The sequence below is a fragment of the Haemorhous mexicanus genome, chromosome 2 (assembly GCF_027477595.1).
Source record: "Haemorhous mexicanus isolate bHaeMex1 chromosome 2, bHaeMex1.pri, whole genome shotgun sequence".
Classification (NCBI taxonomy): Eukaryota; Metazoa; Chordata; class Aves; order Passeriformes; family Fringillidae; genus Haemorhous; species Haemorhous mexicanus.
The window spans coordinates 92,968,749-93,112,927 of NC_082342.1; the positions used below are offsets into that span (position 1 = coordinate 92,968,749).

At 40.2% G+C, this 144,179-nt stretch overlaps 3 protein-coding genes across 5 annotated transcripts; 2 read left to right on the top strand and 1 right to left on the bottom strand.

The window, feature by feature from the left end:
* The first annotated feature begins 8,924 nt into the window (after window positions 1-8,924).
* On the top strand, window positions 8,925-42,844 carry SLC9A2 (solute carrier family 9 member A2). Its single transcript, XM_059839562.1, has 12 exons — window positions 8,925-9,204; window positions 14,681-15,144; window positions 20,440-20,690; window positions 27,206-27,423; window positions 28,791-28,993; window positions 31,528-31,617; window positions 32,919-32,989; window positions 34,420-34,581; window positions 35,149-35,245; window positions 36,143-36,274; window positions 38,199-38,289; window positions 40,322-42,844. The coding sequence occupies exons 1-12, from the start codon at window positions 8,925-8,927 to the stop codon at window positions 40,690-40,692; spliced, it is 2,430 nt and encodes an 809-aa protein (XP_059695545.1). The 3' UTR covers window positions 40,693-42,844.
* A 5,156-nt stretch (window positions 42,845-48,000) lies between these two features.
* Window positions 48,001-56,143, bottom strand: MFSD9 (major facilitator superfamily domain containing 9). Its single transcript, XM_059839563.1, has 6 exons — window positions 55,632-56,143; window positions 53,635-53,722; window positions 52,325-52,368; window positions 50,987-51,116; window positions 50,390-50,599; window positions 48,001-49,865 (listed from the first exon to the last, which is right to left on the bottom strand). The coding sequence occupies exons 1-6, from the start codon at window positions 55,734-55,736 to the stop codon at window positions 49,078-49,080; spliced, it is 1,365 nt and encodes a 454-aa protein (XP_059695546.1). The 5' UTR covers window positions 55,737-56,143; the 3' UTR covers window positions 48,001-49,077.
* TMEM182 (transmembrane protein 182) lies at window positions 54,953-92,155 on the top strand. Of its 3 annotated transcripts, none has more exons than XM_059839567.1 (5): window positions 54,953-55,080; window positions 73,514-73,613; window positions 74,990-75,088; window positions 82,958-83,095; window positions 91,078-92,155. In XM_059839567.1, exons 2-5 carry the CDS (start codon window positions 73,595-73,597, stop codon window positions 91,299-91,301), a joined length of 480 nt encoding a protein of 159 aa, XP_059695550.1. In that variant the 5' UTR covers window positions 54,953-55,080; window positions 73,514-73,594; the 3' UTR covers window positions 91,302-92,155. The 3 variants fall into 3 exon arrangements, with proteins under 3 accessions (XP_059695550.1, XP_059695549.1, XP_059695548.1); XM_059839566.1 differs by having other exon boundaries at window positions 54,955-55,084; XM_059839565.1 differs by lacking the exon at window positions 54,953-55,080 and adding an exon at window positions 72,693-73,101.
* Window positions 92,156-144,179: the final 52,024 nt, after the last annotated feature.

Here is a 144,179-nt window from a genome sequence, read left to right on the forward strand (position 1 = left end):
AAAGGATTGTCAATACTGAAAATGTTCATCAGATCTTTTCAGTGGTATGTTATGTATATCTTGCTTTTAAAAAGTTTTTCAAATGCTGAGAAGGTAAACTGAAATAATTTCACTGAGACAAAGAAAATCTGACATCTTCCTCATTATGCCAATGTATCCAATTTGTTTCTATACCAGTGAGCAATCCTTAGTTTATTAACAAAAATTTCCACTCTTTTCAAAGCTTTCCAAAGAAGTGTCCATATTTTCCATTCCTGAAAGCTCCTTTATGCATCTTCCCAGTTTAAAATGCCATATAAATTCTTTGAGACGTTTTGGAATAATAAATAAATAAATAATATTAAATAGATAATAAATAATTTTTGCTTTTACTTTTCTTTTTTTTTTTCACTTGGAAAACTCTGATAATGAAAATGTTGTACCTATTTCTTGATACTCTTTTGGAATGTTAAATGAGTCATAGGGTCCAATAATACCATCTTTGAAATAATGAGAAGGCTCTTTCTAGGAAAGAAAGATTTTGCTTCCTGGCTGGTGCGTGCTCTAAGCACTGCAGCTTTGCTCTCTTAACCCCACAGGCTGATGCTATTCCACTTCACAAGTGCTAAAATGCAGGCTGCAAGCTGGGGAGGGTTTCTTGTGCAGCTGAACGTTGTACCTTTGTCTCTTGAGTGCAGAGGCAGAATTTACCAGCTAAAGTCCTTTTGACTCTAAATTTAGGGCGTCTTCATATCAGAGGCTTTCTTCTAACTCTCCCAGACTCGCTGGCTATCCTACCAAACACACCTCCTCTTCACAAAGCAGTGGGAAGGATGGATTTTCCCATGACATGTCTTCTTAAATGAATGAATGATTTTCTTTAATTTCTTACCTGATTGTTTTGTGCTAACTTTCCCAAGGACAGGATTATGTGAAGAGGTGAAAAAGATTTATTTTTTTTACATGAATCATAGGAACAATGAACTGGACTAATTTTTCTTGAAAACAAACCACACATAACATTCTGTATAAAACTTAAAGACAAACTCCACCAAGTCAAGTGGAAAACCTGTGTTCACACCAGCTGCCTATTGGTCATAGAGCCAAGCAGTTGAGATAAGCACTTACAGATTCTGCAAGGGTTTAGGAACCTTCTGCGGTGAAAATATGGCAACATAAGAGACGGCTAAATGACTTCATGGGGTAGGCTGCATAAAGAGAAATAAGTAATGGAAAACTGAGTAGAGATAAACAAAACACAAGCCAGTGGAAAGAAGAATTAATCAACTCTTGAAATGCAGCCTTCTGAATCCTAACACAAAAGTTATATACAGCCTATAAAAATAACTAGGTAATTTTTTTCAAGATAACAAATGCTTGCTTTTTAAGTCCTGCATACACAGTATTAGTGTACATACACTTAATTCATTGGCAGCCCAGTGCAGCAATTCACAAACTACCTTTCAGTGCAATTCAAAATTCAAAACACCTTCTTTGTATTAGGGCTACTTCAGCGGTCAGGAACACTTCCCTGGCTTCAGTGGGATACACACAGCATCACTCAAGAGAGTCAGCTTTGAGGTTTGTAGAGAATCTAAGGCAGTTTTTTATGCTTTTGCTAAAGGATGGCTCCTTGTAGCTAGTGATGACCAGAGGAAGCGCTGGGTGCGTTTATTTGTATATCACAGGTGGGTTTTTGGGATAAGGAGGAGAAACAAGAGCATGTCAGAAACAAGGTACAGATGAGAAAGGGGCCATGAGATGAACAGCTCCCTACACCATTTTATTGCTGTTCCAGCTACTCTTGTCAACTGACCTTCATCATTGTTACAGGGTGGGATTCTGTAGGCATCCCAGAAGACATTTCTAGACTCCTGCTTAAGATCTGAGTCTTCTTAGAGACGTCTTTATCAAGGGCCCAAATGTGACCTACGATACCTTTTCAAGCCAGCTCATTGCTGCTGAAAGGGAAGCAGAGGCTAGGCTGTGTGCTGAGAAAAAGGTGGTAGTTGATTTCCAACAAGACTGAGCACAGCCTGGACACATTTTTTGCATGCTTCAGAGCTGCTTGGGAAACATTGTAGCATTTATTTGTAAATGAAACTTTTTCAGGGAAGAAATCCACGACTCCTCAGCATTTTTTGAAAGCCACACTTGGCCAACACACTTGTGCCATTAATCTAGTGGCAAAGAGTGAGTCAGAAATGTGGCTTTGGGTCAGTCTTTACCTTGCCCTTTGCAAACAGAGGCTACACCTCCATGCTTCAAAGGTTGTCAGAGTTGTAAATATGGGCTACAGCACTAAAGGAATCACTTCACCCTCCAGTTTCAGCCCTCCAACTTGAACTCGTGGGAAAGAGTTAGGAAATATGTTTATTATATCTGCCATAATCTATCAAACTCTGCTTTCAAAGGAAAATTCTCATTGTTGTTGATGGCATTTTAAGAACACTGGAAGTGTTCTTTTAGTCATTAACTTTTTTTGCCCCCGAAGTTAAACATTTAAATTAGTATTTCTGTATTCATGGCAGTGACAGGTGCTGAGCTTGAGAACAGTGGCTACTTTTGACAGCCAGCATGGGGACACAGCCTCAGAAATCATTCAATGACTAAGTGTCCTGGTGCAGAGTGAGCTAAAGAGGGGATTTACTGTTTAAACATTAAACATGTTGCTTAGCTATTAAGCAATTAGATTGTTCTAAGACTTAAGAGAAGGAGACCAGCCTGTCATGTTGAATTCTAGACTTTCAGCAAATGTGCCCAACAGTGTAATTTTTCAGTGATATCCAGATCGCCTGAAACAGAAGTAATAAAAGGAAAAACAGTACAATCACTCTCGAGGCGACTCTTCTTGATTTTGCCTGTCTTATGAACAGAAGGGCACTTCACTTTGAAGCAATAGCAGAGATTAAATTCATGGGTTATTAGTCTTCCTGGGTTATATATGTCCCTCTGGAGCTAGAGACATCACTTAGCCCTCCTGCAGTAGTTTATGACAGGTCCCTTTTTTGTTCTTTGGGATGATATTTAATTCTGATGCCCTGCAGTGCTGCTAAAACCTCTCTGTTATTTGGTGTGAGGCACAAAAGGCTCTTCAGAGCCTTTTGGCTGGATCTGCTGGAAGTGCTTACTCATGGTGAGCAGAGTGCTGTGTACACACCTGCTGGCTGGGGAAAGCTTTAGGAAAAGTCTTTAGGAGAGTGTTCACATGGGTGCAATTACTCTGATACCCAGATTAGTCCTGGCTTTTGGGAGGTGGTTGCCTGTAATCCACAGAAGCAGCAACATGTTGCTCCCTCAGGGCTTCACGCTGGAATAACTGTGACTGGTGCTGTGGCTGCTGCTGAGTGTGGCCCAAGGAAACACCAGAAAAGCAGAGCTCATCACTCTGAATTCAGCACTTCATTTATGGGACTGCTTTTGAAGGTTAAAAAAAAGTAGCTATGCTCCATCCCTCATGTTCTGCATCTATAGCCAGGCAATCTGCTGCTTCTACCATTCCTGGAGCCCTGGAATATTAGATGGCTGATGGTACCTGTCCCCCTTCTCCACTCTTTCCAATTAAATCAAACGAGTTGTGCAGACACAACGGCTAACAGAGCAAGGGCCTTAAAATGGATAACCAAAGTTCAGGCCTGCAGAGCTAAATTGCTGCCATTAAAGTGCCCACACGAGCAAGGTATAATGCCTCTGGTGGACCTGTTTTATGGGGATGGTTGCTAAGCAGTCCCGGAAAGGTTTGTGGAAAAACACATCCTCAATGGACTGTTGATTTCAGATAATAAAACATTTGATATTTGAGATATTAATTCATTAATTAATGGATTTAGGGACAGAGTTATTCAGCCAAGGCCCTGATGACACAGCCTTTATAAAAGAGTCTAACCCCTAATGGAATAGGTTTTGAGGAATGATTGTTAACATAATGCATGTGGCTGAGTGACCACCCCCCACTCCTAGAGAAAACCACTCTTAGTCAAGCATGTTTATAATCCTTAAATCTTCAATGAGGCTGCTTCTAAACAAGTAAAAAGAAAAATCTAGGTCCCTTCTTTGATGTGTATTTTCACTTAACTCCAGGAGCACCAAGGTTGCATGCACTAGAGGCACAGGCTTTCCTTCTGTAATTGTGATTCCCATACAGCTGCAGATGTCAAGATGAGCCATCTCTCTGCCTGATAAAGCCCAGAAACTTCCTTTCTTTTTCTAATGGAAATACTAGACTTTTTTATAAATTTATTTTAGTAACACACTACTGTATTTCAGAAAGGTAGTCTGTGCTTGTCTCCTGTGCACTAGGAAAAATACTTTTAGGGAAAACTGGAAAAAGTCTTTGGCTGTTTTGGAGAACTTACCAGGAAGAATGGTGAAATTTGTACTTTTCTTCTGAACAAGGAGCACAGATTTTACAGTACTGCTATATGGACTGTGTCAGGGAAAGTTCAAGAAGTATGCAAGAGTAAAATTCTCTGCACAGGGCTAATTTTCATCAAAATAAAACATTAGCAATAGAATATAACTTTTAAAAACATTTTTATCTGCTGAAATTTTCTGTCAGACTAGAACAGCAATGAAAATTATGCACAAATATTTGTTATTATATTTATGATTTCCTCTCCAACCATTTTAATTTTTGATTGTAATTACAAGAAAAGACCTAAAACATTTCTTGTAGGGGATCCAGCTACTGAAATAGTCACATTAACATTCCAGAATGCTTCTCTGATGACCGAGACAGGTCAGAACATCAAGTATAAAAATATCACTTCATAATTTTTAGGGAATCCCTAAAATATGGAGCTAAATTTATGATTCAGTCAAAATTCTCTTTTTTCAAATTATTTATTTTGCTTTTCATTGTGAAAAAAAATTTTATAATAGCAATAGACTGGTCTTTCCTACTAAAAAGATAAAGTTGGATTAATAAACACAGACGACATACAAACCTGTAACTCAAAGCCATGCTTACAATGAGAAAGTCCCGGCGCCTACTCCAACAAAAGTAAAACAAAACTGTCCTAACACCTGTATGGACCACTCAAGCTGCTGCAGACTTGTGCAGCGTATTTGCCAATGCTTCCCTTTCCCAAACAGCACTCTGTGGGTACCCGGGGCAGTCCCTTGTTCTGGTAGCAATTTCCAGTAATAATCAATAAAAGGATTAAAAGGTAAACAAACTGAATCATGTGAGTTAGCATCTTGATGTATGAAATAGCATGCACTTTGTCACGTGAAATGCTGTTAGCACTGTATCTGGTAGAGCAGACAGTGCCTGCGAGCAGAATTAAGGAGATGAAAGCGCGCCGGGCGCAGATGGCACGGCGCAGCGCGGGCAGGGAGGCAGCGCTGGGGGCTCTGCGGGAAGGTCCTCTATGGATCAGCTGGAATCAGGCAAGTGCGGCGTACGTGCTCTCTGTTTGTGCTATCACTGAAATGGTGCGGAGCGACCTGACAGAAAATTGTTCTGAAGTGGAAGCAGATGCATTGAGCTGTCAGGTGCAGAGCCATGACGAGACACTGCGGCGCCAGGAACACACCTTCACGTCTCCCCTATAGCTCTCCCTGAGACCCCTCCCTTCCCTTCTTGGGCAGCATTGAAGCTCAGGGATATTTTTCTCTGTATGGAGATGTCCCCAGTCACGGCTTCAGGAGAAGCTGCTTCTTGCACAGACACCTGCAGGGCTAGGCACAGTGCGAAGGGCAGTGGAGGGAAGTGAAGCTGCTGCTGCTGTCTCATACAGCCTACCTAGGTGAGGCAGAGCTAATAGGAATATCATACCCCATTCTGCTGTCTAAGGCAAAGCTCTGCCTGGATTCAAAGACCTACCACCCATGGCGAAACCCTCAGCATCTGTGGGACCAGGGCTTGTGGCAATGAAAAGTGGCACGTGTCAAAATATTGACAGAGTCTTCAATAGCGCCTCAGTACCTCATACCATGCTGAGTTTCACTGCAACCATTTCATCTAGGTCCAAAGTCAAACAGGGTCCACTCCCCTGCTGCATCACTCTATTCTGTAAGGGCAACTCCTGCTCAAATGGTGCATAGTCTCATTTATACAATCCATCCATAAAATATATTAGTTTGGTTTAATAATAGACTATCATCTCTCATAATTAATCTCAACTCCCATTTTCTTTATTGTCTCAGTGTTTTGGGGTCTGTGTCAATGCCTAATTTCCCTTTTTATTACTGGCATGTAAGTCTCCAGGCTCAAGAGACATCTAGGCTAATGGCATCTTTCCCTCTTTTTTTTTATTTTTTTTATTCCCATTTACCAACTTCTCACTTTCTTAATATAAAAAGAAAGTTAGCCTATTAACCAGACCCACAGCAGTGCCAGAGCTAGAAGGATTTCTGCTGTCTGTGCCCTTTTGTTTTTGTAGTTGAGGAGAGCAAGAGGACAAATAATGGCAAATATCTGGATGGTGCCTCAAGGAACAGTCCATTTTCCTGCGTGTGAATGAAACTTTGTGACTAAAAGCACATGACCTGGGTGCTGAGGCATCTCTGTGTCTCTGCCAGCATGCAGCAGCCGAGTTCTGTCATCCCTCACTGCCTGTAATGAACAGGGCAGCAATGACGAACATTTTCCATGAGAAGGGACCTTCCTCCACTTTTGTATGACTCAGTCTTTTTCCACTCATAGTCTTCCGTTCCCTCTTATGGCAAAGAGAAATTCTTCAGGACGTTCACAAATGTCCAAACATTGGTCTGGTGGCTGGTGCACCTGCAGAGCTGTTGCACAGCAGCTCAGTTCCCTGCTCTAGAGTGTATTTTGGCTGTGTTATTGGATGGGCTATGAATTCCAGCGTAGATCAGAATTATAAGGTGATATTAGAGAAAAGGTTCAATGGGACAGCTTGCTCTTGTCAATACTTGACAGCATTGAAGAAAAGTCGCAGTTCAGTGCAGCATCCTGCAGGTCGATAACTAGAAGGGATCCTAGGAGAGCAGGTATTAATGCTTTCATAACCTTATTTTTCAGAAAGGTTTTCTTCATCTGTAGAAAGGGTCATAAAATGAGACATGCAAGTACCATTATAGATCTTGTCATTTTAGAATTAAATTTATTATTTATAATAAATAGTGCTATCACCTTCACCTGAGGGTTAGACTTCTCTTCTTATGGATGATCTGACTGGGACAAGGAGATTCAAAAATGAAAGGTCATTTTCTTCTTATATTCTTTTTCCATATAAAGGAAATGTGCTCAGAATTGGCAATGTTTATGTTTTTGTCTTAGAGAATCTAATAAAACAAATAAAAGAAGATATGAAGATATTGCATCAAGCTAGAGAGTTAGATGATGTATATACTGGTTTGATATTAAAACGTTTTCCTGACTGAATTGTAGATAAAAAAAGAAAAATTTCTTATTAATATCATGTCTTAAAATTTGTCATTAAAGTCACAGTGCCCGTTTTTCAGGTTCTGAAGGTAAGTGACAATTACAGATATTCAGCTAATTGATTCTGAACTTTAACACCCAACAGAAACAGTAGCCGCTGATAAATTTGTGGAAAAAATAACTCCTACTTCCTGCTTTAGTTTTATTGGAAGCCAAGAAAGACATGCTTTGCTATAGACGCATGCAGAATGGTGTGTTCTAAAGATTTTATGAGTTTGAGTTTTGGAATAATGTCTTACTCATAAGTGGTGAAGTCATGAGTAAATCACGGGTGAGATTCATTCTTTCAGGAAATACAGAAACCTGGTGCTTAGCAGTACCTGATGGAATCAGATCATAGTGCCTTTAGAAACAGGAGTTTGCCAGTCACATGTTCAATATTTACAACACACACTGACACACACATACATATATTATCAGTCCTATATTTATATACACGTATATGAGAATATACGTATGAGCAATCATATATGCTTATATAGTGTGTAATTTTAACTGCCTGAATTAAAAGGATGTGTATCTCTTAATTAACAGAAATCAGATTGTGTCTATCACATGTTTCAGAGGTGGAAACATATGCACAATGTACTATATATTATTTTATATATTGAATATATAATATACTAATTATATATAATATAATATACCTATATTCTATATTATGCATATACAGATATAGATATAGATATATATGAACCTACATATATGTATACAGTGTGCATTCTTTTACCTCTCCAAATTAACAGAGTTTTAATTAGTAATTCTGAACAATATGCTATCTTTCATATATGTGGTAGAAGCACCTTTTCTGCATTCGGTAATGGCAAAATACATATGCTTATACACACATACATGTGTAAACATTACTTCAACTTATATATAGAAACAGTCATATGCATATACATGTATGCATATGTATGTGTTTACACGTGCGTTAATAGATGTACATGCACACATATAAAGTCCCTAAATTGCGTTTAGATACATATATTTAAAGACTTTATATGTATCCACAGGCGTATCCATACAGAGTGTGTTAACACTTTAGTTTATGTAACTATACATGTATGTATTTTTATGACTCATATATCTCTCTTAGAGCAATCTGCAGTTAGAGGAACACCCCCCGGCTCTGCCTACACCTGCGCAGCCCCGCTCATCCCCGCAGGTGCCGGGGGGCAGGAGCTGGTGCCGGGGTCCGTGCTCACGCCGCAGCGCCTGGAGGCGGCTGGGACCCGGGGCACAGGGGCAGGGTCCCGCCCGGGCGCTGCCCCGCCGGCGGCCGGCCGGCCGGACCCGGGGGCGGCGGGGGCGGCGGGGGCGACTGCGGCGGGGCCGCCCCGCGGCTTGGCCCCGCGGGGGCGGCCCCGGGGGCGGCCCGGGGGAAGCGGAGCGCCGCGGGCGGCTGGAGGCGCCGGCCGGGACTCGCCCAGTCACCGGGAGGAGGCGGGGCCGCGGCGGCGGCAGGTGCCCGCGGCGCGGGGATGGTGGCGGCGGCCGGCGCGGGGCTGTAGGGCAGCGCAGCGGGGACGCCATGGGCGGCCGCGGCCCCCCGCGCCCCGCCGCGCCTCTGCTGCCGGTGCCCGCGCTGCTGCCCGTGCTGGCGGCGCTGGCGGCCGGCGCGGCGGAGGCGCGGGCCACCTCGGAGGGGCAGCTGCCCGGCGCCGCGGCGATGGGCACCGGCACCCCTCCGAGTCCCAGCGGCACCGCTTTCGAAGAGACGCGGCTCCACGTCTTCACCCTGGACTACCCCCACGTGCAAATCCCCTTCGAGATCACCCTCTGGATCCTGCTGGCCTCCCTCGCCAAGATCGGTGAGCGGGGCCGTGGGCGACCCTCCCTCCGTGCCGGTACCTGGCCGGGCCGCCGGTGCCGGGGCCGGCGCGCAGAGCCGCGCTGGGGCGGTCCGTGCCCGGCGCGGGGGGCGCGGGCGGACGGAGAGAGCCGATGCTCCTCCGCGGAGCGGGATGCCCGGGTGGGATTTGGCTAGAAGAAGTCGGGGTCCTCTCAGTTAGGAAAGGTGCGGAGGAGAAAAGAGACGGGTAAACTCCGGGCTGCGAGGACCGTAAATCCCGGAGTTCACCCGGTGCATGACTGACTTCTCTTGATCCCTCTGCTGTCATTTGAGCACGGTCTTCTTTTTCTTAAAATAACGCTGGGTATAATGGCAGTCTCAAAGCAGAAAAACGGATCGATGAAAAGCAAATATTTATGAGGGTAGAGTATGCCTTCTCCTTACTCTGCTTTTCCACTATTCACTTATGTCCCGAGAAAAATATAAAAGACAGTACTGTAAGAGTAGGGAATGCCACCTCTTCCCTCATGTGGAAAACATTTGCATTGCATAGTTTCACTGAGTTCTGTGCAGCTTATATGTCATGGTTTTTAGTTAGCTTCTATGTCCCAAACAGAGAAAGGAGTAAAGACTGTCAGGTGATGGTATGCTAGATAGCTATTTAAAATCCAGTAAGTTTCTATGAATTGTGAACTTTGTATCTTCTTACCTAGAAGATAATGTAAGGAATAAAGTTCTGGGAACAAAATAAGTAAGTTTACCCACACTACAGTTTCATTCAGAACTCTGACTTTGCAGCACAGATTATCATTAAAAACACCATCATCTTCATTCTGATAAAAGTTTTTATCAAAATTTTTAACCTCTCTGCTTGTGACATGTAAATAGACTGTGTCACAATTTGGTTAGTGATCAGGTAATTAGGATTCTGAAAAAAACAAAAATTTGTACTCCCCTCCTGCCATCTCTAACATTGTAGCTGGGGGCCTGATCCTTGACTCAAGTAACCTGGTCTGCTACCATTACTTCCTGCAGAAATAATGTGTTGCAGCCATTAAGCAGGCATGCATCCTGATGCACGTGTCTTAAGCATTAAAGGTGCATGCTTAGTCTTAAGTATGCATTTAAGTGTTGGTAGAATCAGAACAGAGTTCAAATATGACACACTCAAATATATTATAAACTTTAATAACCAGGAAATAGGGAGTTTGGTAGAGAATCTAGCCTGTTGAGTACTGGAAATTGCTTTGGCTTCTGAGTTTAGATAAAGTGAAAACTCTTGTATAAGCTAAAACTATTGAAAAAGTTTCTGTTTTATTAAAGGTTTTTATTAAAAGGGAAGCCATTTCAAACATGTAAATACACATACAGACACATTAATATATAATTTCTGTAAAGCTCTACATTCTGACTGTAATGACTGCATAGGCATCTAAAAAGCTACATAAAAAAAAAAAAAAAGTTGCTTGACTACTTTAATTTTCCAGTCTGATTCTGGTAAGTAAGCAAGCAAACAGCACAGGTGAAGAAAAACACATATTATTTTAAAATCCTTTCAGTTACACCACGTGAAAGCAAGTGTGGCTAATCTAGGGCATGCTGTTGTCAGTGTGTGTGCGCAGAGCAATGAGGGCCAGATCCAGGAGTGGCCCTAGGTGTGGCAGTGCTCAGCTTCACCACACCTCTCTGCAGGCGCCCTGACTCCAGGACTGGAATTAGGAACATCCAGTTCTTGCTCCTGGAGCTCTGTCTGTGCTTCCTTATCCAGTGAGTGCATCAGGTAAACCTTCCCAGGTCAGGCTCCCATCGCTCCTAAGACACATTCCACATCAAATTTTCACTGGTTTATGCATTCTTTTCTATTGAAGGTAACCCAGATAGGCAGTTTTGAACCACCAAGATACCTAAATGATGCTCTGCCATGTCCTACTGGTTACTAGGAATGAGCCATGTGTCTCGATTCAAAAGGATGGAGATGGGTTTCCCAGCCCATCTCACTGCCCGTGGCCCTAAGAGGGGCCCTCTGAGAGGGGAGGCTCTCTGATGCATTCCTGTCCTCATCATTTCCTGCTGGGCAGCACGGGCATCTTGCCCCTGCCATGCCAGGCGGCACGAAATCCACCTCGAGACTCCTGCACTGCCCAGGAAACTTCGGTGCTTAATCTGGCATCACAAATTCCTTTCTGGGGATAGGCACTGAATGCTTACACTTGGCACTGCTGAGTATCAAACCTTTATGAACAGATCCCTAAGGTCTTTTCAGCTGTGAGGAGCTCAGAAGATAGGGTCCTGTGTAACAGCAGCTTTCTCAGTGTGTGAAAGATCCCAAAGAATACTCAACTGCAGCACCTGGTTATGAATCTTTTAACAAGTATGTTTTTGCAGAAGTGAAGTTTCACCAGAGCTGAAATGTTCCAGAATTTGCTAATTTTTATAGGGAATTTGCCTGAAAGGTTTGTCTGATCCCACTGTGATCATGTCACTGTAAGCTTGGTTTGAAGGGAGCAAGAAAGGCAGCATAAGAAAGGGAAGCCTGAAGTTGTCAAGCAGAACTTGAATGTTTTGACAAGGTACATTTTCACAAGGATGTTAGGAACATGGTGCTTTTTATTCCACTCTAGGACATGAGCACAATTTGAAATCTAATAAATTGCCTTGAATGGAATTATTTTATGACTACCTCTACTTATTTCTTGTTTTGTGTGTTGATACCAGAGGTGTTTTATTCACATATTGATGGACTCCATGAGTGGGACCATTGCACCTGAATATGCTGGAGTCTCTAAGCAGTGAGACTAGTCTACCTGATCCCCAGTTTTGCTTAATTTTTATGCTACTAAACCTACAAAATATTGTGTAACTGATCCACATTCCCATTATTTCTATGTTTAATCACAAATGCATAATGACAAGTGTTTCTTCTGGTATTTGAGCTGATACCCTTCCAAACCTGCTCTCCTGAAATAAGGTTTGTGCTGTTCAGAGGTACATATCTCAGTGGCATTTCCAGCATCAGAAAGCACTGGAATTCACCCCCAAAAAAGAAGGAAACTGAGACTCTAAGGACTTTTATCTTGAAACATACTGAAGTTGACTTTAGATAAGTATCCTACTGTCATTTTTGCCATGATATATGCAGGGTGCTTACTCAATAAACATCTTCCATGCTGTTGAAGCTGAGTCACTGCATAACCTGAAGCCCAAGGACAGGGTCAGAGGAGAAGAAAGGAGCTGGAGTCTTGCATTCAGCATGAAAGTCCCAGTATTCCTGTACTGCAGGGGATCTGCTCCCAGGGTGACCCTGTCCCTGTGGCTGTGAATCCATCAGAGCAGGGAAGATGTCCCTCATGGGGCAGAGAATATCCTACTGACTTGACATGCACTGGACACTAAATCCTAGCTCTCTGCCTTCAAATCAGGAACTAGAGCCTGTCCCTAATCACCCTTGAATACTTTTCATGTAAGCAGAAAGTCTTCCAGGAGTTTTGATGCTGTTTATGTTATTAAAAAGCATATTTAACTTAGTGGGAGGCTTGCCGTTATCTTTAAGAATGAGGTGGAATCCCAAATCGCTGAGAGACCATGAACTTTCCAGAGTGATTTGTAAAGAAGGAAAGAAAAGATTTTAATTTTTTTTTTATTCACAGTAGACATTTCACTGCCATTGTATTACAACTGGTTGGTTTTTTTTTTTTTTTTGTTTTTGTCAAAAGCTGCATTTACAAAATTTCCCTTCTGTTGAACTTTTATTGAGGAAATGATTTAAAATTTACTTTTGAAGGGTTTAAAAAAACTTTTGGCAAAACCTACTTCTCAGGGGAAACTTCCTGACCATTGTATTGGAATTGTATTTCTGCCACTGTAAGATGAATTATAAAATGTTTATATGTAAACATTTTATAATTGAAAGGTGAAGAGTCAAGTCTCCAACTGCAAATTCTTGATTTTTACAAGATCGTTACCTGTTCTGCCAACACAGGACATTAGTGATTCTGGTTTTGAAGAATGGCAATGAGTTTGGCAGTCCTTCTAATGAGTCACATAGGCTGTGTTTCTAATTATTTAAAGCATTTGTGTTCATTCAAAAAGGAAAAAAAATGCTTGCTTGCCCTGTTTGCTTTTAAAAATAGCTTTAATAGTACCAGAATATATAAGTAAAAAGTCCATGGATTAAAAAAACCTTTCCTCATGCTCCTTCTTAACCGTGTGTTTTTCCCAATTATAAGTTCAGGCTTTCTTTTAACTGGAAAAAAATTCCATGGTGAAAGGAGAGTTAACAAAATAGGTGTTACAAGATACATAACCCTGAAACTGGGAAACTGGATGTAAACGATACCAAGATTGCAGAAATTTAACTGTTTAGACTACAGGTGTGATTTTTACTGAAATAGTTTGACTGAAATAGACGCCCGTTATTACCACACCCAGTGTTTCCGTGCAGCTCTCATTTAAAATAATTTAAATGCTTTTTAGCTAGGCAGGGATTGTGGGATCTTGTGGGTGTGGATCAATTTCTATATAATTATGGGGGCCAAATATAGATAAGGAGGAGTCTGGAAAAGATTGGCATCGCTGGGACCTGGAATGTGACCTTGGAGCATAAGGTTGATCATTCCATTAGGTTGGCCAGAGTAAGTTCCTTCAAAGCTTTTCCCATTCCTTACCAGAATTATCCTTACAACAGCCAACTTCTATAAGTAACTGGAATCTTTAAATCAAAACTGCATGAGAGTTTTAGAAGGCTAAGTAAAATTCAACCACTACATCCTCATTCAGAACCTTTTGAAATTAATTTCTTCAGTGCTTTGCACAAATTTTTATGAGAGAATCCTGGCTCTACTGCAATTCATATGATACAGAAAAATAAACATAATAATACAGGCCACAACTTATTGTCACTTCATGGAAAATATGTTGATTTTTGTAAAATTAATTTGGAAGGCTCCACTAAAAATAATAATTGTATCTGTAAATGCTTCATTCTGGTTGTGGGGGAAGTGATCATGGGTGACTGGGTGGAAGTCACATGTGCTAGTTCCCCTCACTAGCTTTGAGACTCTAAAAGTAAAAATGAAATTAAAGTACTCTTTAAACTCCTTTGTGAAGCTGTCCAGAGAGGAAGCAGTGGTTAGTATGCTATTTTTTTTTCTCTATCTAGATGTAATTTACCCCAGAGAAGTGTTTGGATTGTGTTTCTGGAGGATTCCACATTTTAAAAAAACCCTCACAGTTTCAGAGAGAGTACCCTTGCACACAGCTGATAAGTGGAATGTCTAGCTATCAGTGTCCACCAATTCAATTGAATTAACTATGCTAACCAAAACATTTGCCTCGACCCATTGTGGATGTCCAGTTCAGTCTTTGCAATTAAAATGAAATTGCCCTGCAGTCGCTGTTTGTTTAGTATAGAAATGACAATGACAGAATCCAGAATAATCTTACGGATTCTGTACAAGTAACCATTTCCCTTTCTTGTGTTTGAATTTCCTTTGAAGGCTTTCATCTCTATCACAAGTTGCCCTCAATAGTACCTGAAAGCTGTCTCCTTATCCTGGTTGGATTGCTTCTTGGTGGGATTATATTTGGAGCAGAGGAGAAGTCCCCACCTGTAATGAACAGTGATGTGTTTTTCTTGTATCTGTTACCACCTATTGTACTTGACGCTGGATATTTCATGCCAACTCGTCTGTTCTTTGAGAACTTTGGTACCATATTCTGGTATGCTGTGGTGGGCACGCTCTGGAATGCCATCGGCATTGGAATTTCCCTGTATGGAATTTGCCAGATCAGTGCATTTGGTTTGACTGACATCACTTTGCTGCAGAATTTGCTCTTTGGCAGCCTCATTTCAGCTGTGGATCCTGTGGCAGTGCTGGCTGTCTTTGAAAATATCCACGTCAATGAGCAGCTTTATATCCTGGTGTTTGGAGAGTCTTTGCTGAATGATGCTATAACTGTGGTAAGTTACCTGATAAATGATTACTTGATAAAAATGATGAATGATTGTTTACATGCCACTCTGTTGTATCTGGTTATTACAATTTGCTACTAGATGGAAGTCAAGGAGTGCTAGTGTGTCCAATTCTTTAAACTTTAGATTTAGAAATCATAGCAGTCTTACTACTTGAGAGTAATGGTAGCATATTTAGTGTAGGGATTTTACTACTGATCACTCTAGTTTCAGTATCTTTGCAATTCTATTACTTCTGTAATCTGAAACTAGATTTTCCTCACCTGCAGAAATGTTGTTGGACAGGAAGGGCAAAGGGCCCAGTGTGGGGTGTCACAGTGTGTTAATGGGGAGGATGGCAAATCATGGAGATGGCACAGGACCTTGCTGAGGTTAATTTCTTGCATATGCCCATCCACTTGGAACTGCCCTGAAACCACCAATACATGTATCCCAGGCTACAGATGAGATAAGACAGCCACCTGGAGGCAGTAATTTCTAATCATTAACTAGCTGAATTGGGGTTGTGGTGCTGACCTGAGGACAGCAATCTGCAAATTCCATTATCCCTCCTCAGTGTCCCTCATTTGTACCTGATGACACTGTCTGAGGCATTACTCCCATTTATCCATGCCTTGAAATGCTACCCATGCCAACCATGTCCTAGCATGCTTTCTGAGACATAGAAGTATAGTTTTTCATTTGCTGGAAGGATCAGAAAGATTAGTGAATTGGGTCTGCACTTTCCTTTTTCTGTCCCTGGCTTCTTATTCTAGTCCTATTCTATGCAAAATTGTCCTGTTTTCCCCTTCTCTTGGACTTTGCCTTACCTATTTTTTCCTTGTCATGGACTTTCCCTCACCTGCTTAACACATGTATATGTCATAATTTATTTTGAGCCTTGGTATTGATAAATTCTTGTGTGTCTGTGGGAACACTATATTATTTCTTCACTTAGACTGCATGCTTTACCTGAATCTGTTGCTATGCAGTCAGCTGAATCACATCTCCTCTTACAGGCTTGCCTTAAAACCTAGTTTTTCTCATTATCTTACAGTTGGAGATGCCTGCCAATGCTAAACTGGTACTTTAAGCCAGTCCTGTAAATAAATGGGTGTAGATACTGAGTTTCAAAAGGCTTAGCAGTTCAGCCATGGCTGGGTCTGTGTCTTGTCACTCTAATGGCCACTTGTGCGATGGATGTGTATCCATACAATTTTTTTTTATCTTGGGGAAAAGTATCTGGTTATTTAAAACTTGTTGTTTGGTGGGTTTTTCCAAAGAAAATCACTTTTTTCAATGAAAGACAGCCAGTGAGGCAGCAGTTAATACAGCATGATTTGCTAGGAAAACTCTGCATCCTGATCGCTGGCATATTCATATGTGCTATTTCCCAAAGGCAAATTTCTCTAAACCACCATTTTTATAGGGGCTGGCATGGCAATTTAATGTGTAACTTTTCTGTAGACATTATTATTGTCTTCTCTGGAGGTTTCCCTATGGCCTGCCTCCCAGATGCCCTAACAGAGGGAAGAATAATCTGAGGAGTCTGTAGGGATAGTCCACTAATGCACTTATGGCCTTACATATATTTATGAAGGAGTGAAAGGAATGTAGAGTGCCTTTGGTCTTACTTCCTATCGCTTAAAGGTAGCGCTTGGACAGAGATCAAGTTGTTTCCACATGCACGGAATTGGTCTCTGGCTAATGGTTCCTTGTTATGTTTTTGCACACCTGCAATCATGTGATTATACCTAAAATGTGACCTGGGCTGTCACACAGATTCCTGGGGCTGTCCTTAGGGGACCTTACCTTCCCTGCCCACAGCAGATGCTGCTGGAGCAGCCCTTGCCAGGCTACTCAGCCCTGGGCTTGGAGGAGGTGGTACTTTGTCCTCTCCCTTCCTCTGTCCCTGTTTTATGGGGAGCTGACAAGACCAGCGTCCAGCAGAGCTCAGAACCTTTCAGCTTTCATCTCTGGAGCCCTTGAGTCCCACCTGCCCTGGCAGGGGCCTGCAGTGGGATGTGGGGATGAAGTAGGAAGGGAGTTGAATGCAGGTTGGCCTTCCATGGAAGCTGCCTAATGCCTATGACCACTGCAATATCAAAAAACCAGGGGCTATGCAGATAGGCAGTGGAAAACACAGGGGCTTTATTAAATGTGCTTTTACTAGAAGAGCAGTGTCATCTATGCTTTCCTTTCCAGAGAACATGCTCCCACACCTTCATTTTGTATACAAAGAAAGTTGTGTTTTCTCAGGAGTATGAGTTCTGCTGCATTTTTCAGGTTGTCTTCCATGCATAATAGTTTTTGCAATATATCTGTGCATTTGAATGCTCTTTTTCCCCCACTGGTGGAATTTTGGAACTTGAATTTGACAGAGGACATTGTTTGACAATTGGGTTCTTGATCAGAGTTAGTGCTTTACCAAGAAACTGAGTCAGACATAACGAGCAAGGTGATAATAAATGATAAGATCACAGCTGAGTGTTAGCAGTTCAAACTCCAATTCTGGGCTTAAATTCAGAAAGAAGGAGCCAGTGTCATTATAGTAATATTATTCCCATGTTAGAAAACATTACAGCAGTACTTTGTACTCTGCATCTGCTGACAACATTATTTCAGAGTGCTCTAAAGTAATTTTAGAATTAAAAACATAATAACTCAAAACAGATGAAAACAAGCAATTAGTGTTTCAGAGATACTCTGAGAAAAGATTAAAAAGTGATCAATGACTAATATTGCTTGGTGTGACCTTCAGTGAGTTCATATGAAGGCTATTGAGTAAATGAAAATCTTGAACTTCAAAAAATCCATGTTATCACATGAGATGCATTGAAAATATGATCAGAGTTAGTGTTTGATGCACCTGGAAGTTTAGAGAAAGATCAGTGAAACTGAACTGCTGTAGAGTAAAGGGAAGTGAACCTGATTTTGATCTCATTTGCAACAGTGTAAATCAAACCAATAGGAATGAGATTAAAATCCTGTTAATGACATTCCATGGTTGTAGCTGCTGCTTTAACCATGGCTTAGGTACAAAGGAGAAAATGGCTTTTCTACTTTCAAATAATTTATGGCATTAGACTTGAGATTTATGAGGATGTCTCCATGTGGAGCAGCAGGCTCCATTCTATTTGCAGGGTGAATACTTTGCTGGGAAGTGACATTATGGAAAGGCGTGGATAGATCAGAATTCTCTGCTTCTTTACAGAAACCTTGTAAAGAACCTTTAGAAACTAGCCTTGTATATATTTATATAGTTACTTTCTAAAATATAAAACATACTATTTAAAATGCCAATTAAATAAAATAATCAGCTTCCCTAATATGTACCAAGAGAGTATTCTGCCAGGTCAAATTCTGTAGGTGTCTTAGAGAAATACACAACTCTGAGATCATCCCAAGTTTCAACAAGTGACTCAGGGGAACTCTTTGCACAAAACACAAGTTAACAGTATTCTTCAGACTCTGATTAATGGAGTCCTGGGAGTGTGTGGAATGACAGTAATGTGTAAAGTGACCAGCAAAGGCACTCCTACTGTCAGTAGGTTTAATTCTGGTATACTTCTCTCCATGCAACTCCATAAAGTCTACAAATCAAAACAGGTGGAAAAACTGTGGAGCCTATGACATTGCTTTCCTGCACAGTACATGGTAACAAGGAATGGGGAAAAAAGGCTGGGAGTCTGCCTCAGAGCAACAAGGGGTTTGTGCAGATGAAAAAGGACACTTCTCCCAAGTGCGCTCATCCTGAGAGCATCATTGTTATCTAATAAATAGTTCATGATCCTGCTCTTATTGTATTTGCTGCTTTGTAAAGAAAATTATTGGTGACCATTCTAGGTTTGATTTAACCCTCTATTTTCATGCTTGCTCTGGAATATATTTTCTCTTTTCTGTTTCATTTCTTTCCTTTCACTTAGCCCAAAGGACCCATAATAAGCCATGCCTTTACATTAAACTTCCAGTCCTGTAAGATTTACCCAGTTTTGACTAAGAAGGGCTGAACAGCTTATGTTCTGTCCTGTGAGAGAGAACAAGACTGCAAACATGAAAAATCCTTCCACAGCCACTACTCAAACACCTACTTTGTTGGCACAATGCAAGTACTGATAAAACATTGTGATCTCAAATAGCATTCCTGATAGAGAAACCTGTTTGGTGCACTAAGAAGTCTAGAAAGAAAGCAGAGATTTAACTCCTGCAAGCTGTCTAAGATGACTGGTCTTCACTGGCTTGGTCTGTGAACCCACTGTGGTAGGAGCAGGTGCCTGTGACCAAAGTTAGCTCTGTACAAGAGGATGGTGTAGCCACCCTGGCACTGCAGGGCTGGGAGCAAACATGCAACACCAGGGAATGGTTAAATCTCCCAAGTGGATCTGCAGATGGGGCAACCCTCTGAAGTTTTTTTTAGAGTAACTGATTCCATTGATTTCTCTTTTGGAGAAACTAAAAAACTGGATTAGAGAAATGTGGTCTTTAGATTGTTCTGTTTTCTGTATAAAAAAAAAAAAAGGGTCTCTGGCTAAGAAAACGTGATCATCCCATTGACCTAATTTGTTTTGGAGGACGGTTGCAAATGCTTTGAAAAATAAACTGGGCAAACACATGGGAACAGGTTTTTTAATGGCAGCGAAATCCAAATCTCTAGAAATACTCAATATTTTGAACAGTCTTTAAACCATTGGATTCCTAATGGTCAAGAATTTTGAGAAAGAGCTTAAAATTTGGCTTAATGAATACCATGTTTCTTTTACTCCTTGAGGTGGTCACTGTCCATCCCCAGCTGCCTCTACATCCCCTCCTACCCCAGCAGTTTAGATGAATCTGTGGTCTAGTTCAGTACTCTACCTCTCAGTGTCATGTAGATCAAACAGATTTGAAAATAGCCGGATTTTTCACTGGTTATGAAACTGTGGGGTTTTTTCTCCTTCTGTTTTATTTCTTTCAGTCTGGGGAAAATCTGAAATGTACATTAGGAGCTCTGTAAATAAAGGATTTTAAAGAAGAATTAGATAGATTTATGCTCCTGGCCTCCAGAGTGGCATAGGTGAAGAAATCTGTCCCATTTGCAAAAATGGGAGTAATTGTATTTATCTGTCTTTTGTATCTCCCTGGTATATATGGATGACAAATAATATGCCAGATATAAATAACAGCGTATCTAAAAAACAAGGTAGATAGAGAAATTCAAGGTAGATAGAGAAATTCAAAGTTCAACATTTAAGCAGAGGAACATAATGGAATGAAGGGGAATTAAGAGTAGTTCAAAAAGATAATGTGCTTTCTTTTTCCTCATAGGTCCTGTACAATTTGTTCAAGTCTTTCTGCCAGATGCGCACAATTAAGGTTATTGACATATTCGCTGGGATTGCTAACTTCTTTATAGTGGGGATCGGTGGAGTATTGATTGGAATCCTTTTGGGATTTGTAGCAGCCTTTACCACCCGTTTCACCCATAAAATCCGAGTGATTGAGCCACTCTTTGTCTTCCTGTACAGTTACTTGTCATACATAACAGCCGAAATGTTTCATCTCTCGGGCATCATGGCGTAAGTACCACAAACTTCAGTGATCGTAGCATCCAAGTAAGAATGCCAAAGGGAATTGCAGAGAGGATCAGCTTTTGCAAACCCTGCCATGTGGCATTGCTCCACAGTGCATGGCACAGTTGCTGGCTTGAGGATTTCCGGCCTCTTCCCTCCCGCTTCCGCCCCGTATTCTCAGCTTGCCACCACACCAGCTGTGTCACTAAAACTGCTCATGGCACCGCATCATGGGCTGTATCTTTGAAATGTTCCAAGTTAAAAATATTCACTTGTATTTTCAGTGGGCTTATTTTTAACCCAGGTCACTTTGGTGACCTGTGTCCTCATGTGACCCTTCAACTATTCATAAGGGCATGGGTGAGGAGTGGCCCACGGTGATGTAGGGGCAATGGTGGCAGGGAGGGAGTTGGCAGTGGTAGCAGGGAACTTCCTGAGCTGCCTTCACTTTCGATGCCAATATATTGTGAAACTGTGTTCAACAGTTAATCATGTGAGCAGCCAGTAAATACCATTCAACAAAGACAATGTATACATTAAGGCAAACTTCTGCTGGATTATAGGCACAGTAAGGATTAGGTGAATGTAAAATTTGCAGTCCAGCGGTAATATAATCCTATAGTTTAGTACCTTGATACATGTGCCTGTGTGTTACAATGTTCTCTGTATACATCATTATGTATAAAATAATATTTTTCTTCCCGCTTCCAACAGATTCAAATATTTTCACTTCTGGTTTTTCACTCCTCGTCTTCAGTAAAAAAAGAGCACAGCCTCTCTCTTCACTCTGTTTATACTGAAAGAACTTCAACATTAAAAAGAGCCTTTATGACATTTGATATATTTAAATATTTTGCTCTGATTCCAAGTAATATTTTTAAAGTCAACTTTCTTTAATGACTTTTTATTGTTCTAGTGGCAAATATGAGTCATTCAGGCATGAGCAGCAGAGCTTTTTGTGTAAGCTCAGATGTTACTGCTGAGTGTCACTAATACTCGATAATACCTCACCTGATTATTATCTTTTAGGCAAGTGAAGATAGGTTTACTATCATAGTCATGCCAGTATAAGGTTTTCTGGGGCTGGGAAGCAATTTGCAAGGAAACTTATGGGTGATGATTTCAGTAGTATAAAAATAGGAATATGCCATGAAATAACAAGGGTTAGAACTTTATTGTAAGTAAAGAGCTAAAGATTACATGGGTTTCTTTCTCTGATATGAGCCTAAATAAAGCAACATATTGCATCCACTTTGACCGAGTTCATAAATGTGCCATCTCTTTCCATAGCTTCTATTCATAGCATTTGTGTGGTTTCTAGTTTCCTCCACCTCTAAAGCCAAATGTCCTTGACATCCTATGATCAAATGCTTAAAGGGTTTCTAAACCAAAAACATGTGGCTAAACTGTACATGGAAAAAATTGAGGCAGTGTTTATGAAAATACTGATTTGGACCTGCTGCATCCAGGATACAATGGATAGGGCACGGTGGGTCTGCTGGACCCACCACATACCAGTGCCTGCCACCAGCACACCAGTGCTTCCCACAGCACTAAGAACATTTTCATTTTCATTTGTGCAGTGGCCCCTGAATGGGTGCAGAACAGAAGAGGAAACCCAAAGTATTTTTACCCTCAAACAGCACAGTAGAAAATGAGTTATCTTTAAAATGTTCTGTCTGTTTTTGTCTCTAAGCATACTTTGTAATAGCTGACAGAACTGTGTACAGCAGTAACATCCCAGCTGAGACAGAAGGGCTCTCTGCTGCCGTGTAGGGTCTCAGGTCCTGTAAGCCCTCCCAGCAGTGCTGCTGACAGCCTTGGAGCTCCTGCAATCTCTGCATCCCCTTGGAGTAAATCTGCCCTGTTCTTGTCACATTTCTTTGGCCTTTGAACTACAGAAAGTAATTTGCTCTGTGTCACAGTGCAAAAACACACACCAGTGCTAACAGAGTTCCCTGTCGCTTTTTGCAGTGACTGCCTCATGTAAGGATTGCTTGGGTCTGATTTAAAAGTCAGCCCTCCTTTGAGCAGGTGGTTGGAGCAAATGACCTTGGAATGTCCCTTACAACCGAGATTGTTTATGTATTATTTGCTTCTTTGGTCATTTACAGTTCAGCCTATGAAGGATAATTGCCTGGTCTCCCCTTTTTCACCCATATCCACATGAGCCTGTTAAACTACTGATTCCCACTTCTTTCATGACCAGGTTTATAAAGATACTCAGTGAGACCTCGTGGTTACATGCTGTACCATACTTTAGGGGAAGGACATGAGCAGGAATGTACAGTGTTACCAAATAAATAAAAAGATACTTAGATTGCCTCATTCCTGGGCAAGTAGGAATTCACTGGCAGAGGAATAGAAGGGAATGAAAGGCACTTGTCCCTCTTCTGATAAGTTTGTGTACTCATTCTGAGGATAAACCATTCTTGAAATGTCCGTGTATAACCCCTGCACCAGGTTACCTGGCTGCAACAGTGAAGGGACTGAACCATGTCCCTGGGAGCTGCAGGGAGAAAATCTCTTCAGAAGGGGAGGAAAGAGTTTCTTCTGTAACTAGAGCTGGGCATGAATGAGGATCACAGCTGTAAAACCTACAGATCTGCTTCTGAACTTTGTTCACTCGCTTCCATGCTGCATTTTCTGCTTACTGATTTCTTATAAAGGCTGTGAAGCAGCAGAACTTTTAATATAGGTTTCTTTTTTTTTTCCTTTTCTTTTTTTTTTTTTTTTTTTTTTCAACAATGAATTAGCAGGCTGAAAGGAGCAAACATTGAAACTACTGTAAATTTAGTAGGTCAAGGAAACTTGAGGATTGAACCCAGTGGCCTAGTTTATTGCAGTCCTGACAGAAACTGTACTGTTTATACAGTGAGACTTTTATTCTTCAGAAGTACAGAATGTTGCAGGTTAATTGCCATGAAGTGCTTTTCCCTTCCCCTTCTGGACCAAGGCAACCACTCAGGTCACAGAATTGGAATCCAGAATTAATGTATGTGGTTAAAAAATGTAAAATAAAACACATCTAAGATTTGGCTTTGATTATTGTGACAGTAAAAATTTAGTTTGTGAAGAAATTATTATAATAATGTATATAAAATCTTGCAAAAAGACATTGATTTTATATTAAATTTTAACACTATATCCCCACACAATTTTCAAATGGAGCAGACTTCAACTTTTTTTTCTCATATAAATAAATACTCTAAAGAGATACTTGATTCCAAGTGAGCAGAGATTAGGTGTGGAATATTACTTATCTGAAGAGTAACAAATCATGTGCAGCTCTATTCCTTGTAGCATTGAACCGACTCCTCAGTTGCTTGACACTAATTGAATGAATGCAAGATGTGACTGAAAATAAGAGTGTTGTCCCTTTAAATTCTACTGGGTAAGCATGGTAGGTGTTTTAAGTTACAGCTTGCAAGGATTCTGATTAATCTGGTGACAGATTCTTATCAGACATCCATTTACAGTGTCTCCATTACCTCAGGTTCCAAAAACAAACCATGCCCAGAGCGTGATTCCCTGCTCCCCATGCTGCAGGGCTTTCCTAAATTACTATAATCACGAAAACGATTTATTTTAAGAAGGTAATAAACAGTACTGCGTGTTTCGTTGTGCTTTTGATGCAGACCTGACAGTCCTAATGCTTCAGGGCACTAAGCTGCTGCTTTGGGACTCTAAAATGCCTGTGGGCCCAGAAATGGCTGTTTTCCAGCCCACCCACTGCCTTCTTGCTCTTTTGCATTTGCTGCCCCTGCACTTGCCAGCTCCACTGAGTGCCATCGGCTGGAGTAGCCAGGCTGCACCAGACTGGTTACACTTGTGCAGATAAGCAGTGTACACACAGGAGAGCTGTCACAACCCAGGCATAACCTGACATCTTTGTAGCTGTGGCAGTGCAGTGAAGAGCTGGTTTGCCACTGAGTATGAAGCTTTTGGCAGGTCGAAGTGTTAAGTGGATTTGAGAAGATTTGTGCATGTACTTTTGTGGTTGATCATCAGAACAGTGTACAAACTGAGGAACCTGGGAGTGTTTGAAGGCTTCTGGGCTTGAGTACATGTCCTGAGCAAGTTACTGCTTCTTGTCACGACAAAATCTATGGGTGTGCCAGGTCCTCTCCCACTTTCTTCCTCAGGCACATGATGTGGGATCTGTTTTAAGTCCCCTGTCTGGGGAAGTGTAAGATCAGAACAAGAAGGAAAACTGTGAAAATCATCAGTTTGTTAGTACTGGCACCTTTGTTATCCTAACCATGTGCTCAAGCTAGAAATGTTACCTTAACTACATTATATCTTCCAGAGTGGACCTTGTGTAGTCAGGATGAGCTCTGCTTCCCAGGCAGTATGCTACCTGTGGACCACACAGGATATTTCTGTTCAGTACTGTGGTGAAATCAGCTGACAAGTGAGGAGAGGGCTGACAATTATATCAGTACTAAATATAGATGGGGGTCTGGGATAGTCTTAGTGAGCCTTTCATCCTTCTTAGACTTGGACTTTGCTTAGGGATGGAGCTAGTCTTTGCATGTCAAAGGGCATTTTATTTTGTGCTGACTAGATCCTTCTCCATCACCAAGTAAAGGTGGGCAGAAGTGCAGGGTGAAGGGCAGGGTAGGTGCACTGTTCTGCCTGCAGTTGTAAGCCACTATCTGCCCCATCAGATTGCATCTGTCCCCATACCACATCCTCTTCCTTGGGTTTTCTTCACTTTGATGTATATTCAAGGTCTCTGCTGCTTGGAAGAGGTCAACAGAATACACTGTGTCCTCTCCCAGTGTCCATATGTTCTCCCAGACTTGTCCTTCAGAATTATTGTTGCCCAGCCACTTCGGGGATGTAGATGTGTTTCCATGTAAGAAAATGAAACTTCTGGAGAAAACTGACTTTAATCCATGTGTTCAGAGTCTGCCAGTGACTACGACCTGAGCTGCTGCTACAGACTCCCTCTTGCAAAATACAAAGTTCACTGAATGGAGGTCCTTTTGAAGTTACTGCTGCTTCTGGGATTCCTCCCATTTTGCAAAAATTTTTTAAAATCCCTTGTTTAGAAGAAAGAACCCAGGCATGTATTTTCAAAATGTCAGTGAGGTTTTTCTGAGCTCTGCCCCAGTCTTCCTTTGCGTTTACATTCACATTGAGAGATGTTTGGTTCAGAGTGGTTCAGAGATGGGGCTCTTGGCTTAGAGGCAGGACATGTTTAGCAAAAGAGTTTCTGCAGGGAAATCTCCACAAGACTTAGGAGATTTCAAGAGAAATTTTCAGAGATGCTAGCAAACCTACCCTCCGCTCCATGAGAGAGAGAAGTGTAGAGATTTCAGCATGAAGAAATATCCCCTATGTTAGCAAATACTTATATCTGAAAACCTGGCATAAATAACCCTAGACAAGTGGCTGTATTCAGAATGACATGTAAATGTACATACATCTTTCTTTGTTTAGATTTAGTGTGCTGAAACGTTTTAGCACAAACTTTGATGGGTTTGACTGAGAACCCATACATGGATATGTATCATGTTTTTCACTGGGAAATCAGAGCAGATGTTGTTGCCCTAGACAGTAGAACCAGGAATGACGGCTGTTTCACAATGTATCTTGCCTTAGTTGTCCTCCCTGATAATTATTAGTCAGCTCAGACTGTCTTCCCTAGTGAGACACCACCTTGGAGTTATCCTCCAGCCAGCTCTGCTAACTACCCTTAAATGTGTCACTGGGTGGTCCTCAGCCATCCCTGTACTGTGGACAGCCACACTGAGCAAGTGATGTACAACCAGTAATGTCATTCTTTGCTTTTCCCAAGGATTAACAAACTCTGTTTGCTAACACAGAAAAGAGACTTGTGGATGCATTTACAGTAAGCCCTTTCTTTTCTCTCATGTATCAGCTGAAATGCCCATTTCATTCATTTGTAGCTGCTTTGAATGTGCAGCAGCACCAGTGTGATTTCTGGTGGTGTTTTTCTCGTATTCAGCCCTATATGCAGGCAGAGCAGACCTAAACTGGTGAAGGATGACAGATTGTCTGTAGCCTTGCTGCTTACTTTGCTTGGAAAGAGGAGCTGGCTACTGTCACTGCCATTGAGGTTGGACAGCTGCTGGTAGGGAAGGAGGGAAGTCCTGCCCTGCCCCAGGATATGCAGTTCCCACCCTGTCTGATGTCCGTCAGCAACAAGGGATGCAGCAACTCCTGTTTTCCAAGGCTGGCCCTGTCTCTCCTCATCTCTGCCCCTTTCAAAACAGTTGGAGTGACCCCTACACAGATCACGTGCATTCAGTATGTGGAAAAACTCTCCATCATTTCTGATGTCTTCTCAGAAAACTTCCCATCGCAGGAAAAAAAAATCGTGCCCAAAATTGTAGGTTCACCAAGCCTGTAAATTTGAGATTGGCTATGGAATAAGTTATGCTTTGCACTTTAAGGAGAACTATGGAAAATGAATAATATTATGTAGATATAAGAGAGGCTATAAAAAAAAAAAAGAGCCAATGAAATATGGGATAATATTTGCCTTTCAGGATTACAGCTTGTGCCATGACCATGAATAAATACGTGGAGGAAAATGTTTCTCAGAAATCCTACACAACGATAAAATATTTCATGAAGATGCTGAGCAGTGTCAGTGAGACTTTAATCTTCATCTTCATGGGTGTGTCTACAGTTGGGAAGAACCATGAGTGGAACTGGGCCTTTGTTAGCTTCACCCTCCTCTTCTGTTTAATCTGGAGGGCACTGGGTAAGCAAGTCTCTGACTATGAGTCAGTATTCTTTGCAAGTGAAATATTTTATCTCTTGTCGAGTAGAAAATGCCAAAAACTAGACAGAGACCCATCAGTTTGTGGAATGGTTTTTGTATTAGTAACATGCCCTATATCACAGGGTCAGCTTCCGCCTTTCCCTAAAATGGAACCTAAAAATCAGTTTTGCCCTGATCCTGCTCACCTAAAGTGAGAGGCAGTCTGCTTGTTAATCACAATACATGTATTTAAGTAAACATTTATTTACAAGTAAGCAAATTTTGGTAAATGGAATTAGCAGTCATTCAGGAATTAAAAAGGTTGTGGGGGATATTTGTTTATTTATTTATTTGTTTGTTTGCTTGTTTGTGGGATTTTTTCCTTTGTTTTTGGTTTTGTTTTTAATATATGTTTACTAGCTTTGGGATTCTCACAGTCATTGACAAAAATAGTATCAAACCAGGAAATGCTGTAATTGAAGTGTAAAGAAAAACTCCTGCAAGAAACTGATCCCTCCTGAATTTACAGTACTAGCTCTTTTTCTTTTACCCAGCGAGCTAAGTGCAGGGCAGGCTGGTAGGTCTTAAATCTGCTCCTCTCCCCAGCTTCATCTCTAATGATTCCGTCCCTGCAGGTGTAAAGGTGCATCGTGCTCTAATCCAGCTCCCAAGTCTCCTTCCAGAGCAGAAACCTGGACTATTTTCCTATTGCACCTGCAACCCCACAATCAATACTTCATGCTGAAAAGCAGCCAAACACCCTGACTGCCACCCAGCTCTTGCCCCCCGTGCTTGCTCCCTTCACCTGCCTTTATTCCTTTACTCCAGTCTGCCACATCCCTGGAACCTTTTTCCAAGGTACACCAGCATGCATTGGTGTCTTGTCCCCCCATCCCCAGTCCTGCATCCTTCATGTCTGTGTGAGTGAACAGGAATTTTCAGGGTTCAAAGCACAGATTGATGGTGGAGACAAGCCAGTTTTCAAAATCCCCCCAAATGCAGTGAAAAAGCAATTAGGAGTCTTGGTCTATACTGACACAGAGAATTATTGCTGTTTTAGAGGTGTAGTCTAGCAGGTAGCTGTCTTGTGGAGATCTATTAGCTGCTTCAGGTCCTAAATCCAGCTGACTGGAGGTGTTTAGCTCACTAAATATGTTCAAAATGATGTTCCTAAGGCATTTTAATTTAATATTATGGCATTTCAAGCTGCTAAGTAATGTTTCATTTCTTCAATAATATATATTGAAGAAGCAAATAAAAGGTAAGAAGCAAATAGAGGTCTTTTTAAACAAATATTAGCATCATGGACTAGTTCTGAAGTTCCCCTTTTTTCCCCTCCTCTCTGTATTTCTGTTTTTTTCCCTCAGGTGTTTTTGTTCTGACTCAGATCATTAATGTATTCCGGACAATACCTCTCACTTTCAAGGACCAATTTATTATTGCCTATGGAGGTCTCCGAGGAGCAATTTGTTTTTCACTGGTCTTTCTGCTTCCTCCTGCTGTGTTTCCCAGGAAGAAATTGTTCATCACTGCTGTTATCGTGGTGATATTCTTCACCGTTTTCATTCAGGTACTACCTTTCTTCTCCTGAACGTCTTCTTTCTCAGACATGTTGCAAATAAGTAGCTCTAATGGGTAGAAAATGAAATTTTCTAACTTCATTACTGTAAGGAACATACTTGAAGGTACTTGCCATAGTCATAGTAGAAAAAATGCTGTGCATACCACAGGCAGTACATATCAAGTACTTATGCTAACTTGTAAGTAGTACTAAGTATTTGAGTCTAGTGAGGTTGGAGTAGAGACAAAAGATAATCTGGGCACAGCTTCAGCACTAATTCCTTTTTCTAGAATGTTTAAATTTGTGTGTTCACCCAGAAGTTGTGTTGGACTTAGTGCACAGTGAGCTAAAGACCCTGAGGGCTCAGACAGGTGAACTGGAGTCTGGGTGTTAGGAAGTGATGCTGCAAACCAGCTGGACAGCCGTAAAAAAGCACCAGGTGTGTGTTAGGACATGAAGAACTTGTCTCTGATGACCACCTGGCCATGGAGGCCTCGTCAAGGGTGAGCAAGAGACTGAAACCTGCAAAATGTAGAGGAGGCCAAGCCCATCAGATAAACATGTCAGACTGGTCATTATCCAGAGCAGTGAGAGAGATGTGAGCGGCTATTAATGAAATCTCAGGTCTGTGGAAAAAAAAATAGAATTTTGTTACTCTGCCTTTTGCATGGAAACGTTGTGGGAAGTAAACATCTGTGCTTATCCTTGGGAAAAGGGGCAAGGTAGAGATCAGTTAGTTGACTTCAGCTGTGAAAACTAATTTTGAAGGACAGAATAATTTAAAATATGGAGATAAATGGTATGTGCTGTGAGATGCAACATGATTTATCAAAGAAAAACCTGGTATCATTCTTTCATAAGGCAGTTTATTTTCTAGAGTAATCTCATTTAACTGGACTCTTGTAAAATCTTTGGGGAGGGGGCTACAGAGGAGATTGTTAGTGTAACTACTCATTAAACTGAGGTTTATATTGGCATTAGGATGATTGTAAAATGAATTAGGAAGGAGCTCACAGTTCCTCCTTTAAATGGAAATAGAAGCAAATTGTCCTTTGGGTCAGAAAGGATCCCTGGGGGTCTCTAGTCCAACCCTGTGCTCAAAGCAAGGCAATCTTCAAGTTAGATCATGTTCCTCAGGGCCATGTCAAGCTGGGTTCTGAATATATTGATGGATGGAGATACCCCAGCCTCTCTGGGCACCTGCTCAAGTGTTCAACCTCCCTGGCCAGATAATAGGCTGATGAGATATTATTAAAGGAATTCCTCAAGGATAAGTTAATATTCTTGTTAACTGACCATGGCACATAGATGTAGGAGTTTTTGCTGCTGATGTTTCTTGATGACAGATTTTGAAAAGTGTTCTCAGAGTGACAGTGAGATAGAGTATCCTGCAGAAAGAACTGAGGGCCAGTGTGAAAGGAACAGAATGAGATTGAGCAGTAATGTGTGCAAATGTGTTCTTGCAAGGACTTTCTTACTAGGAATTTTTCTTTGATTTGGAAAAAAATAGAAAAGGAAAAAGATGCAGGTGTACTAGTTGGTAATTGGGTAGATTTTAAGTCAATGATACAGTGGGGACAGAAGAAAGGCAAATGTGATCTTGGGACACAATACCTGAGACAGGTACTTCTATTAGAGCATAGTGGCACATTCTGGAGTGATCAGGGGTCTGGTAAGCCTGTCATGGGAAAGGACACCAGGATTCCTTGGCCTTAGCAAGATGAAGGAGAAGAGGGAATATAATTACTGTTTATATGAGGGAGTGAACACTGTTTAAACTAAAAAGACAAATGTTGGCACAAGAACAAAGTGGTACACAGTGACCATGATGCAATTAAGAAGCAGCTTACTAATTATCAGAACAATAAGATTCAAGATGAGTGTTCCATTATGAGCAATGGGGCAAAGAAACCTAACTACTTTTAAAATAAAGCCTGATTCATTTACAAAAAGAAATGTGACCTCAGTGTCTGGGATAGTAGGGACTGATTTCAACACCACAGGAGATTCATTCCTCTCCCCTGTGCCAGTGTGTCTGTACAAGTAAACAAATTATCTTAATTCTTCCACAAATATTTGTTGAAAACCATTATATCATTCAGCGAATAGCCAAAACTTTTTGTTCTTTCTCTGAGAATGGTCAAGGATACATATTTACAAAAAAACATAGTTTCATGATCTTAGATATCCATAATAGTACTGCTTACGTATCTTTGAATACCTATTTTGGATGTAAGTACTAAAAAAGAGTACTTTACGTGTTCATTTTGAAATTGGTAATCTGTTTATTAATTCATGTTTTACTAACACATAACAAAACTGAAAAAAACAGTAAAATTACTATGGACGGGATAGGTGATGTATTCCTGATAGTTTCTGTTAGGTTGACCCTCTTGGAGCTCTCAGTTCTAGGGTGCCCCTTTCTTCCTCCTGTTGCATTAATGGAGTCTGAGGTGACAAGGACTTCATAGCTAAGTATAAAACCTGCTAATCAAAAGAATGAATTCACTTTGGTAATTATTGTGTTCTATTTTTCCTCACAGGGAATAACAATTCGCCCACTCGTGGAGTTTCTTGATGTCAAAAGGTCAAACAAAAAGCAGCCTGCTGTCAGTGAAGAGATTTATAACAGGGTATGTTGCAGCTTCAGTATCGTAGGTGAAATCCTTGTATAGATGAAATTCCTAGTCATGTTCAGACAGACAAGCATTCAGCATTCAGTATTATGGAGAGGGTGTACTAGATTTCGTTTTGATAGCTGTTATAAGCACAATAATTGTAAAGCTTATATTTAACTTTTGGCAATTACAGAAATGATTGTTACGTATTTTGTTACTTCTTTTGGAATCTGTCACTTTCTCAGTTGTTGAGATCTAGAAGTAAATTAACTTTCTGTAGTTTATTTCACACACGAGATACATGTTATTTTATAATTCGGCTACATCAAGAAACCTTTGGCTTTATTTAATTACGTTGTACTGCATTTGATTTAATCTAATTAAGCAAATGCAAACTTGTCTTAAACACACTCTTAAACTTACTAAACTCTTACATCATCAGCCTTTTTATGGATATATGTTTGGTACACGTGTGTCTCCAGTTGTTGCAGATTATTAGCCATGCATCTTCTTGAATGTATTTCTCCTTGAGAATACCTGAGGCAAGTGGTTTGAAATTTCAAAAGGGAGGAATAGTAAGGGCCACATTTGGGAAAGAAGCCAATCTAGGCATCTAAAATCTGTCCTTTTAGAACTTATCCTTTGGACATGTCTGCCAGGGTTTTTCCCTGAGACTGAGAGACCCCTACAATGGTTCCTGAATTAAAAGCAAACATGCTGCCTCTGGGATCAAGTGAGACCTTAGCTGAGCTGATTCAGTTTTTCCTCATTGATAATAGACCCAGGAAGTGTGCGTTTCTAATATTAGGTGGACAGGATGCTTTAAGATGATCCAAATTCCTAAAATAGGATCTCAGGACCTAATGCTGGCTCTCAGTTCTGTCTGTGCATCCTGAGGGGCTGGTGCTGATGTAGGGAGTTTCTGTCTGCTGAGATTCTCTTCTCCACAAAGTCATACTTGCCTCACTGGCAGGCCTGGGGAACTTCCAGGCATAGCAGTGAGTGGTTAGGGAATTTCAAGTAATTGAAAATATGGGAAAAACCTTTAGTTTCAGGCAGGAGCTGAGCAAGGTTGACATTGAGGAAATTAGCAACTAACTTCTGTCCTATTGTGGCTGTGAGCTAAGGAAGATTCAGGGGGAAAGAAATAGATTGTGTCTTTGAGCTTGGTTTGGACTGCTTTTGGTAGGACTGGAGCACTTTCCTGAGTTGTGACTAGATGTTTCTGTTTTAAAGTAAGTTGGAAACTAATAAGGTCTAAGGACAAGGCAAGTGATGTCTATAAGTTTATGTAATGAACCAATGTTTTCCTTTAGTTCTTTGACCACGTGAAGACTGGAATTGAAGATGTGTGTGGACACTGGGGTCACAACTTTTGGAGAGATAAGTAAGAATTGAAACTCTTTGTTATACAGGAAAGGCTGAAGCGGCTCTGCAGCAACAAACAAAGGCTGTTGGGCATCAAATTTCATTTTCAGCATTTATTCTTAAAAGCATGTGGTTGTTTTTAGAACATGTGGGTTTCAAAGGAAAAGTAGCAAAACAATGTCTTTTACTAAACCACAAGCAAGTAGAACAGAATCTCCAGCTGGGAAGAAAGGCAGCCCTCTGATCCCACGGTGAAGGATGGTACCTTCTGAGGGTGCATGATTCTGACTCTTGCAGAGCATTTCTTGCATGTCTGCTGAGCCTTTTTTCCCACCCAGCTGTCCTCCTGCAAGCTGTATTTCTTAAGGCAGTTAAGTGATGGGTTAGTTTCCTATTTGACAGTAAACATACAAAAGCTAGTGGATTTCCTCTAGAAAGATCAAGGCAGCAGCTTGATACATGAGAGGTCCTAATGGCAGGCAGCTCCACAGCTCTTGATGGTATTCCTTAAGACTTAGTATCAGTTAAGAAGATTACCCCTGGCAATATCTGAATAATTCATATTTTTACTTTATCTGCTGAATCATCATCATCATTAGGTTGGATCTAATTCCTTTTACATCCAAATTCTTTAGACCCAAAGCATGGGCACTGCTCACCATCCTCTAGTCTCTGTTCCAAGAAGAATTTAAGTGTTTTATATAAAGAGAGAACAGCAGCAGCAGGAATGACTGAGGAGAGCCCTCTCCAAATGACTTGGGGGTGACACAGTGAGGACACTTTCCTGACAGCTGCGTGGCATGGGTGCAACTTTTCTTTACTTAGCCTGGTTCTCCTCCAGTCTGTGTGAGATCTTTAATGAAAAGATTGCACATCTAAGGAGAGTCCTACCTCTTCATGACCTTCACACCCAAATTCAAGAATAATTTCAGAATGTTTGGAGGGCAAAATATTTTCTGACAAACAAAATCAACACCAGCTGTAATCAATATTTTTTCACTAAGCATCCAAGAGGGTGCAGTTGCTTTAGAGAAAGGAACAACTTCCAAAGTTTTACAAAAGCAGGCTAAAATTTCAAAGAAAAAGCAGTTGATGCAAATTTTGGCCTTTTATTTGTTATTACAGTAAATATTTAATGTTCTCTTTGTCTTGATGAAAACAGAGAATTAAAAATAATATTTTCTAAAAACAGAATACCTAAAAGTTTAAAGTTGCTTCTAGGGAGACTGCCCATTAATATATTAACCTATCTAACCTATTAAGACTATCTATCTGAAGTAAAGTTGAAATTGACCCTTTCTTAGGTTACTCAGCATTGGGTTGTTAAGATGTACAGACACATTCCCAGACAAAAAAGTCCTTTAAAGTTTCTTTAACTGCAATATATTGGCTTTCCTTCACTATGCCCAGTAAAAATTAACAGGTTGGGCTGGTTTGCCTCATGCACAGGTTTAAAAAGTTTGACAATAAATACCTGCGAAGACTTCTAATCCGTGAGAACCAGCCCAAATCCAGCATTGTTTCTTTATACAAGAAGCTCGAGATCAAGCATGCCATTGAGATGGCAGAGAGTGGAATGATAAGCAAGGTGCCATCATCGGTGTCTCTCAGGTAAGCAAGTGATGCCGGCCAAGCAGCTCAGCTGGGTCACACAATTTATTTCACACCCCGGGCTGTAGGCAGGATAATCACTTTGACTTAGGATCCTTTGTGTCCTAATGTCACCAGAACAGTGAGAGGGTGTGAAACAAGAGCCTTTTGCCTGTAGCTTCAGGTGTAGTGCTGTGTTCTTCCGGCGTGTGTCGGTTTACTGGGACAGCTGCTCACTGGCACATCCATCTGCCGTGTAGAGCGGAGGTGGACTCGAACACGTGCCTGCCTGCCTGCCTGCCTGCTGAGAGCAGCTACAAGGGAAGCCTGAGGGGCATGTTGAATAGTACCTAAATACAGCGAACAAATTACTGTAATTTTTATCAGATTTTACATCTTACCCCAGATTCAAATGAAATCAGGATTTCATTTCAACCTGTTACATTTCTCACATAGTTGTTTTGAAATGTTGTTTCCACCTCTAACAAAGGAAATAATTCAAATGTCATTCTTGACCATAAAAATAAAAACATTCTCTCTCTCTCTCCCTCCCTCTCCCCTATTTTCCTTTTTTTTATTCTGCCACAGTGACTATCATGAAGGAAAGATAAAGCCCCTTTCTCCCACTGAAATGGAAAACATGCGAGAAATATTAACAAAGAATCTCTACCAAATACGACACCGAGTAAGGATGAACTTTTGCCTACATAAATATCCCACTGCCCTTGTAATATACTGATTATCTTCTTAACACATCTTTGAGCTAGTACATCTGCTCTATCATATAATAACAAATAATGCTCTTATTTGCCTCTGTTGTCTTGAATCCATATCCTGTCATATGTACAGTAGCATATTCACATTCCTCTGTGTAAGTACTTACTTGATCTTATACTATTGATGGGGCTTAATGTTTTTGTCTTATTACCTCTGATGCAACCACAGTATTAAAGTAGAATCATAGGTGCCAATTCAACCCAACATTGTCTGCTTCTATCAGTATATTGGTCACTTCATGATATGCGATTAGATTTCCTATTTGCATCCAGTTGTAAAATTGTTTGTATTAAGAGCAGAGATGAACTGGAAAAATAGTGAAACAAAAACAAAAGGACATTTCACATTTGTCCTCCTGTGGCTAAGCAGTTTGAATGCCTGAGCCCTTGGAAAACATTCAAAAACTGAGAAAGCTTCGAATTCCTGGAGGTAAAAATGACTTCCCTCTAGGGGACTCATCACTTTCAAATATGCGTCCTCTGCTGACATACTGACCAAGCTGCTGCAGTGTGGGGGTAAACACGGTATTAAGCCAGCTTCTTCCATTTTGTCTTTCATTATAAATATCAGCAGGTTAAAAAAAATGAACCAAAACCAACAAAAAAAACCAGGTGGTTGTGAAGCAGATGAATAAAAACATTCTTGGCATAATTATTGTTCTTGTTCTTACTCATCTGCAATATGATCTTGTTCACAAGGATTTATGATGCTTATTAAAGCAGAAAGCCTGTTTTTCCCTGTTCATATAGTCCAGCACATTTGACATCATGCTTTCCAGGCTGTGATCACTGCTTTTCCATTTCAGACAATGTCCTACAACCGACATAGCCTGGCTGCAGATGCAAGTGAGAAGCAGGCCAAAGAAATTCTGATCCGTCGCCGGCACAGCCTTCGGGAGAGCCTGAGGAAAACAAACAGCCTGTCAAGGGAAAGACCGGTACTTGCAGTTTGTGGTGTTTTTTGGTTTGGTTTTCTTTTTGGTCTGGTTTTTTTTTAATTGTAATTTTTATTGAAAGCAGCTCTTTGTAGCTAGCTGTCATGCAGAAGAGGCAATCTTCTGACATGCAGGGAAAAATCCTGAATTTGGAAGACAACTGCACATGTAATATCACACTTACACCTTGAGTTGCTCCCATGAGCCCCTTAATTTGTGTTGACACCTTCAGCAAGGCTTCAGTCTTGTAGAATTTGATATGGGAGTGGGATCTGCTGCCATAATTTTACCTCAGAGAAGCTGGACAGGATCTGTACACAATGTAGGTATGATCAGTATTCTCTATTAGTATTTTGATGAATTGTGGATGATTAAAGGTTAAAAATGACTTTGAGATAGAAAAGCTACTTACAATAAGCTCCAAAATATAGGAGAGGACTTTTGACCACATCAGTCAGAGCAAGCTCTTCATATGAAAAATATTGTGTACTCTTTAGTATTCATAAAATGTAGTCAGGCCTTCAGATTTTGACACTGGTTAGGAAAACTGCTTGCACTTACAAGGATTGCTGTGGCATGATAATATTTGGCTCTCTGAGGCAATCCTGCAATTGTAAACTTCCAACCATATTGGAATGGAGCACACTAATTAGGCAGGGAAATTGATCCTTTGGGTCATATCAGGTATCAAGGAAATTAGCCATCCTGTGACTATGTATTTTCATGCTACAGGAGTGTTTAGTGACTGTTGTCTTCATTGATACAGTTGTCCTTCAACAGTTGAGGCTGGAACAATGTCTCCAAAAGGCTGATATTGTCTCATAGGTGATCATTACCAGAGCTACTGTGCTGTTAATTATGACAACAAGACTGTTCCTGAATGATATTTTTTTTCTTCTTAACCACAGTTACATATGTTATCTTTTTCATGCAATTAAGTTATTTACTGTGTGGAACAGTGAGGAGACTCAGCAGGACATTTGAGGCAGGGAAAGAAAAAGGATGTCTGATAACTTTTTAAAACACACCGGCTGTAATTTTAAGCATAATTATCCTTGGATAAATCCTCCACAGAGGGAAGAGGAGAAAGAGGAAAATAATAAAAATCCAAAGAGGAAAAATCTCTAAGGGAAAATAAATTTCCTTTCAGGTTCCCTTTGGGTCTGCCACAAGTAATGGTATTAGCATAGGAGAGCTGGTAGACTGTAAAGATTTTAAAAATCTTTGTAAAAAATGTAAGAAAGGATGTCCTTGAGAAACTTTTGAATTTTTTAAAAAAAGCAACCTGTCCTGGAAAGTACCTCTCATGTTCTAGAAGAATGAAGTGTGGTCTGTTCCCAGAGCCTTTAAATCTTAGTCTGGGGGAAACAAGGATTTTATGCCCTGAACTGGTAAATGATCATGCTGGTGCCTAACTTCCTCATCAACTTCAGTGTGACTAGCCAACTGTATAAAGTCATTTATATGTATAAAGTCCTTGCAGGATCAGAATGCAGATTAGTTCTTGAGTCCAAGCTACAGTCTCACCCAGATTTTTGCAGCTGACTAATAAAAAGTTTTAAACAAGTTTTAAGCTGCATGAAGTGCCATGCTTGTGGCATTTGCCTCCCTTAGGAAAGCCTGTGCAGGCAAGGTTGAGGTTAGAGACCATGCATTTATTAACTCTGATCTCAGAGGGCATTTCACTAGGTTTTCATTTGATTAAACTGCTTGAGATTATTCAGTCTTTACCTTAGTTTGCACAGCCTTCAGCCAGCAATCAGCACTGAGTGTGTAGTAAAAGATCACATATTAGCTAATTCAAAACTACTCTCCAGCCCTTTAGCTACAGAAACCTGTTCAAGCCTCAGCTGTGTATCTTAACATGCATTATGCAGGTACACTAGGCTGCAGTGATTTAAAATGTTTTGGTTTTATTTGCATGCAGGCTGCAGCAAATACAAAAAGATTCCTTTCACTTCCTAAAAACACCAAACTCCCAGAGAAACTACGAGTGAGAAATAAAACATCTTCCAGAGGTAATGGAATTTTTATGCTTTTCTCTTGCTGTTTTGCAGTAATTTTGCTTACATAGAAGGAAGGTTTTTCCAGGGGTAATATAGAGGAATAAGCAAACTAGAGCATTTAAAACAGTATGTCCTAAAGCAGAAGTGTGAGTGCAGCAAAATGCCCTGGACAGCAGGGTTCTGTGGGGAATTCTCACTTCCTATCCCATACTGGCATAGTCCTCCCAGCACATTTCCTCATGTCAGCAGGCAGCTGCCTGCTGCACTTCTGCACCAGGAACACTGCCATGGCTCATTCTTCTCATCTTTATTCCATAATCCAGACATCCCTCCTGGATTATGAGCCTATTTGGTTCTTTTCTCTCTGGGGTCAGGGTAGAGGACACTGCTCTGAGAAGCAAACCCGAGCGGGTAATGAGGACATTAGATCTCGTTTATTGGTCTCACGAAGAACTCAAAATGCTGTGGTCTACAAGGTTTACAACCAAATTGTTAACTTTTTTTCTCTGCCTAAACTCACAAATGTTTTATAGTGTAGTTCTTGAGTTCTAACAACAAAAAAATTAAAAAATCTGTTGGAGCACAATATTTGATGTGAAAACTTTGCCCAATTCTATATATTACTTTTGATACTGATTTCATTGCCATGCTTATATCCTACTCGAGAGCATTTTCTTCCATGACAAGCTGTCATAAGGATCTCTTGCTGGGAAGAAGAAACCTGTGCAGAGTTTCTAAGATTTCCTAATCTCCACCCCAATTAGTTTTCCACTATTCCCAATTAATTTAACAATAGACTGTGCTTTTGTCTGTTAATAATGATATCGTTGCTCTCCTGAGTGTAGGATGCCTTTTATTCTGTAGTTAGTCTGCAGAGGTCACCTACTGTCACCTAGAATTAAAGAGAAAATATGCCTCCAGATTATTAAATTGTCAAAAAATATATTGTTTGACATATTTAGAAGGGAAAAAGCCTGAAAACACAGTCTGATGAAGACCTGCCTTGATATATAATTATCTGGGTGAATGGACAATTACATGGTGATATATTTTGTTGACCCCTTCCTCACCTTTTTAAAAGAAATAACATGAAGGCTACTAATCTAATTTGTTCATATGACAGTTGCACAGTTGTTTACTTTGATGTATTTAAAACATCATATCTGATTTAAGTCTAAGAACAAATCTGAAGCATTCATAAGCTATTGTTAAAATTATTATCAAATTACTCAAGTGTGCAAGTTTTGATGAAGATGTTAATTCTTTTAAAGAAGTCTTCTGGGGAAAAATAGATGCACATGTGCACATCCAGACTATCTCCAGCTTGGTTTACCTGGCAATGATCATTTAAGGGCATTCCCTAAGCAATGATGCCACCTTTCCTTAGAGCATATTCTACCCTGCTCTGAGTGGGAGGAAGAGTCTGCAGCACTTGCAACCTATAAGATTTGCCCTGTTGATTCTGTTTCATGTCTTACATTCAGCCTGATTAAGGATGGGATATTTCCACCAGTCTGTACATTGACCTTGAGAGATCCTTTGCCTGGTAAGAGTATTGATGCTCCCTTTCCAAAGTCAAGTTTCTAGAGCCCCTGTACATGTTGTGCTCTAGAAATGCCCCTCAGTTTAGACTTCACGAGATGTGGGGCTGAGAAATCTCATTTTGGTATCCTACTTGGATGTAAGCAGGGACTAGACCCTAAGCTCAGAGAGATGCAGTTTTTTCTGTCCAGAGAACTGGAAATTTTCCAGAACTGGGGAAATGCTGCTTCAATCAAGGGACCACTTGGCAATCAAGGAGCAGCTGAGTGAGGCCTTTCTAAAAATCACACTTTTGAGGGTAGGGATGTTTTTAAGTCAAATCTATCCCCGGTTTTGGCAGAGTTAAGAGGCTGTTACTGGGTCTAATCAGAAAGCATTGAATATAGAAAAATATGGGGAAACTTTATTCTATGACTGCAAGGGCTCTGTGTGCTGTTACTCAAATATTCCTGAAACAGTTATATTCTACACCTAAAACTATGCTTTTGTTTTCAATTAACAGTGGGTGACAGCAGTGACTCTGAACTGGATGCTGCTACCACAGTGCTCAATCTAAGGCCCAGAGCAGGGAAAATCTTGAGAGACCAGAGACTGAGACAGCAGAGGCCACTACCTGAGTTTAGGGTGGAATGGAAGAACGAAGTTGACGGGAGCCAGGACGGACGAGGAGAGCAGCAGGACCCAAGCACCTTGCCTCAGCCATCCATTGGGTTCAGGCAGCCACTGCTGACGAGACCAAGATTTGGCACTTTGAGCAGGGAAGATTTGACTGCAGACCATGGGTCAGCAAGACCTATGCCACCACCACGGTTAGTTAGGCAGGCATCGCAAGGGGACAGGCAGAGAAGTAAGCCTGAGAACCAGCTGTACTGAACATAGCCAAAGGAGAACTCTTGATAATAAACCATGGACATACTGAATCAGGATTCTAAATGATCTGTTCAGACTGTGGGATCCATTAAAATAACAAAACAAGCCTCCATCTGGGTCTAACCACTTCCATTTGAGTTAAGTCAACTCCATTAACTAAGTGAAAGGAATACTGCATCAATTGCAGTGTTAAAAATACAAAAAATAATATATCTCTTTTACAAATAACTTATGACAATGCTTTAATTTAATTACATTATTTCCACTGTAAAAATAGTATGGAAACGTGCCTTATCACATCATCTCTCATGGAACCAAGTCACGAAGGTTCAATACCCAATTTTCCATTGAAGTAATTGTTAAAAGTCCAGTGATGAATAGATTCTTAAAAATACCCCCAAATTTGTGTATCATTTCAGATTTTATTTATAATCAATAATACTTGTTTTAACCAGAGCGTCAACATGAATACCACTGAAAATTGCACAATGCACCTATCATATAGACTTCTAAAGAAGAATAAATATATTCCTGAAGCCTAGTTTGCTTGATGACCTCTGATGCAGAAAAAGAGGAAGAAGAGAAGAAACAAGCTGTAGGGGAATTGCAAATAAGGCTTTTAAAAAGGACTTGCAACAAAGACCTGAATAGCTTGAATTTTTACTTTCTGAATTTTTGGCAATATGTTACCTTTGAAAGGTACTAAGGATCACCAAAGAAAAACTGAATTACCTTGGCTTTCACTTATGTCAGCAAGAACTGAGAGCACTTAGCAGGACACCAGAAGGCCTAAAACCAGAAAACTTCAAGTGGATAAATAATGTTTTGAATCAAAATTGCTTTTTTGCACCTTAGTTACTTGGTTGCAATGTAATGCAAACACAGCAGTAGAATAGTTGCAGAGCACTGCACGTAGACAAAGCGAGCAGTCTCCTGTTTGAGTCAGGGACCACTGAGTCTCAAGAAAGCTCATGCTTGTGACCCTGGTTAATTTGTTTTACTTTTTGTTTCCTCATCTGTAAGAGGGGAAAGGTAATCTTTTCTTTGTCTGAGCTATGCACTCCAAGGAACAAAAATGTTCCATCTAATTTGTTTTTACAGAAAAGTAGCACAGTGGGGCCCTGGAATCAGCTGAAGTCCCTGTGCACCTTAATAACATGGACTTCTTGATCCTAGAATCAATGGCTGCGGTTCGAGGGTGTATGGGAAGCATTAAAATAAATGATACTTAACTGTAGCTCTCAGGAATTTGCACTTTCTGTCCCACTTAATCTAAGTACTGAGCTTGCTTTAGCACAGATACACATTTCAGTACAATGCAGACATAATTTTCTTTCTACTTGTTACAAAATTGATAATTTTCATTGAAGAATGTACACTGTGAAATCATAACTTTTCTCTTTCATTAGCACATTTCTAAATCTGTGGGCAATAAGATTATTTTTTTTTATTTAAGCTTGTTTTGAAAGAACTATTAAAAATCAGAGTTTCCTTTTAAAACCACAAAGTAGATTTTTTTCAAATGTTCATGGGTGGGGGTTGATAAGTGGGTATGTAAGACTTTCCTTCTAACAGCATTTCCAAATTATTTATTTCATGTATGTATTTGAAATATCAAACCTTCCCAAACTCTTTCCTTAGGTCCTTTAGTCTTTGTATTTGAAATATCAAACCTTCCCAAACTCTTTCCTTAGGTCCTTTAGTCTTTCTCCTCTGTTCAAGCTATGCAAAATTCTGCTGTGTGGCAAATACAAAGTCTAGGCTGCAGAGGAATGGCTCTGTGAACCCTACAATCCTCTGTCAAATGTTCATGGGTATTCTCAACAAATGATTATTGTGGAAATCAATACTTAGCTGTCCTCTAATGATCATCTCCTGTTTGGAAATAAACTTGGGTTCAAGCAAAGCCAGCAAGTTTTGAAAAGAAATTTAAATTTTTCTTTCAACGGGAAAGTACTTTCATCTGTAAAATTGTCAGGGAATGCTATGTCACTGCATTATTTGGATCATGTTTGAATAAGAAAAAAGCCTCGAGTTTTGATTTCAGTTTTGAGACAACATCCTCCTTACAGATCAGATTGTTTAAATTAGCTGTTTTATATCAGGCTGATCCAAAATCTGACCAAATCAATAAATGTGAAATGTTGCACATCAACATTTAGTTTACTCTCTGTGGAGTTTTCTTGTTCGTGTGCTGGTAATGACCAAGCACTTGGCTTCTGTCTGGGGAGAGCTGCCTTTCATTTTTTTTTCAAATAGTTGTTATTTTTTATGGCACAATTTTAAATAATGAATGCAGGTTTCAGGAACCTTACTGCTGTGCTGGTTGCCCATTAATGCAGGGCACGCTCACACTATTTGTGCTTAAAGTGGTGCCCCATAGTACAAGCACATCAATTTGAAGGTCATTTTTATGAAATACAGTCTTAAGCTCTTGGTGCTTCAAAACATGACAGCATGTTTTACCTTTCCAAAGCACTTGAAATCCACAGAATACAAGCATCAAGGCACATCTCCAGCATGGTCACACTGTGAAGCAAAATTACAAATCTTCTGGGGCTCTGTGTCCTTGTGAGCAACCCTCTGCCTTCCTCACTTCTACTCTTCCCACCCTTTTCAGGCTCTTTTCCACTCCTGCTGGGTCAGACCCTTGCCATGTCTGGGAACTGATTTCTGGGTACTCTCCTTTTCAGTAGCAATGACAGCATCAGGTGGCACAGGCGTTGTTCCAGTTAGCCCTTATCATTCAACTCTCATTCTGGTTTGGGTCAGAGGTTTGTCTTTGCCTTTTATTTTTTTTTTTTCTTCCTTTCCTGCAAAGGAAAAACACGTGAGCACTTTTTTTGAGCCTGCAGGAGACATCCTTCATGTTGTATCAGTTTGTCGGCTGGAGAATGAAATGCCCAATAAATCTGTCCTCGAGCACCATCTGATGGGGAAAGTCATGTATTGACGGAGGACAACGTTTCTTGCTTTTTCAAGGAAACCGGATCTTCAGCAGTGACTGGGAAACTTGCCAAAGCCACATACAAATATTTTGTTTCCAGATGGACTCCCCAGTACACTCTGTAGTACAGATATTTTAATGCATTTTTGATGAAGAAAGTTCAGTTTTAGGGACAGTGGGAAAATACAGTTCCACTCTGAATTAGGGTTTTAAGGATTTCCCCCTCAGCTCCTGAGAGGCCTATAAATTAAAATAGGATAAGAAAGTAGGTATAACAAGGCCTAGAGGAGATAGACACCCTGTTACCTTTTTCAGGCAGATAACTTGGATAAAACCTCAAGAATAATTTGCTGAAAGAGCTAAAATTTTAAGGGCTGTACTACTTTGTACTAAAATATAATGCAAATTCCACTGAAACCAGTTCAACAAAAGAAAAGCTTGCTGCATTACAATTTAAAAATTAGAGAATATCCTTCTGTACTAAAGCCACATAGAAATCACATGGAAAAACAAAGTTAAAATTTTTGCCAAAATAACATGCCTGCTGTTATGAAGGGTATCTTGGTCTCTCTGGAAGAAAACACACTGCACCCTGTACCAACTTTTTCAAGAGCTGCCAAGTCCACCAATTCCGGACATCAGCTGACACTCCAAGAAATGCTTTAGCTGGTCACCATTTCCAAAATTGTCGAAGTTCTGTCAACATCCCCCAGCCCCTGAAGAAAAGATGAAAGATTTTGAAATTGGATGCTGGAATGCTTTTTGTACCACAAAAGCTCTGGTCCAATAAAAATATCCTTGTTAATGTGCATAAATATGGCACCCTAATTGCCACAGGTTTTGTTTCAAACAGTAATTTTTTGCCAAAAAAAGGAAGAGAAATTTTAAATACTTCAGCTTACTTCAATTTTCCTCTCTGAGACCTCCTATTTATCAGATATTTGACAGAATGGAAGACTGGTTCTTACTGTGCAGCACATCTCAAAAAATAGTTCCTTGGTGCTGAGATTTAAAATAATTAAAACTTTGAATTAATTTCTCTTTGTAAATTAAAACACAAGTTTTTCAAGACTTCCCTTTAAAATAAGCTGTATATTCTTTCATTTCTGAAACCAATCTGACCTCCATTCATGATCATTTGATTCTCAAAGTTCAGGCTCCAGTACACTCTTACAAGATTCATGATCAGCTCTGTGAATTAGTCTTCAATATTATAGCAGTAACAGCACAGGGAAATCTTGGGTTTTCAAATGCCATAGTGCCAGGCTGTAAAGGATCATTTAACCAAGGGCATCCTGCAACACCCACAACCAGATTGGCACTGGCAGCACCCACACAGGTTCCCAGCAGGAGGAATGTCATGGCACTACAGAGAACCTGAAGTAATGAGCAAGCCAGGTCACAAACAACACTACTCCTATTTTGTTGCTGCATTATCTGCTCAATAATCCACTTGTTCTCAGAAGATGAGAATAGTACTGACCTCTGTGATGGTGCTGCAGTGAGTAAATTCAGAAGAAAGAAAACAACAAGAAATGGAAGTCTGCAGAACTGGTGTATTGGGTTTTCATGGCAAGGTTTTGGTAGCAGGGGGATATAGTGGTGGCTTCTCTGAGAAGCTGCCAGAAGTCTTGCCTTTGTCTGACCAAGCCAATGGTCAGACAGAGGCAGACCCACTGCTGGCCAAGGCCAAAACAATCAGTGTCTAATATTAAACATATTAAAACCAAAAAAGAAGTAATTTTGTAGAAGCAGTTGTGGCCAGAGAAGAGAGGAGTGAGACAAACAGCCCTGCAGACACCAAGGTCTATGCAGGAGGGAAAGAAGTGCTCCAGGCTCTGGAGCAGAGATAGCCCTGCAGGCTGTGCTGAAGACCATGGTGAAACAGCTGTGCCCCTGCAGTTCTTGGAGGTCCACAAGGAGCAGATACCACCTGTAGCCTCTGAAGGACTGCATGTCACAGCAGGTGGATGTGCAAAAGAGGCTGTGACCCCTGGGAAGCCCACTCAGGAGCAGGGTTCTGGCAGGACCTGGAGAGAGGAGCCCACAGTGGAGCAGGTTTGCTGGCAGGACTTGTGACCCCATGGGGAACTCACACTGGAGCAGTCCATTCCTGAAGGCCTGCACCCTGTGGTAAAGGGACCCTCACTGGAGTGGTTAGTGAGGAACTGACCCCTGTGGGAAGGACTCACACTGAATTAGTCCATGGAGGACTATCTCCTGTGGGAGGGACACCATGCTGGAGAAGGGGAAGGACTCTTCTCCCTGAGCAGCATAAGAAACAAGGTGTGATGAACTGACCATCTCACTCCTTGTCTCCCTGCACTGCAGCAGGGGGGGAGGTAGAGCCCAGGAAGGAGGGAGGGGTGGCAGAGAGGTGTTTTTAAGATTTATTTTACTTCTCATTATCCTGCTCTGATTTTGATTGGTAATAAATTCAATTATCTCCCCAAGTTGAGTCTATTTTTCTCATTAAAGTAATCAGTGAGTGATCTCTCCCTGTCCTTAACTCACGAGTCTTTTATTTCTCTCCTCTCCCCTGTCTGGTTCCAGAGGAGAGTGGCTTTGGGAGGTAGCTGGTGTCCAGTCAGGCTCAAACCCCCCCACCTGATATGTTTATAAAGGATCTCTTCAAAAGTACACAGCTTACCCCAACAGGGAAAAAAAAAAAAAAAATCTTACCTTTGCTTCATCATTTAAAAGCAGTAAAGTCAGTACTTATACACAGCCTCTTCAACATGAGCTGATCAAAATTGCCAAAAAAGTCACTTAACTTACCAAAGGGAAGGGCAAAGATCAAAAAAACCAAAGTAACCAAACCAAAACCCAACCCTTCCTACAGGCCCAAGAAAACTGACCCAAAATAAAGTAACAGCAAGCAAGCGAAAAAACTTAATTTGCAGTGGTTTGCTGGCAGAAGCTGTTTTCCTTTAGTCCATATTCAGATCTGGTTTGTTACAGTCTTCTACAGAAGATCCTACAACTGGACTCAAGAAACAGCTGAGTAATTCAGTAGTTTGCCCACTAGACTGGTGCCAAAATAAGCTGCAACTGCTCCTTCCTCAACTTAAAACAGAGAATCACATCTCTGTCTGCAGGAATGTCATTGAATCTTCAGTCTCTGAACCTGCATGGTTATGGCAACTAAGAGGCAACACAAGGGATGCAAATATGGCCTCCAGGCACAAGGAACAGCAGCTTTAAGGACTTCATCTCAAAATTGGAGAGTTCTCCATTTTATTTTATTTCTTCTTTTTCATTCACTGCCAAGCCACTTATTGGTTGAATCCTTGGTTCCTGTGCCTTTATGAGAAATGTAAGATTCAAATGATTTTAACCACAGCTTGAAGAAAAAAAATAAACCATCCACCCTTCACATTGACTTGAACTTCAGCAGAGGAAGATGGGAAAAAAAACCACAGTGACATAATGATACAAATGGAATGTCACTTCATTTTATTCCTTAAAGAAAAAAAAAAAAACCATAGTGCAATTCTTCTGTACCTGTACAGAAAAGAAATGTTTCTGTGGCACTTCAGGAATAATTCTGGCCTACAAGCAAAAAACTTCTGTAAAATGTGTTGTAATGAGTCCCCAAGACCACAGGCTTCCACAGATTTCTCAAATGTGAGGCTTCTATAACCTCTATTCAGTAGGATATATATTAGAATACATGTACACAGAAGTCAGATGAAATCAGTGCAGCAATTTAGAAGGTTAAATGTTATGTCATATAATCAACAAGTATTGGAAAAATTATGAAATCATTCATATATGTTAATTTTTGAAGGTTTTTTCCAACTCTTCTCCTTAACCCCTTGCCAGAGATGCAAAGCAGAATGCCCTTACTTACAGAATGGAGGTTTTAGGTAAAGGAAAAAATAAGAAAATTAGAAGATGGAAAGAAACAAAATAGGAATTTTAGAGCAACAGTGTTTTGGGCATCTACCAAGAAGGGCAAGATAAGATAAGAGACTTGAAAATGCCTCAAGCTCCTAAGGAGAAATGAAACACGTACTACTGAAATAAGGAACTCTGAGTATATGTACTGAAATCACAATAGGAATAAGACACTGATTATGTCAATAAATAAAATTAAAACAATTCAGAGTTCCATATATGAATTCCTATGGTGCTGCCACTGGACTCACTGAGGTTTCAGAAAATATTTGAATGTGGAAAAGGTAAAGAAGAAAATGAAAATGAAAAATACAAGCACCATCCATGACTGACCTCAAGCAGGAAGAGTGTTTGTACTGATGTGTTCAAGGATGACCAAACTGCATAAAACCCCCCCCAACAAAACACTTACATAGCTGACTTTGCACTTTCATCAAGTAATATAATAAAGATCATAGAGAACATTATCAGAGCAAAATACATTTTTTCCATGTTTCATATGAAATACAAACAATAGTGACTGGCAAGTAATGAGCTTGAATAGTAAATAGCAGAGGAGTGCTACAGCTCTGTACAGCTCTGAGATAACCTCTCTTCAGTTAAGCCATGCACACAAATGAGTAACTAAAATACCAGTAAAACCGTATTTCTCTTGTCACCAAAATGTCACTTATGCCTGAGATGAGACAGGATGCATTAATCCAAATCCATGAACTACTGCTAGATGCTAACATCTTTACAGTCATTTGAGAGAATTAGGAAGGAAATTTATTCTTAAAATGAAGGTAGAAAAATTGCACAGGAAATATAAAGAAATTATGACAAAGTTCCTCAGTAGAAGTTATTACTAAACAGAAGCCACTGGTTTAAATTTCAATAAAACTTAAAATCAGCCTCAGTTTCAGCCTGAATGGCCTTGTATTATTCTAAGATTAGGTCTTCTAGTACATGAAGTTAGCATATACCCAATTCTGTTACTTGGGAAAGACCAGGAGTCAGCAGGGGTTGCATGATTACTCCAAAGTGCCTAACCATGGTCCACAGAAAGTTTTCTGGACAAAACAGGCTACGCAAAAATCACATAAGCAAACATCCTGTAATAGAAGCTACTGTCACAACAGACAAAAGGAAACAGACCACAAAATAAGAAATTAAGGCCAAACATATTACAAATTCTCCTGATTAAATAACAAAAATTCAGCTTAGGTTCACCCTTTTTAAACAATCTTTCAATCTAAACACTGTTTCAAAAATGAGCTATAAGCAGGATTTGTGCGTTTCCCGACATTTCTTTTTACCCTCCAAAAAGGTTAAAAATCCATTTAAAAAATCACAGCCAGCACAATACAGCAACATCTGCCCCTCTTAGAGATGTCCTGGTGGTACCTGTTGGAATAACATCTGTCTAGACTTAAAATCCCTGCAGCATAAGTACATACACATACTTGCTTCATAGGGACATAATGTGCTCTCCTTAAAGTCATGTAATTACTGTACAAGCCTGGCAGGTGAAGATACATCTGTGCAATCCAAAATTGTGTCTACTGATTTTTTAACTTCACACTTCCATGACTACTGTATTTTTGTTTGTTTGCATTCATTATCACAATAGCAACTAATGCTAGTCCCACAGCTAGACTTGGAGGGCCACAAGGACTGAATTCCTGAGCAATTCCAGAAAGGAGTGGGGCAATAATACGTCCCACTGATGTCACTGACTGTCCAACACCTAGGAGCGTCCCGCTGGCCTCGCTCCCACCGACGGTCAGCTCCAGATCAATGATACAGGTACGGCCGATAGTAGTGGAGAAGGCCAAGAACGTGGAGGACAGAATGACCATCCATATGCTGGGTGCCGATGCATACAGGAGAATCAACGTGCAGGTGAAAGTGCTGGAGTGCAACAAAAGTCTGTAAGTGTCGTGCCCATAGAGTCTTGTTATTGGTCCGAGCAAACAACCAGCCAGGACTCCGAGCGCACTGCTATAGCTCATTAGGTATCCAGCAAACAAGGGTTTCACCCCAAATCTCTCCTCCAAGGCCAGAGTAAAATTACTATAATACAGCAGTATAGCAACCGACATCAGGAACCGCACTAAAAATACATCCCACAAATTAGAGCACGCAATTCCTTTAATTTTCTTCAGCACTGTTGCAACTTGCATCCATGGAGACTGGAAAAAACTACTGTTTGTCACAGCTGTACTAGTTGCTGATTTCAAGTCATGGTCATGATTTGATTTTGCTAAAAAACTGTTTGTTTCTTTGTCTTGGTAATGGTCCCTATTGCTAGTGTTTTCTTCACTCCAGGGTAACATCCAGACAAGACCTATACAGATGAAGAAATTAGTTGATTTCATTCAATTGCATCAACTTTACATGGAAGATATTAGTTTGATTGTAACAATTTAAAAAAAATACTTCAACAATACTTGTCCTTAAAAAAATTGCAAATATTAAGTCTAGCGTTATTCATAGTATTGGTTCAATTTTAAACACAGTGAAAGCAAGAAAGGAAAGCACTGAAATGCCACACTCACATGATATAAACAAATCTAATGGCTAAAGCTAAAATTCTGATTTCTAGTCTTCATCTTTGGGCACATGAAAAACTCCCATTTGTGCCGGAATGTAAAGAGGACATAGGCAGAACAAAGGAGAATCACCTGGAGGATAACTGTTTCAAAATTCCCACCCTTTCACACAAGTTCAAATTCAAACAGCAGTACTGGCATACAAAATGATTATGCCAGATGATAAACACATTGTTGAATTCAAGGTATTATAGATGGCTTAATAGGACAAAATGAGGAATGAAGGGACTCAAGATGCAGAATGTGACAAACAACTTACCACCATTCAGAAGGAAGATAGAGGCACAGATGAAGGAGGTTTGGTAAAAGCCGCCTTTGAACTCTGCAAGGTAGCCTCCAACAACAGGTCCCAGAATGAAGCCCACACTGGAGGCTGCATTGAAGCGCCCCATTACTAAAGGGCGATCCCTCTCTGAGACCAGGTCAGACAGCAGGGCTTTAGAGATGGAAAGTGTGTGTTTGAAAATACCTGCAACAAAACGGAAACAAATCAATAAGCATTAGTATCTCCAGATCCAAAAAAAAGACAGAATCTATCTCAATTCACAAGGGTCCAAATTGATATGATTTATATTTTTAAAATTCCATTAATCACAAATTCTTCAGTGCTGGAGTAAGCAGCTTTGTGGGGTTTAGATGCCTGGTGGGTTAGGCTTCAACATTTCAAATTATTTTCAGGAAAAAAAAGAGAATTCTTGATTTGTAGAGACTTTTCCAATACTAAGGTTCAGGTGGTGCTGCTGCGTGATGATGCTATGCAGCCATCCATATACCACGATTTCTCCCATACTAATTCTCAACCTGAGACTACAGGGAATTTAAACTGCAAAATGAAAAATGCCAACTGTTTACTCACCTACAGGGACTCTAGAAATAGCAAACAGGAACACTGTGGTGGAATTTCCAAGAAGGAAGTAACCCAGTGCACTGAGAAGAATACAAGCAAGCAGGGAATACCGTCTCCCTACTATATCACTCCAGCAGCCCTTTCACAAAGCAGGAAAGAAAGATTAGCTTTTTACAACACTAAGCTATGTGGAGAGATCAATCAGTACTACTACGTTAAACTGAGACAAGACATCAAAGGACTGTCAATGAAAGCCTAATAAGCTTATTACACAACACTCCTAAGTGCTCAAAATTTGGAAGTCACAAGGAGAGCTCTGGCCTGCTGGCAGGCTACCTGCCAAAATTATGATTCCACTTAATGTTGTGCATACAGAATTTTTTTAATTAAAAAAAAATCACCCTTTCAAAAAGACAGTATTGCAATAAATACCACAAAATATTATCAGTAGAAGCCTTCTGAAAATCTTACCATAATCAATCACAAATATTTGGTTGCATTATTCAGGCTGCTATGTATTAGACACTTGTTGAACATCGTAAAAGCAATGATCTTGGCTATGAAGAGTTTGTTATCTGAGCACAGACAGTTAAGAAGAAGTTTGTAGAGGGCAAACAGAAAACTTCCATTTATCATGCTTTTAGATCAGCTTGATTTCCAAGAGGAAGCAGTTTTTTAAGAAAGCAGACAACGGTCTTTCACTTCCAAGAACATGCCACAAAATTACAGCAGGAAATTATCTCAGGTGTCCTGCATAACAAACCCTGAAACAGTTCTTTTATGAGACATTCTCATAATCTGTTCTCTTCAAAACTAGAAAACTAGTACCAGGGTAATATTAGGATATAAAATATCAATAGCTAATAGAAAACAAAACCAAACAAATAGTAAAGATGCAACAATTAATTTAGACCATACAGGGAATTACAAGACATTGCTCGTTAAGCAGGGAAAGCAAACTAGATCGCAGGCTATGAAAAGCTGACTCATGAGACTGCTTTCTGGATAGGCTACTGCACAGCAGGAAACTGCTCTACTAGCACCAACACAAGAGGAGATAACCCTGTGTAACTGTGACCTGCTCAGTAAGGTATCTGAGCCCAAATCTGTATTCTAGTTTTTGTCTAAAAACTGTATTCTGTTTGGGCCTGAAAAACCTGGCAACTCCCCATAAAGAAAACTGCCATTTCTCATGCAAACTGAAAATTGGCTCCTCCAACCAAAATGCTTATATGAACACTTTAAGCATTTTCAAAATGCCAGAAATGCTATTACTAACCCCACTCTTTTCCTCCTGACAATCCATAAAAATACTAATATGCTCTGGAATGCAGTGATAGAACTCACCACAACTGTGCTGGTAAATAGCTGCATTACACCATAGAGAGATCCTAAAACAAACAAAATACTAGTGTTAAAAATTCAGCTTTTTTTAAAAAATGAAAACTGCACAAAATGGAAAGAGGGAGCAGGACAAACCAAGGGTGGAGTTTAGCATTTATAGTTAACTATAAGAACTATAACTATAAACTATAAGAATATAGTTTCAGGGAATGACAAAATAAAAAAAGAAAAAAGTCCTGAAAAGTTGTAAAACTACGTAAGGTAAAATGATGTTGCTTTGTATGGCGTATTAAACAAAACCAATCTTGGCATTTATAACTGCTTCCTCAGAATCAGGAGAGAATTTCTGTACTGGAAAGGACTTTCCACTTGGTGCTTCAGTCTACTACAAGGCACCACAGAAGCCCTGAAGAAAATACAGACCCTGCGTTCTCATTTTGGAGGCTAGGAGCTTAGCAGCATTTAGCGACAGAAGAGAAGGAGCAAAGAGAAGCAGAGAGACACATCTGCTAGATTCTTTCTTTTATAAGAATACATCTCAAACCTATATTTTTCCTAATGTTAAAAATCAAAGCAGACTGTTGAAATAAAAACATATGTCTGACTAGTTTCTGCTTAAAATAATACCTTCAACTCAGTGTAGAAGCAGAATTATTTCATACAAAGTGTTAAATAAGAATGCAAAATAATAAAACTGAATTAACAGCTCCTATGTCTGGGACTAAAGAAAATACTGTATCACTCCAAACCATAAACAATACCATAAAAGGTACTTTAAAGACACAGAGCTTACCTAAGCACTAAATACTTTAAGATAAAATTCCATATCTTCAGAATTTATTTGTAAACACTTGTAAAAGTGAATAATATTTTGCCAAGAGAGCTGCAAGGATTTTAATCAAACTGGGAACAGTCATGGACATTGGAAAGCTTTGGAGAACCAGCTGCAGAAGCACCATTTGCAAAGTATAAATAACAACAAAACTACAAGCAACACCTCTGGCTCTCTAAATTGCTAAGCTGTGAATTCTTGGATGCTGGAAAGTAGCTGTACAAATGCTACTGCAAGACTTCCTTGTTCTTTCTAATTGTGCTCCTTCCCAAGCATGTGCTTTTGGCTACTGTCAGTGCACAAGTTTGGACAGGTCTCTGGGTCTAACACAGTATGGCTGTCCTTAAAGTTTCACGTGGAAATTGTCTTTATTTTTTATTATGCAATTAGCAAGGCAGAATTGCGTTCCAATGTCCAATTTGCAGTAAGGCAAAATTCAGGCTTTATCTTACTCTTTCATAGATCAAGTACTGCAACTCACCTATGACTCCAGCAACTGTATGACTTGCTCCTAGAGATTTGATATGAAGATTCATTAAAGGAACCACCATGCTCACCCCAAATAAATCCTGAAAAGAAGGCAGGAAAAGTTTTAGTAACTTTCACAAAGACAACAGCAACCTGGCTTAATAACAGTCATTATTAGGAAAAAAAAAAATTAAAAAAAGTAAATTATCTCCACATCAACACAATGTTAAAAGAAAATTTTTCATATTACAAACCACATAAACTGAAAGATATAGGATAGCCTTACAGAGGAGTTAAACCTATAAAAACCTCAATTCTCTTCCCCTACTTTAGATGCAATCCTTCTGAAGATGTATGTTTAAACATTATATATTCCTTTAAGTATATTAAATTTTACCTGTTCAACAAGAAAAGTACTTTGTATCAGTGCTTTAAATCCAAAGTGGCCTAATTTCAATCACCTAAACATACTTTTTATTTGTGCAAAGAATGTATATTTTTAAAAATAGTACTTTCATCCAACTACAATGGGGAAGAAGCTGCAATACATCTAAACCTACTAACAGACTGCCTTTGTGTATAGCTTAAGAAATGTGACAAGACAGAAACTTTAAAAAACATAATAAAGGCAAAGCAAAATTGAAAAACATTTTGTAAGAGGAGGGTAAAGGACACTGCCCATCCTGAGAAGTACAAGGATCTCCTGCTTGTTCCTTTTGCTTTATTACTTTTTGTTAAGCTCACCACTTTGACCCAGTAGTTCTTTCAGTACTACTACAATCTGGCACAGCTTCCAGTGTCCCTAGGAGATCTATTGGAGCACAGTCACCTTTCATCACTGCTTGAACTGAACTAGACTACCTCAAAGACTGATTAACTGCAACAATGTGTGTCACTAAGTGAATTCTCACAGTCTATCATTAATTATTTTTTGATGGTTGAAATTAAGGCTTACAAGGTTAGAATCATTAAACACATTAGCATGAACACACAGAGCACACCAGTTACAAACATCTTCAGTAATACAATCTCAGGTGTCATCTGTGAACCTGAAGAAAGGTTCAGTGGCCTCATCCAGGTCATCAATGGAGACATTAAGAAGCACAAGTCTCAGACTATACTCTGGCAGTACTGGACTGCCACAGGCACGCAGGTAGAGCAAGACCCATCAACCACTATCCTTTGATGGGTAGTTATGACTTATTCCACCGTGTAATTCCTCTGTAGAGTGACAGATATGCTGTATTTACTTGTCTGCCTACAGAAGTTGGCATCATCGCATCCTCTAAAAGGACACTCACTTGGATGATTTTCCTGTGTGCTCCAGCTCAGTGTCAATAAGCTATTTCAGGGCTGGAGAACCACAGCGTTTAACAGTCAGTTAAAAGGAGCAAAGTTCCCTGCGATATTTGCTCCAGGACATAAACCAGCTGGGTCGTTTCTATTGCCCAACCTAAAAGTAGGTAAGACAGTTATCTTGACATTTCACAGTACAAACTCGTACTCATTTTGTATTCATTTTCCAAATCGTCGCTTTTAATTTCAAATTAATTAAACGGCACTTTCCTGAGGCTCGGGAACCACCACAGAGTATGAACCTTTAAAAAAGTCTGTTCTTTCAATAGGGAACTTTTTTTTTTTTTAAGAGAAACATATTTTTAGTTTGTTTTTTTTTTTTTTTTGGGTAAATTTACAGGAACCACGGGTATTTCAAGAACAGGAAGCAGCTCTCTTATAAACACCAAGGCAAGACTCAGCTTTTCGGGTTCTACCTTATTCCATGGCATTCACAGGATAAAAATCCGACCTTTGTGTCGAACTGCGCGGCTGTTTGCAGGGGTAAAACAGCCCAGCCGCTACACACCACTAGCGCTACAAGCCCTGCCGTTCCCAAGGGCCGCTGCAGCGAGGCGCCCCAGAACCCTCGGCCTGCAAAGGAGCCGATTCCCGCTCCCGGGCGCGGCCGCCCGCCGCAGCCCGCGCAGGGCGGGCCCCAGGGCCGCCGCTTACCAGGAATCCCACTGCGTAGAGGCACCGCACGAAGCGGGCGGACGCGGCCGGGCTCGCCGTGGCCGCCCGGCCGCCGCCACCCTCATCATCCTCCTCCTCCTCCATGCGGGCGGCGGCGCCGGGCCTGCGCAGTGCTCCCGGCGCGGCGGAAACGGAGCGGCCGCGCCGGCGGCGGGGCAGAGTCTCGGTGTTATTTCATTTGGCGCGGTATCCCAAGTGTGTCCTCTTTCTCGGGCGAAGATGAGGAAGAATAAGGCTCCCTGCCGGCCTCAGGAGCCGTCGGGATCCCTGCCTTCACTCTCCCACACACACTTCTGTAGGACTTTGCCCTTCCTTCCTCTTGCGTGTTTGTACCGGGAAAATTTTGCAACACGTCCCCTTCGGGCCCTGAGGCTCTGGGGAAGGCAGGAAGAGCCAGGTGGAGCCGAGGGACTTTGGAAACAAATATGCCATAGGAGCATGGCAATGGATCACCTGCACAGTTCTTGTGGTGGCTGTAGAAAGATGGCTTTTTGGCCCTGGCAGCTCCGATCCTACCGATCCACATGGAATGCGGCCGTGCCCCAGCGCTGCTGCTGCTCCTCGGCCATCTCTCGGGCTCAGCCCGGTGCCTGTAGCAAGTGTTTCTGGCAGCAAAGTGTTTTCCTGCCTTGTTACGTGGCTTATCGTGGTGGTAGTGAGCCAAGGAGGAAAGGCATCCCTCTTTCTGCTTAGCACATTTGCTGCTGTGCTATGTTTTTGTTAAAACTCGGGGATAGCTGGAATTGTTGACGACTACTTATGTTGTTATGTTTTAATTCATTTGCATCCAAACCAGTGAAACGTCATAAATCTCTCAGAAGCACTGGTGGAAATGATTGTCATATACAAAATCTGACGCCCCACTTGGAGCCAGAGGTTCGCTCTTTTATGTAGTTGCTTGGCCAAGGATCAGAAAAACTGCTGCAATTTTAAATTATTTTAAAAATGCACAAGGGAATGGGAGATGCTTTAACTTTTTTAGAATTATCAGTAAGAATAAACTTTTGTAAAAAGTTGATTACTCTTACACTTTAAAAGTTAGAATGAGTTATAAAGTTTGAGGAAGATTATTCAATAACTGACAATAGCATAACTTCAATTCTATCTTCGTATTTCCAGAAGAAATAAATATCACAGCGTTGAGGATCTTTTACATATTTAGGTCACAAAAAAGAAAAGGAGAGGGGAATCTGGTTTTCTCATGATTATTAAAAATTGAAGTAAAAACCCCCAAAATACTAAAATTGTAAAGAAAGACATATTTCTGTATATGCACCTTATTTATAAGATTCCAAGGCAAAACTTAATTTAGTATCTACATAGGGACAAAGATGTTATCAGAGTCCAGACAAAAATAACTTAGTTGTTTAATAACCCAGTTGCTGTGATGTTTTCGTGTTGGGTTAAGCAATATATCCTATTAATTTATCTCTTTGAGGCCACTTTGAATAACAAATTCTCTCAGTGAGGTTTTTAAAATTCTGGATGCAACACTAATGGAGATCAGCTGCACACAATTTCTCTGAAATCGACAAAATGGTGACAAGGTGCTGAAATATTGGAGCATCCTGGGAATTGCTGCTACATTGTCTGCTCGATATTGCCCTAATTCTATCCTTGGTCATCTTAACTGATAGAAGAAATGGAAAGTGCCTGAAAATTTATTAGAAGAAAGTATTAAAGAGGTGGATGATTAAAAGATGTTGCAAGGGTTTACTTTTCCTGGGGTCTAAGGGACATTGACTTCTATGCAAACACTGAGCCCAACTGAAATTTTTAAGATTTTGTGTTAGTCTCTGCCATAAGTCTCCGAAACCAGTTAGCTATTCTGTATTTTTCTCAGGTTCTGAAGATCAGAATGATCAAATATCATGGGGACAGGCAGGAATATTGAATTCCCTGGCAATGAAAATGCTTAGGGTTTGTATATTGTTTCAAGATATCTCCATGCACAATGACTTGTAAAGCAGAGAATGACCAAACTTTATGACATCAGTGGAAACTGTTCGTGGAAAAAAACCCCAAGCATTTAGAGAACACATAGGTGTCTCTTCCTTTAACAGATCTCTTACTGCTTTTTTCCTGGTGTACTTGATCATATTGTTAAAGAATTATGCATCTTACATGTTTACAAAATTTACATAATATATAAGAAAAAGGCATTAATATATAATAATTGACAAATATCTCTGTTACTTTTGAACTGAAGGCAGATGATTTCAGCTGCCTCAAGGTTCCCATTCATGTTCTGTAATTGCAATTACAAAATTTAAGATAAAGTCTCCTAAATAAATAAATCTTAAGGTAAATGTTCTCAAATAAAGTGGTTTTATGACTGATAAGGAAATTGACTAGCAATTAAAGGAATGAAATACAATGAAGACCTCTTATCAGAGTCCTAAGGAAAATAGACCTAGTTTTGGGAGCAGAATTACATGGTTGGTTGATTAAAATGATATTATCAATATACTTACATTACTTTGAGGTGTTTGACTTGTTACTGGATGATTCTTAAAAACAAGTACACAGTAGATACTCAGAAGTGGACAGCAGCATGTGTGCTCAGAAATGCCTAGATGATCCTCTTATTTCTATCTTTTTTTTCCTGTGACCTGGTAGTAGCAATTGAATTAAAATTATTGATTTTATGGATAATGCTAGAACCAGGAAGAATATGCAGACTACTGTCACTACACAAAGTATTCTGTTTCCATTATATGTAAGTAGTGTAAGTGTGAGGTGCATCATGCTAGAAACAAAGCATGAGGAGCTGCACCTCTCTGTTGTGACATTGATTATGAGATGAACTTGGTAGTCATAGTATTCAGCCAGCAACTGTTTTTTATTGTTATTGTGTTGCCCTCCCAAAAGAGGCTCATCTTTTGACAAGAAATAGAGGAACCAGAAGTAAAAAAGCAGGAAAGCTTTATTAAATTTGTATCAGTGTTTCAGTTTGTATACTAACACAACATTGTGTCTATGTTTGCTGTCCTAATGGAAGATCCATTTTTGCATAAATAGAGATGGTTTAAAAAAAAAAAGGAGAGAGGGAGAGAGAGATCTTAATGGCAGAAGGAACATTTCTTCTAGTGTTGGGCTGCCAGAGATCAGATTATCCTCAGCCTTGTTGGGCTATTCTTGCATCAAATTATGACTGGGAGGAGAACTAGTCTGTGGAAGAATGTCTGAGATTCAGTTTGCTCATGAGGGGAAGGGGTGAGGAATCTTCAGCCCTTTAGTGAAAACATCTACTGTAAATATTTGGTGTCACCCTCCAAGCAAGGGGTTGAGGCAGTCTGCAGCTGCCCTTCCTCAGCCAGCTCTGTGGCTATGTGTGCTCCAAGCCCTGACATAGTGAAAGCATTGATGGAAGTCATCTGGAATCTAATAAAATTATTTTCAAATAATCCTCACATTACTTCAATAATGGAGTGTTCTGGATTGCAAGGCAGGATGTATTCTATTACCATCTGTATGGCAGTTGTCTAGGTGTTAAGTGGGCAATTTCCCCTTATCTCTCTCCCTGCGAGATCACAATCACTCCTCCCTCAGCAGGGGGCATCCCGTGATAAGAGGCTATTGAATGTCACTGCATGGCTGATAAGAACTGTAACATCCCATTGTGAGATGCTCCGCCCAGAGGGAGGAGCCGAGCATTGCTATCCAGATATAATCAGGAGATTCTGACACACCAGCACAGCTTCTCCACTGGATTCACCAGAGGAACAGCAGCTGCTTCTTCTTCCACGGATCTGCGGAGGAAGAATCACCCTTTTTTTTCTACAGGACCCCCTGCTCCAACAGAACCACACCTGACACCTCAGGAGGACTGCAGCCACTTTTCCAACTGGACTGCTGCCAGCACCCTGACCAACAGGGTGTCAGGTTGAGTTCTGACTCTGTCATTTTAGTGTACTGCATTGTTTTTATTTTATCATTTTATGGTTTTTCCCCCCTTCCCTATTAAAGAACTGTTATTTCCTGCTCCCGTATTTTTTTTGCCTGAGAGCCCCTTAATTTAAAATTCATAGCAATTTGGAGGGGTGGGGAGGGTTTGCATTCTCCATTTCAGGGGAAGCTCCTGCCTTCTTTAGCAGGCACCTGTCTTATCCAAACCAAGACAGATTTTTGGCGCCCAACGTGGGGCTCGAGGGCAAATAAACAAAAAGGGAATAACAGTTCTTGAGTAATCTAATTTTTGTGTGGCTATACAAACCTCATCAAGTGACACCATGTGGTCCAGTTTACCCTGGTTTGGGTGGCACGTGATCATGGCTGTATTTCTCCCATTTGTAGGCCCTTATCTTAACATGGGTCCTATAACCAAGGCTACTGTGGCTATTATCCGGTTTGTTTTATGGGTGAATAAGGTGAGGAATTCATGGATTTTTAACTTCCTCTGGAAGGCAGGCACATGGATTCACAGCTATCACACCTTAACTATGTGTTTTTGGGGTTACTTTAATAATGGCACCTGCTGTAAGGAAATTACACCAGGGGAAATTTTCTCCCAACCCTTTAATCACCTCTTTGGGTCCACCCCACCAGTTTTTGAAGGGTTCAGATCCAATCTAAACATTAATGATATCATACAGTGGCTGGTGTTGCTGATAGGCCTGTTCTATTTAGCATTTAGAGAGAGAGAGAGACTAACCTGGATAACTACCCTGACACCTGCATCAGAACCTAACACGCCACCAGAGTCCAGGGATGCTGTTGCCTCAGAGCCTACTCCTACCCCACAGCCCGTGCCAGATGTGAACTACCCAGATTGGGTGGGGGGTCTGGTGAAGGAGATGCGTGAGATAGGCCAGATCCTGAAGGAGTACACTTCCCCAGCTGGTGCAGAGCCCTCCCCCTGCTTTGAAGAGAGAGAATCTAATAGTGCAGCAGCAGAACCCACAGATGTTACAACTGTCCAGGTTCCAGCTGAACTGCAGAGGCAGTCACAGCCAGCAGCAGTTGCCCCTGTAGAAACAAGGAGATCTAAAACAAAAGCAGAGCACCCAGATAGGGGAGGGCCCTCACAACCCACAGGGGAGCCAGAGGTTGCAATCATCACCGAGTCCCTGACTTACGAAAGTCTCCGTAATCTACACAAAGACATTGTACGACGGGGACGTGAGGCTTATACAACCTGGCTACTTCGGGTCTGGGACCTTATGGGTACAGGTGTGCAACTGGATGGTGGTGAGGCAAGGAATCTGGGACCCTTAACTCAGGACTCCGGTATCAATCAGATTTTTGTAAGGGAGCCAGGGTCCCTTTCCCTCTGGGAGCGGCTTTTAACAAGTGTCAGAGAGAGATTTGTCCACAGGGAAAGAATGCAGGAGCAGCACCACAGAATGCGCTGGAAGACTCTTGAGGAAGGGATCCAACAGCTGAGGGAAGTGGCAGTATTGGAGGTACTCTTTGGGAGAGATGGACAGCATGATAATGACCCCGACCAGGTCAGGTGCACAGGGCAGATGCTGTGGAGTCTGGCAAATCTGGGGCCATCTCAATACACCACTTTCATTGCAACGATCAATGCTGATACCAACCGAGAGACAGTGGGTTCTGTGGCAAACAAACTTAGAAATTATGAAAGTATGATCAATGGCCCCATGCAAGCTCATGTCTCTGCCGTGGTCCAAGAACTCAGAGAGGAGATGAGGGAGATGAGGGAGGCGGTGAGAAGGAACAATTCCCATATTGCACCAGTGCGAGTCACAGGCCCCAGAGTTAGAGCCCAACATTTTCCACCTAGAGAGAGAGGGTACACCCCACGGGCTGACTTGTGGTTCTTTCTGAGGGACCATGGGGAAGACATGGGAAAGTGGGATGGAAAACCCACTTCAGTCCTGGCAGCAAGGGTGCGTCAACTCAAGGAGGGAAACACTAACCGAGAGAACTCCAGTAAAGTGAAGGTAGCCTCAACCTCCCATGACCGAGCTGCTGAGTATGATCCGTCAGATCCCCTTGAGGGTACCTCTACCATGTATGCCCAGGGAAGAAATAATAACCAGGGTTAGGGGGGCCCTGCCTCTAGCCAGGGAGAGGCACGGGAAAATCGGATTTTCTGGACGGTGTGGATCCGATGGCCTGGCACATCAGAACCACAAAGGTACGATGCTTTAGTGGATACTGGTGCACAGTGTACCCTGATACCATCGGGACATGTGGGGGCCGAACCTGTTTCCATTGCCGGGGTGACGGGGGGATCACAGCAATTGACCCTTTTGGAAGCTGAGATGAGCCTGACTGGGAAAGACTGGAAGAAACATCCTATTGTGACTGGCCCAGAGGCCCCATGTATTCTAGGCATAGACTTCCTCCGGAATGGCTATTACAAAGACCCAAAAGGACTCAGATGGGCTTTTGGCATAGCTGCTGTAGAGGCAGAGAACATTAAGCAGTTGAACACCTTGCCTGGACTGTCAGAAAACCCATCCGCAGTAGGACTCTTGAATGTGGAAGAGCAACGAGTGCCAATCGCCACCTCGACGGTGCACCGCCGGCAGTATCGGACGAATCGAGACGCCGTGATCCCCATCCACAAAATGATCCGTGAGCTGGAGAGCCAAGGGGTGGTCAGCAAGACTCACTCACCCTTTAACAGTCCCATCTGGCCTGTGCGCAAGTCTGACAAAGAATGGAGATTGACTGTGGACTATCGTGGCTTGAATGAAGTGACTCCACCACTGAGCGCTGCTGTGCCAGACATGCTGGAACTCCAGTACGAGCTGGAGTCCAAGGCAGCAAAGTGGTATGCCACCATTGACATTGCTAACGCGTTTTTCTCCATTCCTCTGGCAGCAGAGTGCAGGCCTCAGTTTGCTTTCACCTGGAGGGGCGTGCAGTACACCTGGAACCGACTGCCCCAGGGGTGGAAGCACAGCCCCACCATCTGCCATGGACTGATCCAGACTGCACTGGAAAAGGGTGAGGCCCCAGAACATCTGCAATACATCGATGACATCATTGTGTGGGGGAACACGGCAGTGGAAGTATTTGAGAAAGGAAAGAAAATCATCCAGATTCTGCTAGAAGCCGGTTGCGCCATCAAGAAGAACAAAGTCAAGGGACCTGCTCGAGAGATCCAGTTCCTGGGAGTAAAGTGGCAAGATGGACGGCGTCAGATTCCCATTGAGGTCATCAACAAGATCACCGCGATGTCTCCACCAACTAGCAAGAAGGAAACACAAGCTTTCCTGGGTGCCATAGGCTTTTGGAGGATGCACATTCCCGAGTACAGTCAGATCGTGAGCCCTCTTTACCTGGTCACCCGCAAGAAGAACGAGTTCCACTGGGGCCCTGAGCAGCAACAAGCTTTTACCCAGATTAAGCAAGAAATTGCTCATGCTGTTGCCCTTGGCCCAGTCAGGATGGGACCAGAGGTAAAGAACGTACTCTACTCTGCAGCCGGGAACCATGGTTTGTCCTGGAGCCTTTGGCAGAAGGTGCCTGGGGAGACTCGAGGCCGACCACTGGGATTCTGGAGTCGAAGCTTCAGAGGGTCCGAAGCCAATTACACTCCCACAGAAAAGGAAATCTTGGCTGCCTACGAAGGAGTTCAAGCTGCCTCAGAGGTGATTGGCACGGAAGCACAACTCCTCCTGGCACCCCGACTACCGGTGCTGGGGTGGATGTTCAAAGGAAAGGCTCCCACCACCCACCATGCCACTGATGCTACATGGAGTAAATGGATTGCCCTCATCACACAGCGCACCCGTATTGGAAACCTGAATCGCCCTGGGATTTTAGAGATAATTACAAACTGGCCGGAAGGTGAAGATTTTGGTCTTTCTGATGAAGAGGAACAAGAGCAAGTAACACGTGCCGAAGAAGCTCCACCATACAACCAACTCCCAGCAGAGGAAACACGCTACGCTCTTTTCACTGACGGTTCCTGTCGCATCGTAGGGTTGAACCGGAAGTGGAAAGCAGCCGTATGGAGTCCCACACGACAGGTTGCTCAGGCTATCGAAGGAGAAGGTGGATCAAGTCAACTTGCTGAACTCAAAGCTGTTCAGCTAGCCCTGGACATTGCTGAGAGAGAGAAATGGCCAAGGCTCTATCTTTATACTGATTCGTGGATGGTAGCCAATGCTCTGTGGGGCTGGCTGGAAAGGTGGAAAAAGGCCAACTGGCAGCGTAAGGGAAAACCAATCTGGGCTGCTGAGGAATGGAAAGAAATTGCCGCTCGGTTGGAGAACCTACCTGTGAAAGTCCGCCACGTAGATGCCCACATCCCCAAGAGCCGGGCTAATGAGGAACATCGAAACAACGAACAGGTTGATCAGGCAGCAAAAATAGAGGTGTCGAAGATAGACTTAGATTGGCAACATAAGGGGGAGTTGTTCCTAGCTCGATGGGCCCACGATGCCTCAGGTCATCAAGGTAGAGATGCCACCTATAGGTGGGCACGAGACCGAGGAGTAGATTTAACCAAAGACAGTATTTCTCAGGTTATCCATGACTGTGAAACGTGTGCTGCCATCAAGCACGCCAAGAGAGTGAAGCCCCTGTGGTATGGTGGGCGGTGGTCCAAGTACAAGTATGGGGAGGCCTGGCAGATCGACTACATCACACTGCCCCAGACACGCCAAGGCAAGCGCTACGTGCTGACCATGGTGGAAGCCACCACGGGATGGTTGGAGACCCACCCTGTGCCTCACGCCACTGCCCGGAACACCATCCTGGGCCTGGAAAAGCAAGTGCTGTGGAGACATGGAACCCCTGAGAGAATTGAGTCGGACAATGGGACCCATTTCAAGAACGGCCTTATCAACACCTGGGCCAGGGAACATGGTATTGAATGGATATACCATATCCCCTACCATGCACCAGCTGCCGGGAAAGTTGAACGGTGCAATGGACTACTCAAGACTACCCTGAAGGCACTTGGTGGGGGGACTTTTAGAAATTGGGAGATGAACTTAGCAAAGGCCACCTGGATGGTCAACACCAGAGGGTCTATCAATCGAGCTGGTCCTGCCCAGTCTGAACCCCTGCACACTGTAGATGGAGATAAAGTCCCTGTTGTACACATAAAAGGTATTTTAGGAAAGACTGTTTGGATTACTCCCACCTCAGGCAAAGACAAACCCATCCGTGGAATTGTTTTTGCTCAAGGACCTGGTTACACTTGGTGGGTAATGCAGAAAGATGGAGAAAGCCGTTGTGTACCACAGGGAAACCTAGTCTTAAGTGAGAACTGTGTGTAAGGATTCATTGTGATGCAGATGGAAATAGAATAAGGGGTGGATTATGTTCTGGATTGCAAGGCAGGATGTATTCTATTACCATCTGTATGGCAGTTGTCTAGGTGTTAAGTGGGCAATTTCCCCTTATCTCTCTCCCTGCGAGATCACAATCACTCCTCCCTCAGCAGGGGGCATCCCGTGATAAGAGGCTATTGAATGTCACTGCATGGCTGATAAGAACTGTAACATCCCATTGTGAGATGCTCCGCCCAGAGGGAGGAGCCGAGCATTGCTATCCAGATATAATCAGGAGATTCTGACACACCAGCACAGCTTCTCCACTGGATTCACCAGAGGAACAGCAGCTGCTTCTTCTTCCACGGATCTGCGGAGGAAGAATCACCCTTTTTTTTCTACAGGACCCCCTGCTCCAACAGAACCACACCTGACACCTCAGGAGGACTGCAGCCACTTTTCCAACTGGACTGCTGCCAGCACCCTGACCAACAGGGTGTCAGGTTGAGTTCTGACTCTGTCATTTTAGTGTACTGCATTGTTTTTATTTTATCATTTTATGGTTTTTCCCCCCTTCCCTATTAAAGAACTGTTATTTCCTGCTCCCGTATTTTTTTTGCCTGAGAGCCCCTTAATTTAAAATTCATAGCAATTTGGAGGGGTGGGGAGGGTTTGCATTCTCCATTTCAGGGGAAGCTCCTGCCTTCTTTAGCAGGCACCTGTCTTATCCAAACCAAGACATGGAGAAAATTTTAAACCTTATAAATTCTTTAAAAAGTTTGTAAAATACTTCTGTGAGACAGGTCTAAGACAACTACACTGATTTATTCCAGTAAATGGAATATATGGAATATATACTTGAATTCCTGCATTACACATAGGTAAGGTCAAGACCCCCAAATGTGCAATTTGTCATCAAATTTAGTGAATCTAACAATGACTTATTTCATTCTCATTTACTGCTTCAGATCGTAATGGTAACTTCAACAGTCATTTCAACTTTTCATATACAAATTGAGTGAAGTAGAAAAGTTACAATCCAGTGGTCTAGAACATTTTAAGAGGTACTTGTAAATGAACTTGAGTTTGGAATCTTAAAGACATTTAAAGTGTAATCTGTCTGAAAAGATCTGCAAATTTAAGGAATATGGAAAGAAACCTTTTAATTGATGCCACCCTCAAAGCTGTAAATGAATCACATTGGTATGTCAGAGAGACTTAGAAAGCATTTATAAAACAGCTTGTTAAGGGAAAGAATTATTTCAGGCATTGGGTCTACTTCTTCCCTTATGGAGTTTTTCATGGCAGCATAACTAAGACCACATGGCTTTTTGTGTTTCTTTCAATTAATGTTTAACAGATAAAATAAATCGGGAATGGTTTAGATACTATTGATCCTTCTCTGGAGCAGAAGGTGACCAGGATGACTCCTGTTGACCTCAGTCTCTTTTCTGGTATATTAGAGTACTCTTACATCACACACATCATTCCCCACTCTCTGTGCTGGACCCCCCAATCCCTCACTGAGTCTATGATTTTATTTATGTTATTATTTATTTAACGGCCAGTGAGTCTGTAGAAGCTGGAGGGGAACAGAAAGACCTAAAGGCTAGTTCCTCAGACTTCCTGAATAAACCCAAAAATAAATATATCAGAAAGTGTCTGGAGTAAATGGAAGGTTTTACAGCTTCATAGTGAGATTCATAATAGCATCTTGCTGTGGGAGGACCCATGTAAGGCAGCAACAAGAATGGTAAAGAAGACTCCAGCTTTTAATTTCTGACTATTTATGCAAAACTACTTTCATAGGAAACTTCCTGGAATACCTCCTAGAATTAGGCAATTCATTAATTTATCTGAAAATTGCACATGTGATGTGTCATGACTTTAAAGTTTTCTGGGAAACATTAATGGCATTGGTCTGGCTTTCCTATAATTGTATGAAAAATTCAGAGCACTCACAATGGTGATGTGATAAAGGAAAGCACATTCTTGTATTTCTGATAATTCTAGTTATCTTGCCCAATTTTCAGGGACATGGATTCATCACATCTTGAATCAGTGTTATGACACAATTAAAAAAGAAATTATGCTTTGCTGTCTTTTTTACCTATTTTATCTGATGTGGATTTAATACAAGATTAGGGATTGAATGGGATGGGAGTGGGATATAGAATGGGATATATGGAACAGAGTGATCCACTCAGTTATACTAGTTTTGTCTTCCTTTCTGTGGCTGAATAAATCTGTGATGCTTTGTAGTGTCAAAGTCCTGAACACAGAGAAGGTATAAGGCAGGGTCCAAATGGGATGTACACCCTGGAGTTTTTTTCATCAGGGTGATTGCAAGTCTGTCAAGTGTTCCTGTGGCTAACAGTGGGTCCTGGATACACAGAAGCAATGCCTCATAAAGAAGATTTTTCTTGTTGTTTTATTAGAATTCCTGTTGAAGCTTTTGCTGACATATTAGCTGCTTATGTCCCTTTTGTTCGTATATCATCTCTGTAAACTTCTTATAGCTTGTGCAGAATGAATGACTCGGTGATACCTGTGTTCAGAATGGCTTGATTTCCTCCTTTTGTGGGGGACTTCAGCATATTTCTACAATCTCCACTCAGGTTTTACATGACCCAGCCATGTACCCTTGCTGCAAGGAAGGTAGATGATATCCTGGTCCTCATTAGGCAAAGTATTGCCAGCAAGTTGAGGGAGGTCCTCCTTCCTCTCTACTCTGCACTGGTAAAGCCACACTTGGAGTGCTGTGTCCCGTTCTGGGCTTTGCAGCACCAGAGACACATGAACACTCTGGAGGGAGTCAAATGAGGGACAGCTGAGGTGGTGAAGGGACCAGAGCATCTGTCCTATTAGAAAAAGCTGAGAAAAGTGGGTCTGTTCTGTCTAGAGAAGAGAAGGCTCAGAGGGAGTTTTATATAGATGGAGCCAGGCTCTTTACAGTGATGTCCATTGACAGGACCAGAGACAGTGGGGACAAGTGGGGACCTCTGAAACACCAGAGTGTCACTTGGAACATCAGGAAACACTTTTTATTGTGAAGGTGACCAAACACTGGCAGGTGTTTGGTCACATAAGGAGGTTCTGGAGTATCTAGCCTCGGAGATATTCAAAAGCCACCTGGACATGGTCCTGGGCAGTCATTTCTAGGTGATCCTGCTTGAGCAGGGAGGTTAGACTGTATAACCTCTAGGGGTCCCTTCCAACCTCAGTCACTCTGTCATTGTGTGGCTTGTGGTCATTTATTGTAGTGTTATGAAAAAAGTGGTCATATCTCAAACTAGTTATTCCAGAACCACTCTTGGTCAGTGAACAAACCAAACCAAACCAATAAACAACCAAAGTAATTGTACTTTTAGGGCACAGTTGCTTGAACATCTAGGTGGTCATCCAAAAGATAGGTCAGACAGACTGTGCCATAAAAGTGATGTATGACTGTAGAGGAAACCTGAAGTGACCAGCTTAAAGATGAACTTCAGCCACCCATTTAATGGACAAGGTGTGTGCAGGGTATGCTGTGTAGGTGTCTGGCTGTTTGTCTGTCTACTACTCTGCTGAGAAGTGATCTTGTCGGTGTAGTAGGTAACATCTGCCCAGCTGGGGAACATGGACAGGATGAGGATCGGAATCAGTGGATGAGATACTCCCATTACTGTTCAGAACATATATGAGCATTGAGGTCTCAGAAGGACTCAGCTCTGAGGCAGTTGCTGAAATTGTTTCTTGGTATATAGTGAGACATGCAGCCAGTTCTAAAAGGCTGTTTTTAGATCATGGGCATATCTGCCAGCGCAGATAAGGAGCTGCCTGCCAATTCCAAACATACGCACCCGACACTTACTCAATCACACACAAACATAAACAAGCAAATAAACAACATCCCCTTCCCATAAATATCTTTTTTTTCCCCTTCAGATAGAAAAGGAAAAAAAGAAACAGCCTGCTATTTTTTTTAAATTTTTTTTCTTTTCTATTTTTAAATACAAGGAGGGGTTCAGATACTATGTTGAAGCTGGAACTATTATATGCATAAATAAAATATGCAGATTCAGGACTTAGTTGAGCCCTATCTATCTGGTGAATAAAAAGAAATTAAATCAAAAAACTTTTGCAGCTTTGTAAATGAGACTGGAATCCATCTATTATGTGGGTCCTTCAATCTTCACACTTCGAGTCAACAAAATCCATGACTATTTGGCTTAATTAGCCAAATTGAATATTAAAGCTGATTTAATTACTTCATTATTATAGTAGGGATAAATTTGGCTAAGTCATTTTGGTTTAAAATGGCAGTATTTCTGCAGAAATTTAGAAGTTTTGAAAGGAGTTGGGGAATGTGTTTAGATTCAAAATAACGATTGTTTTGCCTTGATAAGCTTGGCCCTGCTTTCTCTCCCTTGAAACTTTCTCTCTTCTATTGAGGAACCTTCAGAATTTAATTTAATTAAAGAAAAAGGCCCTGAGACTTTCTTTGAGTATTCAAGTGGTGGATAACATGAATTTTTAAGCTGACATAACAAGTCTTAACATGGCTTCTGCTTCATTCTTGACATAGACGGGCATAATACTGGTGATGTTAGAGTATTTGGAAGATAACACTGCCAGAGAATGTGCCATAAATATAAAAGGGAATAATTAAATTAGATCCTCTCAGGATGAACATGCTAAACTGAGACCAGAGTGCTTGTACAGTATATTAAAAATAAATACTTGCACTGCACAGACAGTAATTCAGCTGTCATTTGAATTCAGTGAAACTTTCCACGCAAACTGATTTCAGTGAAGCTACTCACAAGAATAAGTTACTTTCATGCAGAAACAGGCTCACAGAGTCACTGACATATTTCTGTCCTGAGGACAGGTAGGTGCACCATGACTAGAACTAGCCACTTGATATTTTTTGGTTGGTTGTTTTATTAATTGTGGTTCAGTGGCTGAGACAGGGGTCTGGAGTTCTCTTTTTTCCTCTGATTTAATGTTGGAAAAGTTCACTGCTGTGATAAGACATCCCATTATTTATGATGAGCTAAGTAGCATAGTGTTAAACAGTGCATTAGAATTAATTTTTAATAGTTATCATGAAGAACTTAATGAAATTGATTTTGTTTATGTTGTTTATCTTTGACTTTGACTGTATGAAATTCTTGAAATTTGGGACAATGCTTTCTAAGGCCACTCGTACACCTGCAAAATGGGAACTCCAGTTCACTGAGAAGGATCCAGTTGCAGATCAAGGCCTTTGCATTCAGACATCTCCATGTGAAATACGGACCTTTGCTGTGGTTAGAGGTAATCAAGGTCTGGCTAAAACACTCAGCAGTGCCTCCAGGATGGTCTGACAAGCTAATGGAGCCTGGCTTCAGAGGTGGCCTAGATGGCACAGATAGTGTGAACTTGGCCTGTAGCTGTCACACAGGAAAGGTGTCAGCCTCTAAGTCCCTGTGGTACCTGCCTGCCCTATGCAGATGCCTTAGACATCCTGGAGCACCCGACTGTGGGAGATGACAGCAAGGCCACCATGTCATTCCTTCCAGACATGATTCAGTCACCATCATGTAGGGTCCTAGTGCCATCCAAGGGGAGAGGGGGCTTTTAAGATCCCATGTGGGCCTAGCAGGTATTTTAAAACAGAGAAGGAAATATGCCCTTCTGGCATGGCAGCTGGGAGCCAGCAGGATACTCTGGAACTGGTTAGAGCTAGGTGTCTGCCCAAGTGACTGAGCAGAGCCCTGTGAGTCTAATTTGGGTTGTGATGAGCTGCTCTCTGGCTCCACTGAGGGTGATCACTATTGATTATGATGGAAAGACATTTAGCTTATATGAAATTGTCTAAATTTGGGCATGTTAGTGCTGAACTGAATCCTACTTCTTTTTTTTTTTTTTTATAGACACATTAGAATAGAATTGAACAGAACAGAACAAAATAGAACATTTGCTATATTTGCTGGAGAGGACCTACAACAATCCACCTGCCTGACCACTTCAGGGCTGACCAAAAGTTGAAGTATTATTCCAAATTGCAAGTAATCATTTTAATTTTATTTTATAGCACATTCTATGTGTTCTTCCTTTCTTGATTTTTTTTGTTTTCTTTAATAATGAACAATAAAACATCACTTTCCGAAATTAGGTTTCCAAACACCTCTCTTCTGCTGTATCAAAATGAACTGCATCAGTGGCTGTCAGGAAAAGCAAATATGACAAAAAGAGTCTGTTTGAATATTCATTTGCTGCTCTGCATACACTGAAACTCTGAAGTGCAAAAAGGTCACAGAATATTAGATGTGCTTGTGTATGAAATTAGTATAGTATCAGGTTTGAATGAAATATGATTAATAACAAATGTGAATATGATGTTGGACACACTGTGTAGTGGTATAAAACCACTGGGGACACAACACTGGTTCATCTGTGTAGAAATGAAGGGAGATGGTAGAAACAGCATTTTTCTTTCTGTCCTCAAGCATGCTGATGCACTGTCCAAATCAATACTGGCATATTGAAAGTAGGAGTCCCTCTGGAGTCCTAAGTCTATTGCCACAAATTGTCGTGACAAATGTTTTCTGGAGTAAACTGGCTTAATTCTTCTCTTTAGCCCAGCACTTCCCAGTATGCAGTATTTATGGAAAATTTTATTCTGGTGATAAATAATTCTAATGAAATTTTATTGGGTAAGGACTGTAGGATCTGGTGCATATTATAGACTCTACACATTTCTGCAATCCATGAGACATGATTGGGAAGGCCTGCTTGGCATGAAATGAAGTTGTTGAAAAAGCTTTTTTCTTGTACAGTGAGCACTTGTAATTTAAATATTTTACCTCCTCACTTTCCAAAATGGCCAAAGCATGTTCTTGGGAAAGTGTATTCTTGTTTTAAAAAGATTGAAGTTTTTTATCAGGTGCTTGAAGGAATTTTTAACTGCATAATTTTTTTATATATGCAAAAAAGATGCATTTGAATAAATAAAGCATTTAGGTGTTTTTGTGTTTAGTGTTACTAAAGTTATTACTTTAAACATAGGATGTAAATTTTTTAAGATAACTGTATTTTTATTAAATAGGATTTTTCAGAGGCATCTCTTCATTTTGGCTACCTATTGTAAATCAAGGATGACTCTGACGAAGGGGAGAGAGAATGATGCATCTGACTCCATCATCAGAAGGCTAATGAATTACTTTATTATACTACATTTCATTTAATTTCATTTAAACTGAATCTGCCATGCGCTCACTCTTGCTCACAACTGCTCACCCTGCACTCGTCTTTGATTCTTTCATGACTGTCCCATGACAGTGCCACAATCACACACTTCTTGGCCCTGATAGGCCAAGGGAACAAAACATCCTCACTTTGGGTAAACAATCTCCATATTGCATTCTGCTTTAGCACAACACAGGCACAGCAAGCGAGATAAGAATTGTGTTTTCTTTCTTCTCTGTTTGTCTCAGCTTCTCTCTGTTCAGAAGGCATGTAAAATATGGCACAGCTACCATATTTTAAAATTCTATAAAAATCCTCAGCCTTCTTTTTATAACATGACTTATAGTAACTTCTTTGCTGGTGTTTCCTTTCCTGCTAGCAGCTAAGGAGACATTCACCACCAGGCCTGAACTTTGGAAGTCCTTGCTGCTCCTGCATGCTCTGTAACGCTGCTCACGTAGATGGACAGAGCCATTGCAACTCCATCTCCACTGGTGATGATGCACCAGCTGGAATAATATTTCAAGTCAATCCCTGATTAGTCAGGGGAAGGTCAGCTATTTCTGACTGGCCTCGCCCGGACAGCGAAACAGAGCAAAGCTCTGCCATCAGTGTCCTAAAATAGAAGGCCCTTTTCATCTGTCAGACTTGAGTCAGCCACATGGAACACAAATTTGGAGACAGAAATCGACTCACAGAGCATTGTGAAGAAGGGCACAGGCAGAAAGTCAAGTGAAGAGAAACTTCTTCAGATATGAGCTGTTTTCTCCATACAGTTTTTTAGTTACTTTCCCAATAAGTTGTTTTAAATTTATTGTACTGCTAACCTTTTAAGTAATTAAGGTGGTTTTTTTTGGTTTTTCTTTGGTTTTTTTCTAATAACTTCAACAATGAAACTGAGTGTGGGGATATTTTTTGGAGGTTTCTTTGCAGCTCTGGGGGTTTTGCTTTTTTTGGTGGCATTTGGAACAGATTATTGGCTTCTTGCTACAGAAATAGGAACTTGTTCAGAAGCACCTGAAGGTGCTGGGGTTAGTATGAACTTTTTATTTATAATAAGAATTATATATTTAGAATTCTTGGATGTGTTTATTTTATAAACTTTTGAATATATTAATTTTGTTTATTTTCTAAGAATTTACTTCTGTATAGACTTTTGAATATACTCATTTTGGCCTTCTGGAGGTTTACAAGCCTGCCTCAAAAACTCTTATAATCACTCTAAAATGAATTTTTATTTTGTGATACTGCTTTTGCAATATGATATTCTTTCAAAAGAAGAATGTCTGTTTGTAAATGCTGTAGTTGTACTAAATTCAGACAGGTTGTGTGTCATTATGATGGTGGTGTTTTTACATCAACATCTAATTGAATTTAATTCTTTCAGCCATTCAAAAATTGTATGATAATGGCTTTCTTTTTCTTTTTTTCCTTCCTCTGTAGGGAGAGAAGGCCACTTTCCATCATGAAGGTTTCTTCTGGAGGTGCTGGTTTAGTGGAAATGTAGGAGATAATAATGGCAGCATGTGGAAGTTTTGGTATAGTAAGTAATTTTTTCCTTTTACTTTATCTACAGTAGTTCTCATAATTGTTGGGGTTTGGTGTGTTTTTTGTTTTTCCTTCTCTCTTATGAATCATTAGCTTTCATATGGTTTCTTTGGGGATCAGGTTCTTCAGCCACCCTGAAATAAATTCTTGACACACACTTTTGTAATCTACGGGAAACCCCAGGACAAAATGATGCAAGTTTAGCTATCAGATTACACTGTGATTGTTATGAATGCCCTGTTAACCTGAGTCCATTCTTAGCTACAAAGTCTTTTACCACTTACTGCTAAACAGTTGGTTTATTTCTGTTAAGAAGGGGAAAAAAGCTTCGTGGTTAGCCTGGTCCATGAATTTTAGCTTGGGGAGTTTCTCCCTCTGTTCTTAACTGGCTACAAGTGGGTTAAGAAGGGAATGGGCAACTCCACAGTGAAAATGGTGGCACACCATCTCCAGAAGAGTTTCTTTATTAAATTCACAGATGACCTGTTGCTTTCTTTCACTACATCCAGGATTCTAAGATAGATTGAATTACAAGATCAGATAGTGTTTTACAACCAAAATCTCCCATTTAGAAGTCAAGAAAAATTTCTTCTCCAGTCTTTGGCACTCCCTCTGAGGTAGGGAGCTCCCTCACCTTCTTGCAAGATTTCCATAATCCTTGTGAAAAGCAGGTTCCCTCATACAAATTTGACTTCAGTAGCCCATATTTTACTAAATATATTGCTTTGTCTTGAGTGGAAAATGTAATATTCATTGTAATTAATTTCCTCTTGTTATTTATCTGGAAAATTATGTGATCAGGAATCTGAAACTAGATGGGGTTTAAGTTATAGTCAGCTTTTGTCTTTTGCCAGGAAGAAGTTGATATTTTTAGAAGTGTTTAGTATAAAGGGTGAAATTATCCTCTTCTGGAGGATATTCATTCCATAGATTAGGCTCTTACTTGTGGCCATTGTAAACTCTCTGAAGGTGCTTGATATTTTCATTATTCTTTTACAAAAGAAAAAGTAATTGCCTGGATTTTGTTATTTGGTTGGGGTTTTTTTCTGCACATGTAATAATGAGAAGAATATAACAAACCCTCAAATGAGAAAGGTACATATGCATGCAAAGGCATACATATGCATCACATGTAAATTGCAGTGTGCTTTCAGCAGGGCTCGTTTACTGTCCCAGAATACAAACCTATATTGCTTTTTAAGGAATATTCTTGTTTGGATAACAAGGCTTGTATCTCTTACCAAACCAAATTCACTGTAAGCTGTTGCCTAGGAAAGGACCTGAAATCTTGACCTATGCCCATTTCAAGAACAGACAAACAATATTGCTAAGGCAGTAAAATATTAATCTTTAGCTTTCTTTCATTTTTAGCCAACCAGTCACCTTCTAAGAATTGTACACATGCTTACCTGTCCCCATTTCCTCTTCTCCGAGATGAACACAACTCCACCTCCTATGACTCTGCAATCAGTAAGTATTGTTTGGTGCAAATGAATACAATGCCCATAGTTTCAAGAAAACAATTTGGATGCTTCAAAATAAAATAGCCTTATCACTCCACACAGTTTAATGAACAGAATTTTGGTATTTCATACTTCTCATAATTTTACAACATGCATATTTAAGCCGCTGTTTAACAAAGCACATAAATAATGCTTAGCTAAAAAAAAAAACCCAACAAAAAACCAGAGATGTTTCCTGTTTGGTGCTTTCTCCAACATAGTAATTATCTTCCTTGGGCTGAACACATTGAACAAGTACTTATTGTCATGTATTTCAATAAAACTGGCTTTGGTTGGAATTTTTTGTTTTGCTTTGGTTTGGGGTTTTTTTGGGGTTTTTTTTGGGGGGGTTTGCTTTTGTTAAATAAACATGTATGGAAATCTACTGCATTTTTACTTTATGTGGAAGGAGGAGCAGAGCCTTGATGCTATCTGAGTTTATTTAACTGCCTCAGATATACTTCACTCTTGTACTGTAACAGAGATACATGTAAGTATATATTTATATACATGTGAAAGATAAACATGAATAGAAAACTTTATGTTTGAATAGCGCTTAGAAAGCTCTGTCTTTACAACACTTAGGACTGACTTAAAAATATCAGGAACACTTACTCATATTAAGAGCTTTACAGAAACATATTTGAAGTAAATAACTTCTGATATCTATTTCACATGACTTTTTAAACAATCTGTGATGTGTGAATGCTACATGTCTCTAAGCTTGCTGACTAAGGGACTTAAGTGATCCCTTCCTGTCCTGAAGCTGGAATTAAGCTTTTGCTAACCTTCAAGTGTCTTTAGAATCCAATTTTTATGCTGCAGACATGAAAAAGAAAATAAACTAGAATTATAATGGTTCTGTTAATCTTTAGAAATTTTGAACTGTTTGTCCAGGAAGAATTCAGACCTCAACATTCAGAGATCTAATCTGTAACTTCACAGCACATCTAGAACAGTTTATCTTTCCATTTGAAAGTGACAGAGTCATCAGCTCCTAATAGCCTAGACAGAGTTTGTATTCCACTGTTCACTCATACATTCACAAAGGTTCCTCAAATTATATTGCATGATTACACAGAAGTGGACAAACAAAGAAAAAGAAAAGGAGAAGGAATATCATCAAAAGTTTAATTAATTTTAGGTAATGTTTGCCAAAAGAACCACTGCTCAAATATAATTTTCCTATCTATATTTCATATTAGGAGATTAAAAGTGGGCAGAACTGTACTATAGATGCTGGCCCAGGTAGAGTATATTCAGAGCCATTCGTGCTATATAAATAGATACAGTTGGATTGCTTTCGAGCTCATTAAAAGTGAAGACGGTTTGGGGTTTTTTATGCCTACATTTCATTTTCAGCATCCAAGCTGAGTTATTTATTAAAACAGTTATGATTGCTCAAGAGTCTTTCACAACTTTTGAGGAAGAAGGTTATGTCATCATCTCTTCTGTTAATTCAAAACTTGTTTCTCCTTTAGTCTAGTTTGACAATCCTGCTCATGATATTTGGCAAACAGGTTTTAAAAACCTTGCTTCAACTGCAGTTGCTAAATTAAGAAATGCTAGAAGGTTATCCTCTTCTTTCTGACTCCCAGTGCAGGAAGTGGTTCTCTGTAAAGCCAGTGGCAAAAGTCCCCAGTTTGGTTCCCTGAAGAACAAGACTTCATTTATGATTTGTATATCCAATTGTCTGCATCTAATACTTTGCATCAGCAAAGCATAGAATAAAAGGGCACTACCAAAAATTTGAGATTATTGTCCCCTTTTTTGGTTCTGCTACTGTTTTTTGATAAAATATTACCATTTTCATGGCTCATAGCTTTCTCGACATATTCTCTTTTGGGTATGATAAAAAGCCCAAATCTTCTCCCTAGGTTTATCATTGTATTTTTAGTGAGTCAATCAAGTTCTATTTTAACAAAATATAATGATATAACAAGAATTTTTCTGTCATCTTCATTTCCTCTTTCATAGAAAAAGAAACAGCTGAATAAAGAGCTTTAAACTTCCTTAGAAAAATCAAACATTTATACAACACATTTTCTAAAAATCTCCAACTTTCTGTTCAGAGCACTATTAGTTGCTGAACAAGTAGAAGCGTGTGACTTTTTTTCAGACTATTTGGCTTAAGAGACTTTTGGATGTTAGAGGAATTTGAATTTAACTTTAGCTCCTTGTGCAGTCACTTGTGTGAAGACACAAGTGTGGTTTGTTGGAGTGCCGTGTCACCATCCAGCTAGAAGAGCTCAGACAAAGATAAATTGCCCGAGGAACATGAAATCTCTGATGCTTTTTGAATGCAGTGTCTGGACCAAGTTCTCTGTTGACATAGCTCCTTTGGCTTTAGTAGGAACGTGGCTCAGAGGTTTTCTGTACCAGAACTCAAAATAGGCTCACTTGTCCTCTCTTAGTTCATTTACTTCTTTTGGTATGTTGGGTTTGTGTTTGTGTTATAGTTCCCAAAAATCTGAAAGCACTGAGAATGAGGAATTCTAGTGTTTCAGTCTGGCTTACAAAGCTTTAGACTAAAGGCTGGGTTCATTCTGATGTACAAACCTAGACTATGAGCTCTTGGTGTCAAGGACTACAGCCTTAGATGGAAATGTAAAGACAGAAAAGCTTAAGGGGTGTTTATATTGGAGGTTTGAATGCATACTTTAATGTATCAGATCATTTAATCATTACTGTTAGATGCATGACCAGCTTCATGGGGCTTCACCAGATAGCGCTGCTTTGAAATTGCCGTTTGCTGTATCTTTTAATCATGGTTATAATGTTTCTGTGTGTTCATTGGTTTTGTTAAATAATCTTAACGGAGTGGGGAGGACTTCCCCTAGCTGTGGTGTAAGGTATCATCAAAAGCTGTGTGATCCATCATTTATGGTTAGTGTACTTTAAGAAGTTTGTAGGCCATTTATCTTAACCTGAAACAGGTTCTAAATGAACTCAGGGGAAGCCTGACTCTAGTGACTTTCTGTGATGGTACAGAGGTTTAGAGTGACAACTTTTATAGTGTGCAGCTCTCAAGTCGACTTAGCACCACATTGTGTTGCTGGCAGATTCATTTTTATGATGATTCACGTATATAAGTGCAGTAAACTACAACCTAGGAATAAAAAAATTAAATTAGACCATGCAATAGAAATACCACAGCAGCAACCTATATATTTTAAAATAGACATATTGCATAATCATAAACAGATTAGTTGCCCTATCAGGCTATTCTGAAAACATATTAGTATAGTATTTTTAATATTAATTCACTGCTAGCTAGATTAATGCATAATATCATGTCATTAGGTTACTTAACATTGATGTTCCAGGGCTATCATACTTTCCTAAAGTTCTTTTACTATAGGACAATAGTAGGTCTGTTTCTGGAAAATGTGCAAAGTTCTTACTCAGAGAAATAGTCCCATTGGCCATAGTGAAATTATTTGTAAGAAAAAGAAGTGAAAAATCTAACACTTAGTCACTAATTCATTATTTTTATTTTTGAGGAAATTTTTTTCAACTTAATTTGGAAAAACACAATAGTGCCCTAGCTGCTGTAAATCACCCCAACACCTTTTGAAGCAGAAGTGGAAGCATTTTAATGGGGCAGCATTGGCATATTAGTTTAATACTCTGATTTTTAGCTGCCAGTATTTTTTTTTTCCGACTATTAGTATCTTATTTTGTCCAGTACTGGGCACATTGCCAGGGTTTGAAGTGATGCCTAATGGATAATACACAATGTTTATAGAACTGAAGCAAAAATCTGATTCAGCAACTGTTAAATCTAAAATGGTGAGATCAAATTTATTGGCAGTTTTGTTAATGGGTTGAAATTAACCTAAAGTAATCTGGAAAATATCAGCCATGAAATCAGAAATACTTGATATGCTTTCATGATGCTGATGTTAACATCTCCAATGGTAGAAGGGTGTTGCTTTGTGACATTAGCTAAGCTGTTCCTGACTAGCTATTATGGAGCTCCAGAGGTGTTGATGACTGCTGCACAAGTGTGTGGTATAGGTGACACAGCTCTGTAACTTTTCAAATGAATTTGCTTCTCTTTCATATCACGTATCAATAATGTCTTAAAATATGTATATAATATAATATAATATAATATAATATAATATAATATAATATAAAATGTAATGTAATATAATGTAATATAATAATAGAAAATGTACATAATATAATAATATAAAATATCAGTAACTTCAGTTTGTGATCAATGCTGGGATCTACTATACTAGAAAAGAAGGCTTGTGGTAATTTTCCCCTATTTCTCCAAAAGTTGGGACTCTGCAAACCCAGATAATTCTAGTTTTCAAATAACGTTAAAGTCTCTGGAGGGACCTAAATTAGGAACTTTAGAGAGAAAAACAAGTAGCAAGGGAAGACTACAGGTCATGCAATTTTGGAGGAATATAATGTTCCAATAAAGCCCCAACAGTGCAGTTGTGTGTACTCCCTGTTTTCCACTAAGTCTTTTTTATTTTTAGGCCTGCCTGTCATTTCCTAGGCAAATGCTGTACTCAAAAAAGGGCTGGCTTACCAAGATGAGTTACAAAACCTTCTGTTTAGCACTCTTGCAACACAGAGCGATGGTATCTAAGATTTTAAACACTGCAGATATGTTTACTTTGCACTCTGCAATAGTGCTTGTACTTTATTTCTTCTGTTGTAGGAAACACTTGGAATAATGCATGTTTGAGGTGGGTAACTCTAACATATCTGTAAAGTATCAGGAAGAGACAAGGGTACTCCTTGTCATCTGGACCAGAACATGGGCTATCCTATGAAATACCTCAGTGAGACTTGAAATTGTGCAAACTTCTGTTAACACTTTGTATGGATACACTTTGTATGGGTTCATAGAACCATTATTTCTTGAAACTGTTTGGATCACAGTGTCAGCCCTTTTCATGGGATGTAAAGAAGAGTAATTCAAAGCAGCATCCTCTGTTGCATTTTATCTATCATTGTGTCTCTCAACCTCAGAGCAGCAAAGTCTTTGACTTGAAGAGCAATTTCATTCTTAGGAAGATTTAATTTCAACCAGCTCTTTTGTGTTCATCTATAGATGGCAGCTAAGCTAAATGATAGCAGCAGGCCTGAGTTGTTATTTTGAATGACTAGCCCTATAGAAATTGATCTTCCCATCTAGGCAGAGATGATGGGAAATGTGATCTAAGCAAAAATGATCAGATCATAAAATAAGTGAAGCCATCTTTGCAGGAAAATGATGGCTTTTTAATTCCCTTACAAAAGTAAAAGTCTAAGTGCTCGTAGGGTGTTTCCTCAGACCTGTGCCACAAATGAACCAAATGACTTTCTGCCTTCCAGGTTAGAGGGGGTAATATTTTGCTTGAAAAGTCACAGATTTGTGAGACTTTGTACCTGTCAACTACACTCTATTTTTTGATTTATGTTTAATGACTGAATTAGTTTAATAAACAAGTATTAGGATAATCAGACTTTATCCGTGATTCTTTAGAGTAAATAACTGTTTTGGAGAAATAGAATGGAAGTTTCTGTCAGGGGATAGCTAGAGCTAGATGAAATCAGTATTTCCCACATAATGCATAAAAGAGTTACAGTGTTGGAGCAGAGAAACAGCTTTTCTCTTGTATAGTTACAGAAAGGTTAAAACAAATTTTCATCAGTTACATTTGTACTTCTTTGTGCTCTGTTTCTAAGAATATTTGAGCATCAAATCAAGCTTTCCTCATGAAATCTCACTAAAAACAGACTTCAAAGCTTCCTGTATGAAGAGTGGATAATGAAAATAGATGTTGGTTTTGTAATGCTGGAGAATCTCGTGTCCTCCTCCATTGAGAAAATAGAAACACTGCTCCATGACTTAGGTGACCGACCATAATAATATACAAGAAAGCTTTTTCAAGCTTCATTTTGGCCAATGTGTCCTATTATGTAGTATGACTTTGAAGTACCTTGGGCCACCCATGTAAAAGAGTTGGGTGGTTATAGATTGATTTAGTGGTATTAGGCTTTAAACGAGGAAGTAATGTCCCATGGACTTGGAGACTGCAATGAAGCTTACCAAAGTAGCCCCATGAGTAAAATAATATGAAATTGCTTCAGAAACCCAAGACTGAAGGACTTGAGAGATTTACCTTTCTAGGTCTCCATTCACTGTCCATTTGCATTAAGTGAATAATTTAACTATGTGTTTAACTTTAAACAGGTGCCTAAATCCCATAAGAGGTATAGTACTTAAAGCAACACACACATTTAACAGCTTTGCTGATCCATAGCCTTATTTCTTGCCTACTACTCCAATAATTTTTTGTTTATGTGAAGTGGAGACTTGGATATGAACCAAACCACAGTTTTAACCCTTCTGCCAGGTATTTTCAGACACATTCATCCTTTTTATGCCCAAATCTGCTGATCAGTGTGGCGGAAAATTATGTCTCGGAAAGTTTGCCTGGATTAAAAAGGGTGTTATTTAAAAAGTGTGGCTAATGTAATGTGGCGAGCGTGATCTAGCTAATACATTTACAAGGCTGAAGATGTATTTTTTAACTTGTTTTAAGCTGGTCAAGTTAAAAACCGTAGACTTTTGGAATACATTAGTGGGAAACACGAGCTGCTAATGCCTAGTGTGCCTTCAGATATCAGATGAGAGCAAACCTGAATTATTACTGAATAGCTGTCTCTAAGAAGCTGTATGAATTTGAATCTTTCAGGATATGAACCAGTATAATAGTTGCTTGGTTGTGTTTTTCCATAACAGTAAGTAGGTGCTGTCAGATGATAAGTGGCAGTTTCTTTTGTGATACACTTTTCCTGACTTGCCAGCTGGCTTATATGCTTTCCCTCAGTTGGGTGGAAATGTTTTTCACTGACTGAATTGTCAGTGCTTCAAGATTTTCAGATCTGACGATGGAGATCTTTACAACTCATAATTTTACTAATGGGTTGTGTTAATGTACCAATTTTTAAATTCATGGGAGAAATTTATGTCACTCTTGTAGCATTTGTAAAATGATGACTTTGTTAAATGGATGTGCAATTAACCAGCTAAAAACTAATTGTTAGAAAGACTCTTTTGGCCAGAGTATGTCACAAAACTCTCAGCTCATTTATCACCAGCTGCATCCATTAATTCAGCACTGCTTGGCACTGCCTAACGGGCTTCTGAAACATCACATTTTAAATTTAATAAAATACAAAGAGCTTTAGAGCAGAAATAGGCTGGTTTAAGACACTTAGCTGTTTTTCAGAAATACAGTTTACATTTTTTTAGTTTCTCCCTGTTCCTAGCTTAACTTTCTTTCTGCTGAATGTGGCTATAAGGAGCATTATATAGCTATAAGGAGCATTATATATATAAGGAGCATTATCCAGCCATAAATTGTAAAAAACTTACAGATTGTTATTGGTGATACAGTCTGGGCACTAGGAGTATCAAGATGTTGCATCTCTGCTTCTTCCACACAATTTTGGTAAAATAATTGTATTCTGTCAGTCCAATAATTTATCCCAAGGAATCACGGCTATAGCTTTGCTGTACCATTTTCTAAAGAGCGTCAGTTTGGTCAGGTTGCTATCTTACAAGGTATTGCTAAATATTCCACAGATGGATTTCATTCACAATAACTTACTTGCTGTTTTCCATCATCATCAGGTAAGGACTGGTAATCAAACCTATTTTGATCCCCATGATATACAAAGTATATGCAAAATAGAAATAGTATTTCATTTCTTAATAAGGCAAGTGATAAGAGAAGGGGAAAGGAAAATCTTTGTTAACCAACTTGGATAAGTTCTAAAAAGCATTGTATTCTTTTTCTTCTTTCTTTCTTTTCTCTAGTTTATCGAGGTTTCTGGACAGTTCTTATGCTCCTGGGAGTACTCACTGTTGTGGTGGCTAGTTTCCTGATCATCTGTGCAGCTCCTTTTGCCAGTCACATTTTATACAAAGCAGGAGGAGGCTTTTTCATCATTGCTGGTGGGTATACTGTTTGCTCAGTCAATTATAGAGTAGAAAGGATGAGTTATTTCTTCCATTTTCCTTAACCAAAATTGTATCGATCATGGTTAAAAGAAACAGAAAGCAAATGCTTCTATCCTTTGGCTTGTGGAGTGCCTGCCTTGGACACAGGTTCTTTAAACGGTTATTTAGTCATGAAGCTATTGTAGAAGCTAAGCTTTGGGTTAAGGTTAAAAAAAAACCACATCCAGGACAAATAATGGAATTACACTGCAATTTCAATCTACTTTTTTTAACAGGAAAAAGAATACATATTTAAGGATGTTGCCTTATAGGATTCTCAAGGGCTTTAGCTAAGGAGAAGGTTTCGTCCTTTTTATCAGTGATGCAAAAGATGATTACAGTGGACTCTGAAGAAGTTGGGAGACAGCACATATATACATGACCAATACAGGAAAATGCTTTGGATGTGATGGGACTAAACAAAGTAGTTGTCATGTATGAGTAAGTAGGAGCTCTAAACCTCTGCAAATGAAAGATAACAAATAACTGAATTCCCTCCTTCCTCATAACCCACACGTACAGTGGAGGATGCACCCTCCCAGGATTCAGCTGATATGGACAGCTCACTGGCACCCTGTTTGCTTAACCTTGAGAAGCCTGTGAAGATGTCACACTGGTGTGTAAGATATAGTTATATAGGATGTAAATGATAGTATGTGCTCCATCTCTGTTCTCCTTGGTTTAAAGCCTGATGAGAGGCAGCCCTGTGAGAACATATTGTGTTACAGGGCAGAGCCACCTGTGTCAGGACCACAAGGCCTGGGCTCTCTTTTTCTTCTCATACTGACCCCATGACCTCGCTTACCCACTGCACCTCTGAGCTCTTCACATGCAGCTAGTGATCATTATTCTCTTCCAAAGGATTCTCAGTGAAGTGTGGGAAGTATTTTATAATATTTTAGTTGAAGAAAATCCTGCATACTTACATTTTATCTCTTGAGAATTACCCCTCCACACTTTTAAAAGACGTACAGAAAATATTCATAGGCTGATGGAGATTCTAAGATATTTCAATGCTTTTTGTCACTAATTTTCAGGGCAAGAGCCCATGTGAGTCTTGCTCTTTTTCTGCATTTGTAATGCATGAAAAACCTCAGCTGTCACTAGAAAGCAGCAGAAGCTGTTTGAGAGGAAAAGGGCACTTGAAAGATGTGGAACTGACTGGCAGAGCTGCAAAGCGATGCTTGTGTTCTCCACTCTGGGTCAGTTCATCTGCCCTCATTTAGGTAGGGGAAAGTTAGATCCCCAAGCCTGTGCTAGCCTCCCTCGGCTTCCCTAGGAGGCCTGCAAGAGGCAATAACATTCAATGGCAGTAAAAAGGGTAGGTATGTAAGAAGTTCCCCCAGCTGGGGATTCATTTCACACTGAAAGAGGGGCCTAATTGGATCAGATGAATGTGCTATGGAGGAACCCTACACCTCTCTTTCCTTTGCTAAGAGAATCTAGAGAGACTATTTCTTTAGGTATGTGAAGTTAAGTGAACTTTATTATCCCAGTGTGTGACCTTGGGTCTGTGTCTGTGCCCCTTTCACCCTTTGTCCCTACAGAGCAAATGTTCTTCAAGGGAAATCCTGATTTTTTAACTCTCTCTGTATGTAGCATGTTTCAACTCCAGGACTGTTCTCAATCAGGGCTTTTGAAAAAAGCTATGTTATTTTTACTATTACCATTACTGTTGTTGAAAAGCAAAGGTCTGTAGCAAAATCCTGCTATAATTTGTTAAAAAAGTGGTGGTGGCAGGAGAATATAGGACCCATTCAGCTTGCTCAAGACAGAGCAAGATAAGATAGAATTTAATGCAGAAGAGGGTGATGTGCTCTATTGTCTCCCTGCTGCCCTGATCCCTTCCTGTGCCTATCTTCTTCAGGATTAGAGAGTTCATTTAACTGCCTGCCAAATCAAAGCAGGGCATGGAAGGGGAGAGTGATGAGAAGTGGGGCATAATTATCACTTCTCATATTTATCACCCTTCATCAGGATGCAGCCTGGGTGAGCATCTACTTAAACACAGACCTAATGGGAAAATGAAAAGATGTAATGTGACTTAGATTAATATGACTTAGCTTTGGTGAAGATAGAGTTCTTCTAAGACAGAAACCAGCAGGTTGTTTTGAAGAAAAAAAAAAGGAATTATACACATTGTTTTGAAAGAGTCTGGATGATGTCTTACCACAAAAATCAAGTATGTGTTATACTGTAGAGAATAGTCTTCTGAGAAGGAAGTTAGACAAGATGATTGTTCTTTGGAAGTAAGGAAGAAGTTCTTCTTAGGAAGAAGAAAAAGTACTTTTCCTTCTTGTCTAAAAAATAAGTTAGATGAAATAATTTTGATACCTGTTATTGGATCTATCTTTATCCTTCCGCAACCTAAACTACATTAGCAGCTCAACTGGAGAGTGCAGCTGGTAGCATGATCTGCTGTGACATCTTAGGGTTCAGGAAGCAGCTGACGATGTTATTGGGAATGAGATTCTTGCCAACAGTTCAGCCATCTGAAAGCTGTTTTGTATGAACCAACTGCTTAAATTTCTATTGTCAACAGTAAGAAACACTCAGATGGACACCTCACCTTCTCTGTGCTAGGGCAGATAGATTTGCCTTTTGGAGGGACCCATTCAAGAAGCCTAAACGGAGATCCTAAGAGACACAAATAAATTTATGTTGAAAAGGACCTCTTGTGGCAATCAAGTCTGACATCCCATTTAGAGCAGGGTTGTCTTCAAAGTGAGATCAGGCAGCTCAGAGCCTTATCCAATCAAGTTTTTAAAATCTCCAATAACTGTTCCACAGCATCTTTGGGTGCTTGTCCCAGTTTGACCAACGTCATTGTGAGAAATGTTTCCTTTTTTCCTTGTTTTCACCTGATGTTGCCCTTGATGCAGTTTGTGGCTATTACATCTCATCCTGTCAAGTCTGTAGGTCTCTGAAAATCTATTCCCCTATCTTTTCTGTATCTCCATTTAGAAAAATGAAGACTGGATTCTTCTCTAGACTAAAATTCCCCAGTTCATTCAGCCTCTACTTGTTCTCCATTCTCCTAACCATTTTGGTGGTCATTGCCTCAGTTTTTCAGTACCTCTGTTTCACATGGGGACCCCAAACTGGACATAGCTTACCACATATGATATCACAAGTGTTGAATAAAGGGTGATAATAATATTTTCAAACCTAATGATGGTGTTCTTGCTAATGCAGCTCTGTATGAGGTTAATTTTCATTTTTTCTGAGATCTGCTTGAATTCTTGTACACATAAAGGGACCATTTTTGTACTTTAAGGAAATTGTCTATGAACAACCCCAGATTCTTATAGGCCCCTTTGCCCTTTAAGGCAGCCTTGGCCCTTCAAGGCAGCCTCTCTTGGGATCTTGCCTACCAGTTCTCTGCACAGATTGAAGTGTGTTCTTCTAAGTTCTGGATCTTACCTTTCATATTCTTCCTAGGATATTAACTTTTGCCATCCCATGGCCATTATAACTACAATTAACACCATCTATCATTTTCCTGACCCATTCTTCCGTAATTGGGAGTAGCAAAACTTTGTAACTGTATTAACCACCTGAGTCCACAGGTAAAACTACACCTGCAAGACCTGTGGGGAAAAGTGAGTATCAGTTCAATGATACCACAGTCAGGGACTTGAGTCCTGCCTTTGCAGCCTCATCTCCATGTCTGCAACATCAGAGGATGGTTCAAGAGCAGCTATGAAAATTGTAAGAAGCCTTATAGTTGCTTCAAAGGTCATAGGAAAAGAAGGGAAAACTGCCATAAAATGATCTCTTAGAGCACCTTTCAATAAAGTCCATCATTACCTTGTGCCTCTTTCTGCCTGGTGGTGGTTAAAAACTGTCCTCTTGTACTGATGCCAATAAGCAATATGCCAGGATGTGCACAGAGCGTTACAGAATCACATCCTGGTGGAGAAGCAAGATTAGAAGTATGACTACTGCTTCCTGCCCAAAGAGCAAAACAAGATGGTACTTTAGTTTGAGATCCTAGATGAGGACAAAAATCTGTTTTCAGAGATGTGTACCTACTTCCATAACTTTTGCATGGGATCCTCTGCATGCACTTCAGCAGAGAATGCCAACCATTATTTTTAAATAAAGGTCACAATAGGCCAAGGTAGGTGGTAGAATCTGAAATAAGGACAAGAACAGAAAAATGCATTCAATAAAAAAAATACACACACACACACAGAAGTTTTCCTCAAGTGAGATAAAGAGTTCTAAACTTCCAGGCATAAGTAAAAAGCTCACATCATTCTTTCCAGCACCTGTTGTCTTCGTGTCTGCATAGTAAAAGATTCATGCCATAAACAGCCATTCACCATTGACAAGTGAAAGGCATTTCTACGTGGGAAGAATCAGTACTAAAGGCCAGCAAACTGCTTCTTGAATTCACAGACATTTCTAAAGGTTCTGTATTCTTTCTCCTCTACAATATGCACAAGTATTTGTTTGAAAGAAATTCAAAAGAATGAATGTGAAAGACAGAAAAGAGTGACCTCAGAGAAGTCCGTGTCTTATCACACTGCACAGAGCTGTGTTTCAAACATGTGTGTTTATAAAAAAAAGGAAAATGGAAAAAAAGAAAGAAAAAGGAGTAGGAGGGAAGTATTTATTTGTCTTAATCTCGCTCAGACATATTTCATGTTCGAGGAATAATTTCCCTCATCATTACAGATTCATGCAACTGCTGTTCTAATTTTTATTCACTAAAAGCCAAAGGCAAAAGGACGCTTGCACTCTATGACAAAGGTCTAAATGCCAAAAATGTAAAAATATATCACAGCACACACTGTTCTTAAAAATATTTGCTTCAAGAAATTGTGGATTTTTTTCTCAATCTCAGTAATTTTGTCTTGGAGCTTGCCTTTGAGAGTTCACAACATTCACAATAGATTGTCAGTGCAAGACTGCAAGAGCAGATTTCTCAGGATAAATATACATTCAGTAAGCTGTCTAAGCACTTAACTCTCATGAAGTCATAACTCTGTGAAAATTAGACAAAAGGAGTGCTAATGAATGAAATACTGATGGTGGCAACAGGACATGGTCAGTTTTTACTTAGCCTGATTCTATTGTTCAAGATATTTATTGAACATGCTAAGTAATACACCTATTAATTAGTCTCCATTAGCAGGTGATGAGAACCCTTAAATACTCCTTTAGTGCCTTAATTAACTTAGAGGGTTTACATACTTTTCCTTTCTTTTTCTTCCCTTTAAAGGAAGGACATTTATCTCTGCTTGACATAAATTTCTTCTGAAAATTTTCATACCCGACAATTTGCCACTCACAGGTGTAACAGCTTGCTGTGAAATCACACCAATGGATGATAGATTCCCTGAAGTTGTTTTACCACTGGCAGCCCTGGCTTGCTATTTTGCACCTACATGGTGTTGATTCTAGTTTAACCACCTAGGTGTTGCTTCAGAGTGCCTGAAAAGCAAGGGGTGCCCATTTCTAGATTAAAGCACCTTTGATGCAGTTTTACTTTAATGACAGATGTTTTTGACTAACTGCTCTACATAACTTTGCTTCTACCCAGGATGCCAGAGGGCTTTCCAGATGTACAAGGCCTGGTTACACTTACCTGCTGCTCTAGTAAGGGAATATACATCACTACTTTTTGTAATTAGTATTGATTTGGACTAAGTTTTCCCCAATGTTAAGATTAAATAGGGGACTAGTTTGAAAATGCATAGGCACAGCCAGTTGAAGAGGTAAATTCCAATGTCCTTGTGGATTTTGCCAGATTATTAATCTGCCTTTCCTATAGTGCTAAAACTTTTTGTTCAAATTTTGAAACCTTGAACAAAATCCAGATATCTAATAACTCCATTTATGAATGTGTGTGTGAATCTTTCTACTTTTTTAATCAAAAATTACTAGCTCTGTTTTGTTCTAGTTTTCCTGTGTTGCCCACATTACCTGTTATCATTAGATGTTCTGTTATAGGAATCTTGTGCTCAATTTGAATTATATTTGAAGAGTTTTCAATTTAATTTCTTATTCTTCTTGTCTGGCCCTAAGGCGATCCTTCTCTCTGATTGTTTCGGTGGTTTTATGTTTAATACAAGCACAGTACTAAATTCCATCAAAATTAAGTTTTACTTAGGTGAAATACTTTCAAAATTGAATTTATGCCTCTTATAGTTGAGTGTTGGGTTTTTTCAAACTTTGTTAGGAATTTGAACCTTTGCAAAAAATGTAATCCTGGAAGTGTGTTTCATAGACATGAAATGTGTCTGCCTCCTTCTTTATTTAGTTTTTCTACTATTATTTCAGCCTCCTAGAAATTGCAGATCCTCTGGGAATGTTTTGATCATGCCTCAGCCCTTTTTTTGTTGGTCTTCAAAAGATAATGTTTATTAGGCCATGAGCTCTCACGTGTCAGATGTTCAGGATGTATGTAAAGATATTATAATTTTTCCATAAAGCAGTAGCAGGAAGATCACCAGATCACCAGGTTAAGCTGCTCCATCTAACCTGCCTGGTTTTGTCTGCATCAAGTGAGGGAGTGAGGACAAGAGCTGCTCCCTGGTAAATGGGCAGAAAGGGGGAGGAAGGAGGTTGTGAGGCAGCATCTCAGGTTGAGGATGGGGAAAGGTAACCATCAAAGGTTACCAGGACATGTGGCTATGGAAGCAAATCCCTGGCCATTGGTGCTTCCAAAGTGCACTTGTGGGTTTTGCCACAAATGTCGCATTTTTTCAAGGTTGCATTGCAAGTATTTAGCAGGATGGAGAAGAGACCACAAATACCTTTGACTTACAGCCTGTAACCTCAAGTTTGGCAGTGAGTGTTACCTGGACTGTGCACTGAGTTGTGTTTTAGTGAGGCAGCTAAACATTCTGGAATAAAAACGTGATGGGGTGGTATCCCTCAAGTATTTGATTACTGGAATAGATGGTCCTGCTGCTGCAACTTTGCTGTGACAGCTGGAGCTCAGGGAGCAAATGGGTACAGGCTGAAGCATGCAAAAAATTTAGGCTCGTGCCCTCAGTCCTCTAGCAGATCTTCTTCTGGAGCATCTGTTCTGCAGGCTTGCATTTCTCAAGTGTCCACATTCCTCTAAAGTGAAATGAAATATTAGGAATGCAACTGATACGTTGGAAAGCACTTTCTTCTTATATCTCCTTCTGGTATATAGTAACAAGGAGATTATCAAAGTTTGTAAGGACATGTACTCCTGTTACTATCATGTATAAACAATTCAAAGGCCTTTCAGAGGAGTGGTTAGGAAAAGGCTGTGAATTATGTGGTGGATTAATTTCAGGAAACTTGTATCCAAATTGAGGTTATTCCTAATAGCCTGCTTCATAGTTATTATTTAATTATTGTTGTTTTTTTTTTTTCCTCTACTAAGAGCTTCTTTTCTAAAGGTGGATGATTTTGAATTTAATAAATTTGAATTTTTATGCAAAATATTTGAGTAGAATACTCTGAAATTTTTTGTTCCAAACACAGCCCTTTTCAAAAGAATAAAGAAGCAAATGCAGAGAGGTGAAGATAATAGAAAGATTTCCCACTCCTTTCCATATCTCATCCATAAGACTGATAAAAATAATGCCAGAGTTTGGGAAGCAAAAGTACATTTTTTTCCCCAGATTGTCCCATTCCATTCCCCCTCCTTCTCCCACCTTGACCCCTGAATTGAAAACATTCAAAACAATCTGCATGAATTTTGTCATCAAAGTCTGCCTACCAGAACCAGATATCACCTTTGTCATGGGAGCATACCTTTCAGTACAAATCAGGAGCAAGATGGAGGTAGTGCTAGTTAGAGGAAGCCAAAGGCAAAAATTATCCAGTGGTGGCTGAGTGTGCCATGCAGACAGGACCTCAAGCATTGATGCTTTTTAGGTAACACAGTAAATGCACCCAGCATCTGTCTCATGCTCTGTTGTTAAAACCTGGTGTTTCTTTTACAGGTGTCTTGTTTTCGCTGGTAGTCGTGATGTATGTCATCTGGGTCCAGGCCATGGCTGATCTGGAAAACTACACAAACGTGAAAAAGACGGATTGCCCAGACTTTGCTGTTTATGTTCGTTACGGCTGGTCATTTATGCTGGCTCCTATAGGAGTATTTTTTGCTTTATTAGCAGGAATGCTGTTCTTGTTGGTAGGGCGTCATATTTATTTACACTCAGACTAGTCAGATGCTGCTGAAGGAATACAGCAATACTTGTGAAACTTTGTGACAAGTGTAAACTGGAACACAATTTTGTACATTATTAGCATTATGGCAATCTTAAATGTGCAGGCAGACTTCTGGAAGTTCCTCTATTACTTGTTTAAGTGTAAGGGACACAAAACTCATTACAGGAAGAAACGACCTTTAGTCCCAACTAGTTGTTTTTAATTCTTTAGAAAGTACACATGTGGTTCTTCACGTTGTACTATTAGCAGCATTTTTGTAGGTTAACAAACAGAAGAAGACAAAATTTTTCTGCAAGTAAAACATGAACATGAATTGTCTCAAATCAACATTTTATACATTTATCTTTTAGCATTTATACTGTTCTTCTGTTTGTAGAGAATGGCATAAGGTACAGGAGAAGGCAAACATTCAAACACAGTAATTCAATCTACCTCCTCTCCTGTTCTCCACTACTTGCCTTAGCTTTAATGGCAGCAAACATGTCTGCACTGTATAAAAATAGAGTGCAGTTGTTCATGCAGCATCCATAGGAAGAGGACAAGAGAGAAGACAATTGCCATGAATGTGTAAAAGCTTAACTGTTCTATTACCCATTTCTCTTTTCTGTATGCATTTGAAAGCTGTAAACTTCTGTATTCTGAAATCCATGTGTTGTTGCATGATCCTGTAAGCCAAAATGCCTTCACTATCTGAAGTTATGCCAAAATTGTATTTTGCATTATAGCATTAATACTTTAATTAAGTTTTAAGCCTTTTATTTTTCAGTGGAACAACTGGCTCCTCTAAAAAATATTTTCATGGTTGTGTAAAATTAATTTTTTATTAAAAAAGGTTTATTATCAAGACAATATTTAGGACATGAAACTGTGTGTCTTGTGCAGTCTTCATTTTCCCACATGTTAAAAATCTGCATTATAGACCAAATCCAACTTGCCTACTAGGCTTGCTAGGGAAAGCAATGAGCCTAGCTAAGACAGCCAGGAAGATGGATTTGGTACTGCTTTGTAGGAGTGGCTGGTTCTGTGTGTGTGTGTGTGCCTGCACATCTGTGTGGAAGATGGGGTAAAGATGAGACTATGTGCATGGTATGGAAAAGATGGGGTTGAATTTTAACAATGGGGAAACTTTGTCTGGCATTGGGCCCAAACAGAAATTAAATCCATCTGAGAGTGTGCTGGTTTTCACTTTGTAACTCAATGCAGAATAGTTTGGGGCTGATGGGGAAAAGTAAAGGCTGCACGTTGGTTTGTTCTTGTTCATAATGCTTAATTCCACAGCTGTTATGAATACTGAAAGCATTGCTAAAAGGCAGGAAAGGAATGCCCACAGAGAAGATGTGGTGAGCCAGATTGGATGTTATTCCATTTTGGGAGGTTTTGTGATTGGAAGCTTTCCAGACTTTCCTGCTACTTATTTATTTTTCCCTCATCAAGATTAGTGTTATACATTATAGAACAGGAAGACAACAAGAGTAGGAGGTAGGGAAGCTGGGACTATGAGGTTTAGAATAATTACCAATTCACAAAAATATTTTTATTGGCAAATAACATGATGTTTTTAATTACTGTGTCAGAGAGTATGATGGGTGAATTTTAACCAAGTATTCATAAGCATATATATATATATATATATATGAACCCCACATAAATGACAGCCATCCGGAGAACATTAGGGTTACACCATAATGCCGTTGGTTAGTCAGGAAATGCTGAAATTAACCCTGCTCGTTGTGCATATGGTATTATATTCCTGCCCTTAATTACACAATCACATACTGTTTCTCATATAATACATTCTGTTGGTTTTTGCCCTCTTTATAGTCTAGGACACTCACTGGTAATTGTGAAGGTAAACTCAATAATCAAGAGTTATTGACTAGGCACCCCATCCCAAACCCTGTCTGCTTCTCTGCAGGGGAGAGTCCTTCTCCACAAGAGCTTAAGGGGGCAATATGCTTGAGCCACTTTCTTGCAGCTTTTGGAAGCTGGAGGAATTGAGAGGTGCCTCAGAGCTGGACCTCTTCCAGCAAACCCAACCATGTGTGCAGCAGCAACTAATAAACTCGGCAAGGATTGAGGCAAAGGCTCCCGTGGTGCCCTTAATTCAGCCCATGTGCATCTTCAGAACTCTCTCCATTATGCAGCTAAATTAGTTACACTTTTGTGTGCAAGACATCCTCTCTTGGAGGCAGCCCTTTGGGTCAGACTGTGGATGTAATGGCCGTGAAGATCCAAGGTGTTTCTGAGCATTCCCTTGGAAATATCTGGAAGCCTTTCCAATACCAGCAGAAATTTCTTGAGTCCTTATAAATTTTTCACTCAAACTCATGTTTGCAGCAGTCTGTGGCTCTATCAATTTGCTTTAATTGGGTTCTCTCTTAGTGGCAGAACTGAAAGTCAGGTTCTTTCCGAAATGGTGGGGTTTGTTTGCTCCCTCCAAAAAAATGAATGTGGGTAAGCACGTGATTTGTAGTAAGTAGTTGCAGCAGACCAAGGAATGGTGTTAAGGGTGGTGGGGAGGCATTTCTGGATGATTATTGCATAAAAGCACAGTTTAACTCTTGTTCTGATTTCATTAAAGAGCTATGTGCAGGGGAATGGGTTTGTAAGAACTTGGGGAAGACAGGCCAGCTAAGGAGACTTGCTTTGTGGCATTCTTCCAGATATGCTTTTGTCTAGAAAATCCTTGGCAGGGATGCAGGGATTTTCATGAGAGCAGAATAAAATATTGTAAAGAGGATTAAATACGCTAATCAAAATATTCTGTGAAATTGGTCAAAGAACTGTGCTCCTCACAAATCCATAGGCGTTTGGGAGTTTGGTTGTTTTTTTTTCCTTAATAATTTCCTAGCTGGCTTAATAGCCTGTGATCATATTGGAAGAAAAGAGATTTATTTTTTAAGAATTGTGTTTGGAAGAGTGAGGAAGAAGAGTAAATAAGAAGCATTTTCTGATTACTTTCAATCTGTAAATCATCCATTTGTCCAGTGCAAACATGGGAAGGACCATGACTGCCCACAAAGAAGGCAGTGTGAAAATAAGGAGAAGGAGGTGAGAAAGGAGGGAGGAAAAGACAGGTGAGTGTCCCTCTGTTGATGCCATCTGCCAGACCCCTGTGGAGCTGTTGTTGATCCCTGGGGGATGCACCAACACAATGTGGCAAAGGCAGCTGTGGACAAGACCAGTCAGAAAAGGATTTTCCCCATTTGATCTTTTAACTCATTTGGATGGCTGCTGTAGGTTTCACTGGAGCTGGCCTTCATGAAATTTGTGCCTGTTTATTGGCATTTACATTAATGAGGTAAAAAAGTGTTTTCCTCTGAGGAAATGCAAAAAAGGCCTGCTTTATTTCTCCTCAGGGTGCCTACCTGCTGCCGCTGAGACTGTACTCTATAGTGTGCTAGTAAACTGCTAGTAAAACAGTTGTAGGTAGTGTCTATTGCTGTCTTCATTCCTGCAAAATCCTGGCTGTGAAGTATGTTGTGCTTATTATCTTTTAAGAAGTCATATTGAACATCTTAAATGAGCTATTTACCTTCTGATGCAGCAGCTGGCTCTCCTCTGGCTCTCCTGTTCTTATTTGTCCTTTTGGCAGTGTGATTCCCAGGCAGTGAAGGCTAGATAAAGTATGTTCACATGAAATTCTGCTGTTAACTTACAGTAAGTCTGAACTGATGCAGCTGAACTTGGGGGAGACACTGAAATTGAAAACAGAAGTCAGTCATCTATAATCAAAAGTGACAGAAGGGATGAAGAATTGCAAGTACTTACAGCACCACTTTTCCCTCTGTGTCTCTCACTCACATTACCAGTTTAAGACCAAAACTGGTCTGTCCTTCCAGTCCTTACGTGCCTTATCTACTCAGAAGACATATTTACAATAGTGGTCAGGAGAGCCATTTGACTTGAAGGAAAGAAGGAATGAAGGGCTGGCACCAACTTCTGCATTAGTCATCTCCAAACTGCACCTGCTTTTCTCCTGTGTCCCAAAGAGCCCAGAAGGGCCTCATGGAATGCTGCAAGGCTCGACATTTTGCTGTGAGAGTAAGGAAAGGGTTTGGAGTACAAATCACCCCATGTTACTTGCTAGAGATCTGTTCCTTATCTGCTCCTAAAATCTGGCAAGAATGCATTTGGTACAAACTAGGGAGGTGGGGGGGTGCTGGTGGGGTTGGGGGGGTGGGAGGTGGAGAGCAGCCCTGTGCAGGGAAGGTGCCTTTCACACGGAGAGGCAGCCATTCTCTACTAGGTTAAATCAAGGCAAGAGTCTCAGTGGTGTTACTTCACATTTGTCACACTGTTACTCCCCACCTTGTACCCGGGTACCTTGGGCGATGTTATCTAAAATGACCTGGACACGGTTCAGGTTTTAAACCAGTAAAGAGAAAGAGCTTAAATTAATGCATCTTTGACTTGGAAGACGTTTAAACCAGAAAGAAACCCAGAAGGATAATGAAAAACGTTCCCCCCTCCTCTTCTATACCACATCAGATTGACTAATCCTCTGTTATGTGGCTTTACTTTGAAACAGATCATTCTCGTTGCAACACGTTTAATGCTGCCAGCCACCACATGGTTATTTGGCAGCTATTTAAAGCTCAGATCATATTACCCTGTCGCAGTGCTAGGCACCCATGTTCCAACTGGTATACAACTGATCTAAAGAGAAATCAGCTTCAGGTTTTGTTCTCTGAAATTAAATGTGACGGCATGATCTCTATGATCCCTTTTCCCCCTTTTTCTCTCTCTCTTTTTTTTTCCTTTACTTTTTTGTTGTATGCATTATTACTTTTTGGAACAGCATTTTGCTAGCACCACAGGGGAAATTCTGTTAGGTTGTCAGCCTGATATAGTGTATTATCAGACACGTTAGCTTTTCCTCCCTCTTACATTTGCTTAAGAGCTTATAAACCACAGAGAATAAAAAGCGCTAAATAGAATGAAATGACCTGTCAAGGGTAGATATAGTATTTGTGAATGACTTAAAAAAATTCCAGCAGCTTCAAGCACTCCAGTCTGACTGTCTGCGTTATCTTCAAATTTGGCCTCTTTCTTTATTTCTCCAAGTAAAGCTCTTTGATGGGCATTGATCTTTGATGATTCTGTCTTGAAAAGGACTAATTTTTTCTTCTCATGTTCAGTCCAGGGTGAGATTTTGTAGCAGAGAGGATATCTTTATGAGATTTGAAATAGATTTGAAACCTGCTTTTAATATCGTAAGACTAATCTTGAGTTTTACAAAACATTGAACAAAGTCAAGAAAAGCTAGTCCCCAAAAGAATTAACCATAAATACACTATATTTAGTAGGGAATTTAGTTATTCTATAATGTAAAACAGGAGAATTTTCCATGGAAAACAAAATGACTGATCTCATGCCCAGCTCATTGTGAACTCTGATAGATGTATTAAATTCAGGAGCTGGAGTGATCAGCTTGCATTTAACCTTTCTCAGGAAATATGGGATAGTGCTTTCAAAGAAGCTCCAGTGAGTCTTGATTAGGAAACTGAAGTTTTTTACTCCTATTTTCTGACGTCCTGCCCATTTGTACGTCATCATCCTCCCCCTCCCCTCCCCCCTGCAATTATGAGAAAACCTTTTCAGGGTTTAAATCTTTGCCCTGAACTTTAAATAACAAGTTGCTAGTCAAAGCAATATGTACAGCATATTCCTGTATGTTCTGGGACTAGCGTTAAGCATCTTGGTTCTTTGGCATGTACAGCACATAATCCAGCACAAGAGCACCCTTTCAGCCTTCCCTGAGAAGCAGGCTTTAGGGAGGGAAGTGTTAAGCTTCCCCTGAAGTACCTCAGCCTTCGAGGCTGCTCCATGCACAGAAGAGTCCTGCACGTGCCTGGTGCTGAGAGGAGCCTGACGAGCTTTGTGAGCTCCTGCAGGACCCACAGGTGGGACAGCTTAGAATGCAGTCCCCAAGACTACATGTCTATGTACATGCCTATGTAGCAGTGCATGTGGACAACTAGCTTCAAAAAGTTAGCTTAAGTGCTGTACTCTGATGGTGTGCAAGACAAAGAGAGGGCCAAAGAGAGGAGGAACAATAACCTGGATTATGCTCTCTGCCTTCCCCACAGAAACAAGGCCCAGTGTACCCGTGCTGTGGTCCTACCAGTGCTGTAGCTCCAAATGCCTGTTATGTTTTTGAAGTTGCACAATACACCATTAGTTTGTGGATTTCCCCAGTGTTAGTTGTGCCTGGAGAAATGAGACTGATGGGATTCAGAACAGAACAGGGTATGTGTAAGTTGTAGCTCTTTAGCTGGATTGATATACTAATATAGAAAAGCTGTGCACAGTTTCATATTTCCCTGGAGGGTTTTTCTGGCTACTCTCTCTATCTACAGAGAATGCAATCCATGGGAGGCACTTGCTTCTACTATCTATCAGAAAATAAAAGTTCCAGCCTGATTAAAAAAAAAAGCAAACTCTATCACCTTAGTTTTTCTAGCTCTAATGAAAACCAAGGAGTACCTTATTGTCCAAATGATCCTAAATAAATCCTGAATAAATCTGTCATAAGGCAGTGACATACACACTTAAAGACTTAAAGGATGGTGACGGTTCTATTGTGTAAGACCCTCTTATAAGTCTAACCTGTGATTCACACAGTGAGTATTTCAATAACCTTTCTGCAATAAGAAGCATTACTTGTAATTCAGATGTATGGGAGTATTAAGTAATTATATTCCAATTATGAATTGCTGTAAAAAAGCATGTCTGACATTTTTGCTCTGCAGAAAGGAACCCAAACAAATTCTATGCATATTTCAATGGCATTGAAATACTCTTCAGATTGCTCTTGGTAATCTGTGTCCATATCTCTGCTGCTCCAGTGAAATGAGCACACCCATTCAAGACTCTGCATGAATCAGCTATGGGCTCTTTAATTTAACTGAGAACTACTGCAGTCAGAGTAAGAAAAAATTCATGAACTAGATAGCCCAAAGTAGAAGCCCACTTAGAAGCAAAGGCCCTACATTTCGGTATCTGAAACTCCTTGCTCAGCCATTTGCTTGGGTTATTTGCTCAGATCCTTATACCAGCACAAACAAACTGCCTGTTCAGTTGCAGCCTGGATGCCTACATGCAGGAATACCGGTAGATGCAAGAACGGTCTAAAAACTTTAATAACAGAAAATATAGGGCTTCAGGAGAGCAATTTAACATAAAGCATTTGGCCCATCCATAGTGCACTTGGATCCTGCCGGTGAAGAATGCCAAAGGTGTGGCTTTTATGTTTGGAAAGAACACTTGTACTGTATCAGCGCCTGAATTACTCCAGCGTTAAGACAAATGGCAAACCAAACTCTCCCCTCGTGAGACTGGGATGCCGGCCAATTTCCTCCTCTGTGAAAGGGAGAATCTGCGTCGTGTTTGTTGAGATTTGTATTTGTTGTTTACCTAAGAGGGAACACGGGTGACATTCACGTCCCCGCTATGCAACCTGCTGCAGACAGGACGCAAACCCCCTCGGCTGGGCGGCGCTTCCTCTCCTTTGGCCGCTCATGACTGCGGCCTGGGGAAAGACGGCGGCCGGATTTTTGCCGTGGGGATGTGTGGCCGCGGGAGTGCTGCTGTGTGCGCCGTGGGGCCGGCCGGGCCGGGGCGAGCCCTGGGTGGCCAGGGGAGACGCGGGGTCCCGGCAGCGGTGCGGGAGCGGTCCCGGCAGCGGGGGCTGCAAGGCGTCCGGCGGCCACCGGGGGGCTTCATCTCCCCTCGAAAGGAGCTCTGCCGGGAGCCGCTTCTCGGGAAAGCGGCTTGTTAGCGCTAATGAGAGCCCGGCTGCTCTGCTCCCGCGGCTCAGCGTTTGCTGCTAGCTCACGGGTTAGCCATTTAAAGGTATCTCGGCCTCCCTGTTTATTTTGAGGGTCTCACGTCTGTCAGCCTTCACCGAGTAGCAGCTAATACGCTTAAGCACGTTTTACCCTTCCCGAGAGCCTTAATAACAGCCAAGGCCATTAGTGGGGTCAGGACGGCCTCAAATGCTGGGCTAAATGCTCTTTCCAGCCTGCCAGGCTCCTGTGGCTGCGGTGCTGCTCTACTTTTTGTGGTAAATGGGTTCTTCAATAATTTCTTGCTTAAATAATTATCCATGAGAGTAATGCATATAATATATTGGCTTTTTTTTTTAACACTTATATTCATTCATAAGATCTCAAACTGCTTTATAAATGAGGTCAGTGCAATTAACCCTATTGAGCCACTGCTGCGAAGAAATTCCAGATATGCCCATAAACTGATGCTGTCACTTGGCATCAGCTGGACAAATGGTCCTGTTTCTAGCACCTTTAATCCAATCTGGAATCAAAACCAAAACAGCGGAAAGCCTCCATATTAGATAAGGTTTTTGGTCACAGAAGCTGCCATTGCCTGGAAGGGAGGAAGGAAATAGCCTGGAAGAATTTGGAAACTGCCCTGCTGTGCTTAAAGTGGTTGGGGATCACTAAAGAACTGAAATAAGGAGAAGCAGCAGTTGGCAAAAACTGGAAGAGATAGCAGTGAGGAGAGTGAAGTTTCTTAAGTAACATGTAGCTTAGAGAGCTGTCACAGTTTTTGAGAGAGACTCCTGCCCTTCCTTGGAGGAAAACGTTCCCAGTGATCTGAAAGAGTGAGGGGGCTAAAGCCCTAAAAGGAGGCCTCCAATTTTAGAAATGTCTCTCCTCACCATAATCCCTCCACTTTTATAACATTTTCTACGTATGACATTATACGAACTGCGTAACTGACAAATCCTTCATTTGCATTAGATTTAAGTGGCTTCCCTCCCATCACTCCTCACGGTTAAAAATACTTTACAGAAATTACTATCCTGCCTAGGAAAATGTGTGATGACTCTGGTGTCTGTCGTTTATTTCTAAAACATTTTGGCACTTTTCCTCCTGAGTTGTCTTTTCCCTTCAGTGTCGAGAGGGGGAAAGGAAAGTGCAGGGTTAGGGCAAGATTTTTCCATTTCCCTGGTTATTGCATGCATGCATTGCAGCCCACATGCCAGGCATGACGGAATCGAAATGCTGGGCAGGAACAGTGAAATCCTCAGGAGGAAAGGAGAATAGAAAGCGCAGAGAAGCCACAGTTTGGGCTGCCATCACAATGACCATATCGAATCAGACCAAAGGTACTGGCCCAAGATCTTTTCTTCCTACACTGCCCAATATTTACAGAAAGACTGTCAGCAAACAGCAAGTGGAGCATGACCTTTCCCTTCATATGACCTTTCAGTTCCTGCAAAGAAGAAAAATTCAACCCTGCTTTCACCTCCTTGCTGCATGGGCTAAATTTGGCCCTCTGCATGCAAACATCCCTCTGGTGTTCTTCACTCCTTTCTCCTGCAGGCCTACAGATGATGCTCCAGAGTCTTGTCTCAGGGGCTGCTCATGTGGGGTGTTTCCGAGCATTAATCATGCTGCAGGCATCCGTTTTTCCTCTGACAAGAGCCTGGCTCAATCTGTAAGGAAAGGAGGGGAATCAATCTGCCTGATTGCCGTAGACCCTTCATTTTGCACTGCTCAGCCCCTTGCCAAGCAGAGCAGCAGGGGAGTCTCCGCTCAGTTGCTCCCAGCAGGTGTCACTATGGAATGGGAAAATGCAATTCCAGGGCTGGGAACGATGTCTGGCAACAGGTGAAGCATCCTCTGACTCTGCCGCCGAGGTAGCATGCCACTGTGTCCCGGAAACTTTCATAATTAGATCTGAAGCAGACGCGCTGCCACCCTCTGCCTTCCCTCCGTTTTTTTCCCCTTCGTGGCAGCAACCATACTAGCGGGTTGGGGGAGATTTTTATTTTTTTAAGGCATTGCTTAGCAATGAATGCAGAGGCACCATCTTCATGGATCACTACCCTGTGTAGTAACGCAGCACAAAAATGTGTAAAGTTTTCAGAACTGTTGGTAATTACTGATAAGCCCAGTTCAGCTTTCAGTTACATACAAAGCTGGGTAAACAATGGGAGGAAAAAATTAATTAGAGCCCATGTTTGCTAAAGCTAGCTAGTGATTCCATCTGATCACGTTCCTGCTCCTTTTATTCCCTTTGCACAAACATTTGGGTGGTCAGGTTTTTCTAGCACCTAGGTGTGCGGGGCGGGGGGGCTTTAGTCTGTGCAAATAAAATGTCTCTATCTAAGGGCATGGCCCCTTCTGGCAAGTGCTTGCCCATGCTCTGCCCTTGTGTTTGCAGCTGGGAAGGTGTTTGGAGGCCTGGGAAGGTAGAAGTCGAATGGTCAGCTCTTCCAAGCAGTACTGGGAATCTATACATCAGCAAAAGCTGATGTGGGAAGAGAGAAGAGAGGAAAAGAATGAGTGGGAGACATTGAGAAGAACACTAATCTGGAGATATTTCACATGTGTCTTGACCCCAGAGAACCAGAGAACCTTTGTACAGTATTGTCTCCTGTGACAACAAACACAGACTATGTGAAGAGGCAGAGGGCAATTCACCATCTCACTGAAAGTTCCTCTCAGGCATGCTCTGAAAACAGTGGTGATGTAAACATTGGGCGTGGCTTGGATTGCCTCACTGGAAAAACTGAGGTATACCCCGTTCTTAAGAGTTTTACCCCAGTAGGAAGGCTCAATAGGTGCTATGCAGCATCTCAAACACTGCATGGGCCCTTTGTCCCTCCCTGGCTCCTCACAGGGCCTCAGACAGCTCTGGGTGTTTAGGGGGACTGAGGGTGTCAGAAGATACTGCCAGGGCTCTAAAATCCATGTTGTCCTTTATGACCAGTTGAACCCTCTCACTATGGTAGGCTTGACTTACTAGCATCAAAGCAAGACCAGTCTTGAGAAGGTAATCAGAGCAGATGACCTCCAAATGTCCCTTCCAGCTAAAATAACTTGTAATTTTATTAATGTGGGGTCATATTTACTTATCCATATCCTTGAACAGTGCCCTTATTTTTCCTGCACACAATTTACCTTTTTTTTTTGCAGAAGAAATGCCTGTTCTTCTGCTCTGCCATTCTCAGAGGTCAGGAATATGATCAGGATGAATGTGACAACTGATTATAAATATTGTGTACATCTTTCCCTCTTCTGCATCCTCAGAGAACCTCGGATACTTCTGCCAGGGAGGACCATGTTTGGTCAAGGATAAACAGAGAAAGGACTTGAGTGTCCTCAGCACCATCTCCTCACATCTCCGTTCCCAGAAGTGCTCCCTCAGAGTCAGTGCATCAGTGGTTTCTTCAGATTCATCTCCAATGTGTTGCACCCAGGTCAGGCAGTTGTGGGTATGGCTTGATGTTTTGCTGTCAATGAACAGTTTGGTGAGACCTGGTATCTGCTTAGACTCATAGCGTGTTTCTCCTCTTCTGAATAAATGCTTGGCAGATGGATCCATAAAATCCTACACCAAAGTGCACCCCTTTTATTGCTGTTCATGCCCTGGTATGCAAAGCTGTGTTTTATGGGGTGTTGGGAAAGGCTCAGATCAAAGCTAATGGGATTTACCCATGATACCTTCAACAAGAAGAGGAGTTCAAAAGATAGAAAATCATCTATGAAGACAATCAGACTACACATATCTTTTCCTGTTGGGACACAACAAAAAAAGGGTTCTGGGCAGAGGCCTAATATCAGTCTCTTCCTTTCCCACTAGCACACTGGACAACAAGGACCCCTTCTAACTTAGCCTGCAGGGTCTTCCCTTGGCCTCCAGCCACAAGTATCTGCCCTGGCAGTATGCTTCTAAAACAAACTCACAGTGTGTGAATGTAAATAGATTCTCCCCTCTCCCTATCTGAGATACTTTCAGGAAAGAAAATATCCCTATGTTCTAGTTTTTGTTTAATCTGAATACAGTTGCTGGATGTAAGCCATTCTAATTAAACTGCAGACTTCTTTTGTAGAGCACTCAGATGTTGAAGAATTCGATGTCAAGCATTACACAAGTCTGTGTCATTTCTACTCATCTTTTAAAATTCCACTGGCATAAAAGAGTAGCAAAACCCACCACCAAACTCCAAAACAAGGCCCCCAGATCTGTTTGCTCTTGCACTTTGGCTGTCCCTGGGGTCTTTATGGAATTTACAAAACCGGGAGCGGAGCCTGACGCAGGGTGTCAGCTGGCAAATGTGGGTGGTACTTGGTTGTCAGATAAAGATTCATTTAGAAATGCAGCCGAGGAGAAGGAAGCCTCCTTCTGTACGCAGCACAGCCCCTGCAAATCAGGTGTCACATTTGCTCTCGTGTAGCGAGCAAGTGCTTGGCAAGTTGTTCCTGGTGCGTAGGTTACAGAGGTGGTGCTGCTCTAGCACGGATAATTGTGCTGGGTGTCCAGCAGCAGACCCGAGACGCTCTGCTCGCTGTGCAGGGGAGCCTGGGCCATCAGCCAGCCGGGCTGCATGCACTTGCTCGTGCTCAATTAGCAGGTTCAGGCTGTGTGTGCAATCCTCGCTGACTGCTGTGCCAAGGCACCAGTTGCCCTCAGCAGCTAATCATATAGAGCTGCAAAGCACAGTTAATTAAGTAGGTACAGTTTATTCCATGGTATGTTCCCTACATAGGAAATGGTGTGTGGTTTTCTGCTAGCAATGTAAGTTGCTGCTCCCAGAGCTGTCCCTTGGGGTCCTGATGTCAGGTGCTTGTTCCTTCTCTCTGCTCTGTGCCAGGCTGTGGCCTGCACCCAGGGTTCAGGAGGTCATGACTAACACCAAAAATGTAAAGTCTTCTTTTGAACTAAACTCTTGGGAAAGCTGGACTTGGATTGGTTTTTCTTTGGCCATCTTTGACATCTTTTGCCTTTTCAGCTAGGATCCCATAGGTCTAAGTAGTAGTTCTCCACTGTTAGAGAACAGGCTAGCATCAGGATTTCTGTGACAGCTTCCTGCTGATCTCTCACTGTCATCCCCACCAATGTTTTTTCAGTGCACTGAAACACACAGCAGCCTAACGCAGAGATTCTTGCTTGGCTTCAGTTGCTCACAGAGGCAGAGAGTTATGGCTTATATGTCCAGAGGATATATGGGAAACGCTTTAAAAATAGAAAGGTTCTTGTTTTATAAGCTTCCAGTGAGTCCCCTTTCAGAGAGAAACATGTTTTCCAGACTGTGCATCATGTTTGAAGGAAGATTCTTTAGAACAGCATTTTTAGTTTGGGGTGAAGAGAGATGCACTGGTGCTTCATAATGACACTAAAAATCATTAATGAAAAAATAAAATCAAAACAACATAGGAGTAATTTATGAATGATTAATAGTCATCTGAGGCCAGTGTATGAGCAAACTTTGCTTTCTCCTCTGTCTCTGCTTGCTACAGTAAGTGTTTGACAGCATCTGACATTTATCTGGGTCAAGGTGAAATATCCATTTTGTTTTGAGGAGGAATCAAGCATTTTTACAGTGCATCTCAGTTAAAATTTTGTTCTTAGGTTGCAAAGAAACCTTTACTGCCACACTGTAAACGAGGTGTAAGTCCACTGAAATAAAGTCAGACTAAGCAGAGATCAGAAAGCGCTTCTACATGTTTCTTTTAAAAGGAAAGAAATTAAAAGATCAACTAATAAAGCAAACAACAAAAAACTGGGAAAGACAGTGAAAGATGAAGATATTTGAATGATCTGGTATTTATATCTACACCAAGAACCACTCATTCATTGCTCTATTCTTGCTTTGCTGACATTGTTGAGCAGGCAGAAACCAAACTTTTCCAACCTTCTACATCATGTGCTGCTTCCCACCTGCTTTCCAGTTTGGAAATCAAACACTTAGCTCTCCCTCTGCTCTGGACATTTGAAAGGCTTCTGTTGTGTTCCCTTCCTTGAGTTAGCTTCCACTTCAAATGGCAGTGGACAGGCAAGATAGGAAAGGTTAAATGGTTAATTTGTAGAACAGAATTATTACTTTCAGGAGGAAATACAAGACCATGAATCCTGTGTGCTGGGGGATGTCACTTGCAACGACAGGGAAGGCATCCAGATGCTAGTGAGAGCTGATGGACACGTGAAGGACATACCCTGTGCTGCTTATGAACCACTGGCATAGGAATAATTGCCCTGCACACAGATCTCAGATGTCAGGAAGGCAAAATGTCTGACTGCAAGAGTCTATGGTCTGACACAGAACAAAACACAACAAAGCTAGGCGGGAAAAGAGCAAGAATTAGGAGAGCAGAAATAAGATCACACAGTAAGTAGCTGCCTACATGCACAATTAGACAGTTCCAAGCCATTTTAAAGAGGAGTTGTGTGAATAATTGATTTTTCAGTTCACTGGTCAAACTGAAGAAAAAAACCATTCATTTTGGATTGACCTGAAGCATAAAATTTTATTGGTTTTCTCGGAAAAATTAAAAAAAAAAAAGGTTAGGGAAAATTATTTGGGTCTGAAGGCAAATTAATGATTCATTTATTTGGAGGGATTTAAATGCTCATTAAGAGCATCTTAAATTTAGAGAAGTTTAGAAATAACTTTTTGAAAAAAACTTATTTTTTGAAAATATGTGAAAAATAATGTGAAAATATGAGAATTTTTTTTTTGAAATCACAGTCCTTTCAGTCAAAATTATTATCCAAATCAAGCCAATTTCAGAAACAATTTTGACCTGACTTATTTTCCTAGTACCTAACAACATTGCTTCCTCTGTTGTTCAACCATTCCTTCACAGGACAGTGCATTTGTTGGAAGATAGGTTTTAAACAAATTCTGAGGGAAATGATGGCTTGATTTTCAAATGAGGATTTTAAACTTACTTTTTGTGGACATGAACAACATAATTCTAAATCTGTTTCTCTGTTATGAAGCTAAGATTAGAGAGAAAATATTCAAGTGAAGGAATAATTTTGTTTTTTATTTTTAAGTAGTAAATATATAATATAAATAAGCCTTGACAAATGAAGAAATTTTTACCTAAGCATTCCATAACACTCACTACTGGCAAAATTGCCCATCACCAGTCCTGAGGAAAAAAAAAAGAATAAAATAGCCTGTGGTGTCAGAGTATTCAGATAAGCATTGCAGGTTTTCCCTGTAGTTCCAAAGTCATCATGCCTGTGGCACGCTGGGGGTTACCCAGGGTGCAGAGGGTGGTTTGGGGGTGCTCTGTGAAGCTGAGGGTGGGTGAGATCATTGTCTGGTCACGCTGACTGCCCAGGTGTCAGCTCCCAAGGCTGGATCTCTCTTTCTCACTTCCTAAGGAAAAGCTGGCATGCCTCCTGTGGGCTGTGCTTTCAAGCTTGCTCTTCTTCCTGCAACAGTTCAAAGATCAAAGAAGGAGCAGAAGCTGTTTCCCAGGAGCCAAAAGACACCCATCACACAGACCCTGTGGGAGATGCCTGGCAAAGGATCAGAATTTAGTGATCATTTTGTTTGGTAGCCAGTTTCTTTCAGTCCTTTAATATTCATTACAATGAAAATATTTTCCCTCTTATAAATACCATCTACTCTTTATTGGCTGTCTCTCTTAAGCGTGCTTTATGTCTGCACATTATACTTTATGTATACACTTAATAGTTCCTGAATGAATCACTTCTTCTTACATTAGCTGAGTAACTTTGAGCAAGAAAAGAAAGGAAGCTGTCTAACATGACCACCCTTCTTGCATCCACCTCTCAGAATCACTGACCTGGTATATTTGGTGCCTGGTATATTTGGCCTCTGTCTGGGTCAGGGGCTGAGATCTTTGCTCACAGGTACTGCACCAGCCTCTCCTCACGTGGGCTCAGCAGAAGAGCACAGGCAGTTATTTATGGCTCTGAAGCCTAAGCAGCTCTCCAAAATGAAGACACCGTGATCTAGTTAGGTTACAGAAAATAATGGGCACTATACATGTGCTTTGATACATTTGCTTTTCTTTTGATTTGTCTGAAAGCCTCTCATTCTCTGTCTTTCTTCTCCCTACTGTCATTTTCCTTTTTTCTCTTCCCATTCCCAGTTCAAACCTGACTTAAAGAATTTATTAGGGAGAACCAGACCCCAGAACAGCCATTGATCTTAAGGGGATCAGGTTTCTGCCCATATCACTCTGTTCTTTGGGTGCTGCTGAATCAATTTATTTTATATTAAAAGTTTATTAGGGACAACCCTTGCTTTTTGTTAGGTGTTTCTATATTTTTTTCCAGAAAACATGGAAAGAAGAATTCACACCAAGATGGATTAATAAAACAATTAATAATTTTAAAAATAACCTCCTCATTGTCATTAATGACCACACTCCAATGTTCCTTTTAAGGCAGTAGATCACCCTATTGTGACTTCTTTGGCTCTCAGTGCAAAAGGGAAAAAAAATCAACCGGCTTCTCATGGTGTATAAAGAAATTGAAACCTGTTTATTTATGACCGGATAAGAATGAGCTGCCTCATTAATGTGGTATAAAATGGGTATAATTCAGCATTCTGTACAATCCTCCATGACGTGTTGACAGGTGCTGTCATGCACTATCACTTTTAGGTTATTGCACTCTAATAGACTACAATTATAGCTCATTTAATATGATATGACAGTGGGGAAGCACGTGCAAGGTTACAAGCATTTACACTTACAAAACAAGCTGGTGCCAATGAATACAGCTACAGGTAAATATTGCAGGGGGCATATCCCCTTTCCACTGTCACAGAGCCCGAATGTCTGTGGCTACAGGTCTTATGCATATAGTTCTCGCAATGAAACATTTGTGCCTCGCTTTTTCTCGTATTTTCCCCACAAATGCCAATATTACTGCTTTCAGTTGTGCCTCCTAATGTTGCTCCAACAGTCGAAACCACAGCAGGGGGTGGAGTAGACTTGAAGAAAAGCCGAAGCTGTAAGTAGCACAAGATTTATAACAGTTGGCAGCCCAACATCTCATCTCATACAAACAACTCGGTTTCCTTTTGGCGGCCTGCTGTGCCACTAACAAGGCAGGCTACAAAATTCACCCACTGGGTGATGGGGAAAGCCAGCACAAAGCACACACCAGCATTATTTTCATATGGTAGGAGAGCAGCAAAAAAGTTGGGCCCCGTGCACTGATTTCAATCATTAGAGGGGGAAACTGCAGAACTGCATAGAAATACTGGATAGAAATATTTTAAACTGGTTAAAAACAAAAGTCCCCTCAGGGAACTTAGAGATTTTTCAACAAGATTTCCAATCCTGCATTGCAGGGTTTCAACAGGGCAAATGTTGCATTGTGGCCATGTAGATGGTATTATAAGCCAAAAAGACACCACCAGTCCATGTTTTTGTCTTAGCCATGTACTGAAGTGAGTGATTTTGCCACTTTCTTGCCTAAAATGCGTTTCAGATATTGTTTTAAATGCTGAGGTCGTAGCTATTCTTGCACACTGAGCAACTGTATGATATATTCCTTCTGGGAGTGGCCACACACTTAAATTCAAGGGTTTAAATATAAAAACTTAGACACTGTCTCAGTGCAATATTTTGCACAGAAAAGCAGCTTCCTGGCCCGTGCAGCCGTGGTGCCTCGACAGCTGGGTCACGCCATCTGGGTCAGGATGCCGCCTCTCGTTTCACGCACCCGCAGAGCCGGAGTAACACTCCTCAGCCGGTCGGTAATGAAACGTCTCCTTTGCATCACAAAGAATGTGCTTGCTCGCTGAAACTCTTTCCCCATCAGCGGCAATCATATGCTTGGCATACCTCCTGGAAGAGCGCACACACAGCCTCCTTTGCTCCTCTTCTGCAGCACGGAGGGCTCTGCCTGGTGAGCCCTTGCCTTCCTCCCTCCCTTCCTGAGCAGCCTCGTGTCTCCTTCAGAATTCATTTTTCCCTGCCATTCCTTACACATTTCCAAGTCTCCAGCTCCCACCATGTTCTCTGTGTGTCTGCTTTGGCTCCTGCCGTGGGCTCGGTGAAGGAGAGGGGAGGTAAATCTCAGGTCAGGTCCATGATGAGGCTACAGCTTCTCTGCCAGCAGTAAATGGTTCCCAGCCAGCCCTGTGTGCCTGAGAAAGTGGGCTTTTCTGACCACAGCTACTTTCCAGGGGTGATGTCTATGCACATTTCAGCTTGATCATCCCAGCTGGTTGCTATGTCCTGTGGACTTGCCCAAAGGATGCAGACTGGAGCCATTGTCTCATACAAACCCTGTTAAACTAACCGTGCCCTTTGGCTCTTCAGGAGATTGCAGTCCTAAAGAAAACATCACAAATCCCCTTCCAAAATTGGTAGCCTGTTATTTTGCATTTTTTCATGCTATTTTCTGCCTCCAACCCAAGGGAAATATTGAATTAATTCAGTATACTGGGGTGCTGGAGAGAAAATACAAGAAGTGCTGATATAATCATGCAACGCTTGCCTTTTAATATTACTGCCAATTTGATGCAGGACTCTGAAAAAATCCTGTTACTTTTTGGTGAAGAACTTCTTCTGCAGACCAGTGACACAAATTCTATGGTTCTGTCTGACAATCTCCCATTTAATGTCACTGTTGTTTTCAAATTCTCCTGCAGTAAAATGTAAGTTGTGAATATTAAGATAATATTAGGATAAACCAAATAATATCTAAATATTTCTTCTGTATTTGTTAGCAATGTAGGCTTTTAAAAGAAAGTTGATCCCATGTAACAGCTACCAGTCCTTTTGTTTGTGACTAATCTCAAATCTGATAGCATTTTTTTCAGTTGTAAAACTACTAAAATATCAAAGTTCGCATTAGTATACCAGTAATGTCACATGGCTAAGGTCTACTAAGAAAGTGTTAGCACTAACTTTGTCTTGACAAAGAAAACATTGCAGGATAAAAGCTACAAAGAATAGCATCTGTTATGTTCCAAAAAATATTGATAGAAAATGGAAAAAAAAAAATCTCCAAACCAAAAAGAAAACAGACTGGGGCTGAAGTGGCACAAAGCAGAAACCTTCACTCCTGAATTTTCTGTTATTTTCTTGTTTGACATGAAAAGTTGTCTCTGTAATGAGGCACAGTAGGACCCAAAACTTCTGCCTCTGACCAGTGTTTGGTTGGCAGGAACTGTATTATTCTTTTTGATTTTTTTTTTTTTTTGGTCTATACCTGAATAAAGATTTTTTTCACTGAGTGAGAAGGTTAGGAAAGGGACTAAGGGTTTATGCTGCTTGAAATAAAAATCCACGTGAATTTCTACAAGTATCTGCTGAGGTCTCCCGAGGGTTGCCACAGATGGCATGTGATCCTCCTGCTTTGGATGGCACCCAGCACCTGTGGATGAGGCTGAGGGATGAAAGGAGCAGTGCCAGGAAGAGCATTGGACATGGAGATTTTCTGCAAACTGGTTGTAAAACAGCACCAGCAGCAGAGTCCATGTTACAAACTTTGGTGATTATATAACTTCTTTAATACCTCATACTTGTAATAAGCACCCTTCTTCCCCATTCTCACCCTTACTTTCATAGCCCTGGGAAAGCAATTTATTTAGTGTCCTTTGCTCTGTCCTTTGCTCTGTACAGAAATTCAATTGTGGCTGTGTGATTTTAGTCAAGTTTTCAGGAGTGAAACAATGTGTTTCACCCTGCTACTGTAGAGTGATTTCTAACACATTTCATAAATTTCATTATGAAAGAAAACGTCAAGTAGAGAATTCCAAGTTCTCTTTTTAGTGTCCGTCTTCATGAACTGCTCACAGTGGATAATGCCATAACCTCTGCTGGTATAATGGAGCATTATCAAAGGCAGACATTCACAAATCAACAGGGAGATAGAGACCTGAAAAGCTTTTTGTTTTTAGTTTTGACAAAGGATGATCAGCTCTTTGCAAGTACCTCTAGGTTTTAGACTTTGTACTCAGCTTGATAAAACCATGATGAAGTGGTGAGCATTATCTTTTCCCTCTATTCCTAAGAGCTGTGACCTGTAGTTTTTGTATGAATCAAATATCTGGACCTATGTATATGTGACAAAAAGAAAGTCTGATACATTAGTGGGACTTTTTAACTACATGCAGAATTCTTCTCTTTTGTGCTTACATAAGGAAGACTTTGGTGGTAACCAAGTAATGAATAGAGCCATTGCATTTTTCAAATTATAAATTTAAGATTATTGAGCACTTTTGAAATCAGATTCCCTGTGAAATCAACATTTATTCCTTGCCACATTCATCAAAATACTGGGAGTCATATTAAAATTTGTTTAGTTAGACAGATTTCTTTTTCTGTCTTCTAATCCATCCTTCCTTCCTTCCTTCCTTCCTTCCTTCCTTCCTTCCTTCCTTCCTTCCTTCCTTCCTTCCTTCCTTCCTTCCTTCCTTCCTCCCTCCCTCCCTCCCTTCCTTTTCTCTTCCCTTTCCCTTTCTTCTCCTTCCCTATCACCTTCATCTTTCCTTCCTCTTCCCTTCTTCCCTCTGTCTCTTCCTCTCCTCTCCTCTCCTCTCCTCTCCTCTCCTCTCCTCTCCTCTCCTCTCCTCTCCTCTCCTCTCCTCTCCTCTCCTCTCCTCTCCTCTCCTCTCCTCTCCTCTCCTCTCCTCTCCTCTCCTCTCCTCTCCTCTCCTCTCCTCTCCTCTCCTCTCCTCTCCTCTCCTCTCCTCTCCTCTCCTCTCCTCTCCTCTCCTCTCCTCTCCTCTCCTCTCCTCTCCTCTCCTCTCCTCTCCTCTCCTCTCCTCTCCTCTCCTCTCCTCTCCTCTCCTCTCCTCTCCTCTCCTCTCCTCTCCGTCCCCTTCTCTTTCCTCTATTTTTAAGATAAATCCTAACCTTACAGATTTATAACTGACAGGGCTGACAACTAGAATATTTGCTGGAAAAACAATAACACAGAGCAAGACTCAATGATTCTATTTCTCATATATATTTCTTTATAGGATGTGTTCTGCAGTATTTGGTGCATGTGTCAGTGGAGATAAAAAGATACTTTACAGGGAAACTGAAATCTATTTCCAATGTCATTGCTATAGCACAAAATGGAATACTGTGAATGACAGTCACTCAGATTTCCATAAATGTGGCTCCTCTATAAGCAAAATTCTGAAGTGATTTTTATTTCTAATGTCACCCTTGGAGGCTCTGCAATGTCATTCTCATTTTTGTCAGAATAATTATATTTAATTTTGGGGTTTGGTCTATCAGAGGTCTAAAAAATTATTTTATAAGTTAATACTACTCATTTGTCAAAACCAGACAAGAAGCAATCATTTCCCTATTTCCCTTCTATACTGTATGGACACTCTTTAATGGTTAAAATATTATCAGGAGGGAGGAAGAGAGAAAATGTCTTTTATGAGTCCTTTCCAGTGAGCTCAACAGTCTTTTTTTGCCTGGTGTGGAAGACCAGTTGTACCTTGTGTTGCATGAAGACCTGAGCACCTGCCAGTCAAAAAGGAGCAGGTCACTCAGTGAGGGCTCTGTAGTCTTGGAAGTCTAAAGTGTGTGTATGTGGGAAGCTAGATTTAGAGATTTTTCTTTAGCAGCGCGTTATGTAGGGTTTCAAAATGAGATCAGTGAAGTCAAATCAACCATCCAAGTCCATTTCAGGCTTTCTTTTTATTATTTTTTTTTCCTTTTTGGACATAAAACACTTCAAATAAAAGTTCTATTAATAAAGCTCTAACCACAGATTAAATATTTCTGCTGACATTATTTGACTGATAATATCAATTTCAAAGTTCAAATTTTAATAAGGTATTACAAAGCATAGGAAGAAACAAGCTAATCAAGCCAAGTTTCATATTTCCCCTCTTTGTATAAAATGATAAGTGAATTTAAAGCTATGCTTTGTCTCTTTAATATCTGCTAAATATGGATGAATTACTGAATATATATTTATTCTTTGCCTCATTTGAAGGCAAATATTTACAAGGCTTTTCTGTTGTAATCTGATTTTAATATCTCAACTGAAAATGATTCATAACATGTGGCTTCAAATACCCTGTAGTTAAAGAGGCCAGAAATTAATTAGCTGATTCTAGCAAGGGTTTCTTGGAACTGACCTTGAAATAAAAAAAAAAGCAGTACTGTTTATCAGATCATTGTACATTGTTGTTGCTTGGGCAAAGAATTTCAGGAGTAAATAACAGAGAGTGGCAATAACTTGTGTCTGATCCTCAGTACTGATGTGCATCCTTTGGTTTTCTGTGGTTCCTGTAGCAGGGCTTCAAGGGCCAAGTATCTTCTGTCCTTTTGAAATTGTTCGGACAGGCACGGGCATGTGAAGTGTGTTAGTGACTGTTATGCAAGCAATGGGAAGCACCTCCCTTTAATCCCTTGTCCAGATTAAAATGCAGTGAGTGCGGAAATATTTGCAGGTCCTTTTTTTCTGCATCTTATAAATATACTCAGGAAGCCATCTGGGAACAGAAATACTGCCTAAGTACCGCTGACCTGAAATGCAAGTGTCTTTGTGAAGTCAGTTTCTCTCTTTCCTTTGAAAGACAATCTTGCTGATGCTGAATGCTAAAAATAAGGACGCAAAATCTTTTCCAGCATCTGGAGTTTTCTGTGCTTTAATCCGTTCATTTCCTTATGTATTGTTATATAGGTATTTCTGTGCACACTCTGATTAATGTACAAATATATATTTTACTCAGTAGGATTAGAGTCAAGTGGGCCTGATTCTCCACTTCCTTGCAACTTGCATCGTTAGCTATAAGTGTAGGTACAACCCTTTTAAGAGCTGTCATTTTATAAGGAGCTTTAGGGAATTAGATTAACTCTTGCCTTGCCATTTTACAAATAGTTTATCTATTGTGAGCTGAAAACAAATATTTCATCTGCCTTATTTTTTTAACTGCTTTTCTAGAAACCTGAACAGTGGGCTATCTTCTGTTCCATTGAAGCATCTGTTTCCAAAGGATATTTTGTGGTCCATGACTCCTTCGGGACAAGAGCATTTTTGAAATTATGTAGAGGTATGTGTGGGGGTATTAGATAGGTATTTACAGCATCTAAATGCTAACCATAAAGGTGCAAATAAGGTGTTTAACAGCACAAACCACCTCAGACACCTCCAATTCCCATCATGAGTGATTTGCAGTGTATTTGGGGAGGTCTCAGGGTTGACTGTCTTTGTGTTTTGTGGCGTCTGATTGTTCTGGACAATGGTTCATTGGCTTTGCATTAAATCACAAATTTGCTTTGCTTGTGTCCATTCTCCTCCCCTCCTGTGAAACTGGGCATTATGGTATGTGTGTTGTCCTTAATTGCTACAGCCAAGTTATCTCAATGAAGTTGCGTCAATGGCAAACACTGCAACAGAAAGTGCTCTCATATAATCCTGTATTAGAGTTTAAATATGTATAATCTGCAAATTTCTGATACTCCCATTTGCAAATTAGGTTGGCAGTAATCATCCTTGAAAGTGTCAAATAGTAAAAAATATTTGACATCATTTCTCCAGCAGCAATGAGCCTTGCTTTGTCATGGGAAAGATCTCTGTGATCATTCTGAGTATGGCAGGAACCTGGTACTAGGGTACTGATTCAGCTACAATTTCAAAAGTGTGAACCAGCTCAGGAAGCCTTTCAGGAGTTCAGTTTTTCACAGAAATGAAACCAGGACAAGGTTTGTGTATTTAACCAAAAAAGGATGTAGCTTTATCTCCGGTGTTTGGGTTTTCTCAGCAGCTCAGCATCTGCTTTGGTCTTGATAACATTCATTTCAAAAGAGCTGGTGGAATTTGCTCAATATTAAAGCAGGAGAATTATGTGTGTAAATACACACTGTGTGGGATTTTATCTTTCCATATGGGTGTGTATGTGCATGCGTGTGTTGTGTGTCTCTAGGAGCCCTGAAGGCTGGCAGGAGGGTGTGCTGAGGTTCAGTGATGCTGTTGAAGCTCAGGTGATGGACACACTCCTGGTATCTGCCCCAGTGTGTCCTTCATCTTAGTTTGTTCATGAGTAACCTTTCTAACAAAACATAAAAATTGAGATGTACTTGCAGGACTTTGCCAATTTGATGTTGTCCACTATGGTTGCACTATTATGCCCTGAATTAATGTATTTAACAGAAGTTCTTATGGCAGTAATGTGAAAAGTCAAAACCTTGCTGCTGCCGCTGATTTATTGAAAGGTTTGTATTTCATAGAACGTGAGGGGTTTAACCCCACACTTAGCACTTTGGATCAGGTTGCATCTAACAGGAGTAATTGTATTTTTATCAATGAATGGGTTCACTTTAAATAGCTTTTCCTTTTTCCACAAGGCTAGCTTTTTCTTGGTGTATAGTTGGTAACTTTTTGTCTTCTCAGAAGAGTTTCTGGAAGTGCAAGATACATTCTGTTTGAGAATGAAGTTGAGGCCCAGTTTTAGGCAAGCTCATAATGCTTAGTTAAAGGTTGTACATTTGCTTTTTAAAAGCTGCTTTTATTTCCAATGCCACATCTTGCATTTTATCTGTGTGATGTGGTCTAACAGCCACAGGAAAGACTATTCTGTGCAACCAGCAACTGCTACAGGGCAATATGATTGGGCAGAATCTTACTTGTAGTTGCTGATCCAGCGAAATATGGATTGAAAAAATGCAAAATTATTTTTACCTTCCTTTTTTTTTTTTTTTTTTTTTTAATGTCAGGCATTGCTACAGAAGTCTGGACTCCTGATTTTTTCACTCCTGTTGCTTTAACAAAATCAAAGAAAGGAGTGTTTTGAGTGAAACTTTCTGTGTACATACTATGTGTGGTTTAGATATGGCCTCATTATGGAAGCCACATCCTTCCCATCTCATAATGGCTCTTTTGCTCTCATCCATAACACCACTGTGGAATTTTTCCCTCTCCATTATCTTGCATAGTGGGCTTATGCCCACTTTAGGGGCATATAGAGGGCTTGTATGCCCTCTTTAGCATACAAGTAGATGACCTAGGCTGGACTTGCAATAAAATGCATGTGGTGTGGGAGTGCCTGAGAGCTTATTGTGATCTCTGCCCAGTGACTTTCTACTGAGTTTGCTGCTGCTGTGCAGTTCCTTTTTCCACAACACCCTCCTGCCTACTGCCATTACCACCATAATTAAAAAAACCCAAACCAAACAAAAAAGAAGAAGAAAGTGTTTCATTGCAATTCCATGAAAATCAAATTTAGAAACCAAGGTTGTGTCCACTGGATGGTTAAGATGTTTTGACAAAGGTAGCTCCAGGAAGATAGCCAAATACACTGCTGAATTAGCAGACCAATCCAAAGCCCTTGCACAAAATCTGCTGGTTTATGGTTCCTTGAATGCTCTGAGGCATCAGGTATTAGCCAGTTGTGCTACAGAGTTTACAGCACAGCTTATACACCTCATGGCCTGTTATAGCCATAATCCATGTTTTAATGCTTTGTGTCAGGCATCCCTGCTGCCCTCTAACCATTCTTTAATAATAAGACAAAAGTGATATTTTAGGGTAACAGTTAATAAATAATGTGACTCATCCAATCACACCTTTCACTAAAATATTATTATCTTTTGACAGGTTCATTACTGTAGAGACATCAGGGACTGATGAAACATTGTCTAATTCTACCACTAGTACATTTTCTGTAGTTGTCTTTCTTTTAATTTAATTCTCCTACTCTGAAAGCATACTGTCCATTGCAATTATTGAATGAGCATTTAATCTAGCATAACTAAGGCATTTTAATCTTTTCTCATGGAAAAACGATTAAATGGTCATAACATTGTTATGATGTGCACTCATCTACGCCTGACTTTGAGAATCAAAGTTTTCTCCTTTCTGATAACCAAACCTCAAGTAATATTTTAGCTTTAGTGCAGCATGCTGGCTGCCTGAGCAACAAGAGGACTGTTATTTTTTCCATAATACTTCAGAGTCAGAAAACCACTTTGTGGTTATCAGCCACTTTTGGTAAGATTGGTTCTGGGAAAATTCTGCATATGTTGGTGCCCTTTGCAAAGTACTATTTAAAAAAATTTCTATTTCTTAAATTGGAGGTAAATTAATAGTACAAATGCAAAAAAAAATAATAGATTGAAATAAAGCAAGAAGTATGCTAAAACCTCTTTCTGCATACTCATGTGATCACGTGCCAAGAAAAAAAACTTTTCAAGAAAAAACTTTTTTTTTTCAAGAAAAAACCATTTCTTTCAGTCTAAGTGTCCCTTTTGTCTGACATATGCAAATTTAATGGGAAGTGGATTTCAAGTACACAAATATACATGCAGTGACTAAAAAGCTTTTTTCCAATTTTTGTCTGTAAAATTTGGCTAGAAGCACAGTTCATCCCTATCAAAAAGGAGATTGAATAAGAAACCCAAATTAACCATCTCAGAACAAAGCAGCAGTTCTCAATCTCTTCTCTTACCGAGATATGGCTGCTATCTGTCTAGGACAGGAATTTCTTTTGACATCATGGAAAAGGCCAGTAAGTTCATTGCTCTTTCAGAACATGCTGCAATCTCTAAATTCCCCTGGAGAGAGCATATCGGATATCCACAGAGTTCTGCTTCAAATCAATTCACGGACTTGAAAAGAGATTTTAATAATGGGTAGAATTGTAAAAAGAAAGCTAAATTTAACAGTGATTTACTGCTCATTCCAGTCTCTGAGAAATCTGTTTTTTAGTGGCTCACTATTTTGCTCCTAAATAACTAAATCTGTAATGTTATAACAAAGGGGGATTTTTAGTACCTAGCCTTCTACCTACATAATATAAAAACCCTTAGGAATTGAGTCACTGTCGTTGCACAGAACCATAAGTAAAGTCATACTTCTAAATTCAAGGAGAAAATGCTGGTCTGTTTGTAATAGGCTTTAACACGTACTTAAAGTATGACTTGAGCAGACTGACATTTGGGTTGTCATCATTCAGTAATTTTTCATCCCAAGCAAGAGTAAAATATCTTAGTCCACCCCTGCAGGAAAATACAGCTGTTTACAAAAACCATCTAATATGGTTTTAGTTTTTTCCATCTAATACAAATTTTGATTTGGAAATGTAGTGAGCAAATGGTCAGTGTGAGTCAATTGGTGTAGAAGGAGACCAGCTGTGCATTCAGAGATTGTTGCTATTGCAGCAGACTTTGACACAAAAGCCTCACTAGAGATTATAATGCTCCAAAATCCAGCAGAGGTAGTAATGGCCAAATTGCATCAGCTCCTAGCCTCCAGGAATGTCTTCTAATTTCTTCCCTAAATTCTTTGCTTATGGTTTTGGGGAACAATGGTCTCTTTTTAAAAGATGCTTCATGAGCACATTTACTTCTGTGTTAGGCAGAAAAACTGGGCAAATTCCTGTTGCCATTGAAGTATTCATCTAATATTTGTCTTTCCTGACAGACACTGACTAAAACTGTGCTTTCTGTGAGAGCAGCCTCATCATGAAACTGGGTAAAATTTAGGTTTACAGCAGAAACTGTAGAAAATTCTCTTTAATTTGAAGGTAAATACTCATAGGCAATTTATTTCATGCTGACAATGTAAAGTCTGAAAGTCTCCTCTATTCCTACTAGCAATGAATGGAAAAGACTACTTCTGTTCAGTTTTGAACCTGCTCAGTCATTAGGAGTTTGCAAGTTCAATTCAGACTTAAAGGTTACAGTGCCTGCATGCTACTGGGAAAAGATCAAAGCACAGAAAGGAACAAACACCTAAGTCATGTCACGGAGGAGGGACACTTTGCAGGCTGGAACATTTACTATGGTATTAGTTCATGCTTTTGATCTTTGAAAGAAAAGGGTGGGTGACCTTTAAAAACATCAGGGAAGACGTGCATTAGCTTTGCATTAATTGATTTCTTAAAACCTAAAATGCTTATGAAATAAGGAATAATTGCCCATATCTTCTCTCCTACTAATACAGAGAATCCATCTGCTTTTAGATCCATGTTGCATTTTTAAGCAGAATAAGATCTCTCTTCATGAGTTGTCTAAGGGCTTATCATGAAAGGGAAGACTTACTAAAAAAAACAGAGTAGGCCCTCTCTGCTGCTTTAGCTCTGGCAAGGTGAGCATACCAGGTGTTTTCTAACCTAACATGAAATAAAAAACCAGGAAAATTGTTCACAGTGTTTCGTCATGTAGCTGCAGAACATGCTTCCGAGCCACGGCTGCCGGAGAGGAGGAGTTCTTGCTGCATTTTGCCCCAAAATGTGGTAGAGAAACAGTATTACTGCCTTGCAATGTGGTGGACATAATTTCTGCATTTTTTCACCATCCCCTTCAGGTAATCAGTGGTCTTGATCTGTTTTTCATGCCTATGATCAAGAAAAATATGAAGGATCACTTATATTTTCTTATTGTGTTGAGAGATGGACATTGGTGAAAAAATGCTAAAAGAAGACTGCCACTCATCCATCTAGCTCTCTGTTGTTTCTCCCTCCATTTAGGAAGTAATTTCAAAGGGGAGATGCTCTGACTGCTTCTATCATTCTCTACAAAGCTAGTCAAGGATGTGGTGCTTCAGCATCTCACTGCCAGCTCCTAAGTGGGCTGCTGAAACAGCTCTGCCCCTGGCTTTTCTTACCAGTTTGGCTCAGATCATGGGCTAGACTAAGGATCTGTGGAGCTGACCCTTTTGGTTGAAACTAAACTAAGAGACACACAAGGTATGCAGTCGGTTGCCATTACCACCCATGTGGCCCCTTTCAATACTCTCTTATGACCATATGGTTTTATGACTGAAATCCAAAATAAGGGCAGCAATTTGCTTAAGTAATAGATAGCTTAGTGACAAGGTACAGACTTCATATTTTCTCTTAGCCACAGGTGAAGTTGCAGTCCTTACTGAAGCTCCTTTTCTTTAATGTTTTCTGCTTTGACATTCCTGATTTATCTGCTCATTTTATTTGCTTTTTCATTTCGTCCTGATCCGTGCCTGATTTGAAACCTCTGATCCTATACAAAATCTAACTTTGGCTACCTTCCCTCTCCCACTTTCATAGTTCCCTAAGTCACTTCCTGCACTAAGAAAAAGCTTATTGGCTTCCCTTCTAATCATAAAGCATGTACTACATTTATTTGACATGACTTTCAAGTTTTCAACTGAAATGGCACTTATTTGCTAAATATATTGATTCATTCAAACTCAAACTTTTCAAAAACCTGATAAAATTTCAGTCTGTTCTGAACTTAGCTGTATTAAAACTATCACTATTTCCAGCACAAAATAACTGATTGCTTAGTAAGCTAGAGTAATTTACTGTAAACTTTTGTGAAAGCCTGAGACGTAAAGGAAATATTTTAACTGCTTTAATACAATTTTTCTCTGATTCTCAATGTGGGAAAAATTTCAAAAAGCTGACATTTGTCCCAGCTTGAGGATGAAAAAAATAGAAATCTAGAAATATTTTGCTTAGCAGTAAAGCCATATGGTTAGGAGCAGCAAAACGCACATATGGCAACAAGATCATCTCCTGTAATTCAACCCATTAGTGCAAGAAATTTGTTCAGACAGGTATGGAGTTGGATTCTCATTTATGTTTCTGCCAGCCCATTCTTATCCAGCTATAAAAAAAGGTCCTGAAATGCTAATGGCAAATATAGCATATGCTCCCAATAAAAGGTGTCAAAATCTTCTCGCTTCCTTACACCAAATTAGTGTGTGTGTGTGTGTGTGTGTGTGTGTGTGTGTAATGCTCATGTATTTAGGCAAAAGCTGAGTCTCTTTTCTGTTTTTTCCTCTTTTTTTAAAAAAAATATTTTATTTTATTTTATTTTATTTTATTTTATTTTATTTTATTTTATTTTATTTTATTTTATTTTATTAGTTTTATTTTTCCTTGGTCTGAAATTAAACAACTTAAACAACTTTAGAAAAGCCACAGGATGATTGTAATATTTTTACACTGAAACAGAATGAAAACCAGTGTATTTTCTATTTGTGCACACTCCCATTTTCCTGCAGGGAAATCCCTGTTTTGACAATTCCTTCTTGTGCATCGTGTCAATCCTACTGCGTGTGGAGGGATTTCTTCACTATGAAGCCTAAACACAATTGCAGATGAGCATCTTTAGTGTCAAAGGGGTTTTTGGTAAGGGTGCTCGTTGGTCAGTAAAACCAACAAGAATATGTATTTATTCTACATATTTTAGTCCAACTGCTGGCTTTGTGGACATTTCAGTATCTTCATCATTTCTACATGTCTATCCCAGTTTCCTGGAACACTGCTGACAATTTACTTTGACAAAGTTGAAAGACTTGCTAGTTCAACTGTCAGGTAGCAAAATTCTCAGCACAGGGAGGCTCTGTGACTGGAGGGATGGGAAGGAGTATCCTTCTGGTCTGATGAGGGATTTCAGGCAAGTCCCTTCAACTCTCTGTGCTTCAGATACTGTCATACTAAAGCACTCCATTGTCTCTCTAAAGCACTTGCAAAGCTGGATACTATTAATGGAGAACATTAGGTAGCCCTGGTATAAAGTCATGGTCATTGCAGATGGCAACAGCAGTATTGTTTCCCAAAGGGAATGCTCAAACAAAGTTCTACTGCTCACAGTGGGAAATATTTATCTCCAAGGAAACTCTCCAAGGAAATATTTTGGGGCTCCTACATACTCCATCTCCAAGTTTTCGCAAAACACTGCCTTCCAAACTCTGCCTTCCAGATGAAATTGGGCTTTCACTGTTAGCAGCGTAATACTAGAATGTAGCAATTGCAGAGAAGCCAAATGGGAGAAGATAAAGCACTTGACAGAGTAAGATATGGAGAGTACAAGCAGTACACAATGCTAGGAATACTCTCCAATGATTATGATTATCTTATAGAAATTATTAAAATTTTAAATTATGCTAAAGTTCAACAGAAGTTACAGAGCTCTGATATTGGGAAGGAGAATGAATTGGCAACTGAACAGTGGTCAGTTCTAGCGGCTGAATTTTGTGTGTTTATATTCAATGACTAACCCTTCTGCTCACCTTATATTCCTTGTAATAAACTTCCTGGCCACTGCAAAATTAAAGGCTGAGCTGAAAATAATAAGGCTTCCTAAGCTCTTTCTGAAAAAAAAATCTATCTAACAGAGTAATTTTATTTAAAAAGTAGCTCTGAAAATCACAACAGAAGTGTTTAAACACATTGCCAAATTGTTCCATAGATATATCTCATTTCCTTTTGTTTGTTATGTATTTTCATGTTCAACAGCTCACTATCATTCAGTCTTTGCCCTGAGGTTTGTTTGGGAACACGGATTAAGAAGACTGTCCCAGGAGTAGATTTTACTGTCAAAACCATCAGGATCTGTGTAAATCCATCGCATATGTTTTAGGGGACAAATTAACAATACTATCTAAGTCTTTGATAATGCAATAGCTAGCAGGTATGCATAAGGAAAAAAACACAAGCAGTATCTGACATTATTCAGAGTTAGAAAATGATTGTTTAAATGTAAGAAAATGTTATCAAAGTTTGCTGATTTTTAATGCCTGAGTCCACAGAACAGCTAAGAGAGTAAGTGAAATTTTTCGCAGGAGTTGAAGATTTTTCTGGGCAAGAGGCTAGAATGACAAACCACATGCATTTTCTGAGGTTGTGGAAGATTTTAGCTGGCAGAGATGACATATATTACTTCTACCTTGCATATGTATCTATCTCGAGTTTTGCTCTAATGCAGCTTTTGCGTTGCTATGTGCCTTAAGATTTTAGGAGGCTGTCTGCAAAAATTTTCATGAAAAACCTCCCAAACAAAATGGTCTCAAATATGTTCACCACATGAAACCAAGCAGGCAAGAGAAAATGACCACAGAAGCCTAATTTTGATTTTTTTTTTTGTAAACAAAACCTCTTCTGACTAGGAATGTCAAGAAGTATTGTCATTGGTGCTGTGGTAAATCACTGTGAAGGTATTTATATAACACAGGTCCCTGACTCCTGCTCTAGCCCCTGGATCATGCCAGCTCAATGTCGTTCTGCTTTCTCCTGTTTTTTTTCAAAGAGCATCAACTGTGTTTTGGCTTGCTTCCCAGACAATGTTGTTCCAGAGCAGAGATTTTGACCCTCACTAGAGACAAAGACATTTGAAATAAAAATAAAAAAGGGATAGAAAGCAAAACACTGGAGATGCAGGCACAAATAGAAAATTGTGAGTGGTTTGAATGGTAGATCTTACCACTAGTGTGACCTCTAAACTTGTGTCAGACTTGCACCCCTCTAAATTTTGCTTTTTTTTTTCATGGCCATTGCTTATCCTTGGGATGTCTTGGCTTTGAATTCCAAATATTCTTAAAGACAAAAATATTTTCCAGTTCCCCACGATTGGTTACTTGGGTTAGTGGTAAGGGCCCCTGAAGTAGCAGATCAGAGCTACTTTGAGGGATCTGCTGAATGTAGCCTAGCTAGACTCTACCAAAAATGTACCTATCTTTTCAAGTGCCTGCCTTTGTGAAGACATCAAGCCAGGTGCTTAAACCTGCAGCTTAAGAAATTCTTCAGTTCAAGCTGTAATGTGCCTGAATTTACACGCTTGGAAGCCTCGGACAGTCTGGGACTTAGGTGAAAGTTCAATTCACCTACAATTTATGGACTAAATCAAATGATTTTTAAAAGGATTAAACGTGTTCCACTCATGACAGGAAGCAACAGAGAGGAACCCAGTCCAGTGAGAAGCACTGACTAAGAAGTCCCTCGGACAAGAAAATTCGGTAAAATTGGTGTGAGGGAAGGCCTTCAAATGACTTTTAATGGAACCCCATAGCTGATCCAGTGCTTGGAATAACAGTGAGCCATTTTGTTTAACCTATGAAGGTACAGTATATAAGTCTGTATTAATTGTCATCTCCATCAACAGATGCCTGCTGGCACTGCCAACATTTTGAAGCCTGCACATAGGAGTCAGACACTTCCAGGCCTTTGCCCTTCGTTTTAGTGGAAAGCAGTATGAAAAGTAGTATTAGCAGTATGAAGGAGGGAGTTGGTGTAGAACAGTGCAGTCTACAGGCAGCTCAAGTGCACTCAGGCTCTTAACATGTGCATTGGGGTACATTGGTGTAGGAGGATTGGAGTCAGATGAATATTAAATTTCTGATTTCTGGGTATCAGTGTGGCATGGAAAGGCATTCAGTGTCTTGGCTTTGTTTCTTCATTAGGGAATATCATCTGATCTTAAAAGCAATATCAGCAAGAGACTGAATGCTGTGAAATTAGTCCCCTTTATAGGGTAGACAAAGGCCCCAGGTTAAAGGAGAACAGCTACAGACTGGAGAAGGGGTGGCTGAGGAGTGTGATAGCCTGCGAGGAACGGTGCTGTTGGTTCACCTCTTCTCAAGCTGCGCTGCCAATCCTCCGTTTCCCACCTCTCCCTTTTTGTTCATTCCAGCTGTCAAATCTCGCCCTTCCCTCGTGCAGCCCTTTGTGTTCATTGACTGGATGCTGCCCTCTCCTCCAGTGTCTCTGTCTGCAGCTGAGCCCCCCGAACCTGCCTCTCCGCCTGCCCGCTCCACCAGCCCCTCGCTACCCCTTACCCTGGGCTGCTGGCATAATGAGGGCTTGATTTCAATACTTCCCCTCATTTCTCTGTTCACTGCTCTGCAGGTTAATGCAGATTCCAAACTTCAACAAGCAGCTGTTAAACATGTCATTAACACTGCTTCGGCTGCAAATGAAACTCTGCTATTGGGATTATTCCGGGAGCTATAGTTTTGTGATGAGCTTTGTCAATCACAGCTGACCTGCTGTGTACAGAATGAAACTCAGATTATCTTCTTTCTTCCTCAGACTCTTGTCATTTTTTCACAAAGAATTACTATTCTACTCCCCGAAAGATTGATTACTTGCACAAATAAGAGAGTCTGAGACATTAATACAAAATTCACAGGCTTTTCTTTATCTCAAACCTGCAACTCCCTCTACATTTCCTCCTGGTAATTATATTAGAATTGTGTACACTAGGAATTGCCATCTGATTATTATGAAACTAGTTTTGTCATGACAAAAATGAGCTTAAGTCTTGTTTTTTTGGAAAATGATCAGTACAGTGCACTGGATGAGAGAGAAGGAGATTAAATCCAACTTGCTTTCATCCATGAATGCTTTCATCTCTTTTTCAAACACAGGAAATGATTACCACTGCTATAAGCTGCAGTTCATATGAGTGAAAAAGGATAAGAAAATATTGAAAATTCTGTAACCAACAGTAGGACATAATATAGGTCCCTGGTACCCACTGAGAGACATGTACTTTATTTTTCTATTCTGGCAATGTCAAGGGTTTCACATTTTAAGAGTTTCCTTCTACTGAGGTGTCACTAAGTACTGGAGAATATGTTAATTAATTTGCCATTTCTCCAGGTTAGGATTTTCTTTTATTGTGAAACAGTAAAATATTTTTTAAAAATTCACTCAAATAGCCTGTTGTTATCAGTCACTTAATGAACTTAACTCTTGTTTCTTCCAGTAATTCTGAATTGTTGAATATCTCATAACTGAGCCCAAGCTGTCCTTCTTTTCATAGTTCTTGGAGAATATTTGGAATTAGGAAACAGCTAACACTGGTCTGTGAGGCTGACTTCAGTTTTTTCATGTCTTATTTTGACATATATGTCTAAATATTGATTTGGTTTTAATAACAAAGGTGAGGAAATTGCTTGATCTCTTGGGCAGCATTTTGTCTTTTACCGAAGCATCAATCCCAATAAACTCTGTCCCCCATGATGTAAAACTAAATACTTGGAAATCAGAAGCCACTTTGGGCAGGGCATGTATTTAAATTTGATCTCACCTCCTCTAATACTGCAGTCCAGTAAACAAAACCATTTCAAGTTTCATTGCCTTTGCCCAACAGATTTCCCTTTACAAGCCTTGTTGATCGTCTGCTGAAAAATATCTCCTGGTATTATTTCCTTCAAATCTCCATTTAAAACATTTGAGTTTATTAAATGGTGTGTTCAAGTCAGTAAGAAATTCAAACCCTCCCTGGCACCTGAGCCAGGGAGCTGCTAAATGTAAGGACACGTTCAAAGTCAGATCATCACTTCATGAATCATGATCACACCCAGAAAAAGTGAAGAAAAGACTTGAGAGGAGAGAGAACATGTTTCAGGGAGAGAGGAAAGGAGCCAGCAAGAAAGCAGCAAGCACAAGGTCTGGATCAAAGGGAGAGACCAGGATGATGAAGAGCAATGGGTTGGTGAAATCTGGGTATCTCATCACTCTGGGAACTGGAACTTGAGCTGCTAATTTTCTTCTCTTTTAACCCTTCTGTCTAGAAGAGAAAGAAAGGAGGAGAATGTGAAGTGTGGAGTGAGTGACAAAATGCTCACCAAACAAAACCCCACAATTATTAGTAATTGAATATTTCATATTTTGAGTCATTCAAGCTCTATGAACCCCAAATAGCACTTTTAAGTATTCAATTTTTTTCTCCATTGACTTTAATTAAGTTTGCCCCAGGCTGGCAATCCTGATGAACGTGGAGAAGATTTTTATAAAGGAGTAAGCTTTCTACCAGTGGAATTTTTTTCTTTCTGAAATAATTCAGCTGTTATTTAAACTCAAACTCTTATTATGTCATCAGGTACAATCTTAGAAATATAAAATACAGAGATATTAAACCACTGCACCATAAATATTTTCCACTTGGCGACTGTGAAAATTACCATATTATTTCCTGATTTAGATATGCCTGATGAAACCTAGTATTAGTGATAAGTGACTGTATGTCTGGTAACTTCTGTGTAGGGACTAGAATCAAATGCTTTAATGATAGGATTCACATACACATCTGCATTAATGCACCAAATCTCACATTTCCTTCTTCTCAGTCACTTAATCAGTACTACAGCCTTAACAGCAAAATATCCAAAATGACCATAGGGTAAGACCATTTGGAAGTGAGTTTTCCCCATTATGAGTGACATTCTTTTGCTGGCATACAGTGAAGTGATTGTGTCCTCCAACTGTTGAACTCACAGACTAAACTGCTCTTGATGGCAATGCACTTCTGTCACAAAAGTCATACAAATCCATGCTGACTGCATTTATCCCCCTATCTGTCACAGAAATACAGCCAGTTTGGTGGCTTTGATCTTTCCCCTGAGATGTTAGATATTCCAGTGTTAAAGCATGGCCTTAGAGCACATAGGAGTCTGGCAGAAACAGAGACACAGACACATTGAATGGGAACTTTCTTAATTTTACTGAGTTAGATTTACTGTCTGGATTCTCTCTCAATACTACTTGCTGCTGTAACTGTTGACTTCAGTCTAGCTGTACTGATTTATACTGATGGTGAGCTAAGATTTTAAAAGAACCATGATCTGGAGGGCTAAAAAGCCTACAATAATGACAGAGTGAGACATCAAGGGGAAATGATTGCTGCAGTCACGCAAAGCTCGCTATAGACGCCAAGGGCAGGCTTTCATGTGGTTGCTGAGACAGTGCCAAGCCCAGTGCTAAGGAAATAGGTGGAATATCTTTGGGAGTCCTAGAAAGCCCAAGTTCCCCATGAGATCAATAGTAGTGGTGTAGAGGTATATGTAAGAAATTGAGCCTTTGGGTGATTGAGAAATTCCAAGGACAGTGTAATTTGCTGGGTGACTGTCCTGCAATGAACAGGTAAGCCTCAGCATCCTGCAGCACAGAAGACTTGCTATGAAGAACTATTTTCTCTCATAGCCTCCAAAATTATTCTTCTTTTACCTAGTTTTTTTGTTGAGATAGTTCAGGAAACAAAAAGATATTTTTGTTTCTAGGCTCCTCCTGAGATGCTCGAACATTACATTAGAGCTAATCTGAACAACTCTGCCCCTCTGCTCTTTTCCATTTCAGTCCATCTGCTGCAAAGCTTCAGCTCTTTCCAGTTAAATGACATGGCATGTCAGCAATCATTTCCTCTGGAGATCAACATCAAACCAAACTCTCCTCTCTTCATTTCTGACCATATGGAATAGCTTCTTTGTGGGCTTCTGAGACTGTGGGTATTTCCTGTCCTTGTATTTACAGAACTGGACTTGCCTTGTCAATCTTTCAGTGACCCTTTTGGCCAGATTTATGCCTGACTATGTTGAGGCACGGACTCACAAAGGGGAAATGCATATTTTCACATAACCTAGCAGAAGTATCTGCAATAGTGCCACTTACTAAGAGGATCCTGAATCACTGACTCCTCCAGAAATTGCCAGAGCTTTTGCTGCCAGAGCTTGGTTACAATGAGCCAGGGAATCAGTGGCAGGGCATTGGGACTCCAAAATGTAGGCTGCATAGGCTGGCTTAGCAAAAACTGCTTTATGCACAACCTTATATGAGTGCTTCTCTTGCTGGTGTGGGAGTAATCATGGTATAGTGGCTGTGGGGGGGTGGGTCTTCTGCTACAAATCCTGCTTTGTGCTGATGCTGCAGTAGTAGGATAGAATATTAGTAGTAGTCAAAAGCAGAATCAACTTTGAGTGGGTGGCTTTGCAGCTTATCCATATAAACTCAATTTCATCTGTGTACCAGTCTGAGCTGATATCCATATTGCAGTTAATGCTAATTAATTTTCATAACAGGCAAAATGGTCACACCAAGCCTGACACTGGGCTGGCTTGTTTTGGAGTTGTCTGTACAAGACTGTGGGTATTTTCCTTTGAAGTGAAGTCCTTGAACATGAAATGCCAAAGGTAAATATGAAAGTTGAGTATGAAAACCTCACTTACTATATCTTTCTGAATGTTTTTCAAAAGACTTTATTCATGGAAATAGGGCTAGTTTCTTCCCTTTGGCCAAAATAGAAGGACTTAGGTCGTCCCAAAGCCTCCCTATCCCTTTTTTTAAGCATTCAGGAGGGTGAACATTCAATTTCTCATCTTTTCCCCCCTCTAAACTTTTGAGATTTAGTGGCATAGTCAGCAGCAACACAACTCATCCCATCTTCTCTATACTAGGGGGGGAGAACAACATAAGAATCTGAATTTCTGTTGAGCAAGCAGAATTTAAATGGCCCTGCCCAGGCTGCTGACAAAAATAGATACAAATACATTCAGTGTGAGAAAAGGTGGAGTATTTTTGCTGTTGCCCCGTGCTGGTTTTGGAATATTTGGAGTTACCCACACTTACAGATCTCATCATACCAAAATTATAAAACGCAAAATTATTTTATTATTTTCTATGTCAAAATACAACATATTAAAAACAAGTCACAGACAATTCTTTTCCTGTAAAGGTTAGGGATTCTCAATGTACATTCAGAGCCATACACACAAGTGCAAATAAGTCAACTACCACAGCTATTTAATCAGGAGCGTTTGTTGATTTGAGCAGAGCCCCTATGCTGTGAAATGAAAAAAGAAAACCAAATTTTCTTGAGCAATCTTGCTGTTCCTGCTTCAGGTGCTAGGCCATTTCACTAAAGCAGCTCAGACGAGAATGTCATTAGTTCCTAAGCCCCAGGTGAATTTGCCACTGTTCCACATGATTAAGCCAGATAATTGTGTGTTGATAGCGAATGTGGTTGGTGAAATACAATTTCTAGGACCTTCCTAAACAAACACAATGTAGAAGTGAGTCAAAGTGCTGTCATTTCAGTCCTTTGTCACAGGCTTTGCACTTGCAGACATCTCTGGTGAGGACTGGCGAATAATTCTGTGGCATGTCACTGTGCTCTTAAAGGTGACCTGGCTCAGAAAGTGGATCATACATCTCTTGCCACGCAGTTTAGGGCAGGAAGGGGGGAAAAGGCCTGGCTAATGTGCCCATGAGCAGCACAGATTTCTAACATTAGTCCATTTTAAATGATGCATGCTGGAAATTGCTTTGTCTTCAAATAACTTTACAATTCCACACAGTACTTTCAGAAGTGATTAAAATGCCACAGTAATGTGCAATTATATATCCTGAGAAGCTAATTGCTGAAAACTTTTTAAAAGCTATTTTAAATAGTGTTTCTCTATCAGGATTATGCAGACTCAGTAAACAAACTTTGGGACCATATCCTGCCTCTGCTGACTTTCTCTGTGACCTTGACTGGGTAAATAAAGATTTGATTTTTGACCTGATCCTAGAAGAGGTAGAACCCTATATGTAAATTATTCTTTTTTTAGATTATAGGTAGAAATGCAAAGGTAGAGATAACTTTAGCAGGCATAGTACTGCCCCTTGGATCTGTTGGCAAATTGTTTCTGCCCTGGTGCTGTCCTGGCACAAATGTGCATGGTGAAACTCAGCTGGGGACTGACTGCCTTGGCTGAGACACAGGTTCCTTTGCCCCCAGAGAAAGGTAGTTTTTCAGCTTATTTAGTTCTCTGATACTGTATACCACATGGCTCACCAACATTTGTGGAAGACATAGAGGTCAGAATATACATGCTTATAACCTTGGAATTATACAAGGGGAAAGCAAAGGGGTTAATTATATTTCCACTGCTGCCAAAAAAACAGTTGTGATTTTACTTGTAAAAAAGAGTGGCTCATACTCAAACTAACATTGTGGGGATTGCATATTGTAGTAGCATCCTCTGATAACTTTAGATGAAAGTGACAGTAGAGATGGAGAGCATTAGTGGACTGATTCTGCACACTCTACTGCTGGTTGCAAGAAGTGAGACGTGAGTAACTCATAATAAAGGGATCCATTTTTACAAAAGGAAACAAAACAGAAATAAAGGGACATAAGAGAAGGTTATATTTTTGTTTCTCCTACATACTTTCTGTGTCTGGCAGTGCCAGTAAATTCTGTATTTTGTTTTTTAAACCATCTTTTTTTTTTTCTAGTTACCATGTTTATTTGAAGCTAGTAAAAGTGGGATTGTTTCTGAGTCCAAGTGGTGCCTCCAAAACACACTCTAAGTGTGTGTTTGTCCTGGAGATGCATATTATTAGTCCACCAGACTTTGCACAGCAGACTTTAAAACAAATATCCAGCTAAAACCTGTGTGCATGCACTGAGGCATGTGTGTATTTCTGTGTGTGTGCATACTTGTGTCTGTACCTCACCTAGAAAGCTGTGTTTGTCAACTGAAAGAAGAGAAGGAGAAGGACTGGAGGTGCAGGAAAAGAAGGCAGCTCCTTGCTTTTTTTGAAAACTGCAGAAATAATAATCAAATTATTATTTTTTAGCTCTTCCATTTCATTCAATAAGCAGACATATATTATGTACAATCAGAATCCTGTGGTATTAACTGGCAGTCCTGGTGCCAGATGAGGAGTTTTGCCTTGTGATTTATGAAGACATTAGATGTTCATTGTTTATGTATGCAAGCTAAACATTTCCACTAACTTTTCCTCATTCTTGAGTCTGTCTTCCCCATCCCTTTCCCTCCAAACTCACCTTCTTAAATCACATCTCAAGACACTGAAGGAAGAGCCCCTGAAAGACCATTTCAGCTTCATGTCATGACCTGGCTGAGGTCTCTGGATAGTATGATTACTGTTTTATTTTCTGTAAGTATTTTTCACCAAAAGTGAAGCATTGGCTGAGAAAACTGTTCTCACCTGCCTTCTGGGTAGTTTATTAATATGCAAAGGCAGGAGAAGAAGCCAGAACGTGTGTACTTTTAGCAAGCAGGTATGGCTTTATCTACAATAAGACAAACTGATCACATTGACAGTATGGCAAGCTGGTTTAAAGCATGTGCTTCAATTAATTTTAATTAGATTGGAGTAAAAGGAAATTTTAATTTTGATGTAATTACTGGAAACTTTGTTCATTGTATTTTAACTGTGTTCCCTGATTCAGGACAAATTAGATTTGGGGAAAACGTTATTGTAGAAGTTTTTGAGCAAAGGTGCTCAGAACTGCCGCAGGAATTGATAAGCTCTATAAAACCTAGGCAAACCATATTATGCACCAAGCTGAGTATACATTTAATTAATTTTGGTTAAAAAAAAAAAAATCTTTTAGTTTCACCATGATCGAAATTTTGTGAACATTCTTCCTCCTGAAGAGAAAAAAAAAATCTTGCTAACACCAACTCTTTTTAAAGACAACTTTTCAGTTGGAAAGATTTTGGACTGTAAATATAGTCATCAGTATCAAATGAATTTCTAATTCTTCACAAATTGCTATTAATAATTCCTGAGAGAACAAGACAGATGTAGATCAAAATGGTCAGGGTCATTTAACACAACTCCAAACAATATTTAAAAAAAAAAAAGAAAAGGGGGAGAATTCATTGTCTACACTCCTGTCAGAGCTGCCCTAATGGTATCATAATGTTCATTTTAGAAAAAGCAGAGGAAGATTTTAAGAATTTCATATAATTTCCTAAAAATAGCCTTTATGTCTCCTTGAACTGCTAAATCTTTTTAATGCTTCTCAAAATAAAACCAAAACCATACTCCAAATGGTTTAATGGTTTTGAACAGCTTTGACAAATGTGAAACTTTCCTCTCTGCTTGTAATATTTCTAGAAATAGTTTTATTAGGTTGATTTGTACATGGACACAGATCATTAGCAAATTGGACCCTTTGTGTTCTAAAGGTTCTAGTCAGTGTTTAACTGCTATGGGGAAAACCATGTTCTAAGCAGGCTTGTAGAATATAAACCTTGAGTTCAATAAAATGAGGCATTGATCTCTCTCACCCTTAATATTCAATGTCATGGGCATTGCACGTCAGAAACTATGTTGGTCACTGACAGGAACTTGCCTTTTTCTTATGCCTGAAGGCAGTTAACATCCATGTGCTGAGCACTCTTCTGACACCTCCTGAGGCAGAGAGGATTTTTCCATCTATCACTGACATTCTTTTCCGCTTATTGGAGGTGATCGTATTCCTTGAATTCACATGGGAACCCACCACAGGACCATCCACAGCTATGATACACAAGCCCATGGATCTCATCCCCTGACACAACTCAGTGCAGCCATCTACTCCTCTTACTTCTTGCCTTTGTTTTAGTGAGACAGTTTTAACTTTGGGCACTTGAAAACCTTCTTTTTCCCTTCTGTGTCTCTTTCTGAATTCCCAGAAGACAGGCTATTTTAATGCCCATCTGTGTCTAGGGACCAGAGAGTAACACAGTCCACAGCTGCTGTGTCATTCTTTTTTATTGCTGTTTAATTAGTCCCTGGCTTTTTTTTTTTTTTTCTGTTAAAGAAGAACAATAATTTGGCTTTCGTAATATTTCAGCAAGGTTCCATTGCAAAGGCTAATGTCACATTTTCTTGGATATAAACAAAATGAGTTAAAGCCACAGTCCTAGTCCACTACCCTTTTGTCTAGCAGATTTAGACAGATGGTATCAACCAGTTGGAACACTTGTAGTTATAAGCCATTAAGATGATCAGTGGGTCAGAGCCTTAAAAAATAGGTAAGTACGTATTTGCTTATAAAATGAGTTTCTAACTATTGAACAGTATAATTTAGTAAAATGGAGGCAAACCAATTTCTGTTATGAAGCTCTTAGAATACCAATTTCGGACTCTGGTGATCAGAAGTATTCTCATTTTCAGTTAGCTTTATTGTAAGAGTGAGAGAATTAGTAGAGAATACCTTCCTTTCATTTACAGTAGGATATTTCCTAGACATTTGGATAACTGGAGTTGAATTTTTAAAGCATACTCCAAAACTTTCACAGATTTCAAGAGGTTTTGATTGCACCTCTGAATGCCCATCCACACTGCAGGTTCTCTAGGGATTGAGTGAAAAGGAGAAAGAAGAGACTCTTACAGGCAAAAAGAAATTTTTTTAAGCTGCACCTTCCTCTAGATTTATATTTTAATTCAAGCTCTTCAGGACAAAGACTATTTTTCTTCATCTGCCTGCAACACACATGCAAACAATGAAGTCCTGTGCTTGATGGGGTATCCAGCTTCTGTTATAGGGTGAATAATGAATCCTACTTGGTTTAGGTTTCTAACACATCTCAACTTTCTTGCTGTTGGCTCTTAAACTGTAGGATCCTTGAGGCAAGGGCTGACTTTATTTATGAGAGAAAACATGATAGATGCTGTTGGAGATTAATTAGGAAAATAAACCCAAAATATATCAAACCCTTTCATAGCAGGGAAACAATTCTAAGGAATATTTTGCCATAGTTTAAAATGCTATATGATATTATCAGTATTAACAGCTTTATTATAGCCTTGTATTAACAAGTTTTAGGACCGTATATTAGTAGCAGCTGGCTCTGCATTAATTATCTACTGTTTTAAATGTGACAGCAAAATGTATTTATAGTGGTCAGAAAATTTGTCATTATCTTAGCTAACTTTATCTCAGTCAAAAAACTGACAGCATTTGAATCTCTAACGATAAAATGGCACCAGCCATCTGTATAACTGCTCAATAATGCACATTATTTTACCCCAATGGAATCCAGAGTGTCCTTATGAATGACCACAGTACAGACACATGCAATTCAGTATAATATTTAACAACTGCATGAATGCCTTTAGAAGTCTGGGGGAATGTGTCTTGCCTGGGATAGGATCAGCACAATCCCAAATCATTTCTTGTTCACCTAAGCTAAATATTTGGTATCAACTCTACTCAACGTTTTTTTGTGCTGCTCTGCAATCTTGTTGTGCCTTTTAGCCTGATGACCAAGATCCATATGGAAAGATCTCTTCTGTGGATTACACTTTTCACAAGATGCAGCTGGATATCTTACCTGGGGATTTGTATGATGGGTGACATGTACCTTGTGGCACACTCAGAAAATCTGTCCATGGCAAAGAATTAATAATGCAAAACAGCTAATCTCCAGCTCTTGTGAGGTATCAAGATCATGTCAGGGAGACACACATTGGTACTGAACAGAGCTGAAATGAAATGCTTTGGTTTCATTCAGAAAATGTTATTCACTGTTGCAGTTTTGTTATATTCAGCATTTCCTTTAGATCAGAAATACTAAAGTGGCATGTTTTGACATTTCTGAACTTTGTGATTTTCAGAAGTTTCAGTAGTCAATGTTTAACTTTCTGTTCCAAATTGGGATAAAAGCAAATACGAAGACAGTGAAATTTTCAGTGGGACTGAAAACACATGTTCTTTCAGCCCTAGCTGTATCCTTGTTCCACATAAAAGAGTTTCAGATATTTGCCAGGGATACTGCATTTTTACTAGTTTCACTATTTCCTGACAATATAAAACATTGGGGATGAAGCATTTGTACAACTGTAATAGGTGACTTTGTTTATTAGCTGGCCTTCTCAGAAGAGGAAATTTAAGCACGAGAAAATTGAAATTCAGCATATGTTTGAGTATTACTGGAGATGTATGAACTTGAGCCTTTCTTCTTGCAATGATTTTGTCTCCTTTTCCTCAGGGGATTCAGTGTTTCTGACTGCTGCATCCCTGTCCCTGCACGCTCTTTAAGCAGAAAAAAAGGGAGTGGAAGATGACATTTCTGTTGGGAATATCTGTGCCATGTGGGGATATATCAGTTGCAGGCCTCTTTTTTACAACATCCTCGGAAAAGGTTCAGGCACAGGGATTCCTGCAGAGACTCAGGCCAATTGAAAATTTCTTTCTGATAAATTTTTAGAATTTCTGTCATGCTAAGGTGAAGCACATAATCTGGTCTTCAGTGTTTTCTACCAACATGGAAATGTGGACAGTGGTAAAGAAAGGAGATAAATGTCTCTCCTGTGTCTTAAGTGAACAGCAAAGGAAATTAACCCATTGCAGCCTATCTATCTGGTGTGTCTCATCCGTGTATATACAGAGGCATGTTTGCAAGCGTGCCTCATCAAGGTATTGCTCTAGATGGGAGTGAACTTCTTCTCATGCTTGACTAAAAGGTTGGAAAGTTTATCTTGCTCCTGTAGAAAGAAAGGTGAGTGCAATATGTTTGATTCCAGTGAGATGTTATCTGTAACTTCCGCCATAGCCTGACAACATGACATTGATGAAACTGCATTACATCTCCAACCCCCACCTCGTTCCTAAAATTTCAAGACACACTCTGTTATTCATTTCACATGCAGTGCAGAGTGTCAAAGTGCCAAGGCATTCCAAAATGTGCAGTGATTCCCAGTGTGCTGGGGCAACCTGTGTGATTTGCTCTGTGCATTTATCCCTGGAGCTTCACCATTTGGGAACATTTCAGATTCCACTGCAGCTGGAAGGGAGAGCTTCCTTCTCCAGTGAGGATGCTCCCTTACCTGTCTTGGTCTTTTTCATCTCTGCAGTATGACAGACAGACTTCCTGTGTACTGGCAGCTCTCGTGCTGCTGTAATTAGGGATGAGTGAGACAGTCCCACGGATAAGCCAGATAAAGCAGAGTCCTAAGCTGCTCAGATGATGAGATGCCTTTACCTTTGAAAGGCTGGAAGACTACTTTCTTAGGAGAACAGGGACGGCTTAAAACAGCCTTAAGGTGTGTTGGCCCTGACATGAGTGCTTTCTGTATCAGTGGCCTTGTACCTCTGTGGTGAAATGGGGGATGTTGGAGGAAAGCACTGCAGTACAGACAGCATGCACACCTATGGGTGGGAATGCACTTGAGTTACCCAGTGCCTTTTTTCTGTTTTCCTTTGTTATAATTTTTAAAAAATACGTAGATATATTCAGGAACAACACCTTCAGGCCAACTCAGGGTGCTGTCAGCTCAGGGAGAGAGCTTCCCACACAAGCCATCACATGTGCACATCTGGATCTGCATTCAGTGAAAAGTGCTGGTGGCCTGAACAGCTAAATGAATCTTCTTGGTGGTGCTATATTGAGCTGCTGTGGTCCTCCTAGCACACACTACACATTTCCCACAAACCAGGTGCTAAATTTTTACTAATGCCATGTCCTTGCTGCAGAAGTTGAACAGGCAAGTGTTTCAGCTGCAGAAATTCCCCTGCTATGACCCCTCCCTCAGGACCTGAGCAGCTTGCTTTGCTCTTTGAATAGCTGGGAGGTTCACCACACAAGCCAGTGGCATGCGGCTGTTGCAGGCTGCCCGTTTTTGTTTTATTTTATTTTATACTATTTATGTAGATTTTAAGTATCAAAGGGCTCTCCCCAGGTGTACAACATGGACATAGCAAACCTCAGTTTTGTTTGGAAAGTAGTTTTTAATACCCATCTGGAGTGTGGGTGAAGGTGAAAGTTGTCAGGCTGTGAAAAATGGAATTGGTGTTGGCTGACCTGAAATAGGCCGTAAAGTTCTATTCCTCACAAAGGCAAGATATATTATTGCTGTAACGCCATTATTCCGCTCCATCACTTTTAAACCTTGTTCCCATTATCTGCAAGTTAAATATAACCCTATGTAAAAACAGGAAGGACAGCGCTAAGTTGTCCAGCTTAACAGCACACACTTAAAACATAATAGAGCACTTGTTACTGTATTTTATGGAACGGAAACTCCAAATGTAAAGATGTATTAAGGAAATATCTCAAAGTTATTAGGGAAGGATATTTACAATTACAGATTGCTTTATATTATGCTTTTATGAACATCTCAGGAAATGAAATAGCCCTCAGCTGTAGAGAGTGAAGAGGGAGGTAATTTTCCTTAATACGGGTGATAAAATTAATCTGATTGAAATCGCTAGCGATTATTTCGCAGAATACTGAGTGGCAGTACAATCACTTACACTCTTTTATATTTTTTTAGTCAAAGCTCGTGTAGATGAAAGCTAATTACAAAGTAGTGATGTGAAGCGCTAAGGAAATAGTTTGTATAGCATAGAACAGGCACAGCTAATTGGGGTTTGTGATTACACAGATTGTTGTTAGGGAGAATTAACTACCAGCAGTCTCTCCTGCAAAGCTTCTCATCAAGGGAAAGTAAAAATAGACACTGGATCTGTTATTTATCTAATTATGCTATGAATATTTTCACAAGCATGTTACACACTCTCAAATGGTTTGTTGTTCAAAAACTTTCAGTCTCATGTTGCTTCTGATCAAAGTATCAATATGAAGTTTCTGACATTTGATTTTTCCCCCTTAATATTACACACCCATGACAATCCTCCCATGAAATTGTTCCTGGGAACTGAATGGTATGATTTTAGGCATTTACACCTAATTCTGTGGCAGCTGAAATGCATCAAAATGATTATTAGAAAGGTAATTGGACAGAGAAGATTGCAGTGAGTGACCGAGGTGAGAAAAGCCAACACAGGCTTTAAATAGCACCGAGCAATATTTTCATAGCTGTTATCATTTGAATTACTGTACAAGCCTATCAGGAATTCTAACCTTGCAAGTATGCAAAAAAGCAGGCCTTTGTTTTATACTGCTCTATTCAGAACAGGAAGGGGTGAATGGAGGAGATATTCCATATGGGGACCCTCATCTTGTAAACTAATCTGCATGGGAGACTCCTTATGCTGCATGGAGCCTCACTGAAATCATTAGGACTCTACGTGGTGCAGTGTGTAATCAGGCTGATAATAGATGCTCATTGAATTTGTTAAATGTTTTGCTTTTCTTTGTTACTGCCTTTTACTTGTTGACCTGGAGGGGCTTGCTGAGATTGAAAGCTGTCATGTGATGAAATTTCAGAGAAATCCATAAAAGCCAGTACTGAAAGCATCTTAGAGTCCTAATTTCTGGTGGATTATTGAATTAAAGGCTATTACCTAATAACAGATTCAGCAAATGTTGGTCATTGACAGAATATCTCCAGGTATTCTGGAGGAAGGCCCCTCAAGATCTTAGTGATTTGTTGTAAAACTCTACGTTTACAAGAGTAGTCCTAGCACAAATGTTTGTCAGTCTCCACAGAAGTTCTCAGGGATGGGGAAAGCAATCATAAAATGCTTAGGCAGTAGCATTCAAGGAAATTAGCAAGCATTACTGTCGCTGCTGAAAGGAGCAGCACACCTTCCTGTGAGCACTGCTTCCTGGAATTACTGCCTCTTGGTGGAAGCCTCAGATACTCCTGTCTCCGTGCACATCTTCCTGTACCATCCCTGAAAGAACTACTTGAATGGCACCCAGCTGCATTCTGCATGGGGGCTCTGTGCTCAGTATTCGTAAGACATCTTAGGAGAAAACTGCAGCAGGGAAGTGTTTTCCATCTGCATAATCTTAATTTTCTGTATTATACAGAATGTACAGGATTTCAGACTCAGTTTAGAAGCCTGAAGATGAATGGGTAATTCATAGCAGTTTAATAATTCATACACACACACACACAAAAGCAGAGAGTCAGAAGGAGATTTTTGATTTTGGGTGGCCAATTTAAGACACTTGGGTTTGGATTTTCTTTGTGAAAATTCTGAGTTCCCACAATCTCCTCTCTGAGTTAAAACTGAAATGCCCCAAGTCAGAGGACCATTTTAGCATAAGCTCATATGTTTTTATTTTGCTACGCTTTTATTTTGTTCTCCTTTTTTCTTCTATTTTTTTTTTTTTTTTAAATCCTCAGGCAACAACTTGCTAAACTGTGAGTTGTCCTATAATCCAGTAGTTTCCAAACTTCTTTGAACAAATAGCACTGAAGGCTTCTGTCAGTGCTCCAAAAATTAATCCTATTGTGGAAATGGCCCTGTATCCAGAGGTACTTCCAGCTGGCTGGATATCATGGTGGGAGACAGATCCCATACCTTACTGTAGGCTGCAGAAATGGGTTATAATCCAGGTTCCTGTGTGTTTAGGAACAGATAAGTTGGGACTGTCCAGACACCAGCCCTCACTGACAGGTCTCACCCTCACCACAGCCTTACTGACTGTGCTTCTGTGGAACACAAAGGGAAGATCTCAGGACAGGTGATTTATGCTACCTCTATATAAATAAATAAGGGAAATTTGAGATGTAACAAAGGCTACTCACCAGCAATACAAAATGCAATATTTAATTTTCACTGAAAACAACCAAAATACCAAATTCATTATGAAGAGAATGTTGCAAGCTTTTATATATCTTTAACAATTTGAAGGGTATTATACCTTTAAAAAAAAAAAAAAAAAAGTTGGTGAGGACAGCTCCTTACAATCTGCATCTACAGAACCTGAGTAAAATTTTCCCAGAGAAGCCTTCTGCCCTGGATAGTCAATTTAAGACAAGTTGGGTCTGATTTTCCAACATGTTGAATTCCTGGAGCTTTTACTGACTTTACATTGAGACGCCCAAAATCAAAGCAGTAAATACAGCATTAAATGATTGTGGGAATGCTGGTTCCCTAGCCCTCACATTTCCTCATTCCTTTTGAGGAGCAGAACTGCTGTCCCAGGGGAGATCCCTTGGGAGGAAGATTGGGTACTCACACTTTGTAAGTGGCACCTTCCCTTTAAATCTGGAGTATGGCTTCCTTTTGAATTCCTTGCCTGGGTCCTGCCTGGAGGGAAGAAGTGCAAGGTGTGTGTCACAGCCTAAGCAGACCACATCACAGATAGCACTGTTGGGGACTATAGCCTACAGCTCCCATCCCTAAAAAGCCCTAAATTGCACAGACTTTGGAAAGAGACAGCTTGCCCTCTCCTGAGTCAGTGAACCTGTAGCTTCTGCCTCGACCCTCTGAAATGTGGTCCCTTTCTGATGGGGCCCATGTAGTGAGTTTTAGTTTAAATTAATTTGAGTTTAATTAAAGCCAACTTATCATGGAGAAGGACTTCAAACACAAACATCCAACAGGTGAAGCCTCATGTGAATCACCCAATGCTAAAGCAGAAACCCAGCAGGGCCTTGCAGCTGTTTCTTCTTTTCCTCTTCCTGTGGTACTGCCAGTGCTCCTCTGAGCTCCAGGTGTTATTTCCCAGACATGTTATATGCCTGTAGTGTAAGGAAATGGCATTTTCCAGTCTTCTGCAATGGGGATACGGATAGGAGGAGTAGATATACGGAAAAGGAAACCTTATTCACCAGTTGGTTTAATTTACATTTGGAAAAGTATCAAGAGCAGAGTTATAGCAGACAAAACTGCTCATGGTAGGCACAATATGAGGCTCTCCTTTTTCATGTGAGTACGCAGAGGACATGCTGGATCAGAAAAATTGTTCACCTTCTTCAGTAAAGGATTTATAAAATTCTAAAATTCTAGCTTCAGATGAGCATGGCAGAAACTCTGCAGTAGGTTGTAGGACTACTTGTCCATGGGGAAAATTTTTTAATCCACAGATTGTTTTATGCCTTGAAGCACATAAATTTAGATCCTTTCCTAAAAGTCTTACAATGTTTTTTTGTTTGTGTTTCTTCTCTTTACTACAATAATTGTGGATACTTTGGTTATTGCCTATAGAAGTTTGGTATGTGCAGCAAAAAAATACTGTATTGCACACTTGTATGTAAGAATTTGCTATTCATTTTACCCAGAAAATTCATGCAGGCATAATTTAAAATTATATATTTTTTTCAAAGAGTCTGATACTCGAAACACACTATATTCAGTACATATTACTATTTTACTGCCATTCTGTATAAGCAGAAAATAAAGATTATATGTGTGTATGCAAATGATGGAGGATCTGGATCTGTGCTAAGTAATTTTCCTGTGCTACTCTACTTTGTCCACTCAAGTGACTGCCACTGAAAATTAAATGGCTTTCAATAATAATTCTGTAACCTGAAATGTATGCCTACAGGATAATTAGAATACATAAAAAGTAATCATGTGTCCTCCAGTCATGAAGAACACTCCACAGCTGATCGACGTCCCTGGATCTTTAATGCCCATGAGATGTAACATTCAGGTGAGAGGTGCAACCATGTCACAGTGCTCAGGGACATATCCTTCCTCAAGCCCAAAGTTTGACTTGCTGCTCTGTGGAAGCTGGGCTGTACCATTTTTTGTGCTCCTGTACTTCATGGCACTAACACCACAGTGCCTTCTGCTTTTCTATCCTGGCAGCCCACCCTCCCTCAGCAGCACCCTGTCTGGGATAAAGTTGGCCTTCCTGTATTTTGGCCGCCTAAGAAGTGGTGCTTAAAAGTTCTGTCATCATGAATGGTTCATTTTGTGGAGGCAGATTTTGTCCCAGCCAATCCAAGTCTTTTTGAGGCCTATCAAAAGCTACAATTTGCAAGATGACTTTTGGGAAAGGAAACGCCTCATTGGCAGCCCTTGTATCTTGCAGAAAACTGAGTATTGCCAAAAGCCACAGCCTCATTAAAATACTACACTGTGCCTGTATCAGGGTATTCTCATAATACTTATACCTTGGGCTCCAACCTGTCCCATCACAGTCACTTTCATGGCAAAAGCCATAAAAATTCATCTTTCCTCAGCCTGCATTTCAGAAATGCCCCAAATGAAACAACCAAAAGACACAGTTAAAAATAACTTTGACTTTACATATTTAAAGAAGCTCTTTTCTATCAATTAATGGGCCAGAACTCAGGAAATCTAATGAACTGCAATACTGATATTAATTGCCATCATTCCTGTCTTGCAGAGACATATAATTAGGAGAATGTTTATAGTAAAGACACTGCCAGAAACTCACAGTCCACAAAAGACACATGTGAAGGATAAAGGAAAGAAAAAAAAAAATCTAATGTCATTCATTTTAACATGACAAACTGGAGCAGAGGACTGAAATACTTGTATTTGAGCCATTGATTTGGAGAGTCACTTTCCACACCCAGTGATAGACACAGAGCTCAATGTGTGGTACAAAACTTAAGGGTTGTTTGGTTTGTTTTCATGTGCACTCGAGGATCAACATTTCTCACTCTTCAATACAGATAGCTGAAGAATGATTTTTCTGTCCTATGTAAAGTTCTTATTGTTTCAGCTTTGAATGGAGGTAACTGTGAGACCAGCTGAAATATTTTTTAAAGTATATTTACAACTCTCTTTCCAGTGAACAAAAGGTCTGCAATGTCGTGTTTTTATAATCTACTTTTGCTCTTTTTTGATTCCTGTGTTGGCTGACCTGTGTCCATACTGAGTTCTCATCTGTCTAGGGTGGTTTAGAGGGACCACCCTGCCCCAAAAGCCACCCATCCCCAGGCAGGGAAGTCCAAGGGTAGGAACATGAATTGTTTCTTCATGTCCTGGAAGCTTGTTGCAGTTCTACTGTAGCTACTTTGCAGGTAGCAACTGAGCCATTATGAGAAATTGATGTGTATACTTGGAGGATGACAGACTATGTCTTAATGTAGACCTTTCAATGATGCAGAACACTGACTCTATGAACATGTGAAGCTCCAGTTTGTTTACACCTTTGGTTTGTTTATAAAAAACCTTATGCATATTCCTTACAGCAGTACTGCTTTTAGCCTGCACATATAAATTATCTACACATATAAATTATCTGACTAGCACCCACAGTCACCCACCCCATCAGTGGGATTCACGTTAGTGAATGAGAAATATTACCAGTTGTATCCCCCAAAGGTTTGGGTTCACAATGGGCTCAGTCCTGAGGTTTTGCCATGATGCTTCCAAAACAATATTATTCAGTAAAGAGAAAGAAAAAGGGAAAAAGCTGTCAGTGCCTTGTGGGAGTTTTTCTTCAATTCTTTGTCTGTGGTGCATTTTGCTTGAACATTGCTGTAGAAAGTTTTATCTACATGTTTATCTAGCTGTCTACACCAGAGGATATATTGACCAGGATATTATTCCCAGCCTACATCTAGCTTTGTCCCAGCTCTTAAATCTTCATTGTTACCTAATCCCTTGACAAGCTCTACAGTTTCAGCTCCTGAGCACCTCAGTACTACAGTACACATCAGATTTGCATACAGCTAAATCACCCCATGGAAAATTCCCTTGGTGCACATTTTCTACTTAAACTGGTGATTAAGTGCCTCTATCTACTACAATTTGAAAAGCATCAGCATGTTTCTGAGTGCATATTTTGGCTGGGTGAAGAAGTAATTTAATTTACATGGGAAATATTAAAAAAACCAAAACAAACAAACCCTAAAAAAAACCTACAACAAAAAACCCCACCAACCCCAAAAATGTTTTTGTTTTTTTTTTTTCCATTTCAAAGTTCCCTGTGCTGACTTTTTTTCTCTCAAATAAAAGAGTGCAAAGCCATATATTTCAATGACAGCAAGACCAATAAAAAAGGATAGACAGGAGGCGGGTGCTCCTTCTTTTGGGAAAAATAAAGTCCCACACAACAATTAGCAAAAGAAGCAAATATAAGCATTTTTACTGAAAGCTAGACAATTTCTTTCTCTCTCTCTCTTTTCTTTTTTTTTTTTTCCTATAATCTTTTTCTGGTTTTCTTGTTGATAACCAGCACATTTGGTAGGAAATCTGTGTCTTGTTAAAAATATCTTCAGAGAAAAAAATTTCAGCAGCCCAAGAGTAGATGTACACACATA

Coding starts and splice junctions, on each gene's coding strand:
- SLC9A2 (XM_059839562.1), top strand. CDS start 8,925: ATGGGCGGCCGCGGCCCCCCGCGCCCCGCCGCGCCTCTGCTGCCGGTG. Junction 34,582..35,148: donor CCATCATCGGTGTCTCTCAG/GTAAGCAAGTGA, acceptor ATTCTGCCACAG/TGACTATCATGAAGGAAAGA. Junction 38,290..40,321: donor AAATAAAACATCTTCCAGAG/GTAATGGAATTT, acceptor TTCAATTAACAG/TGGGTGACAGCAGTGACTCT.
- MFSD9 (XM_059839563.1), bottom strand. CDS start 55,736: ATGGAGGAGGAGGAGGATGATGAGGGTGGCGGCGGCCGGGCGGCCACG. Junction 53,723..55,631: donor TCTACGCAGTGGGATTCCTG/GTAAGCGGCGGC, acceptor CCTTCTTTTCAG/GATTTATTTGGGGTGAGCAT. Junction 50,600..50,986: donor TATTTCTAGAGTCCCTGTAG/GTGAGTAAACAG, acceptor GTTTTGTTGCAG/GTATTTTCAAACACACACTT.
- TMEM182 (XM_059839565.1), top strand. CDS start 72,961: ATGAAACTGAGTGTGGGGATATTTTTTGGAGGTTTCTTTGCAGCTCTG. Junction 73,102..73,513: donor AAGCACCTGAAGGTGCTGGG/GTTAGTATGAAC, acceptor CTTCCTCTGTAG/GGAGAGAAGGCCACTTTCCA. Junction 73,614..74,989: donor CATGTGGAAGTTTTGGTATA/GTAAGTAATTTT, acceptor TTTCATTTTTAG/CCAACCAGTCACCTTCTAAG.